Source organism: Pseudophryne corroboree, chromosome 8 (assembly GCF_028390025.1).
Source record: "Pseudophryne corroboree isolate aPseCor3 chromosome 8, aPseCor3.hap2, whole genome shotgun sequence".
NCBI classification, from domain to species: domain Eukaryota; kingdom Metazoa; phylum Chordata; class Amphibia; order Anura; family Myobatrachidae; genus Pseudophryne; species Pseudophryne corroboree.
This window is the reverse complement of record NC_086451.1, coordinates 27215100-27359278: the sequence shown is the minus strand read 5'-3', so window position 1 is coordinate 27359278 and position 144179 is coordinate 27215100. Positions and strand designations below refer to the sequence as shown.

General features: G+C 47.9%; 5 protein-coding genes and 1 non-coding gene across 8 annotated transcripts in view; 2 read left to right on the top strand and 4 right to left on the bottom strand.

The window, feature by feature from the left end:
• Positions 1-12115, top strand: part of LOC134948250 (leucine-rich repeat neuronal protein 1-like) — a 19740-nt gene extending 7625 nt beyond the window's left edge. For both annotated transcript variants that reach the window (XM_063936119.1, XM_063936118.1), the window contains exon 2: positions 9547-12115. In XM_063936119.1, the coding sequence (XP_063792189.1) occupies positions 9589-11799 (2211 nt within the window). In that variant the 5' untranslated portion in view covers positions 9547-9588 and the 3' untranslated portion in view covers positions 11800-12115. The remainder of the gene's footprint in view (positions 1-9546) is intronic.
• Positions 12116-23871: 11756 nt separating this feature from the next.
• On the bottom strand, positions 23872-35059 carry LOC134948249 (ETS domain-containing protein Elk-1-like). 2 transcript variants are annotated; one of them, XM_063936117.1, is made up of 7 exons: positions 34608-35059; positions 34313-34444; positions 33833-34041; positions 31747-32178; positions 30711-31112; positions 27662-27763; positions 23872-25838 (listed from the first exon to the last, which is right to left on the bottom strand). In XM_063936117.1, exons 3-7 carry the CDS (start codon positions 34037-34039, stop codon positions 25740-25742), a joined length of 1242 nt encoding a protein of 413 aa, XP_063792187.1. In that variant the 5' UTR covers positions 34040-34041; positions 34313-34444; positions 34608-35059; the 3' UTR covers positions 23872-25739. The 2 variants fall into 2 exon arrangements, with proteins under 2 accessions (XP_063792187.1, XP_063792186.1); XM_063936116.1 differs by lacking the exon at positions 34313-34444.
• Positions 35060-43791: 8732 nt separating this feature from the next.
• Positions 43792-61011, bottom strand: UXT (ubiquitously expressed prefoldin like chaperone). The gene is made up of 6 exons (XM_063936114.1): positions 60928-61011; positions 57690-57771; positions 50571-50638; positions 47899-48006; positions 46881-46944; positions 43792-44051 (listed from the first exon to the last, which is right to left on the bottom strand). Exons 1-6 carry the CDS (start codon positions 60984-60986, stop codon positions 44004-44006), a joined length of 429 nt encoding a protein of 142 aa, XP_063792184.1. The 5' UTR covers positions 60987-61011; the 3' UTR covers positions 43792-44003.
• A 122-nt stretch (positions 61012-61133) lies between these two features.
• LOC134948245 (ER membrane protein complex subunit 3-like) lies at positions 61134-68107 on the top strand. Its single transcript, XM_063936113.1, has 8 exons — positions 61134-61304; positions 64236-64293; positions 65067-65160; positions 66844-66948; positions 67029-67110; positions 67184-67263; positions 67741-67823; positions 67911-68107. Exons 1-8 carry the CDS (start codon positions 61150-61152, stop codon positions 68010-68012), a joined length of 759 nt encoding a protein of 252 aa, XP_063792183.1. The 5' UTR covers positions 61134-61149; the 3' UTR covers positions 68013-68107.
• Positions 68108-68407: 300 nt separating this feature from the next.
• CDK16 (cyclin dependent kinase 16) lies at positions 68408-120008 on the bottom strand. The gene is given in 19 exon segments (XM_063936115.1): positions 68408-69535; positions 69685-69759; positions 77324-77414; positions 77609-77651; positions 77746-77851; positions 77937-78034; positions 78626-78746; positions 90578-90701; positions 90813-90875; positions 91038-91132; positions 93404-93518; positions 94257-94313; positions 106808-106933; positions 107076-107206; positions 117857-117922; positions 117925-118014; positions 119882-119888; positions 119890-119963; positions 119966-120008. Coding segments are annotated over 19 exon segments (1566 nt in total). The 3' UTR covers positions 68408-69494.
• Positions 85525-85643, bottom strand: LOC134950219 (5S ribosomal RNA). The gene has a single exon (XR_010183207.1). It is a non-coding gene; the product is annotated as a 5S ribosomal RNA (ribosomal RNA).
• Positions 120009-144179: the final 24171 nt, after the last annotated feature.

Below are 144179 nucleotides of genomic sequence, written 5' to 3'. Positions count from 1 at the left end.
TGCCCCCCCCCCCCCCCCCCCCCCAATATGACCACAGTGAACCCCCCCTCCCCCCCATGCCAAAATGCGACCGCCCCTGTTGCCCCCCTTTAATCCGGCCCTGCGCAATTGCAACTGCACCAGTCTCGGAATCAGGCCCAAAATGTAAAATCATTTCTAATGCTTGTGTAAAACGACTTAAATGATTTCAGGACCTGAAATAGACCGGAATCAGAGGAAATTAAACATATATTATTCACAGCCAGGGTCTATAAATACTTTTTGCATGACCCAAAAATCTTTATATACTTGTGCAGGCAACTGTTCAGACAGGGGCGTTTTAAGAGAGGAGGGGAACCAAGGGCAGCCTTCGTTGTGGGCCCCCTCCTCTCTGACATAGAGATGGCCACCGACCATCGATTGATTCAAAATCATCGATGGTCTATGACTGATTTTACCATTGATGGGGGAGAACCAGATGGTTTCCCGCCATCGATGATAAAGAGCTACCAAATATTTATTGATTTTTTTCTCTCCAGGGTTTCGGGGACACAAAGCATAGCTCCGCCCCTGGCACCCATGAAGCCACACCCCTGATCCCTGATTGGCCCACACCTTCCTCAGTACTAAAGTAAAGGGGACCATTGATGGGCAAAACCATTGATGGTTCCCTTACAGATGGTTTAACACCATCGAAGTTATCCATAACTGATACCATTGATAGTAACCATCAATGGATAACCCACTGATGACCATCCCTACTCCAACAGCTAGTAGACTCTGGCATAGTGCGCATGTGCAGGTCTCCAGGAACATGGCGCCCGCGCCTTGTTCCCGGGGACCTCTCCAGTGTGCATGCGCAAATCACTCAGAAATGGCCACTGTGGAACTCCGGAGGGGTAAGTATACTATATGGGTGCAGTGTGTGACCTAGGGGCCTGTGTGCACTGCACACACTGCACCCATTATAGAAACACCTATGTGTTTAGGCCATGGTTAATTATTTTACTGCACTAACCATGATTTATTTAGATTGTCCAGCATTTCAGATAAGCAGGTGATTTGGAAAAGTGAGGGCTCTAATCTTGGTTAATTGCCACAAATGTTATACAGTTATTAAAAAACACATTTGCGGGCGAGCAGCAGATTTCATGGGCAGAAGGGAGCAATTGGATGGAGTGACGGCTTCCTGATGAAGCAGAGAAGATTTTGTTTTATGGAACGAGGGCTCTGAAATCTAAAGATGGCGTTAACTATCGAGGCCTAGCTCTGAAAAGTGTAGCTTCACATATTTCATAGTTTATGATCCACAGAAGAAACCTATGGGGGCGGCTTGTGCAGCTGAAAATAGGTTTACCAATTCACACATACTGGGGATATCTAATTCTAGCAGGATTCCTCCAAAAACTGCAATTTCACCCCAAAAATATTATTACTAAATAGGCCCCCAAATAAGCGGCCCATGTCCTTTGTAGCTCTTTACAACATGTCCCTGAACAAATGATTATTTTAGCACTTGGACGCAGGATTAAGAGCTCGATTCAGACCTGGTCGCTGTTGTGCGTTTTTGCAGCGGTCTGCGATCAGATAGCCGCCGCCCATAGAGAGTGAAAACCCGCCCTGTGCAAGTGTGCGATTGCATGAGTACGGTGTGCGAAAATTCCGCCAGACAGCGGACAGCTGCAAATCTGTTCGCACCACACTCCCCATCAAATTATTTTTCCAGTCTGTGCGCAGCCCAGGACTTACTCCTACAGTGCGATACAATCAGGCTGATCGGAGCCGGAGCTGACATCACACACCCGCCCTGAGAACGCTTGGGAACGCCTGCGTTTTCCCTGACACTCACAGAAAACGGGCAGTTACCACCCACAAACGTCCACTTCCTGTCAATCACCTTGTGGACACCTTGCGATCAAAATTTTTGCACTATCTTGTTGCTGTTTGGTGACGCGCCTGCGCATTGCGGTGCATACGCATGCGCAGTCATTCGATAATCGGCCGCTGTGCGATTTCGCACAACAGTGAACAGATCTGAATGGGGCCCAAGGTGCGTTGCTACGGCCAGTCTTAATTTAGCACAGGACCCTCCCATATCCAGACAGCACCTCTTACCAGAAGGAGCAAACTGTTGTAGAATTTGGTTGCCAGGTCATGAACTGGAAAATGAGGGTTCACGTTACTTATATCAGTAGTTATTCTACCATGCAATCCTTTACTGTTCTTCCATATGGCTGTGTGCAGGAGCTGTCCTTAGTGCTGAAACTCTATATACAGTACAGTAGGGCTCTGATCTGGTCTCCCTTCTGTATGTTGTATAACTCTTACTTGTACTGTATCTGCAGACTTTCAGAATGGACATTGGGGGTCATTCCGAGCTGATCGCTAGCTGCATTTGTTCGCAGCGCAGCGATCAGGCTTAAAAATGGCAGTTCTGCGCATGCGTATGCGGCGCAATGCGCACGCGCGACGTACGGGCACAACGTACTATGTAGTTTTGCACAGGGTCTAGCGATGAGTGATTGACATGAAGTGGGCATTTCTGGGTGGCAACTGACCGTTTTCAGGGAGTGTGCGGAAAAACGCAGGCGTGCCAGGAAAAACGCAGGCGTGGCTGGGCGAATGCTGGGCGGGTGTGTGACGTCAAATCCGGAACTGAATAGTCTGAAGTGATCGCAAGCGCTGAGTAGGTTTTGAGCTACTCTGAAACTGCACAAAAATTTTTTGCAAGCGCTCTGCGATACAACCGTTCGCACTTCTGCTAAGCTAAAATACACTCCCAGTGGGAGGCGGCATAACGTTTGCACGGCTGCTAAAAACTGCTAGCGAGCGAACAACTCAGAATGACCCCCCTTGCTCTATATGAATTTATATTGGTAACTGCCCCAATTCCAGAGCAAAATCACTGGTAAATTGGAGATATGAAACATCTGACCCTATAATCTACTTGGATTGGCTACTTGTTTCCCTAGCCCCTGTCTCTTCCGATTTACAAAGATAAGGACATGGAGGGGGTTGGCTGAACTGAAATATTCTGTGCTGCTGTGAACATTGTAATGATCTGATTGGACAAAAGTTCCAGCCACTCCCTTTGCGGCTGGTGCGTATAGCCCAGTAGAAAAATGGCCAGAATAGGTGCGAAGACCCAGGTGAGATGCACCTAAAATACTGTACGACAAGCTTGAAAGTTTTCTGTTCATAAATAAATAAAAAGTTTACTTTTATAACTGCACAACAATGTAAAAAGCATCTTTTGAAAATGATTTAATAATTGGCGGTGTCTGTCCCATCTCTGACATGCACGACGCAGGAGCCTGCCCCCCCCCCCCACCCCCCCCCCCCCATTGGCTCACAACACAATGGCAGGACAGACCACCTAAAGAGGAGGAGCACTGCACCGTATAATAGGGGTTTGCAGGAGTGGGCAGGGATTGGCAGTGTCGGACTGGGGCATGTAGGGCCCGCCGGGGAAATGCAGTGGTAGGGGCCCATGTTTAGGGGTGTGGCCAGTCCGCAGAGGGGGTTTGGTCTGCCACCTCATTGGTCTGACTAACCATTAGAGAGTGCAACGTCTGGGCCTCTTCATAAATATATACAGTATATTAAGCTGCTGCATGCATGATAATGTACCAGATTAATAACAGCAATGCACTGTAGAAAATACACCATAGTACAGTATAAGGTAACATATGTATAATGTATAATACAAGTGCACAGTCTGGACCCTGATCCTTAGAGCAGGAGGTGGGGCCCCCAGGCAGTGGGGCCCACCAGTGGTTTCCCCTGTACCCCTGTGGGCCAGTCCAAGCCTGGGGATCGGTGAAATTACCTGGTATATGCCGGGTCCTTTTACTGGTTATTATATAAGTATACACCTAGATTTTTACCAAAATGCATGTGTTACTGGGGTGAGAGGGTACATATTTAAGGGGCTTGATTCCTGCGCCAGTTATGAACTTATAGAGATTGGGTAATATCCTAAAATGTTTGATAAAATGCATTTTGTGCCTTCCAGTTGCACTTCTGCAGAGAAAAGCATTTCTAGACTTAAGGGTCTATTTACGAAGCCTTGGAGAGAGATAAAGTGGATGGAGATAAAGTACCAGCCAATCAGCTGCTAACTGTCTTTTTTCAAACACAAGGGGATATGTACTAAGCAGTGATAAAAGTGGAGAAGTGAGCCAGTGGAGAAGTTGCCCATGACAACCAATCAGCTGCTCTGTATACATTTATAGTATGCAAATTATAAATGTTACGTCAATGCTGATTGGTTGCCATGGGCAACTTCTCCACTGGCTCACTTCTCCACTTTTATCACTGCTTAGTACATCTCCCTCACAGACTCTTACATGACAGTTAGGAGCTGATTGACTAGTCCTTTGTCTCCGCCCACTTTATCTCCATCCAAGGCTTAGTAAATAGACCCCATATTTTGGCCGTTGTAAAACAAAGATTTAAATTTTTTAAGCCATTGGAATATTTTAACATTTAAGCCTTAATGATGCAAAATTAAGCAGCAATATCGGAGAAAACTGGGAACGCTTTGATCCATGAAAGTGACGGTTCTAACACGTTAGAGGTTTGGAACTGTTCATGCGACATTTACACTTTTTCACAGTGACCCTCTTGCCACTTCTCTACATCTCTGCATACCAGAGGATGGATGCGGCTGTGTCCCCCGAGCCCAGGGGTTGGCGTGACCATAGATGTGCCCAATGGCAGAGCAGCTGGTCGCGCTGGTGCAAGCCTGAGGCATTTTGTACTTTGCATCCAGTGCGGAGAATGTGTAACGTATGGTTATAGTGGGCGACGCAGAAAGAGCCTGCCTCTGTGCTAGGTCAAACGGAAAATTCCAATTCACGTGTCCTAAAGAGTAGGCATAGCTTTAAGCTTGCTCTGGCCTTAAAAGAAATTACATGTGTGACATTAATAATGTGCAAGTCAGTGAATATAGATTCTTGGCAGATCCTTATAGAATATATTTCGCAGTACAAAAAATAGGGATATTACAAGTCCCTAAATCTGTAACCGCATAAAGGGACGCAGCACAGATGCTTGGTAATATCTGCATAATCTAGAGAATATTGGCAGTCATTCTAACCCGTTCTCTCGCTGCTGTTTTTCGCAGCAGAGCGAACGTGTCTCTACTGCGCATACGCCGGTGCCGTAGTGCACCGGCCCATGCCAGACGGCCGAAGGCCGTTGCAGGGCTGCGATCGCCTCTGCCTGATTGACAGGCAGAGGCGATCGCTGGGCGGGAGGGGGCGGAACGGCGGCATTTGGCCGCCGTTTCGTAGGCGCGGTCAGGCCAATGCAGGCGTGGTTGGACCGAACGGGGGGCGGGCTGCAGCGGCTGCGTGACGTCACACGCAGCCGCTGCGGGCCGGGGAGCGAGGAGTAGCTCCCGGCCAGCACGCTAAAGCTGCGCTGGCCGGGAGCTACTCTTGAAGTGCAAAGGCTTGGCCGCTGTGCGATGCCTTTGCACTTCTGCGGGGGGTGGAGGCACTGACATTCAGGGCGGACTAGCCCTGTGCTGGGCGTCCCTCCGCATGTCAGGGAAGATGATCGTAGCTGTGCTACGATAAACTCGGAATGACCCCCCTTGTTCCTTAATATACTTTGGGATCTATTTACTAAGCTTTGGAGAGAGATAAAGTGGAGAGATATAAACTAGTACCCACCAACCAGCTCCTGTCATTTTTCAAACACAGTGGGGGATATGTATTAATCCTTGGAGAGAGAGAGAGATAAAGTACCGGCCAATCAGCTCCTAACTGCCATGTTACAGGCTGTGTTTGGAAAATGACAGGAGCTGATTGGTTGATACTTTCTCTCTCCACTTTATCACCCCCCAATGCTTAGTACATCTGCCCCACAGCTTGCAACATGACAGGAGCTGATTGGCTGGTACTTTATCTCTCTCCAATTTATCTCCATCGCTTAGTAAATATACCCCACAGACACGTTCACAAAAACAACAAAAAATATAATATGCTCTTTTTCTTTTAATAATCTCTATTTATTATCACCATCCTTTTTTATCTGTGATTTTATTTTTTATTTAATGGTTCCCCTGTCTTTGTTTGCGTACTCAGATGCCGAAAGCCCGCCCCCATCTAGGGGGTGTAGCAAACCTCACCAGCCCGTTCAGGGTTAATAATGTGCCTTGATTTTCATGTTGTTGGGAGAAGGCGCTCAGGGTGTTGCCATGGCAACGTCTTAGTGCCAGCTACCGAGAGCGTAGGAGACGAGGCTTAAGATGGGGAGACAAATGAGGGGAGCCGGCGAATACGGTTGGGAGACGAGGAGGGAATGGGCTGAGGGAAATGGTCACAAGGTGGAAGGGGGGGGGGGGGAGGTTCTGAAGGACGTTACAGGGAAAAGTGCAAACATTGGAGTGTGAGGAGAAACAATATGGCGGCGAGGAGGATGGAGGTGAAAAGCAGGGACTAGTGAGTAAATGGTTTAAGGAGAGTAAAGACATATAAAGGCTCGTTATGTATGAAATGACAGTATGCTCACATGATTACATCCATATGTATATACCTATGTTCATATAAAGATAATATAGATCAGTGATGGGCTCCGAGCAGAAGAGGCCCCCCTCTCCCTGTACCTGCTTCCCTCCGACAGCCATCTTGCCGGTGACATTTGCGACAGATGGTACATGTGCAAAAGACCATGAAGGCTCTGGCATTGTGCCATCTTACCAAATATATCACCCAAAAGATGGTCGACTGAAGCAGTTCTAGTCTGGGTGCAGGGTGTCTGGCCACAAGGGACCCGTTTGCACCACACACCCTGCACCAGGTATTCCAAACCTCGGTCCTCAAGGCACACGAACAGGGCAGGTTTTAGTGATATCCAGGTTTCAGGATGCCGAAATCCCGACAGCAGGGGAAATGTTGACGGTTAAAATCCTGACCGCTGCCCGGTATTCCCACTTGGGTGGTAGTCGACGACACCACCCGAGGGGGGATATAATAGTGTGGGGGGAAGGTGTGGCCACACCCCCTTCCTTAAAGAATATGAACAATTTTAGATAAAGTGCTGCTGCAAACCTGTTGGGCAGGCTCGGCGGGTCATGGCTGCCCTCCCCTGTTGCAAAGAGCCACACTTTGGGAAGGGAGAGAGAGGACTGACTGCTGCTGCAGCTGCCTCTCTCCTCAGCCCAGCACACAGCAGCTAGGGTAAAGAGTACCCGCTCCCTCCCCCACCCTATAAATACTTCAAAATAGCCAGGTAAGTGTCCATCAGCGTGGGTGATCTCTGACCGGTTTTGACCCTGTTATAGAGGGCTGAAGAGTTATTAATTGCAGAAGCTGAAGCATTACAGTTTATTTCCTTCAATAGAAAATAAAAACCAATCGTTCATTTAGGACCAAACCTTGACAGCATCCCAATAGCTGTTGTAACCGGCCAGACACTTGGCACCAGTAGGAGGATAGCTGGGCAAACAGGGCATCCCAGGCTTGGATGTGTGTGGGACACTAACTGCATGTAATGCCGATATGCACGCAGTTGGCCAATGTTTGAAGTACTGCACATGTGTCCTGGTGGATACCCGTGGAGACGCAGAGCGAATTTGGACACAGGGAGTGTGGACTTTAGTGGTCATTAATGGGACGTAACAGGGTGGGGAACAGTAGTGGCTCAGAGGTGGGGGCTGCAGCACAGTCCAAAATTCAAGTAGGAGAACCACACTAACTGCCACCCCAAACACTGCCAGCCTGGAATTACTGGGAGTTGCTGAGGTTCCCCTATTTGAATTTTGGACTGTGCTGCAGCTCCGCCTCTGGGGCCGCCACTGGTGGGGGCTAATCAGATGCGGCTGTGTCACTGACAGCGGCTGCGTCTAAAGACGCAGAACCGCTCACACAGGACGCCATGCTCAGACGGAGAAACTGCGCTTTCCAGGAGCCGGTGCATCTAATGGTCCACTAATGTTTGCACCCAATGAAACACTGAGTCGGATTTGCACCTGCTGCAAGCGGGTGTCTGACATAGAACAAAATCAGCTGTGTCCGAATCAGAACCTAGAGCTTCTAGCTGTGGTCGGAATTGCCTTAATGATCCCAATAAAGCAGAGTTTCCCAGACTCCACTATTACAGTTCGGGTTTTAGTTTTAACGATGTCAATGCTTAAGCGCTGGAGACTTAATTAGTATCTTAGTCAAACTGATTTAACCGTTTGGAATCAAGCATGGATATCCTTAAGACCTGGACTGCAGTGGTGGCATTTGGGAAACTCTGCTGTAAAGTGCACATGAATGTTCCAGCAAAATGTTGGCGGAGCACAATCTGATACACTAATTAGTAATTCATTAAAGACATCAGCTGGGCTCCTGGACTTGGGGTTGTTTGGCTATGTCAGGGGCCCCCTGCTGCGGCCTAGGTAATTTATACCTGTTCCTCCCCTCTTCTCGCTCCTGGGAATTAATAGTCTTTATGTCTTTCTCAATTAACATTCTGCTCATTATGTAGTGCCGGCATTCTCAACCTTTTCTTTTTTATTTTTTTATTTTTTTTATTTATTGTTTTAAGCTTTATTTCTGCTTATCTATGTTTTTTCTTCTTTTTTTTGCTGCACCTCACCACTATGCTCTCCTATGTAACCCCACCACATCTAGGTACCCGGTACTCTTTTACCCATGTAATGTTGGCAGCAGATGTCATGCTTCTTGTTTTTGCCACTGTTTCTGTTCTACCATCGCAAAATGTTTCTGGCACCCCAAAAATGTTAAATGGGAAATAAAAAAGACCTACCTTATTGTTAAGCGCAGAAGACAAAATCAATAGATGCTTCTATTCCACTTCAGATCATTTTATGTGAGAAACCTGATTCATTTTATGCCCATTGATACCTCCTTGAACAATGTTTTTTGTTTGTTTGTACATCTAGTCCAGGAAACTGTTAATGCTACAATAAATGTATGTATAGCTTGTTGGATGATGCATTTTATGGGGGTCATTCCGAGTTGTTCGCTCGTTTCCGATTTTCGCAACGGAGCGATTAAGGCGAAAATGCGCATGCGCATGGTACGCAGTGCGCATGCGCTAAGTATTTTACCACAAAACTTAGTAGATTTACTCACGTACGAGCGAAGAATTTTCATCGTTGAAGTGATCGGAGTGTGATTGACAGGAAGTGGGTGTTTCTGGGCGGAAACTGACCGTTTTCAGGGAGTGTGTGGAAAAACGCAGGCGTGCCAGGATAAAACGCGGGAGTGTCTGGAGAAATGGGGGAGTGGCTGTCCGAACGCAGGGCGCGTTTGTGATGTCAAACCAGGAACGAAATGGGCTGAGCTGATCGCAGTGTAGGAGTAAGTCTCCAGCTACTCAGAAACTGCTAAGAATTTTCTATTCGCAATTCTGCTAATCTTTCGTTCGCAATTCTGCTAAGCGAAGATACACTCCCAGAGGGCGGCGGCCTAGCGTGTGCAATGCTGCTAAAATCTGCTAGCGAGCGAACAACTCTGAATGACCCCCTGTGTTCCAGCATGCAATGTTTTACAATCTTTTATATCTAAATCTTGTCTAAATTCCAATCACTGTCTCTTGTTGCAGATCGATCCACAAGCTACTTTTATTTGCTGGAAGAAGTTCAGTATGCCTTGTTCCCGGAGCACGAGGATGAAGAGATCACTTTCTTGGACTCAACTGTGCGTTCTTGTGATGCTTTCACACTCATTGTCTATGCCTTGTCTGGCATTCTGTCCCCCTCAATGCGTATGTGAGACAAGACCTTGGTTTACGCCGCAGTCTGTCTATCATGAAGCCAAGACAGTAGACTGCAATGATCTCCTACTGACTCATATCCCAGAAAATATTTCCTTTGACACCCAAGTGTTGCTGCTGCAAAGTAATAAGATCTCACATATGGGATGGGAACTGCAAGATCTAGTCAACCTCACTGAGCTGGATTTGTCACAAAATCACTTTCAAAGTATTGAGGACTTGAGCGTATCTAACCTCTCACATCTCATAACCCTTTATCTAGAGGAGAATCAGCTCACTGAACTGCCAGATTATTGCTTGAAAGATCTAGAGAGTCTAGAAGAGCTGTATATTAACCATAATCAGATCAATTTTATTGGCCCCCGAGCCTTTTCTGGTCTAGGAAAGCTTCTGAGACTTCATCTCAATGCCAACCGATTACATGATATTGACTCAAGATGGTTTGAAGATCTCCCGAATTTAGAGATACTCATGATCGGAGAGAATCCCGTGAGCGCACTTCAAAACTTGAATTTTCAGCCCCTTGGAAGGTTACATAGTCTTGTATTGGCGGGGATGGAGCTCGATCATGTTCCAGAAAATGCCTTTTTTGGATTGGACTACCTTGAAAGTCTCTCATTCTTCGATAACCGATTAATTTCTGTTCCCAAGGAAGCTCTGAAGCACCTAAAACTGCTAAAGTTCTTGGACCTGAACAAAAACCCTATAAGTAGAATTAAATCGAGTGATTTCAAAGACATGCCTCACCTTGAGGAGCTAAGCTTAAATTCAATGGAAGAGCTAGAACGTGTGGAAGCTGAGGCCTTCCAAGATCTGCCAGAGCTAATTAAATTAGAAATCTGCAACAACCCTAGGTTAAACTACCTGGACCCTAGTGCATTTGCCTCTAATGTTGGTGCTTTGAAGACCCTACTTCTTAGTAACAACCAATTAGCCTTAATTCCCCTTAAAGTTTTTCAGACACTACCAGGATTAACTGAAATAAGTTTATACAGTAATCCTTTGCGCTGTGATTGCCAAAACAACTGGAAAGGTCTTTCATCACTACGACTGATAGAAGCCCAGGCCACGCTCTGTAGAAGCCCGCCTTTGGTCAGTGGACACCTTTTTCAGGAAATTCAAGGCCAAACATGGTTAAGTAGATGTCCGCCATTAATAGATGCACACTCTTTCCCATCTCAGCTTCATCTCTCCAAGCACCAGCTAGTAAATCTCAATTGCCAAGCCAGTGGTCATCCAAAACCAGAGATCTACTGGATAACACCACATGGAGAAAGAATATCAGGAGGAACAGGCAGAGTCCGCATTCAAGGTGAAGGCACTTTGGAAATTTTGGATGCTACAGAGGAAGACTCTGGGTCGTATATGTGTCAGATGTGGAACTCAGATGGGACGGACAGTAAAAGTGTAGTTATTAACATCAACGGAACTCAAGAGCAGGAGTTCACTTCTCTTTCTATCATTACCAAGAAAGTGCATTCCAGTTTTGTTGTGGTGGAGTGGAAAATGTTGGGCGGCCAAGCAAGTACTCCGAGCGTCCTTGTGCCAGTCCAGTGGACCTCTGCGACGATGAGGATACATAACCCACACATCAGTTATACAGCCAAAGTTCCGCTAGAGATACAAGAGTATAATCTGACCCACCTCCAGCCAGCCACAAAGTACGAGGTGTGCCTTACCGTCTCCTCTGTATCCCGTCCAAGTCAGCAGTCTTGCCTCAACGTGACCACTAAAGATGCTTCCTTTTCAGTGGCAGCGGTTGGCAGGCCAGTAAGCATTGCCCTCTCAGCAGCACTGGGGTCCCTCATTGCTGGGTTATGCATGGCTGCTGTCATTGTATATGCAGGACACCACCTCCGGTACAAAAGCTGTGGACACTCTTTAAAGAAATATATGCAACGGGCATCGTTCATCCCTCTCAATGACTTTTACCCACCACTCATCAGCCTTTGGGAAGGAGAAGGAGATAAAGAGAAAGAGAGCAGCTTGGAACAGCCAGTGTTGGTGCCACCCCAGGAGGACAAGACTTTTCCCGTCATGGTTCAAATTGACACCTCAAAGACTTACATGTGGAAGCCTTAAACACGCACAGAACTGAACATAACAATTACCATTAAACAAAGACTTTGCAGTGTTGCAATGAGATCCATGAGTAGAAGGTGTTCCTGTTGTAGAAATTTTTGTACAAGCAGCTATAAAAAAAAGAACAGTGGTGATGCCAGCACAACTTCACCCGAGCTGGTGTTAGAGACACTGAAAGGATAAACGTCTTTTGTTATTAGAGAATTCTCTGTTTAACTTCATTACCAGCCTCCAACAGTACAATGCTAACATTTATAAGTCAAGTGTCAATTGTAGACAATTTCTGTGAATAAGTAAGGAATTTTGGAATATCAAACTTGCCTGCAGCCTGTTGATTTCATATGGATGTCTGCATGTGTAACATTCTAGTAGTGGTAGTCACATGACTCCCATGGCCACACCCCACTAGAGCTGGAAGGTCCATCATTGGATAATTTGACCCTGACACGTTTTGTCCCTTTAAGGTCCCTAGTTTTTAAATAACTGGGGCAGTCTATAAGAACAATCTTTACAATTACCACATTTCCTCGGATTGCTTCTTCTGAGTGCTAATTATTTATATTTCTGCAGTCATCGACAGTCATGGCGACCACAGTTGCTTGGCACATGATGCAGTAAGCAGCGAGGCTGTGAAATGTCCCTCTGAGCTCTGTCTGCCCTGTGTTTTGTAGATTCCCCTCTCCCCCAGCTCCACTTGCCATCACATGACAGAGTGGCTAAGAGTCTGTATGTGTGTGTGCGTGTGTGTGTGTGTGTCAGCCATATTTTGTGCCCTCCAGAGATTTTGAAAAGGAGATAATGATATGCAGAAGGTCATGTAAGAAAAATTACTATTACATGCATGTTTAAAAGGTACCTAACTTGCTATATATATATATATATATATATATATATATATATAAACCTTCTGTGTGAAATTGTCACTCTAACACTGACCTGGTATTAATTTTTAGTTTCTAGGCTTTATAAATATTTTTTTTTTATCAACGATAAGTATTAAAAAAAGAAAAATGACATAATAATCCTATTTACTGAACATATGTGTGGGAATAATAATGCACCAAGAACAGCTTTGACCGCATCATATATAACATGTGCCACTAGTGCCCTTAGAATTTAAAGAAATCTGGTTGTCAGCGATGTGTCAGTAAGAGGCTCGTGTAATATCAGTCAGGAAGTAAGATTCAGCGCTGTGTGGAGGAAAGCGATGGTGAGGCGACAGGAAAAACACCCAGACTACAGATATTTTTAAAAAATATATTTACAGATATAACAATATATAATGATTTACAGTGTCCTCAAAGGCCTTCTTAAAACTGTAAAATGAACAAGACCAGAAGAGTGAGACAGAGTGAAAGCAGCACAGAGACACCTATTAGAGCGTCTCCTTATCAATAAGAACAGATGACATCACTGTCAGAGAGAAACGCCATCTAGAGGTGGACATCTGGCACCGGGGTACATGCCACTGCCTGGTTCACTTAAATTGTGCATAGTGACAGCTTCAGGGTCCCTAGAACCACGTATTTAGGAGGGAGTGACATATGAGAACAATACTTTTTTGTAAATTATGAAATTCAATGTAGGGGACAGACTGTGTGTGTGTAGTGACTGGAGGATACAGGTTGTGTGTATGTGGGGGGGGGGGGGGGTGTAGTGACTGGAGGGGACAGGCTTTGTGTGTGTAGTGACTGGAGGAGACAAGTTGTGTGTGTGTGTGTGGGGGGGGGGGTGTACTAACTGGAGGGGACAGGCTTTGTGCGTGTAGTGACTGGAGGAGACAAGTTGTGTGTGTGTGTGTGTGTGTGTGTGTGTGTGTGTGTGTGTGTGTGTGTGTGGGAGGGGGGGTGTACTAACTGGAGTTGACAGGCTGTGTGTGTAGTGACTGGAGGAGACAAGTTGTGTGTGTGTGTGTGTGTGTGTGTGTGTGTGGGAGGGGGGGTGTACTAACTGGAGTGGACAGGCTGTGTGTGTGTGGGGGGGGGTGTAGTAACTAGAGGGGACAAGTTGTGGGTGTGTATGGGGAGGGGAGTAGTGACTGGAGGGGACAAGCTGTGTGTGTGCGGGGGGGAAGGGGTGTAGTGACTGGAGTGGACAGGCTGTGTGTGTGTGTGGGAGGGGTTGTAGTGACTGGAGGGGACAAATTGTGTGGGGGGGGTGTAGTGACTGAAGGCTGTTGTTGTGCAGCCTGGTGCAGCTCTCAAGGTATTGGCGGTAAAAGACAGGGTCGCCCTCTCTGTAAGGGCCCAGGACTCCAGTCCCCGCAGTCCCCCCTGTTGGCAGCCCTGACCGGAGGGGGCAGGTTGTGTAAATGTGGGGGGGGGAGAGGGTGTAGTGACTGGAGGGGACAGGGTGTGTGTGTGTGTGTGTGTGTGTGTGTGTGTGTGTGTGTGTGTGTGTGTGTGTGTGTGTGTGTGTGTGTGTGTGTGTGTGTGTGTGTGTGTAGTGAGTGGAGAGACAAAATGTGTGTGGAGGGAGGGGGGAGTGGATGGAGCGGGGGGGGGGAAAGGGTGTGTGTGTAATGAGTGGAGGGAGCAGGCGGGGGGAACCAGGGAGGGGGCGGGTGTAATGAGTGGAGGGAACAGTGTTTTTTTGTCCATAAAATAAGCTTTTTTCATCTCTCTCCTGTTCAATAAATATAGTTGCCTCTGATTTCAGTCCAAGGAACTGATAATAAATAGATACAAATCTCTGTATGAGAATACATTATAAGCAAAAGCAAGGATTTTTTTTCTTTTTTTTTTATGACTAAAGCATTTCATAACAAACATGGTGTCCGAGGTCGGCAGGAGGAGCCGGCGACGTCGGTGTGTCGGCAATACATTCCCGTTAGAGAGACGCACTCCACCATAGAGCACATTCTTACACCACTTCACAAAAATATTGCATAAGACTTGAATCTGTCACCTGAACAAAAATCTGAATGACTAAAACCTCTCATGAAATCTCTACCTGACCTAGATCTACGTATAAACAAACCTAAATATTCTAATGACGTTTTGGCACACAAAGAGTACTGACGCAGCCACCTGACACCTGCCCTAAAGTAATCCGCCAGGTAACCCCCCCCCCCCCCTCTAATTTTTGTTTTTTTATAAATAAACCAGGCTGTAAAATTTCACAGCAGCGAAACATTTTGAGCGTCCATGAAAAATCTGTTGCGTTGCAGCTTGCAGGCCGTCCCAGAATTGCCGGGGTTAAATAAATTGACCCAAGAGCTCAACGTCTCGCTTATTATGTAACATTGCACGACAATGGGAGAAGCAGCTTTTCATTTAAATGACCATATTTCCTTTTTCATTGTGAACTTGCAAATAATTCTGCTCTCAGGATTCACCTGGCATGTATCTAAGAATAACAAAATAAATACAAAAGAAACACTCACCTCCGGTGATTATATCACCATCATTCATTAACGTTGTCGCACTCGGCGAGCATATAAAATCTCTTTTAAACAATAGATACAGCCATGTAATATCTAAAATACATACATAGAGAAAGAAAGGGTCAAGGGAGCATCTAAAGAGGCTCCCGGAAATGTTCAGACTCTAAATATATAACAGTAGAATTCTGCCTTGACCTCAGCATTAACGAAAATAAAACATTATACATATATATATATATATATATATATATAAAATTTTATATCTATATACACACACACACACACACACACACACACACACACACACACACACACATATATATACACACGCACATACACGCACAGATTTTTCCTTTTTTCACTGACTTCAATGCAACAGGGCTTCAATTGGTGAAATCATTGATTGGTTGCTTAAAATTACCATGCAATAGACTAACGGACCTGTGATTGGGAGAAGGAACTGTATATTATACATACACAAGGGTGGATATCAAAGAAAAACCTGCATCCTGCCGTAGCTGAATATTTGTCTACTATGGCAGGCTGCATAGCCTGAAAGAATAGCGCCAAGGCCTATGGAATATTTTGCTTGATAAAGTGGGCCTGTGGCCTACCCAGCTTACACAGCGGGCCTTATTCATTTTCGTATGGAATTGCACAGCTGCAAGTAAGCGCCTGTGCAATTACATCTAATTAAAATTAAAATGCAGCAGCAGGTGTCTGTAGGAGGTAGAGGCCTCCTGTTAGCATTGCAAGATCTGAGTACCTGGTCTGAGGACCACCATCGCGACCATCGATCACGATTTGTGGTGGTTTTAGGCACAGGTCAACCTGCATAATCTGGATGACCGAGTCCCGACACAGACTCTGGATCCGCCACGCCTTCAAAATGAAGGCAACACCCGCCCGTTTTAAAGGTATCACCCCAGCTCTGCCCCCCCAATCTGACAGGGGGCTATGAGAGATATCACAAGGCCTCACAAGATAGGTCCAGAGTGCAGGCAGCTGTTTTGTGCGCTGCACCAATAATAATGTGAATGTTGAATAATCCATTGGCCAGGAACCGGTCAGATGACTGACTGCAGCCTACCAGTGCACCGGGTATGTCATGATGTAACAGGACAAGCTCTAGCAAACTGCCAGCCTGCATCCTGCTAATACTGGAACCAGTGTACAGTACCTTCCACTGCACGTGGATAAACATATCAACATCTTGGAAGTGTTCTGTAATGTGGGCGATTCAAATGGTTTTTGGGCATCCAAAGTAATGGATGCCCATCAGAGCAATTCAGTTGTTGATCTGGTGGGGTGCTAAAATAAACACAGGTTTAGCCGCGAATAGCGGCTAATCCCATCTAAAGTCCTGGTTAGTGCTCCCAAACTCCCGTTTAGGAGCCTGAGACATGGACTTTTCGCACATTTCTTATCACCGCCTCAGGAGGATAAGAAATGTCTCTCCCGCGGCTAATGGGTGTCCGAACGGAGCAACAAATGAATTGCTCTATGCTGCGTCCCCTAGTGGTAGCCACAGGGCAAAACAATTCAGTCGCCTCCACTGAGTGCAGTAACTGACATCTTACTATATGATACAGCTGTGTTCAGGGACGCATGGAGGAGATGTATCAAGCCTCGGAGAGAGATAAAGTAGAAAATCTGCCCGAAGCAACCTCTGCATCTGTCATTTATCTAGCACAGTCTTTAAAGGACAGTTAGCAGCCGATTGCTTTGGGCAACGTCCCCACTTTATCTCTCTCCAAGGTTTGATACAGCCCACCCACAGGTAGATCATTTTTAAAGTTCACAAGCCCTTGACCCTTATTTGTTCAACATAGAACCTTTGTGAAGAATTTGGGCCATCAGCTATGGCGTCACAAGGGGACGTGGGTACTCCATATCTCTCCACGGCTCATAAACACGCATGCCTATCATCAACGAGGCACGCCACCGGCTAAATATTGGTTCAACTGAAAACACGGCTCACTCCACCATAAGTGACAGGGTGTTCTATAAACATATCAAAGACCATCATCGTTAAAGCTGCGCTGAGCCAGTTGACAGACAACAACATACACCATGACACTTAGCGCCTAGAAGCTGCAATTAATATGGCTTTAAACCAACTGGCCAGCACTGCAAGACAATTGGGACATGAAGTAAAACTATGAGGTAAGAGTTGAGGTCACGTAGGATGTTGTACACGTGAAGTTTCCCAGCATCCAGGGAATGGATACAGGAATGGTGCTACGCACTGGTATACAGTGCCACCACTAGGGGGGGAGTTCTGCTGCTGGCCCTATCACTACACAGCCCACCATCTGGAAGCAACAATATGCAGAAAGGGAAACGCAGAGAAATATATACATTGCTCTATTCTGGCATAAAACCTGCACGCCGGGACTGGCACGTGTAGACTGCGAGATATGCGTACTGCGGAGACACTGGCTAACCACAGAATATAGAGGGGCTATGTGTGTACTTTATGGGAACAGTTTAATGCTATCAAATAAGTATAAACCGGTGCAAAAGGCAGACTCCCAAAAGTAGCGGTGAAGGTATAATTACAGCCGCCGTGTTAAAGTTTGGCCATTTAGCATACCGAAAAAGGCTCTGCAGAAAATACTTTCTACCCCTTCACGCTCTGCGAAACTGATTTTTTTGTGTGTGCGCTGAATGGAACGAGTAACTGCAAGTAGCCCCCATTTTCTATGGCCTGGCGACTTTTCCTCCTCAAACATTCTCTCCTTACTATCAATGCCAGAATATTATCTTAGCCGTAACTAAGGGGTTGTGAGCGGTTTTCGCCACACAGGGTGCAAGGCACCTTGCTGGCTATAGAGGGGCCCAGCGGCACCAGAAAATCCCCTATTGCTGCAATCTACCCTTAAAATCTCGCAGAGGCAGCTGAGTGATATTTGGCGATACTGGGCAGTAAGAGTAAACCTATGAATTGCGCCGGACCGACCTGAGGAGATATGTGTAACCTGGATAGCCGAATCATAACATCATACTTGCCTACCTGACCCTCTCCATGAGGGAGAAAATGCTCTGTTCCTGGACTTTCCTGGTAATGTATGATTGCCATCACCTGTGGTGAAACACCTTTCTTATCCATTAACTAGCTCACCACAGGTGATGGCAATCATTCATTACCAGGAAAGTCCAGGAACAGAGCATTTTCTCCCTCATGGAGAGGGTCAGGTAGGCAACTAAGCTGTAATGTTATCTTAGGTTATATTGATTTTTTTTTAGACAATTCTATTCTATTCATCAGCGGACAGTATTGTGCAATCAGGTTAGTTTATTGTGAGTACAATATTATGCTGTTTTAGGAGCATTGTTGGTTTTAGGCCTAATAATGATATTTTCTTATTGCCAATATTTACGGCAATAAGAAATTATACTGTAGATAGTACTAAAAATCACATACAGGACCAGGGGTTCCGAAAGCCCTTGGGGGACCCTCTCCTGGTAATTTCTGTGAAATGTAACCCATAGGCTACAGACTAATGCCAAACACTGGCATAATATGGATTCCGAAGCTTGGTAAATGTGACAGCTTGGCATGTGGGCAGCTGCCACTTTTGGAAATGGAGTGACTGTGGCAGATAAGGAGGTATCTGCTGTGGCCCTTCCTTCATAGGTCCGGGGGTGGGATCCTTAATATTAGTGGGTACCACCCCGAAAGCTGGTGTTTGGGGGTATAAGCCACAAACACTGATGTCAATTTACTAAGGTGGAAGTTTTTTTTTAGAACTGATGATGTTGCTCGTGACATCCAATCAGATTCAACTTAACATTCATAAAGCTGTTTCCAGAAGATAATAGGACAGAATCTGATTGGTTGCTATGGAAAACATCACAAGTTCTAAAAAAAACACCTCCCACCTTAGACACTTTACCCCATTGTTTGATAAATAGGCCTGTTGGGGTTTGCTTATTTCTGCGAGTGATAAATATCACACACATGGAAACTCATAGGATATCTACAGGCATGCACAAATGACCAGTTCATCTCTTGTATGACCGTCCTGGCTAAAAACTAATTACAATAAAATATTCTCAACTTTTTGAAACATCAACTGTATCCCTTTTCTAAAACCCCACCGCCGCCTCTTCTGACCTCTGCATTGATCTGGCCCGACAATACATTTGGCAGCACAGAGAGGCCTTAGCCGGGTCTCTGGATGTGTAATGGAGGCTGAGATCCAGGAGAGCCTTGCCAGGGCAGAGTAATCACACGCTGAACTGCCAAAGTCCTTTCATCAAGCTACAAGTATGGAAATGTCAGAGGGAGAAGGACGAAGAGAGACAGCAATCTGGTGCCTTACACAACTAGAATGAAAATGATTTACTAGGGAAGTGTGGTTCGGTTCTCCAGAAACCCCAATTTGTCCAAAACCATGGTGGTCATTCCGAGTTGATCGCTCGCTAGCAGTTTTTAGCAGCCGTGCAAACGCTAGGCCGCCTCCCACTGGGAGTGTATTTTAGCTTAGCAGAAGTGCGAACGAAAGGATCGCAGAGCGGCTACAAAGTTTTTTTGTGCAGTTTCAGAGTAGCTTCAAACCTACTCAGCGCTTGCGATCACTTCAGACTGTTCAGTTCCTGTTTTGACGTCACATACCTGCCCAGCGCTCGCCCAGCCACGCCTGCGTTTTTTCTGGCACACCTGCGTTTTTCCGAACACTCCCTGAAAACGGTCAGTTGACACCCAGAAACGCCCACTTCCTGTCAATCACTCTGCGGCCAGCAGAGTGACTGAAAAGCTTCGCTAGACCTTGTGCAAAACTACATAGTTCGATGTGCTCGTACGACGCGCGTGCGCATTGCGCCGCATACGCATGCGCAGAACAGCCGTTTTATAGCCTGATCTCTGCGCTGCGAACAACTGCAGCTAGCGATCAACTCGGAATGACCACCCGTGTCCGTTATCTCCCGAGGGGATTCGATCCGAGCTGAGTCACGGTTCAAATCTTCCCGCGGTATGGAATTTGAATATTAAATCTCAATTTTGAATTTTGGATGGAAACATTTTTATCAATGATTACTGATTTTTCATCGATTTTAAACGGAACCGAAATCTGAATCCGAACCAAAACACGGTGATGAATTCTAAGAAGAAGAAAAAACTCGGGCGTCTGTGCTCATCTTTATGATTTACTATTATCCACAAGATAAAGTGCTGTCAGGGGATAAATATGACATCCTGGCAGACGTCGCTATGCCAACAGCGGCATCCGTCTGCCGGAATTCTGGCGGCTCAGGAGCGAGTACTCTCGCAGGCTTGCCACGTATCGCTCGCCACAGGTTATATGCCCACTTGGTTGGTGGCGTGGACCTACCATCCGCGTGGGATCACCTGGCAGTGGTCGGGATTCCGGCTGTCGGTATTTTCACCGGCTATTGAGATTCCGGCGTCGGTCTCCTGAATGCTGATATCCCGACAGCCGGTTTATTGACTGCATCCCGCTGTCAGTCTTCAGCTGACTTTTATTTATAAGCTAGAGCGTTCCCTTCCTGCAACTTTGACTTTATACTTTGCTGCAGTTCTATTAAGACAAAACACTATTCTTAGTAAAAATTGCAGGAGGGTATGTGCACACCATTATAGTAAAGTCACCTGATGCTGGAGGAAAAGGTATATTTTGTCGACATTCATCATAAGTGTCGACTACATTGTCATGTTTTCCTTTTTTTATTTAAAGATTGTTAAATGCAGTGTCCTATGCGTGAACTGACGGAACACGCTGGAGCTTGTCCGCACTAAACGCAACATAACCCTTTAGTAGCCTACAGCGCAGTAGCTCCAACGATCGCTGTGCTGACTGTTTCACATTAACCAACTAACAGGATCATCAGAATTAAGATCAGCAGAGATATCTATACCCCCGGGGGCTACACAACCTGGCTAACGTTCAGCATTTCATACTGAGAAATCTAACCACATTGTGAATGTAAAGACTATGGGGGACATTTACTAAGCAGTGATAAGAGCGGAGAAGTGAGCCAGTGGAGAAATTGCCCCATCAACCAATCAGCAGCTCTGTATCATTTTATAGTATGCAAATTATAGATGTTACTTCAGTGCTGATTGGTTGCCATGGGCAACTTCTCCACTGGCTCACTTCTCCGCTCTTATCACTGCTTAGTAAATGTCACCCTAAGGCCCAGATTTATCAAGCCTTGGAGAGTGGTCAATTGCACGGTGATAAAGTGCCAACCAATCAGCTCCTAACTGTCATGTTACAGGTTAATGGGCTAATTTATCAATGCGTGATAAATTTCACTGTGAGTGATAAATTGCACCAGCCAATCAGCTCCTAATGGTCATTTTTCAAACACAGTCTGTAACATGGCAGCTAGGAGCTGATTGGCTTGGGCAATTTATCACTCACAGTGAAATGTATCACTCATTGATAAATGAGCCCATATGTTTGAAAAATGACAGTTAGGAGCTGATTGGTTGGTACTTTATCACCGTGCAATCTATCACTCTCCAAGGCTTGATATATACCTTGCCTTCAGAGCTTACAGTCTGCACTTGTTACCAGTTTCTACAAGGAGCACAAAAAAGGCCCAAGTGGGAGCTCTTCAGTATCAAACCTTCGACTGATGACAGGTAAAGGTGTTGCCTACAGCAATCAATGGCAATGCAGCTACCATTTTATAGAACGTACTAGATAAATTAAAGCAGGAATCTGATTGGATGCTACAGGCAACATAATAAAACAAGACCCTGTCCTGTAAAAATAATATTTTCTGGAGAATAGCATGCCCCATTCCATATTTGTCAGAAATTCTGTTCCCCCCAACCATTCAAAAGTTATCCCTTTTCAAAAAGATAGTTCTATCTGGTGTCAAGGAAACAACGGTACACGGCACGGAGGGATCTGCAAAACGCATAGAGCCGGTACCACGTTGTGCTTGGCAATTTCAGCAGCAAAGATAAAGTTTTCTATCAAATACTCAGCGGGTGAAATGCTGGAGAAAGCAGCCTGTGACCTCACTAAGCACGCACCGTCACGCTGCGCAGGAAAATACTGTTTTCCCAGAAGCCCTTTCAAGGACAAGACGCCCCTGTGGTTAAAAGAGAAAGGCCTTAGGAAAGATGAGGGGGAGCCGCAGGCGTCCCACCCTCCTGAAAATAAAAATAAGTTACCCTGAAATGTCTGCGTTCAGGAGGTGTCCCCGGGCTCCCCCTCCGTCTGGCATATGTGGAACATTCCTGAGGAGTTCTTTGGAATAGGTGATCTCAGACCACCAGAAGGGAATGTGAGATAGAGACTGTTCCACCATTGGCTAATAAGAAAAGGGGGGGAAACACACAACAAACATCATATTATATACAGTGACCATACAGAAAGCAGCGTATAGGTGTTCACAATGCTGTGACAATAAGAGAGGCGGCTGACACATGAGAATATCCGAATAGGAGGGAAGCATGGTTGCCAACACTAGGGGGGAGATGTATCGATGCATGGAGAGAGATAAAGTACTAACCAATCATCTTCTAACTGCCTTGTTACAGGCTATTGAAAAATGAAGGCGAGGAGCTGATTGGTTGGTGCTTTACCTCTCACCATTTTCTCTCTAAGCTTTGATAAATCTCCCCCTAGGTTAACTGACAGGGCAATAATAATAATTATCATTATTAATCAGTTAGGAGAATGCTGGTTGTGAGGAACCGTTTACAAAAGTTTCATTATTTTCCATCCCAACGCGCTGGGTTTTGCCTTGAATAAAAGTGCCATTTTGAAAACCGCTGGCAACATTGCAAAAAACAACAACAAAAAACGCGAATAAATAAACTCTGGGGCCTGTTTCTGTTTTTTTTCTCCTCAGGTTCTATGCCACATTTTATGACCATTTTAGGATGTGAAAAGGAGGGAAATGTAGATTAGACATGATGCAAAAGAGGGAGGGGCTTAGACGGGAAAGGTCTGTGCATTTGCAAGATCCAAGTGTTGTGCCTGAGGATGCAGCCTTGGATCACCATTGGTCACAATTCGCAATGGGTTTCGGCACTGGTCAGCCTACGTAAGCGGAAGCTTACTCAGGCTGGCCGTCGGATCCGGACGTCCGGGTCCAGGAAGTCTGCGTAGTCGTCACGCCTACAAAACGGGGGCGTGTCATAGAATGGTACTGGGTGCAGCCCCCCAAATGGTTGACAGGGGGCTGCAAGTGATATGGCAAGAATGGATCCAGCCACACCATCGGATTTGTACATAAACCATCGGATGTATGTACAAATCTGGATTAGGCCCTCAGGGAACAAATGGGAGAGTTATGTTTAACTGATAAACACTAGGACTATAAATATATATTTATATATATATAGATGTCCAAGTGGTCGGCACTCCTGATTAAATGAATATAATGCCTGGTGCCTTCTCTTGCAGAGTTATCCACTGTATAAACAAATAAAATTGAGCGGCACTCTCAGGACTTTAACAAAGAACGGGTCCTCAGCCCATCATAAGTTTGCAACGTTTCGGTAATTTTATTTCAACCGTCGTCAGGCATAATAACCTATTATGCCTGACGACGGTTGAAATAAAATTACCGAAACGTTGCAAACTTATGATGGACTGAGGACCCGTTCTTTGTTAAAGTCCTGAGAGTGCCGCTCAATTTTATTTGTTTATATATATATATATATATATATATATATATTTATTTATAGTCCTAGTGTTTATCAGTTAAACAGTCTCCAAGATATATGTATATATATATATATATATATATATATATATCTTGGAGACTGGATAAGGATGGGGATGGTGGTGGGGGGGGGGGGCAAGTTTGGGAAATTGGCAATAGAACCTGTTTCCTACTGAGCAAGAAAAATTATAATGAAAAGATCTGCATTTATTTCAGGTTGTAATAAATATATAAAAGTCCCTTTCTAGACCAGGGGTCAATATGCTATTGTTGTGGGTTCCCAAAACATATGACAATCAGGCCCCCCACAAAAACAGACTGTAGAACCCCCTTTTGGTATCTTGCGCGCCTCTGTTCTACAATACTCTTGTTCATAACGCAGAGACCTTTTTCTTTACAAATCCATCTGCATGGACGCAGTGGTCACCCGCTTAATATACAAAGAGTGGGGAGGGACATTCTAGAAGCAGATTCAGAGGTAATTAAGCGTTATGGAAAGAAACACGACAGCCCTAAAAAAGGGCAGCAACGCAAAGCCTAAATTTAGCCTCTTTTCTTAGTTGCTGAATGTTATGCTGCTTAAAAGGAGGTGAGGTGACAGCTCCCTATATGTGTGAGAGACTCTGAGTTCCAAAATCTCTGTAACAATATAATCTAGGTTATCACACTCCATAGACGAGAGATCTGTGGCGTTTGAGCATTATGTACAAGTGAACACCAGCAGGTAATCTGTGCTATATAAATATTACACTTCCATGTATTCAGGGCGAAGCTGACATACCTTCCTTTAAATATGTCACAGCCTCTTTCATCTAAGTGGAAATAGCAATTTCTGATCTACCTGGAAACCATATTTCCTCATATAGGTAGACTATTCTGTTTGTTTGTTTGTTTGTTTGGTTCAGCCAAGTGGGAGCCATCTTTAATCCATCCTGTCAGCCATTTTGTACTTCACAACCATGCCAGTCCCTCATATGCAGGATAATCTTCTCAAATTCTTCAAACAGCTTTAAAATTGCCCACCCTATCTCTTATAGGAAGTCTTTCTATTTAGTTCCTAATGAAATTCATCACTGCTCTAAAAGTAATGACACGGACGGATTCCCCATATGCAAATGCCAACATAACCAAATCTAATATGTATCATTACCAGTTCTCTTTCTTGAGCTTCACATTGAACAAGAAATGAGCATCATTATCTCACGTTCATTGAAAGTAAGATATAAAGGTATTTAACAAAAAAAATTGAGGATCCGGGGAGGATGACAAATTAATTCCAATAAATTAATGATTCGATGGTCGCTCGCACGAATAAAAATATCCAGTGGTTAAGGTGTATTCAGGCCGCTGATATGACTTCCTGTGATAAAGTTGATTAAATTGTTGGCGGACATTTCCGTGAACACAAAACGTGATCCCATAAAAAAAATTCTCCTCAGAAAGCCAAGTGACCAATTGTCACAAAAAAAGCATTTTGTTTCATCTTCTCCATCTCTCCAAATAACTAATCCTCCACGTGACTGAGCTTAACAGTCTCAATAAAGCTCTCCATCATGTATAATGCACCTCGCCGGACTTTGGGCACCCTCATGTATGTGGGGGGTAGAATTAGCTTGATTCCATCAACAAGCTAAAGGATCGGAGGTTCAACTTCCACGCAGTGATCTGTGCACTGGACTAGGCCTCAAAGTGGATATCCAAGGTGGGTCTTCCTGCTTCCTGCCCGGAAGCCGCCCCGCATGACATGTAGGCTGCAACTACACAAAAACACGCATCTCTTTCAACAGATGATGCAGACGGAAAGCTATCTTAGATCCCAAGGAAATTCACATGGGCGTTAAAGAGATAAAATTACGTGTCCTGGCAGGATTTTAGAGGTAACAGCTCTATGGGTTCCTTATGGCTTTTGAGGTCCAGGCGACAGGACAACAGGGGTGGAAAGACCATCAACGCTGAGTGTTGGAACATGAATCTGGTTGCTTCCATTGGTTGGGAACTGGAATGAAAGAAAGTGATTGGGATGCCTGAAAGGCTCATAGATAATATATAAACAAAAAAACATATAAATGCAGATAAAAACAATCAAGAAAGACATATATGGTTATTAAAATAAAAAAAAATAAAAAAGAAGACACATTGGATGTTAATACTGTTTCTCTTCTAAAAAAAAATCTGCAACAGTGTCACTAGAACATCACATCAGTGGGGGGTGTACATGATCTTTTCACTATCCAACTCTCTAATCCCTCCTCACATCATGTCACTGCCCCGTCACACGCAGCCCTGTCCTCACTGACACATCACTCATCCCCTGATATACTCTGTGCTGCAGGGGACGCTAGTCCTTTCCCTATATAACTCTCAGTCTGTGGCTTCCTGCTGCCTCCATTCCCCTCCTCACATCATGTCACTGCCCCGTCACATGCAGCCCTGCCTCCCTAAGATAACACTCATCTCCTGATGTACCCTGTGCTGCTGGGGACCCTGCTCCTTTCACTACATAACTCTCAGTCTGTGGCATCCTGCTGACTCCATTCCCCTCCTCATATTGTGTCACTGCTCCTGTCACATGCAGACCTGTCCTCACTGACACATCACTCATCTCCTGATATACTCTAAGCTGCCGGGGACCCTGCTCCTCCCACTATATAACTCCTAGTCTGTGTCTTCCTGCTGCCTCCATTCCCCTCCTCACATCATGTCACTGCCCCTGTCACATGCAGCCCTGTCCTCACTAACACATCCCTCATCTCCTGATATACTCTGTGCTGCAGGGGACCCTGCTCCTCCCACTATATAACTCTCAGTCTGTGGTTTCCTGCTGCCTCCTCACATCATGTCACTGCCCCTGTCACATGCAGCCCTGTCCTCAATAACACATCACTCATCTCCTGATATACTCTGTGCTGCTGAGGACCCTGCTCCTCCCACTATATAACACTCAGTCTGTGGCTTCCTGCTGCCTCCATTCCCCTCCTCACATCATGTCACTGCCCCTGTCACATGCAACCCTGTCCTCACTGACACATCACTCATCTCCTGATATATTCTGTGCTGCTGGGTACCCTGCTCCTCCCACTACATAACTCTCAGTCTGTGGCTTCCTGCTGCCTCCATTCCCCTCCTCACATCATGTCATTGCCCCTGTCACATGCAGCCCTCTACTCAATGATACATCACCCATTTACTGATATACTCTGTGCTGCTGGAGACCCTGCTCCTCCCACTACATAACTCTCAGTCTGTGGCTTCCTGCTGCCTCCATTCCCCTCCTCACATCATGTCACTGCCCCTGTCACATGCAGCCCTGTCCTCACTGACACATCACTCATCTCCTGATATACTCTGTGCTGCTGGGGAACACTGCTCCTCCCACTATATAACGCTCAGTCTGTGGCTTCCTGCTGCCTCCATTCCCCTCCTCACATCATGTCACTGCCCCTGTCACATGTAGCTCTGTCCTCACTAAAACATCACTCATCTCCTGATGTACTCTGTGCTGCTGGGGATCCTGCTCCTCCTACTATATAACTCTCAGTCTGCTTCCTGCTGCCTTCATTCCCCTCCTCACATCATGTCACTGCCCCTGTCACATGCAGCCCTGTCCTCGCTGACACATCACTCATCTCCTGATGTACTCTGTGCTGCTGGGGACCCTGCTCCTCCCACTATATAACTCTCAGTCTGTGGTTTCCTGCTGCCTCCATTTCTCTGCTCACGTAATATCACTGCCCTTGTAACATATAGCTCTATCCTCACATACTATTACAGACGCTGAAATAAGATGTGCTGCTGTGAGAACTGGACGGCCAAACTTACCTGAAAGGACAACTTTGCAGGACTTCTGGGGGCGATCGGGCTGAGGGTGCTCCAAAAATGGATAGAGGGCGGCAGTGAACTTGGGGTGAGCAGGAGAGGAGTCTGAAACCACACACACAAAAACAACGTTAATTACAAGTTTTTGTTTTTCTACATTAATGGACAAGATCTTTGATGGAACGGATTCTCCTAAATGACACACAGCAGCCGCCGGGCAGGCAATCCTTACTGCTGTCATGCCTGGTGGCCACACCCATTACATAATGCAGCGTAGGCCAGGTTTATCCAGACACCCACCTCAGCACTTTCCAATTCCTAAATCACTTTTCTGGGACACCCTTTGCTTATGCTGCTAGGCACATTATATATATAGAAAACACATGATCCGGCTCATGCTATCACTAAATGTACTGAACAACAGAAAATACAAATAAAATGTGGAAAATATAGGCAGCAGCGGCGGCGGAACTATCGCAAATCTCTGAATCCCTGCGTTGAGCGCTCCCGGCTGGCAGTAGGTACATCACTACAGTAAATGCTGTATGAGATCAAGTCTGCCCATTGGATCTAATGCTTGTATCCTCTGTATGTCAGGGGGGGGGGAGTGATCACCTCGGCCCCTCCACCCAGTTCTGACCGAACGGGATCTCCTGCAGCACAACGTGGCCCTACCGAGGTCGCAAACCTGAACCTCTGTACTGTATGTACTAACAGTAAGTGGGTAACCTAATGAATGATAGACAGCGTCTAGGCCAACAGTCAATAGGACTACATCATACGGTTAACATTATTATTATTATTATCCTTTATTTATATGGCGTCACAAGGTGCCCGCAGCGCCCAGTTACAGAGTACATAAACTAGTAAGCAAAACAAGAAAACAGTGACTTACAGTTCAAGACAATATAGGACAAGCAGCAGACGACACTGACATATGTATTATAGGCCCTACATACTACGCGATAACACTGAAAGATATGAACGATCTCCTTCATTAATGAACGAGATATCGTTCATATCGCTCAGTGTGCGGCCCCACGCTCGTTCATCGTTGGTGCCGGGTCGCTTACACATGCAGGCCACTATGGACAATCTCGTCCATATTAGTATGCAGGGCTATGGGGCTGAGTGACGGGAGCAGTGAAGAAAGTTCACCCCCCACCGCCGGTTCAAAAGGTCAACATGACCTTGGTTGATACACAAATGGTCGACACATGCTTTTGGGTTTGTGTACATGTTTTTCCAACGTTTGCTTGATTTACTATCCAGACTATGATTGGGAATAGTAACCTGTGGCAAGTGGAGCGGAGCGAGCCACCTTGCCCGAAGCGTGGTGAGCAAAGCCAGCCCATAAGGGTATACGTTTTTAATGATGGTGGTCACGTATTACTACACATATTACCAAACATACATTTGACCCCCCAAAAACTGAAAAACTTATGTCAGCTGTGTTAGACCATTGTCGTGTTGACCTTTTTACTCTGACGACATTAACTAGTGTCAACCTTTTATCTATTGACCTTATGTACCTGTCGACCTAATTCACGTCGACCTTAATACTGTAGATCTATACCACACCCCAGTAGGTGAGGTCCTCAGCGAGCGGCCAGCCTTAAGGAGAAACTAAACCCAGCAAACACGCTATGACACTGACGCGGGGGATCCCAGACAGTGCCGCCTCATCTTCCCTGACATGCCAGACTCTGACTAACCAGAGAATGAATCAGACGTTTGTCACATGACGCTGTAAAGTCATAGACTAAACAGAGACAATCACAGGCGGACGTTCCCACCGGTGTCCAGAGATGGCTCATCCATCACTATGGGATCTGCTGAGTATAAATTGTGGTTAATTGTATGAAATGATCAGCGACTTTCACTTTCAATTTCTCTCTGTGCTCATAGGATAAGACCTGACTGAGCGAGAAGAACGTGTCCCTGAGGAAAATCTGGCCTCCGGTGGACTGACCGCAACATATATTTGAAGTCTTGTGTGTGTCTACCCGTGCTTACGCAGGACAGGTCTGAGGGATCTAAGAAATGATATACGGTTGTGTACAGTGGCACCGAGAGGTGGGGGGAAGGGTACTAATTGCCTGGGCCCAGGTCTGATGGAGTGGCCCAGGTTCCCAGCTGCAGAATTTCCCCTCAGCCCAGTGGCCAGGGAGGTGCTTAAGATACAATTTTTTTCTGTATGTTTTTCTAAGGGAGCATGACCACGCCTCCTGTGATTAGGGCACACCCCCTAAAAAATTCCTGGGCCCAACCAGGCTCTCTACTGCTCTGGTTGTGTATTAGGCACTCCTACAATTGGGGGGCATGATCACATGACCCAGAGGAGCGTGGTTACACCTCCCATTCACTCCCGGGCCCCTACAGAGGTCTGAGCCTGATAAATTTGTATCCACTCTTTCTTCTCTCAGGACCCCTGGTCCCAGGTGTCAGGGGCAGGGCTTTCGTTAGAAGCACTAGGCACGCTCCTTGGATGAGCAGCAAAGCCGTCGAGACTTCCAGCAGACCCGGCTGCTGGGGACACCCAGATATGCCCCTCTTTTTCATTAAATTTTTATAGAGGTCGTGGTCATGGAATCACGGGGGGTGGGGGGTGTGTCTATGCCTCTCCAGCTCTTCCAGGTCCCTATAGAGGTAATCTATGTCCTATCACCTCTGCATTATACTGAAGAGTGCAGCCACCATAATATTATAGAGCAGGCTCGCCTCAGAATGTCTCAGTCACACTGCGCATCTCACGCCATACAGCGTATAGGTGAATCAATACTACTGTAGGTGTATACAAACCTACTTGTGGCAACATTTCACACTACAAGGTCTCTACGTCAAATAGTGGCAACACATTGCGTTGTATCACAAAACAAGTCACCTGTCTAGGGGATGTCGCTAGATCTTAGTGTATTTGTACGGTGCTCTTCTTCTGAACATGGGTCCAGAAGAAGTAGAAGATGATGTCTTCCTCCACAGGAAATGAACACAATTTAATGCAGAACGCCAAATGCTACACTGAATACTTGCAACCTCGTGTCCCACTTACCAGCGAATGAGAGGTGATGACTGAAGACGCACTTGTAGGAGCCAGTAGGGAGTTAACCGTAACGTTCATCTTCTCATGTCCTATGACCGAGGAGAATGGAAGTTCTAAGTCTTTTGGCTTCTTCCCTTTCACAGGTTGTCCCTCAGGAGATGTAGTTGGACTAGGGATGTCCTCCTTCTTCTCCTCCTCATGGGGCTCCATCTTCATCTTTACATCCTCCTTCTCCGGAGAGTTAATTACGACCAAAATCTCCTGGGCAAGTGGCTGGTCGGCAGCCAGGGTCTTCAACTCAGGCAGAGAAGCAAGAAAGACCTGAGGCTCGGAGAGGTCGTCAACGTCGGTGGCTGTGTCTTCAAGAGAGTCCTCCACCTTTATGTCAGGAGTTGGCGGATCGACGGTCACCTAAGCAGGAAGGAGAGGTAAGATATTTGCATCGAAAAGTTTGGCTGCCTTTAAAATAATGCTTGCTGTCGCTTGGGAACACCTGCATTTTTCCTGACACTTCCAGAAAACGGCCAGTTACCACCCCCAAAGTCCGCTCCCTGTCAATCACCTTGCGAACGCTTTGCAATCAAAATTTTCGCACCATCCTGTCGCTGTTTGGCGTTGCGTCTGTGCATTGCGGTGCATACGCATGCGCAGTCAGTCGATAATCGTCCGCTGTGCGATTTCGCACAACAGTGACCAGGTCTGAATAGGCCCCTTAAGGCGGAATGGCAAAACATACCACCTGCTGTTGTCCAGGAACGTGTGGTCAGTTTGCCAGGAAGAGTGTCTGCAGTAATCACTACTCGCGGTGGCCCTACAAAGTACTGACGCCAATAAAATCTCGTTAATCTATTTGCTGTCAGTGGCCAATCACTTTTGTCTACATAGTGTATCATGATCACAGGTCCTCAATGTCGGCACTGTCAGCTGTCGAGATTCCGGCTTCGATAAACTGACCACCGGGATCCTGACAGCAGGAAAATTAACCGCATCTCCCACCACCACCACCACCATATTGGACTGGTATTGGAGTACAAATGGATATTACATGTAGCTGTAGTTCTTTGGAGCTTTGGATGTTGACTTCTACCGACAGATCTCCGTCGCTCTGCTCTGCGGCCTCGTATGATTGGATGTCAATGCTTTGACCTTTGTCCTCTTGCAGGGGCGGAGCTTCGGCTGGAATCAAGACTTCCAGTTTGCTAGACTTGGTCTGCGTGGCGGGTGGAGACTGCAGCGATTGGATGGTGAAAGTGGAGTAGAGACCGGAGCGCATGTATTCATTGCGGCTTGTCTTGGGGCTGCTCCTTGCCATCTTTGGGACATACGGGGAGCTGTCTCCGGTTCTGGGGGGCTGGGTCAGTTCAGGCACAGCCTCGCTACATTTGCCGTTCTCCTTTGCGGTCTCACAGCTGCCGGGATCCGGATAGCACACAAACTTGTACACAAACTTTTGGCCACTGACTTTCTTGATAATGTTCTGAAACATAATTAAAAACACACTCCTATTCTTTTAAATGCCATCATAACTCTGGGCCTAATTCAGACCTGATTGCAAAAGCAAAATCTTTCTCTAATGGGCAAAACCATGCTGTGCTGCAGGTGGGGCAGATATAACATGTGCAGACAGTTAGATTTGGGTGGGTTATATTGTTTCTGTGCAGGGTAAATACTGGCTGCTTTATTTTTACACTGTAATTTAGATTTCAGTTTGAACATACCCCACCCAAATCTAACTCTCTCTGCACATGTTACATCTGCCCCCCCCCCTTCAGTGCACATGGTTTTGTCCATTAGAGAAAAAGTTTGCTGTTGCGATCAGGTCTGAATTAGGCCCTATATACAAAGCAAAAGCATTACTTTACTTCTCAGCTTGGAAAAATAAGCAGTGGATGCAATATAATTCATATTTGAGAAGGATTTACAATTTATATTTAAAGAGTAATCATTGCCTCCAGGTGGAGAAGGCACGCCTATTGTGTGAGGAGCCAATATGAATTCTAGCAAATCAGTATTAGCTAGTGATGTCACTAAGGTATGATACACAAAGGGGCAGATCAATTAGCCTTCAGTGCACAGCTGTAGCTCCCGGGTTAAGCTTTAGGTCCAGAGGCTGCACGGAAAAATCTGCATTACGTGCACCCATATCTTAAGAGTTAGGCTCACCTGGTTATCTTCATATCTTACAGCTAAGCTCACCTGGTTATATTAATATCTCATAGCTAAGCTCACCTGGTTATACTAATATCTCACAGCTAAGCTCACCTGGTTATACTAATATCTCACAGCTAAGCTCACCTGGTTATACTAATATCTCACAGCTAAGCTCACCTGGTTATACTAATATCTCACAGCTAAGCTCACCTGGTTATACTAATATCTCATAGCTAAGCTCACCTGGTTATACTAATATCTCACAGCTAAGCTCGCCTGGTTATTCTAATATCTCACAGCTAAGCTCACCTGGTTATTCTAACATCTCACAGCTAAGCTCACCTGGTTATACTAATATCTCACAGCTAAGCACACCTGGTTATACTAATATCTCAGAGTTAAGTTCACCTGGTTATTATAATAATATCTTTAGAGCTAAGCTCACCTGGTTATACTAATATCTCATAGCTAAGCTCACCTGGTTATACTAATATCTCACAGCTAAACTCATCTGGTTGTACTAATATCTCAGAGTTAAGTTCACCTGGTTATACTAATATCTCACAACTGAGCTCACCTGGTTATACTAATATCTTTAGAGCTATGCTCACCTGGTTATACTAATATCTCACAGCTAAGCTCACCTGGTTATACTAATATGTCAGAGTTAATATCTCACAGCTAAGCCCACCTGGTTATAATATGTCAGAGCTAAACTCACTTGATTATAATTATCTCAGAGCTAAGCTCACCTGTGTATAGTAATATATCAGACCTCAGCTCACCCAGTTATACTAATATATCAAACCTACCTAACATACTAATATCTCAGCTCACCCAGTTAAACTAGCTCAGTTTGTTGTAGTAATATACCAGCGCTCTATTCACCTGTTCCTACTAACATCTCAGGTCCCAGATCACGTGACCATCTTAGCACCTAGTCTCGCCCGGCCAGCCTCCCATCTCATAACTCGGCTCACCTTATCGTAGTAATATCTCAGAGCTCGGCTCAGCTTGTCGTAGTTCATGTTGGTCTTGTTTTTACGTAGGCCCCACAGTCGGGCGACCTCCTCGGCATCCAGGAGTTTAAATTCCCCATCGTTGGACGTCCAGGAGATGAGATGCCGGTGGCTCTGCTCCTCCAGTAACTGCAAGAGAAACTGCCAGAGAGTCCCAGAAGGGTCCATCTCTGGGAGACCAAGCAAAAGCGTAAGACCGCGGCGTGAGACATGGGAAAAGGGTGACAGTCAGCGAGAGAGGAGAAGATGGCTTTCACACCGGAGATAACATGAAAGCGAGCACATGGACACAGACTTAGAGGTATTCGTGAAAGAAGGACACAGATGAGGAAGACGAGAGAATTGGCAAGAGGTGGAAGGACAGAGAAGAGACATAGAGCACTGGTTGGTGTCAATATTGACTGCACAGCGGCCAATCTCTGGATCACATCTGAATCTCACCTGACTCCTTTATTACGCTCCATGCTTCCCCTGTCACCGCTCAGTACTTTCCCCCACTGCTCTACTCTCCTGCTCGCTCTCCCCCGCTCTCATGGCGTTTTACAAGTAGATGGTGCTGAACAGAAGCGCACACTGCATGACAGAGCAGCCACAGAGTGGGAGGAACAGGGGACAGGATAAAGCAGCGAATGAATTGACAGCACAACATGCCTTTGCTCCCGCCCCACCAACCCTTGCTAGATCCCCCACATTATTTTTTTATTATTATTTTTTTCCCCTCCGTTTCCTCTCTTACCTGTCTGGAGTCTCTCAGGCGTCCCTCCTAGCATTGAGTGTCTGGCTCATTCTGCTCCTGGAGGGTCCCAGACTCCCAGCCAGTCCCTGCAACCCTAAGGCTGCAGAGAGAGGAGTCTGGAACATGTTCCTGGGCACGGGGAAGAGAAAGACAGAGAGAGAAAGAGAATGGCTGAATGTTTTCCCTGGGCCTTATATATACATATACACAGGTGTCGCTCTACAGTCCTTCTCCTGTGCCTCGTCCCTCCATCGCTCTCTGGTCTGCTGGCCCTCTGCTTCCTCCTGGTGTTATGTGGCCCTCTCTCGCCTTCTCCCAGCTGCAGACACAGGAGGAGAGAGAATCCTGGTTCACGTCAGAGAGAAGGGAAAGGAGTGTGGAAGGGAGGAGAGAGGAGGTGACATGGGAGGGGAGAGACGAGGCACGGGGCCCAGCTTTCTCATAAATAGGAAGCCAGCAGCACTCAGGGAGAGAATGGAAATACTCACAGCAAGCTGTACCGTCAGCATCTCACCCTCTGCCCACACTGCCGCTAGCCGGGCGAGCCTGAGGTGACCCTGCAAGGCTGTCTCACCGAGCCCAGCTTCCCTGATCACCGCTGGGAAAAGTCAATAGTATTTATGTGTATATCTGTAGCTAGAAAGAAGTAGCGTCCCCACTCTGGACCAAGTTCTCAGAAGTCCCTGATTTTTTCCTGTCGTCCAAACTAGTTGTAAAAATGATGAACTGTACAAGAAAATAAGAAGCAGAAACCGGTACACAGCGCCAAAACCATATATAGACGTAGAACCTTATTCAGTAAGGATTGCAAGTTCTGCTAAGTAGCAGTTGCTGCGATCAAATAGTTTCCTGCCCAGAAATTGAGAAAAAACGACCATCGCAGAAATAGCGAATGCATCGCAATATGCGGGCTGTTTGCAGAACCATACGCATTTACCGTAACATGGAAGACTTTTCCTGTCATCGCCAGGCAAGGTCGTCCATAATTCCTGCGACACAAGAGGCTGGAAGTGGTCATCGTCGACGTCAGAGGCCCTCCTTAAAAACGCCTGGGCACGCACCCAGAAAACGGCAGGTGTCCGTCCAGAGACGTCGTCTTCCTGTCAGTCAAACAGCGGCTGCATTGTGATCACGATGTGTACGCATTTTCTGTCGTTATTTTTACTCGCGCGTGCGTAATGCGAACAATGCGCAGTTGTTCGATAATCGGACGGCTATCGATTCGCAAAGTTTGTAATCCTCACTGAATGAGGTCCGTGTTCTCTTATTTAATAACAGTCATTTATATAATGCACGGATAGTTTCCTGCGATTTTACAAAGACTGTTTCAGTCACCCACATCCATCCCTGCCTCAGTGATGCATACACTCTATGGGGCCCATTTTCATTTCAGATGGCGGTAGCTGCGGGGGCCAACATCGAGAATGCTTCACATTCTGGATATTGATATACATGGCAGCATTGCATCCCCCATTGAAACGGATGCGGCTGCGGGAGGGAATGGAGGGATGGCAGCAGGTGGTGATATTAAGGGGTCTATTCAGGAAGCAGTGAAAAGTGTGGAGAAGTGAGCCAGTGGAGAAGTTGCCCATGGCAACCAATCAGCATTGAAGTAACATTTATAATTTGCATACTATACAATTGTACGGAGCAGCTGATTGGTTGCCATGGGCAACTTCTCCACAGGTTCACTTCTCCACACTTATCACTGCTTCATAAATAGACCCCCTACTGCGGCCCCTCCTACATATATTCCAGGGACGCTTAGGGGTATATCCTATTAGCAGTGGTACTTTGGACACACTAGGGTTAATTAATTTATTTTTGTCACGTAACTACCAGTATGTTTTTGGAGTGGGGAAGGGACGGGAGCAAACCCACGTTAATGCCGGGAGAACACACAAACTCCACACAGAGAGTGCCTTGGTCAGGAATTTAACGCATGACCTCCGCAGTAATGCTAACCACTACGCCAGCTACAGAGATAGAGATAGATGGTTTTATTCAGAGATGCGCACTAATAGCGCAGCTTCTGACACAAAACGTCTGCCCATGCGATAGGGCTTGCCGCTGCGCGGTATAGAGATCTACAGTAGTTAGATAGTCATTAGGTTGGCCCCACATTGGTTGACATGCATTAGGTCGACAGGGCCAAAAAAACTGACTTGGAAAAGGTAGACAGTAGAAAAAGTCGATAGGGACAAAAGAACGGCACGGAAATGGTCGACGCAAAAAAAGTTGACACAAGTTTTTTTCAGTTTTTTGGGTGTAATTGTGTATATATCATCTTTGTGACCACAATCAGCGTAACCGTGAACCCTGGCATCTAGCACTACTCATGCAACAATGTCCAAGGCTCGGACCAGGAATATGCAGGAATAATCAGTTTCATTATTAACAACAGCTAAATGCAACCTATAATATGTCATTAGATATGTTAATTTATATATTAGTTAAAAATCCAGGGGGACATTTCCCGCTGAATTACTGAACCTCAAAGCGCTCTGCCAGATGTAATATTCCCGTACTATAATGGTTCTAGTACTATGCACGCATTACAGAGAGCACTTACTGTCATTATAGTATGTGTGGGATTAGGAACCATTGTTAGTAGTCACACAATGAGTGACACTTAGGATTCTTGTCAGAGAACAGCTGCAAGTCTTGGTTTGTATATTCAATTATAATGTGAGATACTAGTCAGCTCCGGGCAGGTTATAACAAGGTAATGGGAGGATACACATGGGTGGGTGTTGCAGCGTCCGCAATAGCGGGCACCGTCTGTTCAGTGGGAGCGATAATATGCGAATGCTAGCATCAGCTTTCCCTTGTGCACAGGCCTGCGACGCAGAGCCCACCGTTAGTGTCCGTGGACCGTGCAACTACGTCAGTGGTTCTGAACACTCCACCACTGTGCACCACTGACACTTGTGACATCCTATGGGCTTCCAAATACAGGGCCATAGAGACACATGGTGCAGTCTCTACAGGGACTCGGGGGTGGGGGGGGTGGGAGAGGGGTTGGCATGCCCCCTTATGATACAGTGACGGGAGCACTCTATATTTAGAAAGAATTGTACAATAGGTGGAGATCTAGGCACAGATTTATCAAACCTTGGAGAGTGATAAATTGCACGGTGATAAAGTACCAACCAATCAGCTCCTAACTGTCATGTTCCAGGCTGTGTTTGAAAAATGACACTAGTCAGTGACTATTCAGCATTACAGTACAGTAGTGTCATTGCAGGACAGGGTGCTGATGTCATGGTAACAGAGGGTGATGTATTAAATGCACCATTACATGATAACAGAGGAGGATACTGTGCATGCACCCCATTACAGGCGGCGCAAAAGTGCGGTTGCCATGGTAACAGAGGGTGACACAGTGTATACACCTCATTACGGTCAACAGCAAGGCCCAGTTGCCATGGGAACAGAGAGTGATACAGTGCATGCACCCCATTACAGGCAGCAGCAAGGCGCAGTTGCCATGGTAACAGAAAGGCAGCAGCAAAAGTGCAGTTGCCATGGTAACAGAGGGTGACACCATGTATGCACCCCATTACAGGCAGCTGCAAGGTGCAGTTGCCATGGTAACAGAGGGTGACAAAGTTTATGCACCCCATTACAGGCACCAGCAAGGTGCAGTTGCCATGGTAACAGAAAGGCAGCAGCAAAAGTGCAGTTGCCATGGTAACAGAGGGTGACACCATGTATGCACCCCATTACAGGCAGCTGCAAGGTGCAGTTGCCATGGTAACAGAGGGTGACACAGTGCATGCATCACATTACATGCAACAGCAAGGCATTGTTACCATGGTAACAGAGGGTGACAGTGCATACACCCTCTGATAGGCAGCTGCAAGGTGCGATTGCCATGGTAACAGAGGATCACACAGCCTATGCACCCCATTACAGGCCGCAGCAAGGCGCGATTGCCATGGTAACAGAGGGTGACACAGCCTATGCAAACCATTACAGGCCGCAGCAAGGGGCGATTGCCATGGTAACAGAGGGTGACACAGTCTATGCACCCCATTACAGGCCGCAGGAAGGCGCGATTGCCATGGTAACAGAGGGTGACACAGTCTACGCACCCCATTACAGGCCGCAGCAAGGCGTGATTGCCATGGTAACAGAGGGTGACACAGTCTATGCACCTCATTACAGGCCGCAGCAAGGGGCGATTGCCATGGTAACAGAGGGTAACACAGTCTATGCACCCCATTACAGGCCACAGGAAGGCGCGATTGCCATGGTAACAGGGGGTGACACAGTCTACGCACCCCATTACAGGCTGCAGCAAGGCGTGATTGCCATGGTAAAAGAGGGTGACACAGTCTATGCACCCCATTACAGGCCGCAGCAAGGCGCGATTGCCATGATAACAGAGGGTGACACAGTCTATACACCTCATTACAGGCCGCAGGAATGCATGGTTGCTATGGTAACAGAGGAGGACGCTATTCATGCACTCTATTAAAGGCACAGCAAGGTCCCGTCACACGGTCACCATGGTAACAGAGAAAGCCTTTAACGCTTTACATGGCTCAACCCATCTTCTAGCAAATCATTAACCCCTGCACTGCCTGCTCCTCTGCCATGCCATGGAACTCCATGGCATGGTGAATTATTCCATTATGGCAGAAGCTCTTATTAACCCCTTCAGTCACTGCCCTACACAAAAACCGGCCTCTAACACAGTAATTCACTGTTCTCCTGCAGATGAATCCCTTATTGATGGATTATGGAACATCATCCCTACCCTGCCATAATCTGCTCACATACGGGGACAATGGGCCTAATTCTGAGTTGATCGTAGCAGCAAGTTTGTTAGCAGTTAGGCAAAACCATGTGCACTGCAGGAGGGGCAGATATAAAATGTGCAGAGAGAGTTAGATTTGGGTGGGGTGTATTCAAACTGAAATCTAAATTGCAGTGTAAAAATAAAGCAGCCAGTATTTACCCTGCACAGAAACAAAATAACCCACCCAAATCTAACTCTCTCTGCAAATGTTATATCTCCCCCCCTGCAGTGCACATGGTTTTGCCCAATTGCTAACAAACTTGCTGCTGCGATCAATTCAGAATTACCCCCAATGTGAGAGGGAGTGTGGGGGGTATTTGTTTATAAACAGTATTACTAGTAGTACTCCCATGGCTCTGAGAGGTACCGGTTAGGTACTGTAGGATAATAATGTGCAGCGGCGCTCTATGGCACTGTGGCCACTAGGTGGAGCTGTGCATTGATGTTTACGCACTCTTCCGTTTAACACCTTCACATCCAGGAATGGTTTACACTATAACACAGGTTCTCAAACTCGGTCCCCAGGACCCCACACAGTGCATGTTTTGCAGGTCCCCTCACAGAATCCCAAGTGAAATAATTAGCTCCACCTGTGGACCTTTTAAAATGTGTCAGTGAGTAATTAATACACCTGGGCCCCTGCTGGGTTACCTGCAAAACATGCACTGTGCGGGGTTCTGAGGACCGAGTTTGAGAACCTGTGCACTACAATTACCAGACCAATGTTGAAGTTTCAGCTGTGCCAGAGGTTCTCAAACATGGTCCCCAAGCACCCTAACGGTCCAGGTTTTAAGTATATCCATGCTTGGCCATAGGTGACTTAATTAGTACCTTAATCAATTTGATTAAACCATCTGTGCTTAAAACCTGGACCGTTGGGGTGCCTTGAGGAACGCGTTTGAGAACCTCTAGGCTAGTGCTTAGCTCCCCTTTCCCAGCTCTTACCCCGAGTACACATTAGACCAGGCTTAGTTTCACTCCAGCTGTTGTGAAACTATACATCCCAGCATGCCCTGCCACGTATTCAGCATTCCCTAACAGCAAAACTGTGGCACTGCATGCTGGGACTTGTAGTTTCACAACAGCTGGGGAGCCACAGGTTGGCAAGGCCTGCATTAGGCGATATATCATACCTTCCAACATGACCCTCTCCAGGAGGGACAAAATGCTGTTTCTGGACTTTTCAATTAATTTATGATTGCCAGCTCCTGTTTTGAACAAGTTCATGGATAAGAAAGGTGCTTCACCACAGGTGATGGCAATCATGAATTAGGAGAAAAGTCCAGAAGCAGAGCATTTTGTCCCTCCTGGAGAGGGTAATCTTGGGAGGTATGGTCTAGGGCAGAGGTTCTCAAACTCGGTCCTCATTACCCCCAAACAGTGCATGTTTTGCAGGTAACCCAGCAGGTGCACAGGTGTATTAATTACTCACTGACACATTGTAAAAGGTCCACAGGTGGAGCTAATTATTTCACTTGTGATTCTGTGAGGAGACCTGCAAAACATGCACTGTGTGTGCCCCCGAGGACCGAGTTTGAGAACCTGTGGTCTAGGGTGTACCCTCAATTGTGCGTGCATCAGCAGTGGGGTGGTCCCATCTGATGCATGGTCTACTGAATATATCTGAACGCAGAATGGAAGGATATATCGCACAGTGGTACACCGGATCGTGCAGTATGTACGGCCACTCGATATATCCTTCCATGCAGCGTCAGTTAGCTGGTATACACATTGGGGGTCATTCCAAGTTGATCGCTCGCTAGCAGTTTTTAGCAGCCGTGCAAACGCATAGTCGCCGCCCCTGGGGGAGTGTATTTTCGCTTTGCAGGAGTGCGAACGCCTGTGCAGCAGAGCACCTGCAAACACATTTTGTGCAAAACAAGACCAGCCCTGTAGTTACTTATCCTGTGCGATGATTGCTGCGACCAATGACACGGTAGTGACGTCAGATACCCGTCCAGCAAACGCTCGGCCACGCCTGCGTTTTTCCAAACACACCCAGAAAACGGTCAGCTGACACCCAGAAACGCCCTCTCCCTGTCAATCTCCTTGCGATCGGCTGTGCAATTGGAATCGTCACTAGAACCAGCGCAAAACCACAAAGGACTTCGTACCCGTATGACGCGCGTGCGCATTGCGGTACATCCGCAGATTAGCCGTTTTTTTCACTGAGCGCTACGCAGCGAACAACGGCAGCTAGCGATAAACTCGGAATGACCCCCATTGTTCTGATGTGTAACTTGGCCTTAGTCAATTGTGGACAAGACTATGGAGACGATTTATCAATACTCCCTATTTTTTATGGTAAAGTGACAGATGATACTGATGTTTTTCAGAGACGCGTTTCATCAATATTTATCAGTATTTCAGGTATCGGAGAGGTGTTGCATGATCTTGCCCCTCTGATGATGTGTATCTCTATATTTCGCGCTTTGCTTTTGCGATACCCCCTTGCTTGACTGCGTTTGCGTGAAGCGGCCAATGGGGAGAAGAGAGAGCTTTTTGGCGCTTGACATATTTAAGGCACCTAAGGAAGTCTGGCAGGAAAGCTTTGGGATGAGATAAGGATTATGGTACGGAGGCCACAAGCAATAAATCTATACTGAACGGTAAACTGCGTGAGTAGGGCTTCATAACACTAGAGGGTATGGGGGTCATTCCGAGTTGTTCGCTCTGTAAATTTTTTCGCATCGCATCGATTTTCCGCTTAGTGCGCATGCGCAATGTCCGCAGTGCGACTGCGCAAAGTAAATTTGCTATGCAGTTAGGTTTTTTACTCACGGTTTTTTCTTCGTTCTGGTGATCGTAATGTGATTGACAGGAAGTGGGTGTTTCTGGGCGGAAACTGGCCGTTTTATGGGTGTGTGCGAAAAAACGCTACCGTTTCTGGGAAAAACGCGGGAGTGGCTGGAGAAACGGAGGAGTGTCTGGGCGAACGCTGGGTGTGTTTATGACGTCAAACCAGGAACGACAAGCACTGAACTGATCGCAGATGCCGAGTAAGTCTCGAGCTACTCAGAAACTGCACAGAGATGTCTTTTCGCAACATTGCGAATCTTTCGTTCGCAATTTTGATAAGCTAAGATTCACTCCCAGTAGGCGGCGGCTTAGCGTGTGTAAAGCTGCTAAAAGCAGCTTGCGAGCGAACAACTCGGAATGAGGGCCTATATTTATTTAAAGCTTCTTAAATTGGAAAGTGATGATGTTGTCCATAGCGGTCTTGCCTGATCTAGGTTAACCCTTGAATGCCGACACTGAAAGATCAACAAGTGTGAAATGCTCCCTAAAACATTCTCACTTATTTATTCCTATATTTTGCTTTAGCAGAAAAGCACGTTCTATGTAGTGTATCTTTCCCGAATGCCATAAAACGTCAGCATGCAAAGTCGAGGTTCCTCCAGAAACGCGATTTCTAGGGGACTGTCCCAGTTGGCAGGTTCTCTCCAGTTTGTGGGTAGGTGGGGGGCACTACTTCTGCTATACACAGCGGTGACAGGTGGCTCCCGCGCATGCAGCAATTTAATGGTGTATTGGGGTGGGGGTGGGGTGTGCTTGGGAGCAGTGTAGGACCGCATAAGAGCTACGCACACCCACTGTGCCATAGCAACGCCCCACAATGCCGCAGTCTCATCCCCAGTGTGTTGCAGCCTTGCCACATGTCAAGATTCGGGGTTTAATGTTGGGAGGTACGCCTCTACTGCCTAATTAAATAAGGTTCACGTTATCCTGGAGACAGTAAAGCCAGCAGCAGCTCCAACAAAGAGACAGTAATCAGAGAAAGGTGTTTTTGCACGCAATACACTTATACATAAGCGATTTTAATGATAGCGTCCCTTTAATGACCCCCAAACAGCTGCTCCAGATTTTCCTCTCCGCACCAGTCTCACCAGGCACACTGTAGAGAGCAAGTGCGCAGTGTTTCCTCTGAAAGCCGCGCTTAATAACCGGATTTCCAGAAACTGAAAGACGCCCGGGCCCTTACCTCGCCTGGGGCAGTGACTGACGGCCATTGCTCAACAATGCAACATATGTCAATTATTTATGAACCTCAGTCTTTTAGGTGTTCCTGGCAGACATAAAGTCGGAAGGGATTAATAAACACTTATATGATTATATGTTCTCTGTGTGAAACAATGTATATTCATGTTTCACAGCACCTATCCCCCCCCCCCCCAACACCCCACCCCAGTAACATTACCTGACGCAGCATCTTTCCACTACAAAGCTTCCAGCGTAATATCACCTGGATTCCTGCACTTTAGTAACTCCTTCTTCTGCCAGATCTACACAATCTGTATTTAACCCCATCTGTAACAAACCTGTGCAATGATCCCCTTTCCGCTTGATCACTGTAATGGAAACTCAGCACCAGTAGGGTTAAGTTTTGCAATTAGTTTATTATCCCGTATTACGGGGCTCTAAAGGGAGTGCAATACGCAAGGCCTTGGCTTGTGCACGCACTGTAAACACACACCCACACGTACGCACACACATATGGAACAGGCTGCTTGTCTTCCAGAATTATGTCAGAGTTCCAGTTATCCTGCACTGGGAGCGTTGGTGGCGAGTCCTCTGACCTCCCCCCGTCATCATTGCAGTATTGGCTCATTTGGAAGGTCCTGTAATTCACGAAGACCCTGGAAAAATTCAAAGACCGCTCAGTCATTACAGCCTAAATAAGAGATCTGACTACTATATACTGCCAGCAGAACAAAATAACCACAGTACACCTCTGCCCTGTCCTGACCATGGTTAAACCCCCCCCCCCCCACAGTGCTGTCCGGATGCCGACGGTCACATGACCAACTGCGCAATCCCAACATTGAAGCGGGAAATTGTTTTTACCCCCCCCCTCACCCTCCGAGAATGGCGGAGTTACCATTAAACCTCCCTCCCTCTGCCCTAACCCCCTTCTACATGCATCCTGTTTTAATGTATGAACAGAGCAGTGAACTAAAGTTAATATGTATCGGCGTCCAGTAGGGGGCGCACTGCACTCTTTTGGTAGTCAGAACAGAACAATGTATCCGTCGGATGTCATTTTATTTCAGAAAAGGACTATTCCACATGGCAAGTCGCTGACTTGAATCAAGTAAACTCTATATCAGGTTAACAGTTGGGTACACAACGTGCTTTGTGGACTAATAAGAGTTTGCAGTATGTTTATCTTCATTTTGACCTAATGTAACGCAAATTACAATATGATAAATTACATTCATGAAGAGAGTCCAAACCAAAGGGAGCAATCTTAGAGCAAACCTAGAATCTCCCGTAATTCATCTGGGGGTGGAGCTTTTAGTCATGCGGCTCCGACTCTATGGAACAAACTCACTTCCCCGCACAGTGCGAGAGGCCCCAACTACAGAGTAGAATCAAGACTTTCCTGTTTACTCAGCATTTCCATAATGTCCCTTTAGTATCTTCATGCTTCTGTATTTTATGAAAATGTACTTCATTATTTTCTGTACTATATTATGCTATGTATCTGTTAAGCGCCTTGAGTCCTATTTGGAGAAAGAGCGCTATATAAATAAAATTATTATTATTATTATCTTGCAACGGGCCTATATTTAGGCAATTTGCATATTTGTAATAGTTGCGTTGGGGGAGATTTATCAAAGCTTGGAGAGAAATAATGGTGGTCATTCCGAGTTATTCGCTCGCTAGCTGTTTTTTAGCAGCCGTGCAAACGCTATGCCGCCTCCCACTGGGAGCGTATTTTAGCTTAGCAGAAGTGCGAACGAAAGGATCGCAGAGCGGCGGCAAAGTTTTTTTGTGCAGTTTTAGAGTAGCTCAATACCCACTCAGCGCTTGCGATGTCTTCAGACTGTTCAGTTCCTGTTTTGACGTCACAAACACGCCCTGCGTTCGCCCAGCCACGCCTGCGTTTTTTTCCTGCCACGCCTGCGTTTTTACGAACACTCCCTTAAAACGGTCAGTTGACACCCAGAAACGCCCACTTCATGTCAATCACTCTGCGGCCAGCAGTGCGACCAAAAAGCTTCGCTAGACCTTGTGTGAAACGACATCGTTCGTTGCAATAGTTCGACGCGCGTGCGATTTGCGCCGCATACGCAGAAGTGCCGTTTTTTTTTGCCTCTTCGCTGCACAGCGAACGAATGCAGCTAGCGATCAACTCGGAATGACTACCAATGTACCAGCCAATCAGCTCCTAACTGCCATGTTACAGGCTGTGTTTGAAAAACGAAAGTTAGGAGCTGATTGGTTGGTACTTTATCTCTCTCCAATCTTTGATAAATCTCCTCCAAGGCAACTATCACAAATGTGCTCTGGTCCATAGTAACCAATTACAGATAAGCTTTGATCAATATATTATAGGCAAATCTGATTGGCTGCAGTAGGTTAAATGCCAAAAGCTAGGTGCAGCTTGCCCTGGCCACTTGCAAAACGATCTCATATTGTTTATTGATTTCCTAAGGCCATCTGTGGGCTATTGAAGTTATTGCATATCACAGTGCTATGTTTTTATTTACAGTTATTTATATGGTGCACACATATTCCGCAGCGCTGTACAGAGAATATTTCTGTCTGTCACATCAGTCCCTGCCCCAATGGAGCTTATGATCTGTGGGGCAGATGTAAGAAAGTGCGCTACGTACATTTTGCACATAGCGCAAGTTACAGTAATTCCCGCTCTTACTGCTTCACCTGAATGTATGATTGGTGCTTTTGCGCCTGCTTATGGGGAGCAAATAGCGGCATTTTCATTAGCGAATATGCCGTATGCTTCTTTAGGGAGCCACTGCCGTCTATTGGGACCCGCTGCTGTACCTTATGTATCAACGGGGACACCGCGCTTATCGACTGGCTATCCCTCCATGCTCTCTTCGTCTCCTCCAGGCTGCCGTTGCTTGTTTTCTATTCTCTGCTCCAGCCAAACGGGTGCCCCCGCCACCTCGCCAGCGTCGGTATCCCTGAGGATCCAGCTCGCATGTGCGAGGAGACAGTCGCAGAGACTGCTGGGAAGGAGGCCTTCGGCGCATGCGCGGGAGGAGATCGAACGCCGGAAAGGAAAAGAACCATGAAGCGTGCATGCGCACGGGGGGCAGGCGCGGGGAACAGAATCATAAGCCAATTAACCTACCAGTATGTTTTAGGAGTGTGGGATGAAACCAGAGCAAACTCACAGACATGTGGAGTACATACAAACTCCACACAGATTGGTTCTTGGTGGGAATCATACCCAAGATCGCGGCGCTGTGAGGCAATAATGCTGACCAGTATACCAACTGTGCACAAATGTGGGTGTTACCCGAAAGAAACCAATTAGACGGCTGCTTTTATCTTCCAAGCTGGATCAACACATAGGGGGCCGAATCCGATTGGTTACTGTGTGTCACAGCACATTGTATATATAGCTCCATATTAAGACATTTAGCATTAGACCTCATACTTGTGTCATTACACTATGTTATAGAATACCCCCTCCTGGGTTCATCTCTCACCTCTAGTACCAGCCTGATATGAGCCTTAATATTTGCAGCGTCTTTGGTCAGATTGTCACTGATTCTGAAAGACAAGTAAGGGTAGCGGCACAAGATACAGACTCCATTATGGCACCAACGACTCTGTGATCAAACATTATGATGAGCGAATAGGGACAGGGTTGTAACATGCACACAAACACACAACAGGACTTATGTATTCATCTGGGGGTCGAGCTTTCAGCTCAGTAGTTCCGACTCTGTGGAACCCCGCACAGTGCGAGAGGCAACCACTCTAGAATTCTTAAAAAATGGACTCAAGACTTCCTGTTTACTCACGCGTTTCACTAATGTCCCATACTAAGCTTGTTTTGTATTTTGTGCTGTAACGGCAAATGTAAAACACTTTGGGTCCTATTAGGAGAAAAGTGCTATATAAATAACATTATTATTATTATTATCTGACTGGTTGCTATGAGCAAAAACCACCTTTTTGCCTTTGCCCCATTTCAGGGAACTGTGCGCTGTAAGTAGATGATCTGCACAGTCAGCCATGTTTATGTACTGCACTGTAGTCCATACACAGAGCCAAAAGCCCATCCTTTGCACTCGTGTCTTGACAGGATTATAGGTGTGTCTCGATAAACGGTTTGCCTGCTACTGATTATGTACTGCGTAAATGGCCATTTTGTCCTCAGCAAATTACCTGCAGTGAAGGCCGCCATTTTGTTGGCTGGACCAATATTCACAGGGTGCACCCTACACATTCACAGGAAGTACAGGTTCCTTAGCGATGCAACTAATTCCTAGTGAATTAATAGTCTATTGGCTCAGTTTACAAAATGGCTGCCTCACCTGCCACTAAATCCTCACTTTTCAAAATGGCTGCCTCCACTGTGGTTAGGTGATGAATGCAGCTCCTGACTGATTCATTTATAGTGAAAGACTGACAAAAAGAAAATGAGGATTACAGAAAATGTAGGGGAAAAGAAACATTAGGAGATAGAGGCCTTATCATAAAGAGTCAGAATTTTCTTACTGTGTCAGCATTTTGCTTTTCTTTTCGATAAACCTCAGAGCTTCACCCAGGGTCAGCTCAGCAAAGAAACCAAATCCCAAAGCCAGAAAGATCTTAGAGGAGTCAGGGCTGAAGAGAAGAACATAAACAACAAATATGAGAGAAATTATGTTTCTGTCCTAGATGTCTGACACATATAGTTATACAGTCGTTCTATGAGTCTAGTGAGGAGAGAAGGGATTACAAGATAGGGAGTAAGATGGAGAGACTGAGGTCAACATACAAGGGAGATAGAGATGGTGGGGTAAGATGGAGAGTCAATGGATAGCATACAAGGCAGAGAGAGGAGGTGGGGTAAGATGGAGAGACTGAGGTCCGCATACAAGGCAGAGAGAGGAGGTGGGGTAAGATGGAGAGACTGAGGTCCACATACAAGGCAGAGAGAGGAGGTGGGGTAAGATGGAGAGACTGAGGTCTGCATACAAGGCAGAGAGAGGAGGTGGGGTAAGATGGAGAGACTGAGGTTTGCATACAAAGCAGAGAGAGGAGGTGGGGTAAGCTGGAGAGACTGAGGTCCACATACAAGGCAGAGAGAGGAGGTGGGATAAGATGGAGAGACTGAGGTCAGCATACAAGGCAGAGAGAGGAGGTGGGATAAGATGGAGGGACTGAGGTCTGCATACAAGGCAGAGAGAGGAGGTGGGGTAAGATGGAGAGACTGAGGTCTGCATACAAGGCAGAGAGAGGATGTGGGGTAAGCTGGAGAGACTGAGGTCCACATACAAGGCAGAGAGAGGAGGTGGGATAAGATGGAGAGACTGAGGTCAGCATACAAGGCAGAGAGAGGAGGTGGGATAAGATGGAGGGACTGAGGTCTGCATACAAGGCAGAGAGAGGAGGTGGGGTAAGATGGAGAGACTGAGGTCTGCATACAAGGCAGAGAGAGGAGGTGGGGTAAGCTGGAGAGACTGAGGTCTGCATACAAGGCAGAGAGAGGAGGTGGGGTAAGATGGAGAGACTGGGGTCCACATACAAGGCAGAGAGAGGAGGTGGGGTAAGATGGAGAGACTGAGGTCTGCATACAAGGCAGAGAGAGGAGGTGGGGTATGATTGAGAGACTGAGGTCTGCATACAAGGCAGAGAGAGATGGTGGGGTAAGATGGAGAGACTAAGGTCCACATACAAGGCAGAGAGAGGAGGTGGGGTAAGATGGAGAGACTGAGGTCTGCATACAAGGCAGAGAGAGGAGGTGGGGTAAGATGGAGGGACTGAGGTCTGCATACAAGGAAGAGAGAGGAGGTGGGGTATGATTGAGAGACAGAGGTCTGCATACAAGGAAGAGAGAGGAGGTGGGGTAAGCTGGAGAGACTGAGTTCTGCATACAAGGCAGAGAGAGGAGGTGGGGTAAGATGGAGAGACTGAGGTCCACATACAAGGCAGAGAGAGGAGGTGGGGTAAGATGGAGAGACTGAGGTCTGCATACAAGGCAGAGAGAGGAGGTGGGGTAAGATGGAGGGACTGAGGTCTGCATACAAGGCAGAGAGAGGAGGTGGGGTATGATTGAGAGACAGAGGTCTGCATACAAGGCAAAGAGAAGAGGTGGGGTAAGCTGGAGAGACTGAGGTCTGCATACAAGGCAGAGAGAGAAGGTGGGGTAAGATGGAGAGACTGAGGTCCACATACAAGGCAGAGAGAGGAGGTGGGGTAAGATGGAGAGACTGAGGTCCACATACAAGGCAGAGAGAGGAGGTGGGGTAAGATGGAGAGACTGAGGTCTGCATACAAGGCAGAGAGAGGAGGTGGGGTATGATTGAGAGACAGAGGTCTGCATACAAGGCAGAGAGAGGAGGTGGGGTATGATTGAGAGACAGAGGTCTGCATACAAGGCAGAGAGAGGTGGTGGGGTAAGATAGAGAAACTGAGGTCTGCATACAAGGCAGAGAGAGGAGGTGGGGTAAGATGGAGAGACTGAGGTCCACATACAAGGCAGAGAGAGGAGGTGGGGTAAGATGGAGAGACTGAGGTCTGCATACAAGGCAGAGAGAGGAGGTGGGGTAAGATGGAGAGACTGAGGTCCACATACAAGGCAGAGAGAGGAGGTGGGGTAAGATGGAGAGACTGAGGTCTGCATACAAGGCAGAGAGAGGAGGTGGGGTAAGATGGAGAGACAGAGGTCTGCATACAAGGCAGAGAGAGGAGGTGGGGTATGATTGAGAGACAGAGGTCTGCATACAAGGCAGAGAGAGGAGGTGGGGTATGATTGAGAGACAGAGGTCTGCATACAAGGCAGAGAGAGGTGGTGGGGTAAGAAAGAGAAACTGAGGTCTGCATACAAGACAGAGAAAGGAGGTGGGGTATGATTGAGAGACAGAGGTCTGCATACAAGGCAGAGACAGGAGGTGGGGTATGATTGAGAGACAGAGGTCTGCATACAAGGCAGAGAGAGGTGGTGGGGTAAGATAGAGAAACTGAGGTCTGCATACAAGGTAGAGAGAGGAGGTGGGGTAAGATAGAGAAACTGAGGTCTGCATACAAGACAGAGAGAGGAGGTGGGGTATGATTGAGAGACAGAGGTCTGCATACAAGGCAGAGAGAGGTGGTGGGGTAAGAAAGAGAAACTGAGGTCCACATACAAGACAGAGAGAGGAGGTAACGGGGGGAAGAATGGCTTTGGAGCGGTACCGGTCACTCACACCTCAGCGTTTACGTAGAAATTGCAGCCTAGATCAACCTGCGTTTGGAGGGGCCCAGAATCCAGCTCCTGCAGAAAAATAAAAACAGGAACACCAAACTTGATATACTAATAGTCAATCTCATGTATATACCCAGGTAATCCTCTAAATGTGTTCAACTTCAAACGTATGACAACATTTTTTTTCATACTAATGAGGATATTCCTATTGTAGGGGATGCCCCCTACCTCAGTGGTGTCTGCTGATGCTGCACAGCTCAGAACTAGTTCCAATTATGGTTTAGTCACTAGTATCCTTAATGAGTCATGAGGTATGGGGTGCCTCCTACCTCAGTGGTGTCTGCTGATGCTGCACAGTTTAGAACTACAGTCCAAATTATGGTTTAGTCACTAGGAACTAGTATCATTAACGAGTCATGAAGTAGGGGGTGCCTCATACCTCAGTGATATCTGGTGATGCTGCACAGTTCAGAACTATAGTCCGAATTATGGTTTAGTCACTAGTATCATTAATGAGTTATGAGGTAGGGGGTGCCTCATACCTCAGTGGTGTCTGCTGATGCTGCAGTTTAGAACTACAGTCCGAATGATGATTTAGTCACTAGGAACTAGTATCATTAATGAGTCATGAGGTAGGGGGTACCTCATACCTCAGTGATATCTGATGATGCTGCACAGTTGAGAACTACAGTCAGAATTATGATTTGTTTTTAACTAAAGTCAATCAGCTGTGTTGTGAAATTACCAGAACGAGGAATTTACTGTATTTAGGTAAATGCTACAGTTAAAAGCAAAATTGAATGACAGAAATAAGAAAATATAACAAACATTTTAATTGTCTTCTATCGCGGCACCAGTGTTCACTGCTAACTTGCTATTCCAACGCAGCTCTTTTATCATGTGTGCTAAATACATTTTGCGAAATTAAAAAAAATCCGAGACTGCAGTCATTTAATCACCAATCACATAACTGGCCCCTCCCACTGTATCAACACCTGCACTTTTGAGAAAAATGTGCCTTTAGCTAGTATATATATTAATGTAAACTGGTGGCCATCAGCTATCAGTCATTCAGTATAGTGAAGTTTCGTTAACAGGGCATGAGTGCAGAAATTAGGCAGAGGTCCATCAGCTGGAAGGCAGGTAGGTGTACACACACACACACACACACACACACACACACACACACACACACACACACACACAGGCAAATGTAAAAATGATTGTTGGTGAGGAGGAGCTACAAACACGGTTGAGGCAGCCATTTTGTTAATGAAAAGAAGATACATAAGAATTTAAGCTAAGAATTTCTTTTGGGAACTAGTGACCTCACTGAGGCACGAGGCACTTCATGCCTCAGTAATGTCAATTAAGTTTCTCCTTCGTCCTAGAGGATGCTGGGGACTTCAAAATGACCATGGGGTATAGACGGGATCCGCAGGAGGCATGGGCACTTTAAGACTTTAATGGGCGTGAACTGGCTCCTCCCTCTATGCCCCTCCTCCAGACCTCAGTTAGATTCTGTGCCCAGAGGAGACTGGTTGCACACTAGGGGAGCTCTACTGAGTTTCTCTAAAAAAGACTTGTTAGGTTTATTATTTTCAGGGAGCACTGCTGGCAACAGGCTCCCTGCTTCGTGGGACTGAGGGGAGAGAAGCAGCCCTACTTCTGTGAGTTCAAAGGCTCTGCTTCTTAGGCTACTGGACACCATTAGCTCCAGAGGGTCTGATCACTTGGTGCGCCTAGCTGCTTGTTCCCGGAGCCGCGCCGCCGTCCCCCTCACAGAGCCTGAAGAGAGAAGCCGGTGAGTAGTAGAAGCAAGAAGACTTCAAAGGCGGCAGAAGACTTCAGATCTTCCTGAGGTACCGCGCAACGGTCGCGCTGCGCGCCATTGCTCCCTCACACAAGCGGCACTATATGGGTGCAGGGTGGGCGCCCTGGGCAGCAATAAAATCTTCACTTTGAGACTGGCATGACAGTATACATTGCATAGGCAATGTATACAGACCCCCGCCATGATAAATAAAAGCGGGAACGAAGCGCGCCGTGTAAGGGGCGGGGCTTCCTCCTTCAGCTCCAACCAGCTCCATTTTCTCCACAGCTTGCTGCAGAGACGCTGCTCCTGGCCCTTCACTGCTGTACACAAGTAACAGGGTGCACGAAACGAGGGAAGGGGGGGGGGGGAAACGAAATTTTGGTGTTGATTATTTGGTATAAAAGCGCTTATTTAATTCCTTCAGACCGGTGAGGCGCTGGGTGTGAGCTGGCAAACTCCCTTTCTGTCTCTCTGAAGGACCTTACTGTGGGTCTGTCCCCTATAGCCCAGTGTGTTTGGGGGTGTCGGTACGCGGTTGTCGGCATGTCTGAGGTTGAAGGCTCTTCCCAGGAGGAGGCTGGTGTGGAGGCTGAACAGAATGTGGGAGTGACTCCGTCGGCACCGCCGACTGCTGATTGGGTAGATATGTGGAGTGTTTTAAATGCAAGTGTGGCTTTATTGCATAAGAGGTTAGACAAATCTGAGTCTCAGAACCAAGCATGGAGACAATCCATGGGAGATGTTTTGTCACAATCTCAGGCCCCCTCAGGGTCGCAGAAACGTTCATTTACCCAGATAGCAGACACGGATACCGACACGGATTCCGACTCCAGTGTCGATTATGATGATGCCAAGTTACATCCTAAGGTGGCTAAGAGTATTCAGTACAGGATTGTGGCAATTAAAGATGTGTTACATATCACAGAAGACCCCACTGTCCCTGAAGCTTGGGAATCCCCTGACAAGAGACTGCAGATTCCCAGGAGAATTGCTATGGCGTATCCTTTTCCCTCGCAGGATAGGTTACGGTGGGAATCCTCACCCACGGTGGACAAAGCTCTGGCGCGTTTGTCCAAGAAGGTGGCGCTACCGTCCCCGGACACGGCGGCCCTAAAGGATCCTGCGAATCGTAAGCAGGAAACTACCTTAAAATCTATTTATGTTACTACGGGTACGCTGCTCAGGCCGGCCGTGGCATCGGCATGGGTGAGTAGCGCTGTTAAAGGTGGGCAGATATCTTGTCATCTGACATAGACACCCTGGATAGGGATAACGTGCTTCTAACGCTGGGTCATATCAGGGGGCGCAGCGATATATCTAAGGGAAGAAGCGAGAGATATTGGCATCTTGGGATCAAGGGCCAATGCCATGGCAGTCTCGGCTAGGAGGGCGTTGTGGACTCATCAATGGAATGGTGATGCTGACTCTAAAAAGGCTATGGAGGCTCTGCCCTTCAAAGGTGAAGTGTTGTTTGGTGAAGGCCTTGCGGACCTGGTTTCTACAGCTACTGCGGGTAAGTCTTCTTTTTTTGCCTTTTGTCCCTCCACAGCAAAAGAAAACGCCTCAATACCAGATGCAGTCCTTTCGGTCTCATAAATTCAGGAAAGGACGTGGATCTTCCTTCCTCGCGGCCAGAGGTAAGGGAAGAGGAAAAAGATCGCCGGCTGTGGCAAGCTCCCAGGAGCAGAGGTCCTCCCCGGCTTCTGCCAAAACCACCGCATGACGTTGGGGCTCCTCTGTGGGAGTCCGCACCGGTTGGGGCACGTCTTCAGCTCTTCGGTCAAGTCTGGGTTCGCTCGGGCCTGGATCCTTGGGTTCTGGAAATTGTGACCCAAGGGTACAAACTGGAGTTCCAAGACGTGCCTCCACACCGATTTTTCAAATCGGCCTTACCAGTTTCTCACCCAGAGAGAGAGGTAGTGTGTGCTGCAATACAAAAGCTGTGTCAACAGCAAGTCATTGTCACGGTTCCCCCGTTACAACAGGGGAAAGTGTTTTATTCAACTCTGTTCGTGGTCCCGAAGCCGGATGGCTCGGTCAGACCGATTCTGAAATTAAAATCCCTCAACCTGTATTTAAAAAGATTCAAATTCAAGATGGAATCTCTCCAAGCTGTGATCTCCAGTCTGGAGGGGGGGGGGGGGGGGATTTTATGGTGTCAGTCGACATAAAGGATGCATAACTACATGTCCCCATATATCCTCATCAGGCGTTCCTGAGGTTCGCTGTTCAGGATTGTCACTACCAATTTCAGACGTTGCCGTTTGGTCTGACCACGGCCCTGAGGATTTTCACCAAAGTAATGGCGAAAATTATTGTGCTCCTGCGCAAGCAAGGGGTCACAATGATCCCATACTTGGACGATCTCCTTATAAAGGCGAGATCAAGGGAGCAGATACTAAAAAGCGTTGCGCTCTCCCTGAAGGTGCTGCAACAACATGGCTGGCTCCTAAATTTACCAAAGTCGCAGTTGATTCCGACAACTCGGCTGTCGTTTTTGGGCATGATTCTGAACACGGAATGGCAGAGGATCTTTCTCCCGTTGGAAAAGGCTCAGGAACTCCAGAACACGGTCTGGAACTTCTGAAACCGCCAAGAGTGTCGATTCATCACTGCACTCGAGTGCTGGGGGAAATGGTGGCGGCCTACGAAGCCATTCCGTTCGGCAGATTCCATGCAAGAACTTTTCAGTGGGACCTGCTGGACAAGTGGTCCGGGTCCCATCTGCACATGCACCGGAAGATAAGCCTGTCCCCCAGGGCCAGGGTTTCTCTCCTGTGGTGGCTCCAGAGTTCTCACCTTCTAGAGGGTCGCAGGTTCGGGATCCAGGATTGGATTCTGGTGACCACGGACGCGAGTCTCCGAGGTTGGGGAGCAGTCACACAGGGACAAAATTTCCAGGGAAAATGGTCAAGCCAGGAAGCTTGTCTGCACACAAACGTGCTGGAGTTAAGGGCCATCTACAACGGCCTTCGGCAAGCGGTACATCTTCTTCGCGACCTGCCCGTCCTGATTCAGTCGGACAACATTACAGCCGTGGCGCACGTAAACCGCCAGGGCGGAACAAGGAGCTGGGCGGCGATGGCGGAGGCCGCCAAGATTCTTCGCTGGGCGGAAAAACATGCAAGCGCTCTGTCAGCGGTCTTCATTCCAGGAGTGGACAACTGGGAAGCAGACTTCCTCCATCCAGGAGAGTGGGGTCTTCATCAAGAGGTCTTTGCAGAAGTGACAAGTCGTTGGGGACTTCCTCAAACAGACATGATGACGTCTCGCCTCAACAAGAAGCTTCAGACATATTGTTCCAGGTCGAGGGACCCTCAAGCAATAGCAGTGGACGCACTGGTGACACCGTGGGTGTTTCAGGCGGTCTATGTGTTCCCTCCACTTCCACTTATCCCAAAGGTGATAAGGATAATAAGAAGAACAAGGGTTCAGGGGATACTCGTTGTTCCAGATTGGCCACGGAGGGCCTGGTATCCGGATCTTCAGGAATTGCTCACAGGAGATCCCTGGCCCCTTCCTCTAAGAGAGGAACTGTTACAGCAGGGGCCGTGTGGGTTCCAGGACTTAACGCGTTTGACGGCGTGGCGGTTGAACACCGAATCCTAGCCAGAAAGGGTATTCCCGGGGAAGTCATCCCCACTCTACTTAAAGCTAGAAAGGAGGTAACGGCGAAGCATTATCACCGTATTTGGAGGAAATATGTGTCTTGGTGTGAATCCAAGAAGGCTCCTACGGAAGAATTTCAGCTGGGTCGTTTTCTACAACTTTTTGCAAGCAGGTGTGGATGCGGGCCTGAAGTTAGGCTCCATTAAAGTGCAAATTTCGGCCTTATCAATTTTCTTTCAAAGGGAATTAGCCTTGCTTCAAGAAGTACAGACTTTCGTGAAAGGCGTGCTGCACATCCAACCTCCCTTTGTGCCCCCAGTGGCACCATGGGACCTTAATGTGGTGTTACAGTTCCTTACGTCACATTGGTTTGAACCTTTACAAAAGGTTGAGTTGAAATTTCTCACTTGGAAAGTAGTCATGCTATTGGCCTTGGCGTCCGCAAGGCGAGTGTCCGAATTGGCGACTTTGTCTCACAAAAGCCCCTATTTGATTTTCCACAAGGATAGAGCGGAGTTGAGAACTTGTCAACAATTTTTGCCAAAGGTGGTTTCTTCGTTTCACATGAACCAAGCTATTGTGGTACCTGTGGCTACTGAAGCCTTGGCTGATTCAAAGTCTCTCGATGTGGTCAGAGCTTTGAAAATGTATGTAGCTAGGACGGCTCCTGTTAGGAAAACAGAGGCGCTGTTTGTCCTGTATGCGGCCAACAAGGTTGGCGCTCCTGCTTCGAAGCAGACTACTGCACGCTGGATCTGTAATACGATTCAGCAGGCTCATTCTACGGCTGGATAGCCGGTACCGAAATCAGTGAAAGCCCATTCCACTAGGAAGGTGGGCTCATCTTGGGCGGCTGCCCGAGGCGTCTCGGCATTACCTCTTTGCCGAGCAGCTACTTGATCGGGTTCAAAACTTTTGCAAAATTCTACAAGTTTGATACCCTGGCTGATGAGGACCTCATGTTTGCTCAATCGGTGCTGCAGAGTCATCCGCACTCTCCCGCCCGGTCTGGAGCTTTGGTATAAACCCCATGGTCCTTTTGGAGTCCCCAGCATCTTCTAGGACGAAGGAGAAAATAGGATTTTAATACCTACCGGTAAATCCTTTTCTCTTAGTCCGTAGAGGATGCTGGGCGCCCGTCCCAGTGCGGACTCTATCTGCAGTAATTGTAAATAGTTATTGCTTATGTTACACAAAGGTTGTGTTTTGGTAAAGGTCAGCCTGTTGCTGATCTCTTTGGTTCACGCTATTAACTGGTTTTAGTTGTATACCATGTTGTACGGTGTGTTGTGGTGTGAGCTGGTATGTATCTCACCCTTAGTTTAACAAAATCCTTTTCCTCGAAATGTACGTCTCCTCTGGGCACAGTTCCTATAACTGAGGTCTGGAGGAGGGGCATAGAGGGAGGAGCCAGTTCACACCCATTAAAGTCTTAAAGTGCCCATGTCTCCTGCGGATCCCGTCTATACCCCATGGTCCTTTTGGAGTCCCCAGCATCCTCTATGGACTAAGAGAAAAGGATTTACCGGTAGGTATTAAAATCCTATTTTCTCATGAATTCATAGGTTCAACATTTTAAGTCAACACATAAGATATCTGCTTCTACGGTGTATAGGGGACAATTCAACCTTAATGATAGAGCAAGTCCCCAACAGGCTCGTAATTCGGCTTTTCACGGTGCCCTCCAGTAGGTACCTGTAGTCTCTCAATGACATTCTTCAGCTGCAGGTACTGGCTGATTTTCTCATACACACTATCGCGGTTCTCCAATACTCTCCTGTGACGAGAATAATTTGTTCATTTTAGCTGGATCCAGAAATATGCACATAGGAATCGTTAACGTTGACCTATCATCTACACACCATCAAGGCAGCCATTTTGGGAGCCGGGCCAATATTAAGCCTATGAAGTTATTAGGAACTTTTGGCATTGATGTGTCATGAGGTAGGTGGTGCCTCCTACCTCAGCGATGTCACTACCTTCTAGTAAACAGAAAAGGGTGCATGGTATTAACATATATAATACTGATTCGACAAATCTAGGCGACCAGTACACTTTAAAACAGAGACATAGTACACTGATTGGCTGTCATTGTCATGGTTCAGTGTTCAAAATGGCTGCCTCCAATGTGTACAAGCATTAGGGGGTATATTTACTAAGGTGTGAGAAGTGGAGATGTTGCCCGTAGCAACCAATCAGAGCCCACTTAACATTTATCTAGCTGCTTCTAGAAGATGATAGAATCTGATTGGTTTCTATGGGCAACATCTCCACTTCTTAAAAACTTGCACGTTAGTAAATATACCCCTAGGTGCGCTTGGTATCTGGTCTCTAGGTCGACAAGACTTAGGACGACAGTGTCTAGGTCGACAGTAAGTAAGTCGACATGATTTCTAGGTCAACAGGAACTCTAGGTCGACATGAGTTTTTCAAAAAATTTTTCTTAATTTTTTGAACTTTTCATACTTTACGATCCACGTGGACTACAATTGGGAACGGTAACCTGTGCCAAGCATAACGGTCGCGGAGCGAGGCACCTTGCCCGAAGCATGGCGAGCGAAGCGAGCCATGTGAGGGGACACTGTGCACTAATTGGGGTTCCCGGTCACTGTACGGAGAAGACGACACCAAAAAAAGTAAAAACTCATGTCAACCTTATGTCATGTCGACCTACTTACTGTCGACCAATAGTGGTCGACCTAGACACTGTCGACCCTCCATACCACACCCGGTGTGCTTATATATGTGTCAGAGACCAGTAGTTATCAGGTGAACTGACTTATATGGGGAAGAGAGACATAAGTCCTGCACGTGTAGGGGAAGGATAATGAGCTTTGTGGTGCTATAGGTGGGCGGAGGGATGAGGTGTAAGGTACTATAGGGTGGTCAGCAGAGATGAGGTGTGAGGTGCTATAGGTGGGAGGGAAGGATGAGGTGTGAGATGCTATAGGCGGGATGGAGGGGTGAGGTGTTATCAGTGCCGTTTCTAGCGGCGGCGAGCCGTGCAACCGCACGGGGCGCCCGCCGCGGCACTTTGTGTGTCCTTATCTCCTCTCCTCCCTCTTCCCGAGCGCTCCTGCTCGGGGGGGCGGAGTTTCGCGAAATGACGCGTTTGCGTCGTGACGTCACAACGCAAACACGGCATTCCGCGAAACCCCGCCCCCCGAGCTGGAGTGCTCTGGAAGAGGGAGGAGATAAGCCTGGAAGGAGGAGGCGGCCGGCGCGAGGGACATGAGCCGGCCGCACCCGAAGAGCGGGAAGATGTAAGTATTATCTCTATCTCTCTCCCCCCTCCCTCCCTCCCCCCCACTTGACACCTGCCTGCTGCACTGTGTAAAATAGGGACACCTGCCTGCCGCACTGTGTAAAATGGAGGGTGTAGTATGGTATGCCGGGCTCCCGGCGACCAGCATACCGGCGCCGGGAGCCCGACCGCCGGCATACCGACAGCGTGGCGAGCGCAAAGGAGCCCCTTGCGGGCTCGCTGCGCTCTCCACGCTACGGGCACGGTGGCTCGCTACGCGCGCCACACTATTTTATTCTCCCTCCAGGGGGGTCGTGGACCCCCACGAGGGAGAATAGTTGTCGGTATGCCGTGTGTGGGATTCCGGCGCCGGTATACTGTGCGCAGGGATCCCGACATTCGGCATACAGAAGACCACCCTAAAATGGGGACACCTGCCTGCCGCGCTGTGTAAAATGAGGACACCTGCCTGCCGCGCTGTGTAAAATGGGGACACCTGCCTGCCGCACTGTGTAAAATGGGGACACCTGCCTGCCGCGCTGTGTAAAATGGGGACACCTGCCTGCCGCGCTGTGTAAAATGGGGACACCTGCCTGCCGCGCTGTGTAAAATGGGGACGCCTGCCGTGCTGTGTAAAATGGGGACTCTTGCCTGCCGCACTGTGTAAAATGGGGACACCTGCCTGCCGCGCTGTGTAAAATGGGGACACCTGCCGCCGCGCTGTGTAAAATGTGGACACCTGCCTGCCGCGCTGTGTAAAATGGGGACACCTGCCTGCCGCGCTGTGTAAAATGGGGACACCTGCCTGCCGTGCTGTGTAAAATGGGGACTCTTGCCTGCCGCGCTGTGTAAAATGGGGACACCTGCCTGCCGCGCTGTGTAAAATGGGGACTTTTTTTATTTTTATTCCCCTGTGGTGGGTGTGATGATATCAGATGAGACCACGCCCACTTTAATGAGACCACACCCATTTTATTCAGGCCACACACCCATGCCGGGAGCGCGCGCGCATGCTGTTTCTTTTTATAGCTATGTGGGGGGGGGACGCAATTTTTTTTATAGCAATGGGGGGGGGGGGGGGGGGGGGCGCATTTTGAAATCTCGCACTAGGAGCCAAATTGGCTAGAAACGGCCCTGGGTGTTATAAGCGGGAGGGAGGGAGGGATGAGGTGTGAGATGCTATAGGCGGGAGAGAGGGATGAGGTGTGATGTGCTACAGATGGGAGGGAGGATTAAGGTGTGTGGTACTATAAGTGGGACGGATGAGGCGTGAGGTGCTATAGATGGGAGGGAGGATTGAGGTTTGAAGTGCTACAGGAGGGATGAAGGAATGAGGTGCTATAGGGGAGTGGGAGGATTGAGGTGTGAAGAGCTATAGGAGGGAGGGAGGAATGAGGTGCTATAGGTGAGAGGGAGGAATGAGGTGTGTGGTGCTATAGGTGGGAGGGAGGAATGAGGTGAGTGGTGCTATAGCTGGGAGTTAGAGATGGGGTGTGTGGTGTTATAGGTTGGATGAGGTGTGAGGTGCTATATCTGTAAGGAAGGTGTGCGGAGTTATAGATGGGATGAGGTGTGAGGTGCTATATATGGTAGGCAGGTATAAGCTATAAGGTGCTATAGGCGGAAGAGATCACATGACAAGCACCGTATGGGGATCACGTGGTCGGTAGCCGGTCACGTGGTGCGCACCTCAGGTCTCGCTGCAGGGTGTCTGTCACGAACGCTTCGTATCTCTGCACCTTCTCCATGTCAGGGGCAGCCTGCGCCGCTTCCGGGCGAATCTTCTGATGTCATGCGGCTATGCTAGGGTCACGTGTCGAACGATGACGTAGGCACACCCGGCCGCCATGATTGTTATTGGCAGCAGTCTTCCTGGTCATGTTTCAGCTTCCGGTCTGACGCCGCGACAAGATGGCGAGCCCCGAGTTACTGCTGGACTCCAGCATCCGGCTCTGGGTAGTGCTGCCCATCGTGTTCATCACCTTCCTGAGCGGCCTCCTCCGGCACCATGTCACCCGCCTGCTCCAGGGAGACAAGAAGACCGAGCTGGAGCCCCTCAGTGACAGGTGCGGCCCCCCTCTCCCAGCAACATGTGCCCCATATCTGCCCCCTCCCCCAGCTACATGTGCCCCATATCTGCCCCCTCCCCCAGCTACATGTGCCCCCTGACCCATATCTGCCCCCCTCCCCCAGCTACATGTGCCCCCTGACCCATATCTGCCCCCCTCCCCCAGCAACATGTGCCCCATATCTGCCCTCCTCCCCCAGCTACATGTGCCCCCTGACCCATATCTGCCCAAGCAACATGTGCCCCTGACCCATATCTGCCCCAGCTACATGTGCCCGACCCATATCTGCCCTCCTCCCCCAGCTACATGAGCCCCATATCTGCCCTCCTCCCCCAGCTACATGAGCCCCATATCTGCCCTCCTCCCCCAGCTACATGTGCCCCCTGACCCATATCTGCCCAAGCAACATGTGCCCCCTGACCCATATCTGCCCAAGCAACATGTGCCCCCTGACCCATATCTGCCCAAGCAACATGTGCCCCTGACCCATATCTGCCCCAGCTACATGTGCCCGACCCATATCTGCCCCCCTCCCCCAGCTACATGTGCCTCTGACCTATATCTGCCCCCCCCAGCTACATGTGCCCCCCCTCCCCCAGCTACATGTGCCCCTTATCTGCCCCCCCCTCCCCCAGCTACATGTGCCTCTGACCCATATCTGCCCCCCCCCTCCCCAGCTACATGTGCCCCCTGACCCATATCTGCCCCCCCCCTCCCCCAGCTACATGTGCCCCTTATCTGCCCCCCTCCCCCAGCAACATGTGCCCCTGACCCATACCTCCCCCAGCTACATGTGCCCCGACTTATATCTGCCCCCCCTCCCCCAGCTACATGTGCCCCCTGACCCATATCTGCCCCTCTCCCAGCTACGTGTCCCCTGACCCATATCTGCCTCCCACCTCCACGTGCCGCCGACCCATATCTGCCCCCCTCCCCCAGCTACGTGCCCCCTGACCAATATCTGCCCCCCCTCCCCCAGCTACATGTGCCCCCTGACCCATATCTGACCCCCCTCCCCCAGCTACATGTGCCCCCTGACCCATATCTGCCCCCCCCTCCCCCAGCTACATGTGCCCCTGACCCATATCTGCCTCCCACCTTCACGTGCCGCCGACCCATATCTGCCCCCCTCCCCCAGCTACATGTGCCCCCTGACCAATATCTGCCCCCTCTCCCCCAGCTACATGTGCCCCATATCTGCCCCCTCCCCCAGCTACATGTGCCCCCTGACCCATATCTGACCCCCCTCCCCCAGCTACATGTGCCCCCTGACCCATATCTGCCCCCCTCCCTCAGCTACATGTGCCCCCTGATCCATATCTGCCTCCCACCTCCACGTGCCCCCTGACCCATATTTGCCCCCCTCCCCCAGCTACATGTGCCCCCTGACCCATATCTGCCCCCTCTCCCCCAGCTACATGTGCCCCCTGACCCATATCTGCCCCCTCTCCCCCAGCTACATGTGCCCCCTGACCCATATCTGCCCCCTCTCCCCCAGCTACATGTGCCCCCCTGATCCATATCTGCCCCCCTCCCTCAGCTATCTGGCCCCACCGGGCTACATGTGCCACCCAAGTTATACTCGACCACCTCTCCCAGCTCCATGTGCCCACAGAGTTATATCTGACCCCCTGACAGCCATATGTACCCCTTGCCCCCGAGTTATATCTTCCACCTCCCCCCAGCTATATGGGGTGTGGCATAATAGATATACACAAATTAGATAAATGTTCAGAGGTCAGTAGTAAAAAGCTTTTCAGGTATAAAAGGCTGACAGGGAAATTGTTGACACAAAAAAGTCTGCTCAGTTGTTTTTTTTTTTTTGCCCAAAATTTGTCCATTTCACAGTCTTTGACCACAATTAGTGTAAATGTAGACCCTTGGTGGCTTGCCATGGGTCGGGCAATGTAACTATTACCAATAGGGGTACACAGTTATGGTTAATGAAACAAGTTATAAAAAAAAATTACCCAAAAACTTGTATCAGCCATTTGAACCTGTCGACCTTTTGACCATGTCGACCGTTTGGGCTCAACCTACTGTTTAACTAAACACGGTCTGTATATACATGGGAATCTTCTATATGTGCCCCTGAATGTTCTCTGGCCCCTCTCCCAGCTATGTCACCCCTGAGCAAAGTCTCTCCCCCACCCCATTATATGTACCCCCTGTGGTTTATGTCGTCCCTTTCCAGCTATATGTCACCCCTGAGCAAAGTCTCTCCCCCACCCCATTATATGTACCCCCTGTGGTTTATATGTGGTCCCTTTCTAGCTATGTCACCCCTGAGCAAAGTCTCTCCCCCACCCCATAACATGTACCCCCTGTGGTTTATATGTGGTCCCTTTCCAGCTATATGTCACCCCTGAGCAAAGTCTCTCCCCCACCCCATTATATGTACCCCCTGTGGTTTATATGTGGTCCCTTTCCAGCTATGTCACCCCTGAGCAAAGTCTCTCCCCCACCCCATAATATGTACCCCCTGTGGTTTATATGTGGTCCCTTTCCAGCTATATGTCACCCCTGAGCAAAGTCTCTCCCCCACCCCATTATATGTACCCCCTGTGGTTTATATGTGGTCCCTTTCCAGCTATGTCACCCCTGAGCAGTCTCTCCCCCACCTCATTATATGTACCCCCTGTCATTTATGTGATCCCTTTTCAGCTATATTTGATCTGAGATCACTAAGCAACCCCAACAAATAACAGCCTCCCCGCTGTGTGCTGCCTCTGCCCATTTCATGCCATGTGTGACCCTTATCACTTTTTACATTAATGGCGTGTGGGTTCTCCCAGCTGTATGGTCCCCTCCCATCTACCCCTGCTGCCCTCACAGCAGACGAGCAAGTATAACTCCCCTGTCTACCTAATGTCTGCTGTTCGGTGAGATCCTCTCCTCACCCTAATGTGACTCTGCTTCATCTCTCAGTCAGGTGCTCATCCGCAGCCGGATTCTCAGGGAAAATGGAAAATACATTCCGCGGCAGGTCCGTATGCTCTTATGTGTTGTGAATGGGACAATGCTGTGTGAATAAGTCTGGGCAAGATGTGGTACAACAGATGCAATGAAAAGACTGCTCATTCTTTGATAAAACAGAATGACCTATTGCAGTGGCGGGGAACCGGACGGGCGAGAAATCCAGTTACCCGCTGGAGTTGTGTTGGTAACAAGGGGAGTGAAAACGCACGTCAAATGCAAACAAGATTTATTTAAGGTGGGTACACACTGATAGATATATCTGCCGATCAATTTATCGGCAGATATATCTATGGATGGATCGGGCAGTGTGTTGAGCATATACACTGCCTGATCCGTCGGGGACTGATGTCATGAACTGGGCGGGTGTGTACACACGCCCACCCACTTCAGCTGTCAATCACCGCCAGTATATTGGTAGATATATTGGCCGTCTGCTGTGCTGCGGAGCCGACGTGATATGTTTGTGAATGACGGAGTTCAGACATATTGGCCGTACACACTAGCCGACGGACGCGCGATATATCGGCTGTTCCAGAGAACGACCGATATATCGGCCAGTGTGTACCCACCTTAAGTTATTACTAGATCCAGCGATTGATTTAGTGATTACTGTAAAATAAATATTTGTTCCCAACTTTATAACCAGAGATTTATGTCTGATATTTAGTTTTATAGGAAACAATGTTTGTTTGATGCAGATGGCATGGTTTATTAACTCTTTACACACCATTGGCTGTGTGTGACCCATCTCTGTATGACCGCTTTCTCCGTTCCACCCAGTCGTTCCTCATGCGGAAGTTCTATTTCAATGATGCAGAGACGGGGTTCTTTAAGAAAACCAAAAGGAAAGTGGTACAACGTAATCCAATGACGGGTAATTATCCATCCTCTGTTCTCAATGTAACTATGGGGAAGAACATTGTTCACACAATTTCACAATGCTTATTGACGTAGGAGCCTAAACTTCAGAGTTATGGGGTACTGAGGCTGATTGTGCAGTATGCATATTCCTATGGGGGGTAAATTGGCTATAGGCTAGTTCCTAAATGCTGGGCTGATCTCGGGGCTTCCTCAGGGTGATCTTAGAATTATGAAGGTTATTTAGAGAAAGTTAAAGCAACAAGAGTTCCTATCATTTTAAAATGGCAAAAGAGATTGCTGAAAATATAAAGTATATGAGATGTATTCAGATTATTATTAATGCAATATCCCCCCCCCCCCCCCCCCCTTTTTGATCACACATATACAGCTCAAGTATAGTTGTAATAAAGCTGCGATAATAGCACCATAACCTCACAGCCATCATTTGAATTGGCCGTGTGTCTTGAGCAGGGTACACACTACAAAGATGTCGGCACAATATGCCGTTTCAAAACGACATATTGCCTACATCGCTCAATGTGTACAGGGGATTGCACGCTCACGCGGACGCTAGCGACGGATGTTTGGTTGTATGTTCTGCACATAAAACCCAAGCTTTGCAGCTAGCGTCCTGTAGTATACTAATGAAGGACAGAACAAGATGTGGTACATCAGATGCAATGAAAAGACTGCTTATTCTTTGATAAAACAGAATGACCTATTGCAGTGGCGGGGAACCGGAAGGGCGAGAAATCCAGTTACCCGCTGGAGTTGTGTTGGTAACAAGGGGAGTGAAAACGCACGTCAGATGCAAACAAGATTGATTTAAGGTGGGTACACACTGACAGATATATCTGCCGATCAATTGATCAGCAGATATATCTATGGACGGATCCGTCGGGGACGGATGTCATGAACTGGGCGGGTGTGTACACAGGCCCTCCCAGTTCGGCTGTCAATCACCGCCGGCTGCCGCATTGTGTACGGGCGGTTGGCCCAACCGCCTGTGTACACACACACCAGTATATTGGTAGATATATTGGCCGTCGGCTGTGCTGCGGGGCTGACGCGATATGTCTGTGAACGATGGAGTTCACAGAAATATCACCCGTACACACTGGCCGACGGACCCGCGATATATCGGCCGTTCAAGAGAACGGCTGATATATCGGCCAGTGTGTACCCACCTTAAGTTATTACTAGATTTGTCGATTTCGTTATTACTGTAAAATAAATATTTGTTCCCAACTTTCTAACCAGAGATTTGTCTGATATTTTTAGTTTTATAGGAAACAGTATTTATTTGATGCAGATGGCGTGGTCTATTAACTCTTTACACACCATTGACACATTGCCTACATCGCTCAATGTGTACAGGGGATTGCGCGCTAGCGACGGACGTTTGGTTGTATGTTCTGCACATAAAACCCAAGCTTTGCAGCTAGCGTCCTGTAGTATGCTAATGAAGGACAGAACATGTTTGTTCCGACCTTCACCAGCATGGCCCCAGTGTGTACACCCGATCTAGGGCTGACAGGGATTCGTTCAGATGTCTGATTGAATCCCTGCCTCTCTAGTGTGTACCCAGCTTTAGGGAATGAATTAGCCAAACTGCCAACACAATAAGACTGCCTGCTGCATTTGTGGTTATCTCCTTTTCTAAGCAGTTTATCACTCTTCATTCCTCAATCCACAGACCCAACCATGGTGACAGAAATGATGAAGGGTAACCTCACCAATGTCCTACCTATGATCGTCATCGGCGGGTGGATCAACTGGGCCTTTTCTGGTTTTCTTACAAGTAAGTGTTACACGTGGAGACCTCCTGAATGATCTCTGTGTGAAGCTGGGTGTCTGTAACATGTCGCACTGTCTTTCTAGCCAAGGTTCCGTTCCCCCTGACTCTGCGATTCAAGCCCATGTTACAGCGTGGTATCGAGCTGGTCTCTCTGGATGCATCCTGGTGAGAACACTTTCTGCCTTCTATCCATCCAGCATGGTTCAGCAATGGCTCTGACCTGTGGTTTTGCTTGTAGGGTCAGCTCTGCATCCTGGTATTTTCTCAATGTGTTTGGACTACGCAGTATGTATACCCTCATTTTGGGACAGGACAATGGTGAGTAGGTGTAAAGGGGTATGAAGTTAATGCCTTCATAACTTCAGTCCATTTTGGTTGGAGTGTTACAAGTTAAACCTTATCCTAGATGGAGTCTGGTGGGACTGTGAGGTGTGGCAGATGCCTACGTCCCACCTCCATCTTGTTGGTGATTAACCATAGAAAACATGTTTAAAACCAACGTCCATCTTGTTGGTGGTTAACTATACAGAACATGGTGAAGACCAACGTCTATCTTGTTGGTGGTTAACTATAGAGAACATGTTAAAGACCAACATCCATTTTGTTGATGGTTAACTATGGAGATCGCGTTGAAGACCAACGTCCATCTTGTTAGTGGTTAACTATAGAGAACGTGTTGAAGACCAAGTAACTGGTCTGCTGGGATGTGCTTTAACCTATGAGAGCTAATCCAAAATTGAGGTTTAGAGCTATAAGGAATGTTGAGCTGATTTCATGGTTATGTCTGTCTTACAGCTGCTGATCAGAGCCGTATAATGCAGGATCAAATGACCGGAGCCGCAATGGCTGTACCGCCCGACACTAATAAAGCTTTTAAAGTGAGTATATAACAAAATGTCATGGGATTGGGGTGTATTGCGGGCCCGTCCCATCATTCAGCTTTATTCAACCTTTATCCTCTCCAGGCGGAATGGGAAGCCATGGAGATTACAGAACACCAATGGGCCCTGGAGAACGTAGAAGAAGATTTGATCTCTAAGGACTTGAGTCTGGACTTTAGTCAGTGATCACAGTGTGGTTGAAAGAGACGCCACCACCGTCTACCTTGTATTTTTCTTAGAGACTGGTTCATTAAAACAAGTCTTGTCAGCTATTGACCCAATGGGATTTCATATTAATTACATCTAAGATCAATGTCATATATATATATATATATATATATATATATATATATAATAAACTATTGTGTCGGTGCCAAGTATAAATAATTTACAAACCAAACACTGGAGATTTTGTAGAACAAACCAGAAGGCCCTGTAATCACCATGTTGGTCACTGGAGAAGGCTGGTGCAGCGAGTTACAGTTACATAGCTTGCCCTAATTTCTAAGCTGTGGATTAAACAACTTTCACTCTTACCGATTTACAGAAACAAGGCGATGGCATTAAAGAACAAATCAACGTGGAGAGCAAAGTTTGGTTTTAATAGTTGTTCATACATCTGATATGTAGCAGGAAGAGGGGTGTGGAGCCCCTGCCTTGCTCCTCCCCTGGGTGACAAACTAAAAAAAAAAAAAGGTACCCAACTAGGGAAGGGAGTGCAACCGCTTAGGGTTGTCAACGGTGGCCCTGTGCACGGTGGAAAGCCACAATCTTTCCCTGTTCCTACATATCCTTTCTGTTCTGTTTGCTGTTTCTAAAGACTTGTGAACAAGCCCCGTCTGTAATACTGACTGCCTCAGGCACAGCCCTGCATCTTTATTCCTGAGAAAAGTAAAGTGACTTTACCTTGGAGACAGATTTGTCCCCATTGCCCATGATATACAAACCTTCGCCACACAAAGAGGAGGTTAGGAGTGGTTTACACACACGGCATAACCTAACTGAAGAGTAAGTAGGGGAAGTGGTAAATATCAGCCCTTCTAACACTCAGTTGGAGCAAGATCTAGACCACCTGTCATAGCCAGGATGGTAGCAAGACCTCTCTTTCCACCAACGTTCCTTGTTCATTTCTACCGGCCTATGGCAGAGTCGTGTTTTTGCTAAGCAGCTTTAAAGTCTTTACCCTGCTTGCAGTGGTCCATGCAGCTCTCACCAGCCCCCGTTACTGGAACCCCCTCATGTAGAGTTGGAGGTCAGCAGCGTGATATATATATATACAGATGCTCTTACCCAGATCACAACTGAGTCTTGGCCAAATCTTCATGAAGAGTAATGAAGCAGATAGTAAGACCCCCTAGATGAGTTGGAAGGACCAGCGCACATGGGAGAACAAGGAGAGGATGCGGGGGAGTTATACGTTATGACACACGGCAAGGAGTGTGGCATGAGTCCCCGAAGGAACAGCAGCATATCAGCACATAGTGTCCAAATGGGAAAGATAATATGGGTATTATAGATGCCACATGCTGGCACTGCCTAATGTCCACGTTCACTTGTCCACCAACTGCAGGCACCAAGAGCAATCTCAGGCAAGGCTCTGTCTGGCCTTGTTCTGTTTCCAGCTGCAGGACCACACTCTTGTTTCGAAGACAAAGCTCCAGGCGGTGTTCACCCAAGAACGAGGCTAAGCCTCCGGGACTGTGTGTGAACTGGGAAAGAAACAAAGCACTATTTTAGTGATCATCCATCGTACACTCATTCTGCACTTCTCCCTTCTATACTTTTAGGGTCATGCTCAAATTTGCCCATAATAGAAGTGGCCGCTATACCAAAATGTATGGAGAAATCGGCATCTCACCTGGTTCTGGCACCACCGGCCTGTGCTTATTCTCCTCGTCCAGATGTATCTCTTTCAGTGCAAAGATGGAAGTAGCTGGCAAAAGTGAAAATTAAAATCTTGGTTAAAGGTTTATTTTTGAAATCGGACATTTGACACAGGAGCTTTTCATAATGGCATCTCGCCGCATACTCAGATTGTATGATTGTGCAATGGGATCCGGTCTGAAGATCGACAATGTTTAGGTAGACCACACTAGGTCGACATGGATGGAAGGTCGACAGGTCTAAAGGTCAACATGAGTTTTTCACGTTTTTTTTCTCTAACGTCCTAGTGGATGCTGGGGACTCCGTCAGGACCATGGGGATTAGCGGCTCCGCAGGAGACGGGGCACAAAAATAAAGCTTTAGGATCAGGTGGTGTGCACTGGCTCCTCCCCCTATGACCCTCCTCCAAGCCTCAGTTAGGTTTTTGTGCCCGTCCGAGCAGGGTGCAATCTAGGTGGCTCTCCTAAAGAGCTGCTTAGAAAAAGTTTTTAGGTTTTTTATTTTCAGTGAGTCCTGCTGGCAACAGGCTCACTGCAACGAGGGACTTAGGGGAGAGAAGTGAACTCACCTGCGTGCAGGATGAATTGGCTTCTTAGGCTACTGGACACCATTAGCTCCAGAGGGATCGAACACAGGCCCAGCCATGAAGTCCGGTCCCGGAGCCGCGCCGCCGACCCCCCTTGCAGATCCGAAGATTGAAGATCCAGAAACAGGCAGCAGAAAACTTTTCAGTCTTCATGAGGTAGCGCACAGCACTGCAGCTGTGCGCCATTGTTGTCAGCACACTTCACACAGCGGTCACTGAGGGTGCAGGGCGCTGGGGGGGGGGGGTGCCCTGGGCAGCAATGTATAATACCTTTTTTTATGGCTAAAAATACATCACATATAGCCCTTGAGGCTATATGGATGTATTTAACCCCTGCCAGATCTCACAAACTCCGGGAGAAGAGCCCGCTGAAATAGGGGACGGGGCTTATTCTCCTCAGCACACAGCGCCATTTTCCTGCTCAGCTCCGCTGTGAGGAAGGCTCCCAGGACTCTCCCCTGCACTGCACTACAGAAACAGGGTAAAACAGAGAGGGGGGGCACTTTTTTGGCGATATTACTATATTTAAGCTGCTATAAGGATACAACACTTATATAAGGTTGTTCCCATATATATTATAGCGCTTGGGTGTGTGCTGGCAAACTCTCCCTCTGTCTCCCCAAAGGGCTAGTGGGGTCCTGTCTTCAATAGAGCATTCCCTGTGTGTCTGCTGTGTGTCGGTACGTGTGTGTCGACATGTATGAGGACGATGTTGGTGTGGAGGCAGAGCAATTGCCGGTAATGGTGATGTCACCCCCCAGGGAGTCGACACCGGAATGGATGGCTTTGTTTATGGAATTACGTGATAATGTCAGCACATTACAAAAATCAGTTGACGACATGAGACGGCCGGAAAACCAGTTAGTACCTGCCCAGGCGTCTCAGACACCGTCAGGGGCTGTAAAACGCCCTTTACCTCAGTCGGTCGACACAGACCCAGACACTGAATCTAGTGTCGACGGTGAAGAAACAAACGTATTTTCCACACGTTATATGATCACGGCAATGAAGGAGACTTTACATATCTCTGATACTGCAAGTACCACAAAAAGGGGTATTATGTGGGGGGTGAAAAAACTACCTGTAGTTTTTCCTGAATCAGAGGAATTGAATGATGTATGTGATGAAGCGTGGGTTAACCCAGATAGAAAAGTGCTAATTTCAAAAAAGTTATTGGCATTATACCCTTTCCCGCCAGAGGTTAGGGCGCGCTGGGAAACACCCCCTAGGGTGGATAAGGCGCTCACACGCTTATCAAAACAAGTGGCGTTACCGTCTCCTGATATGGCCGCCCTCAAGGATCCAGCTGATAGGAGGCTGGAAACTACCTTAAAAAGTATATACACACATACTGGTGTTATACTGCGACCAGCCATCGCCTCAGCCTGGATGTGCAGTGCTGGGGTGGTCTGGTCGGATTCCCTGACTGAAAATATTGATACCCTGGATAGGGACAGTATTTTATTGACTTTAGAGCAATTAAAGGATGCTTTTCTTTATATGCGAGATGCTCAGAGGGATATTTGCACTCTGGCATCGAGAGTAAGTGCGATGTCCATATCTGCCAGAAGAAGTTTATGGACGCGACAGTGGTCAGGTGATGCGGATTCCAAACGGCATATGGAAGTATTGCCGTATAAAGGGGAGGAATTATTTGGCGTCGGTCTATCGGATCTGATGGCCACGGCAACTGCCGGAAAATCCACCTTTTTACCTCAGACCCCCTCCCAACAGAAAAAGACACCGTCTTTTCAGCCGCAGTCCTTTCGGTCCTATAAGAACAAGCGGGCAAAAGGACAGTCATATCTGCCCCGAGGCAGAGGAAAGGGTAAGAGAGGGCAGCAAGCAGCTCCTTCCCAGGAACAGAAGCCCGCCCCGGGTTCTGCAAAGCCCTCAGCATGACGCTGGGGCTTTACAAGCGGACTCAGGAGCGGTGGGGGGTCGACTCAAGAATTTCAGCGCGCAGTGGGCTTGCTCACAGGTGGACCCCTGGATCCTGCAGGTAGTATCTCAGGGTTACAGGTTGGAATTCGAGAAGTCTCCCCCTCGCCGGTTCCTAAAGTCTGCTTTGCCAACGTCTCCCTCAGACAGGGCGACGGTATTGGAAGCCATTCACAAGCTGTTTTCTCAGCAGGTGATAGTCAAGGTACCCCTCCTACAACAGGAAAAGGGGTATTACTCCACACTATTTGTGGTACCGAAGCCGGACGGCTCGGTAAGACCTATTCTAAATCTGAAATCTTTGAACCTGTACATACAAAAATTCAAGTTCAAGATGGAGTCACTCAGAGCAGTGATAGCGAATCTGGAAGAAGGGGACTTTATGGTGTCCCTGGACATAAGCATCTTTTATCTGCATGTCCCAATTTGCCCTTCACATCAAGGGTACCTCAGGTTCGTGGTGCAAAACTGTCATTATCAGTTTCAGACGCTGCCGTTTGGATTGTCCACGGCACCTCGGGTCTTTACCAAGGTAATGGCCGAAATGATGATTCTTCTGCGAAGAAGAGGCGTATTAATTATCCCTTACTTGGACGATCTCCTGATAAGGGCAAGGTCCAGAGAACAGCTGGAGGACGGAGTAGCACTAACCCAAGTAGTGCTGCAACAACACGGGTGGATGCTGAATTTTCCAAAATCTCAGTTGACCCCGACAACACGTCTGCTGTTCCTGGGAATGATTCTGGACACGGTTCAGAAAAAGGTGTTTCTTCCGGAGGAGAAAGCCAAGGAGTTATCCGAACTTGTCAGGAACCTCCTAAAACCAGGAAAAGTGTCTGTGCATCAATGCACAAGAGTCCTGGGAAAGATGGTGGCTTCTTACGAAGCGATTCCATTCGGCAGATTCCACGCACAAACTTTTCAGTGGGATCTGCTGGACAAATGGTCCGGATCGCATCTGCAGATGCATCAGCGGATAACCTTATCGCCACGGACAAGGGTGTCTCTTCTGTGGTGGTTGCAGAGTGCTCATCTGTTAGAAGGCCGCAGATTCGGCATACAGGACTGGGTCCTGGTGACCACGGATGCCAGTCTGAGAGGCTGGGGAGCGGTCACACAGGGAAGAAACTTCCAGGGAGTATGGTCAAACCTGGAGATCTCTTCACATAAATATACTGGAGCTAAGAGCGATTTACAATGCTCTAAGCCTGGCAAAACCCCTGCTTCAGGGTCAGCCGGTGTTGATCCAGTCGGACAACATCACGGCAGTCGCCCACGTAAACAGACAGGGCGGCACAAGAAGCAGGAGAGCAATGGCAGAAGCTGCAAGGATTCTTCGCTGGGCGGAAGATCATGTGATAGCACTGTCAGCAGTGTTCATTCCGGGAGTGGACAACTGGGAAGCAGACTTCCTCAGCAGACACGATCTACACCCGGGAGAGTGGGGACTTCATCCAGAAGTCTTCCACATGATTGTGAACCGTTGGGAAAAACCAAAGGTGGACATGATGGCGTCTCGCCTCAACAAAAAACTGGACAGGTATTGCGCCAGGTCAAGAGACCCTCAGGCAATAGCTGTGGACGCTCTGGTAACGCCGTGGGTGTTCCAGTCAGTGTATGTGTTTCCTCCTCTGCCTCTCATACCAAAAGTACTGAGAATCATACGGCAAAGGGGAGTAAGAACGATACTCGTGGCTCCGGATTGGCCAAGAAGAACTTGGTACCCGGAACTTCAGGAGATGCTCACGGAAGATCCGTGGCCTCTACCTCTAAGACGGGACCTGCTTCAGCAGGGACCGTGTCTATTCCAAGACTTACCGCGGCTGCGTTTGACGGCATGGCGGTTGAACGCCAAATTCTAAGGGAAAAAGGCATTCCGGAAGAGGTCATTCCTACACTGGTAAAAGCCAGGAAGGAGGTGACTGCACAACATTATCACCGCATTTGGAGAAAATATGTTGCGTGGTGTGAGGCCAGGAAGGCCCCCACGGAGGAATTTCAATTGGGTCGATTCCTACATTTCCTGCAAACAGGATTGTCTATGGGCCTCAAGTTGGGGTCCATTAAGGTTCAAATTTCGGCCCTGTCGATTTTCTTCCAAAAAGAATTGGCTTCAGTTCCTGAAGTCCAGACTTTTGTAAAAGGAGTACTACATATACAGCCCCCGGTTGTGCCCCCAGTGGCTCCGTGGGACCTTAATGTAGTTTTGGATTTTCTCAAATCCCATTGGTTTGAGCCACTCAAATCGGCGGATTTGAAATATCTTACATGGAAGGTAACCATGCTACTGGCCCTGGCTTCAGCCAGGAGAGTGTCAGAATTGGCGGCTTTATCGTATAAAAGCCCATATCTGATTTTCCATTCGGACAGGGCAGAACTGCGGACGCGTCCTCATTTTCTGCCTAAGGTGGTGTCAGCGTTTCACCTGAACCAGCCTATTGTAGTGCCTGCGGCTACTAGCGATTTGGAGGATTCCAAGTTGCTGGACGTTGTCAGGGCATTGAAAATATATATTTCAAGGACGGCTGGAGTCAGAAAATCTGACTCGCTGTTTATACTGTATGCACCCAACAAGCTGGGTGCTCCTGCTTCTAAGCAGACGATTGCTCGTTGGATTTGTAGCACAATTCAACTTGCACATTCTGTGGCAGGCCTGCCACAGCCTAAATCTGTCAAGGCCCATTCCACAAGGAAGGTGGGCTCATCCTGGGCGGCTGCCCGAGGGGTCTCGGCATTACAACTCTGCCGAGCAGCTACGTGGTCGGGGGAGAACACGTTTGTAAAATTCTACAAATTTGATACCCTGGCTAAAGAGGACCTGGAGTTCTCTCATTCGGTGCTGCAGAGTCATCCGCACTCTCCCGCCCGTTTGGGAGCTTTGGTATAATCCCCATGGTCCTGACGGAGTCCCCAGCATCCACTAGGACGTTAGAGAAAATAAGATTTTACTTACCGATAAATCTATTTCTCGTAGTCCGTAGTGGATGCTGGGCGCCCATCCCAAGTGCGGATTGTCTGCAATACTTGTACATAGTTATTGTTACAAAAAAATCGGGTTGTTCTTGTTGTGAGCCGTCTGTTCAGAGGCTCCTACGTTGTCATACTGTTAACTGGGTTCTGATCACAAGTTGTACGGTGTGATTGGTGTGGCTGGTATGAGTCTTACCCGGGATTCAATATCCTTCCTTATTGTGTACGCTCGTCCGGGCACAGTATCCTAACTGAGGCTTGGAGGAGGGTCATAGGGGGAGGAGCCAGTGCACACCACCTGATCCTAAAGCTTTATTTTTGTGCCCTGTCTCCTGCGGAGCCGCTAATCCCCATGGTCCTGACGGAGTCCCCAGCATCCACTACGGACTACGAGAAATAGATTTATCGGTAAGTAAAATCTTTTTTCTTTTTTTGAATTTTTTCATACTTAACGATCCACGTGGACTACGATTGGAACGGTAAAGTGTGCCAAGCGGTAGCGGAGCGAAGGCACCATGCCCGAAGCATGGCGAGCGGACGCGGTGCACTAATTTGGGATCCCGGTCACTCTACGAAGAAAACGACACAAAATAAATAAATAAAAAACCGCATGTCGACCTTTAGACCAGTCGACCTAGAAACCCTGTCAACCTTCCATCCATGTCGGCCTATAGTGGTCGACCTAAACATTGTTGACCTAGACACTGTCGATTTGATGAACCACACCCTTCTGGAATACCCTAGCAAGTGACGGAGTCCCAAATTTTGGCACGTATACAACCATGTTGCAGACTCATTTAACATTTGAGGACGTAGCCAATCAAATCCCTAATGACTATTGATCTCCCCATTTCCTACAAAACAGAAACGGTTAATTGTACCCAGGATAAGGATGCCCCAACAGATTACAGAAGCAATTTAAAGAGGGCGATTCAATTGTTTCTGGGTGTCTGAACATGTCTCAACTGATGGTGCAATACTGAATCGTTTCTCTTGTCATGCCCAAAAGCACCAGGTTAGCCACATAAAGCCTCAGGAGGGCGCAAGTAAAAATATTGGGTGCTGCTCCACTTGCACCCCATCGAAGCCGCTAAATTTAAATTCCCCCTTGGTCGCTATGCACCTAGAGAGGCCATGCTCTCTGTCCACTCATGACAGCCTGCATTCATTTAATCCAATGCTTGGGAAAGGGCTAGAAGATCTGTCTAGAGAGAGGGTTAAGCAACATTGAGCAAGAACATGCGACTAGGTCTGGGAAAAAGTGACCTGGATACATTCCCATTAACATGTCTCAATATATTCACTAGGATGTGTAGAACCTATGAGGAACATGCGGAATGAAAAATTTAGCTCACAAATACACTAAATTATAGTCCAGGTTTTAAGGCTAGTCATGTTTGACTCAAACTGACAGGTACTAATTAAGTCACCTGTGTACAAGCATCGATTTAGCCTTAAAACCTGGATTGTAATGGTGGAGTTTGGGAAACTTGGCAGTAAACGATTGCCACTTTTGAATGGTCCATCCTCAATAGAACATGCATTTGGCATATACCAAATAAGGGATCCTTTCTTTTCACTAAGCTAGTGCTCAAGTACCGGCAAGTAGACCACACCACTGAACTCCATGTCCACCATTCTTCAGTACATCATGAAGCTCTACTGCAGGCCAGTACAACATCATAAAGCTGTACGGAAGGGTGCAGCGTAAGAGCTTTATGCAAGGAATGTGAGCAGAGTATGGTGCATACCGGGCCCCAATGTCATGTAATGTGGGGGAGTCACAATGCGTGCGGTCCCCTTCCACTTTGCTTAAAAGCTTGGAGGACATTTTCCGCTGAGTAGATTTTTAAGGCAAGGGTGTTCTACTCCCTCAAGTGCCGCTAACCGGTCACATTTTGTGGATGTTTTTCATCATGCACAGGTGCTATAATCTATGCTGCTGGGTCAGTAAACATACCACTGCTTACACAGACAGAAATCTGGAAAACATGACCTGCTGGGAAAACTTGTGTTGAGGTTATGAACCGTTTTAAAGGAGTCGGACTGGCGGGAAATTGGTAATTTGTTAGAAGCAGCTTTGTAACCATGTATAGAACAGACATATATCGCTTACTGTCTGGTAGCTTGTGAATCCTTTCCCCCAGTTCATGGAAGTATACGTGTTTCATGGCTTCCTCGGCTGAGATCCTACTCCTTCCTTCCAACTGCGAGAGAGAGAGCCAGAGTTGAGCTACTTGTTACTTTACTGTCCATAACCAAACGATGACCACTGTGTAAACTCTAATGACAAGATAATGAGGTATATAAGACTTACCTTTTTAAAACCCCCCCCCCCCCCCCCAACCCAGGGGGGGGGAAACATCTGTTTACCCCTTATGTCATCTCATGGAGATCTTACCTGTAGGAGCTTAGAGAGAAGGTTGGCTCCGTCTGAATCCAGCCTGTTGAGGGCAAGAATCAAATTTAGATGGTCAGTAAGTAACAAATGGATGGACAAACATCTGGAAGGAAGGGGGGGTTCTTTTTGGCTTATACCTTGCTGCGTGTTTCTGGATAGGATCTGGATGATATTTTGGGTAACTGTAGGATTTAAATTCTTCATTAGAGAGGATCCCGGGCCACGTCTCCTCCGTGGGAGTGCCTACAAAGAATAAACCATGGGTCTGGTTACAATGCTCTCATTCCTCCTTCCCCGTACGTTGTGCTCCAACAAGCGCATCACTTACCGAGTATTCGGAAAATAAAGTGCAGCTGTTCCTCCACAGTGGATCCTGGGAAAAGAGGTCGCCCTGTAACCATCTCATAAAAGATGCAGCCAACGCCCCTACATTAAGGGAAACATACATAGAAGTCCGGTGTTCATACGTAGTCCACACAACAACATACAATGGATAAACACACACACACATCGTGAATAATCTTTCAGTCAGATAACAAGTGACTTCTTCGCATGTTACACAATTCTGGATCTTTTAGGTTCTTCAGACTTTACACGTAAGGCCTAGAAGATCCCTATAGGATAGGAGTTCCTTAGAAGCAGCCAACTGTGTTGGAAGTTCCTGAACAAACAAGTTTAAATGAAATTCTGTCAGCCTGTGACACTATTAAAAGATCAGCAAAGTCGTGCACCATCACTCAGAATGATCATGGATAAGGTGGATCATTTATCCTGCCGGTACGGAGACACTAATCAATGCTTTTTAATACTAACTTTTTGGTACTTTTTAGGTCATGTGGGGCTGGCACTTTCTCCTTTCCTCAAAGCAGGTGTAATATTTAGTCCGACGTTTTAAGGCCAACTCTATTTTTAGGAGCTTGGTTTGTTTTATTAGACTTCGCTTAACGTTACATCATAAAAACGCCCCACTGCCGGACTTCTCTTATTATCCTACTATCCAGTCCCCATTCTACTCACCACATGTCAATCTGGGTGGAGTATTCTGTGGACCCCAGAAGTATATCCGGGGGCCGGTACCACAGCGTCACCACTTCATTGGAGTACGTCTTGGTGGGGATAGATTTAGCTCTGGCCAAACCTAGAAGAAGAAGAGAAAAAAAAAAAAAGGTACATAAATTTCAGAAAGTATCCAATATTTTACAAGGAAAACCACAAAGTTGTAGACAAAATGTACAGATAAATTTCGATCCGACCGGATTATGCCGGGCCGATAATCCAGGAACACACGGAGATGTGTTTATTCCCCCACCCACTGTTGTAGACATATACAAAAATGGCACAAGGCAGTAATTTGACTTCAGCAGTAAAAACAAGTGGCTCAAAGCACATTATTAAAAAACATTTTTAATAAATGATAAGTCAAATATAGAAATAAAGTCTCCATTTTGTAATGTTTTAATTTAAATATTTTTTACAAATATTTTCTACCAGTAATTCCTTTTCTCGTAGTCCATAGTGGATACTGGGGTTCTGTACTTTAGTACCACGGGGGTATAGATAGAGTCCACTGGAGCATGGCACTTTAAAACCTTTCTGTGTGTGTGTGTGCTAGCTCCTCTCCTCTATGTCCCTCCTACCAGACTCGGTGTAGGAAAACTGTGCCCGAGGAGACAGACATACCATGAGAGAAGGAATAAAGACAACAGCGGTGAGGCAACAAGCCAACACAGAACCATAACCAAAAGGAGGGCGCTAACCAGAACAGAGGATAGCACAGCTATCCCAACATCATAACGGGACCGCAACCGCGGCCAACCAAATACTTACACAGGTAAGCAGGAAACGAAGAACTGAGGCGTGCACCCAATATCAAGTACGGACTTCGAGAAAAGGAATTACCAGTAGGTATTAAATTCCTATTTTCTCCAACGTCCTAGTGGATACTGGGGATCTGTACTTTAGTACCATGGGGAAGTCCCAAAGATCCCAAAAGGGTGAGAGATTGCTGAGACCCCTGTAACACCACCTGACCAAACTGAAGGTTTCGAACCAATAAAATTTCACAAAAAAGTGTTTGAACCAGACCAAGTAGCAGCTCGGCACAACTGTAAGGCAGAGACACCCCGGTCAGCTGCCCAGGAAGAGCCCACAGACCTCGTCGAGTGTGCCTGAACAGACGTTGGAAAAGGCAGAGCCAACCGAATGTTGAATGGTCAATCTGAGCCAACGAGCAATGGACTGCTTGGAAGCCGGACGACTAATCTTGGTGGCATCATAAAGGACAAACAGTGAATCAGATTTCCGATGACGAGCCATCCTCTTTACATAAATCTTCAGAGCCCTCACCACATCTAAAGGACTCTGGCCCAATGGAATCGTCTGACAACACCGAAACCACAATGAAATGATTGACATGAAAAGCTGAAACCACCTTTGGTAAAAACGGAGGACGGGTCCTGAGTTCCGCCCTGTCTTCATGAAAAATCAAATAAAGGCTCTTACATGATAAGGCCCCCAATTCAGAGACATCACAGTTTTCCAGGTGAGACATTTTAACTCCACCCTATGCAAGGGTTCAAACCAGTCCAATTGAATAAAGGACAAAACCACATTGAGATCCCACGGAACCGTGGGAGGTACAAAGGGCGGTTGCATTTGAAGAACTCCTTTTAGAAAAGTTTGTACTTCCGGCAACATGGCAAGTTGTTTCTGGAAGAAAATAGATCGCACCGAAATCTGGACTTTGATGGAGCCTAAACATAGGCTTATATCCACTCCCGCTTGGAGGAAAAGTAGAAAACTACCAATTCTAAATTCCACGGGAGACACCTTTCTACTTTCACACTAGGAAACATACTTTTTCCAGATACGATGATAATGTTTTGACGTCACCATCTTCCTGGCTTGGACCATGGTGGAAATAACCTGGGAGGGAAGACCTTTTCTTGCTAGAATCTCCCTCTCAACCTCCAAGGCGTCAAACGTAGCCGCTGTAAGTCTGGATAGACGAACGGACCTTGTTGAAGAAGATCCTTTTGCAGCAGAGAGGCTAGGGATCCTCCAGAGCCATATTTAGGTCAGAGTACCAAGCCCGTCGAGGCCAATCCGGGGCAAGTAGAATTGCCTGAACGTTTTCCCTTCTTAGTCTTTTTAGAAACCTTGGGATTAGCAGTACAGGAGGGAACAGGTACACAAACTGGTACATCCATGGTGTGTCATCAGCGCATCCACTGCTACAGCCTGCGGATCCCTTGTTCTGGAACAGTAACGGCATAGCTTCTTGTTGAGATAAGAAGCCATCAGGTCTATCTAAACAACTGGGTATGTAGTCCCCATTCCTGCGGATGGAGGTCGTGTCTGCTGAGGAAGTCCGCTTACCACTTGTCCACTACTGGAATGAATATGGCTGAGATGGCCCTTGCATTGGCCTCCGCCCAAAGGAGGATTTTTGACACTTCTTGCATCACTGCTCTGCTTCTTGTTCCCCCTTGTCTGTTTATGTATGCCACCACCGTGGCATTGTCCGTTTGAACCTGGTTCAGCCAATCCCTCAGGAGATGGGAAGCTTGCAGAAGAGCATTGTAAATTGCCCAAAGTTCCAGGATGTTTATCGGCAGAGCAGATTCCTGAACTGACCATATCCCCTGGAACTGGGCCACTTGAGTCACAGACCCCCAACCCCGGAGGCTGGCATTTGTTGTAAGTAGAACCCACAAGTGGATATTAAAAATCCTGCCTTCGCTCAGGTGAGGAACTTACAGTCAGCATAACAGAAAAATCCGGGCTTTCGGAGAAAAGGTCACTTCCTGATGCATGTGAAGGCGAGACCCCAACCATTTGTCCAGCAGATCCAGCTGAAATGGCCGGGCATGAAATCAGGATTTTGGTACTTACCGATAAATCCCTTTCTCCGATTCCACAGGGGCCACTGGAGTGTAGTTACAATGGGGAGATAGTAGGTGGTATTGGTAGCTGGCACTTTAAAAATTCTCACACTGTGGCTAGCTCCTCCCCTACTATCTCCCCTCCAAGCCAGTCTACGTTAAACTGTGCCCGAGGAGAGCTGTAATAAACAAACCGTAAGGTAGAGGAGGTTAACGACGCCCTGTAAACCAGGCGAACACAAACTAAACCTGGAACAGAACCTGACAAAAAACCAGGCTAGCCTGAACCCAACAAGCAGTCATATGGTGATCTGCAATCGTTAATCAAACAAAAATCAGGAGAAACAGCGCTGGGCGGGCGTCCAGTGGCCCCTGTGGAATCGGAGAAAGGGATTTATCGGTAAGTACCAAAATCCTGATTTCTCCTTCATCCACTAGGGGCCACTGGAGTGTAGTTACAATGGGGACGTCCCAGAGCTCCCAAAAAACGGGTGGGAAAGCGCTGAGAGTCCTGTAAAAACTGCTCGGCCAAACAGTGATGCAGAGGCCGTAAAAGTGTCAAACTTGTAGAATTTGACAAAACGAATGTCGGTTTGACCAAGTAGCCGCCCGACAAAATATTCATGGAGACCCCGCGGGCGGCTGCCCACGAAGGTCTTACAATGCGCGTAAAGCGCGCTGAATTGGAAAACGGAGGTTCCCTAGTAACCGCCAAGAAGACTGTCTGATGATCAGATGTATCCAACTGTCCAGCATATGCTGGGGCCCCGGCTATTTAGTACGGGAGCATCGTCCAGAGCAAAGAAGAAAAAACACTTCATCGAATAGCCTGAGACCTCTGTAGAGAGAGTTGACGAGCCCTGACAACATTCAGAGAGGATTGAAAACCACTAGTGTCAGATTTATATGAAAAATGGACCTCCCCTCTGGAAGAAACGACCGCTGAGGCCGAAGCCGAGCCCGGGGAGTTGCCAATAGAGTACTCCCTGAACAAGAGGCCGAACTTACGGCCGCTAGGCTAATCTCATTTGGAAGAAAAGCGAAAAAGGCAGAGACCTAAAATTCCGGTCAGTGTGGTTTGAAGCGCAGCGGAGCAAAAAACCTCCCAGAGAAACCAAAGATGAATGGTAACTGGAAGAAGGGGGAAAAACCCCCTTTTATCTTCATTATGTTCCATAAAGTTTTCCCAAAGTGGCAAAAGCGAGAAGAGGTAATAGACTTCTGAAATCGGAGCCCAGTAGGCCTAACCGAACTAGGGAACTCCTCCCTTCTGAGGTCTCGTGAACAGTCACACGGGTAACCGAAACCAGTGTAAAATTGAACAAGGAGAAAAAAAAAAAGGAGCCTGTTGAAGTAGACAGTCCCGTCGAGGTAGGAGCCAAGGCTCCTCTACTGACAACAGGCGTATCTGTATCTTCAAGTCATGCGTGGCCCAACCAGCGCCACCGAGAGGACTAGCACGCATAATCCCCTCCTGTGTTACTGAACATGAAGTAGAAATAGAAAAGGAGGCAGGATAGAATAACCAGAAAACTCCCCGGAGCCCTGAGGGCCTCCACGGCTACTGCCGTCCGAGAGTAATAAAGGGTTAAAGAGTCAGTCAGAACGCCCTGAGGTCGATCCGAAATCTCCGCCCACAGCGGACCAGCTGACAAAACTCCGGGGCATGTTCCCTCACCCAGGAGTCTGACCTGGTGGCTTGATCTGGAAACAAGATTGTTGTCCCCCGTTCCGAGAGGAATGGAGGCGACCACTCATTACGTCGCAACTTGACTGAAGAAATAGAGTCTCTGGTGCCGAGGAATGAAAAAACCTCTGACGGACCGTGTTGAGAAACGTCTATGCGGAGCATAAATTGGATCTGTGTCGAATCAGAAGCTCGTGGATCCTCCGGATATTCAGAAGCCACCTAATGTACAGAGTGGGATAGTAGCAGTAAATTGTCCCATTAGGGAACCAACGTCACCCACTGCCCTTGAAAAAGAGTTATTCTGTTATCTTCCTAAACTCTGTGGGAGCGGAAGAGAGAAGAGTAAAGGACTTACAGTGAAAATGAGAATCCTGTTAAGGGGGAATCTGAGAAAAGCCTGTCCAACGGAAATCAGTAAACAGGCATCTCTGAAGACAAGGGACACGTAAAACTCCCTTTCTTGTTTAAACTAGCAATCACAGACTAAAAGGATTGTAAGGCCAGAATAGGCCTGTCCGAGCCACTTGGCTTCGGAACGTGAAAAGAAAACAAAGGCCTGAGAACTGTCCTAATTCAAATGATATGTGTAAAACAGGGATCAACACCCTTTGCGGTTAGAAACCTATGGAGCGCAGCCTGCAGTATGACTCTCTTGTCATCGTAAATCAGCCGACCCATGCCGAGGGACTCCTGAGACGGTTGTAACCGCCCAAGCCTTCTCCCATCGACCTGCGCCTACCCTGGGACCCTGCAGGTGTAATGGGTGTATAGGATGACATAAAATCAGACTGGACTGAGGATGTTGAACCTCTGCTTCAGCCTTTTTACCCTGAGAACCCCTGGCGACGAAGATATCACCCGTGTGGAGTCAAAAACCTGAAAGGGCACGAAACAATCTAAAGGGAAGACCAGTAAAGGTCTGTCTTGGAGCTGGGGCAGTAGTAGGAGAAATCAAAGTGGACCTACCTCCATTGGTTCAAGAAATCCTGCAGAAAGTTCCTTCCCCAGAACCATCTGCCCCGTAGGATTTCATGTTTACTTGTCACTGTCGCAGCCCCAGAGGTCGTCGGGTTAAGACAGCCCAAGCGAAGATGCAGGGTCCGAGTCTGTAGACATGGAGACCTCCAAGGAACATAAAGCAGAATCGTGATTCTGACCTGTATCAAAGTATCAATTGATCCTGATGCGAAGCATCCTGTAACCTAGAGGACAATTGTTCCCCAACCTACCTGCTCCGGATACGGTAGAACCATGCTGCCGCATATGTCGATGGATCCCTGAGCAAGGTTGCCTCAGGAAAACGGCGGCTTGATGGACCGGCGATACACCGAGGTGTATACCCTAGAGAGGTTCTGATACCATCTCCTGCCATCTGCGGGGAAAAGATAGGAAAACAAACCCTGTTTGATACCTGATATTGTGTATTCGGGTGTCTGTCGGCCGCCTACCGGAGCCTGCCCAGCTCATCCGAAACTGAACCAGTCGCTGTCATTTTCGTCAATGGCGTGGAACCCTGATGGACTTGACGTGTCCTCCTCCTTTACCTGCAGTATCAGATGAACTGCTGTATTATGTACCTGTATATTCTGAGACACTGGTTCAGATCCACAGAAAACAGACATCAGTAATGCATGGAATGTTAGCAAAGTTTCTTTTTGGAAAGGTGTGTTTGGTCCCGCTGTGATTTGATCCTGTGACCTTGGAAACCAAAGTCCAAGGGCTTACCTGATGAGCTATTGTCTGGTTAATAGTGACATTACCTGCATCATTGATCAAACAGGGGTGTGCAGGTGCGTGGAGGGCGAAGCAGATGGCTCCGCCGCATACTTCACACCTAAGAGGGAATTCTTCGACTATCCCAGGAGAGACAAACGAAAGGAGAAAAGGTGGGTTAAATAAACAGAGCCCTACGTAAGGTCTGCACTATAATGTGTAGTGACCGATACGATTAAAATAAACTTTCTGGAGCAGCGGAGACCTGAACCAGCAACGCTGCGCTGTGGGACAGGAGTCTTAGCCCTAGGCTATAGGAGTTCTCCTTAAAGTTTTGTTTGGATTCAAACCCCTGTTCAGATACCCGCTACTAGCGTACTGAGCCGCAGCGCTATTTGTCTGATGCCTTACACGCATTCCACAATTACAAATAGCATTAGTAACTAGTGACAACAAGGAATAATAAAGGGAAGGCAACACCCCGCCCTGTATTTAGTGTACCGCTAATTAAGGTGCACCAGATGTTTCTCTGAGGTTCCGCTGGCTTTTCAAAATGGTGACCAGCCTGTGAGAAAGATGGGGGAAAATGTTATGTGCAAGATGTTGTTATTAGAAAACATTGCGGAAGTAGCCTACAGCACCTGGTATTCCCAGGCGGTCTCCCCTCCAAGTACTAACCGGGCCTGACCCTGCTTAGTTTCCGAGATCAGACGAGATCGGGCGTGTTCAGGGTGGTGTGGCCGTAGGCTTTTATCCCCTATATCTGGTATTTTATGGATTTATCTATATACATACCTACACGCACTTAAATATATATATATCTATATATATACATGCACAAACATAACTATATATGTATATATACACACACACCGTAGGTAAATAAATACTGCACAGTAGATCCTTTTAATTATTATTGAGCTGAGTCCCAGCTACTGTAATAGAGCAGGTTCCCTGATTTGCAAGTAGGAAAATGCTGGGTAGAGGACTCTACTGCAGGAGGAATGTATCTATATTTCAGCAGCCTGAAGTATCGAAAAGTTACAAATCCCAGAGCTGTTGCCTAGCGACGGGGAGACCTGGGAGCCCGCTGAGTAAAGCGGGTTAACTGTTAATATACCTGGGACTTTATTTGTATTTGTCTCTGAGTATGCAAGATTAGCCCACTGGGCTATAGGAGACACTGCAAATATGAAGCCAGGTCTGTGCAGGGAGGAAATGGCCGCCAGAGTGAAACTCCTCTGGGCTATGCGATAAAATCTATATAGTGGATAACTGGATTAGTGCTGAACCACTCTGACTATATCACATTCTCCTCAGCACCATGTGCATTAAACTCACATAAATGCCTATTACACTATAACAGTGGCCGGGGAGCGGAGAATGCTGAGCCCGCTGTACAGAGCAGGAGTTAGCTCCGCCCCCCGGCTATGGCGCCTTATTGCAAAACTAAGCGGGAAGCGAGCTGTACCCTCCGCTGGGCCTGCGAGTCACCGCCGGGGAGCGCTGAGCGCTGAGCCCGCTATACAGCGCTAGTAGAGCCCTGTATCTGCTAGCCGCCGCCGGGGAGTGTTGCGCTGAACAGAGCGCGAGTCGCCGCCTGGGAGCAGGGAGCGCTGAGCTCGCTCTACAGAGCGGGACTTAGCTCCGCCCCCTCCGTACAAGGCGCCAAATTTAAACATTGCTTTGCGCTCGAGCGGGATCCCTGTGCCGGCTCTGTGAGTCGCGCTGAGTGGGTGCGGGGGGTGCGGGGAGCTGGGGGAGCAGAGGGTTATCAGAATGACACACACCCGTTTTTCAGTCAGGGTTGTATAAACACATACTCAGCCTCCCCCAATCATCCTGTCTGTTTCTCCATGAGGAGGACAGGTAAGGATACAATAAAGTACATTACAGCCCCAGAGAGCCCTTCTGGAGTGGGTTGTACAACAATAAACAGATTGCTCTAAAAACATACATAGCCACCACAAATAAAGTATACTTCACTCACCACTGTGTTCTTGGTGGATCGGCCCCGACACACGCCGCACGCAGCGGCGTCCAGCCGGAATCTTCTGTGGTGGGGTGGTCCCGACACAAGCCGCACGCAGCGGTGTCCGACCATTTTTGATACTCACCGCTGCCATGCTGCCGGAATCTTCTGCTGGATGGAGTGGCCGCGACACGCGCCGCACGCAGCGGTGTCCGCCAACTCAGGAGAGCTCAGTGTCTCCCTCAGCCGGGGCCCATCCCTAGCCGCACGCAGCTGCGATGGGACCCCGCCGGCAGCTCCCACGGTGCAGACTGGCAGTGGCAGAGCTGCCAGTCTGTTGTGTAAGAAAAATAAAATAATAAAGAAAAAAGAAGAAAATTCTTCAGCTAAACCCAAGTGAACCAGCTACCTCGGGCACTTAACTAAGACTGGCTTGGAGGGGAGATAGTAGGGGAGGAGCTAGCCACAGTGTGAGAATTTTTAAAGTGCCAGCTACCAATACCACCTACTATCTCCCCATTGTAACTACACTCCAGTGGCCCCTAGTGGATGAAGGAGAAATATGCCACATTGGATTGCCTCGTAAGCAGCAACGATCCTGCCCAGCAAGCATATGCAAAGATGAATGGACACCTTGCGGGGACGGAGCACTGAGCGGACCATAGCCTGGCTAGCCAAGGCCTTGTCCATCGGTAGAAACACCTTTTGAGACACTGTATCCAGTATCATTCCCAGGAACTGAAGATGTTGGGTCGGTTCCAGGTGAGATTGCTGGAAGTTTAGGATCCACCGATGATCCGTAAGCAGGCGAGTCGTCAGATCGATGCTGTGCAATAGACGCTCACTGGACATAACCTTTATCAGGAGATCGTTCAAGTAGGGGACTATGGGGGTCAATTTAGCACAGCTACGATCAGAAACAGGCATGCGGGGGGACGCCTAGCACAAGGCTAGCCCGCCCCACATGTCAGTCCCTGCCCCGTCGCTGAAGTACAAAAGCATCGCACAGTGGCAATACATTTGTACTTCAGGAGTAGCTTGCGGGCAGTGCAGCTTTTGCGTGCTGACTGGCTCGCAGCGGCTGCATGCAACGTTACAAAGCCGCTGCGGCCCTCCGCCCCCCCTTCCCCCCCACACGGTACGCCCCCTCCCGCCCAGCGACTACCTTTGCCTGTCAATCAGGCAGAGGCGATCGCTAGGCAACAACAGCCGTCGGCTGTCAGCCATGCGTCGGCGCACTGCGGCACTGGCGCAGTTCTGACCTGAACGCTGCGAAGAACTGCAGCGAGCGTTCAGGTCACAATGACCTCCTATGTTGAGTCCCATCATGCGCAGTTGCAACATCATCTCCGCCATGACTTTGGTGAACACCCTCAGAGCTGTGGACAAGCCAAAGGGCAAGGCCTAAAACTAGTCGTCCAAGATGGCGAACCTGAGGTAAGCCTGATGAGGGGGCCACATGGGAATGTGTAGGCAAGCATCCTTGACATCTAGGGATACCAGGAATTCCCCGTCCTCCAGACCGGACACCACTGCCGGCAGGGATTCCATCTTGAATTTGAACAACCGCAGATACGGGTTTAGAGACTTCAGGTTTAAGATGGGTCGCACCGAACCGTCTGGTGCTGGAACGGAGTAGGTACAGGAACTACCACCTCTGTCCGCAAAAGTTTTTGAATGGCCTCTTGCAAGGTAACTTTTGCTGCGGGCAAAACTGGTAAGCCTGATTTGAAAAATCTGTGAGGAGGAATTACTTGAAATTCCAGCCGGTATCCTTGGGAAATGAGGTCCCTCACCCAAGGATCCCGGCAGGACTTCGCCAACACGTGGGCAAAGTGGCGAAGGCGAGCACCTACTGGAAAATCGCCTTGCTGCTGGGACCAACCGTCACGCGGAAGGCTTAGCGGCAGGGGATCCGGTGGTCTGGTCCAGGGAGGCAGCAGCTGCAGGTTTACAGGACTGACCACAAGATCCTCTCGGAGTGGTGGAGACGCTCCGGCCTCTGTACCTCGCCACACGAAAGGACTGCAAGAACATCTAGCAGGTGGCGCAGCCGATGGCAGATAGGTAGACTTACCCGCCGTTGCCTGGGAGATCCATTTATTTAATTAGTCCCCAAACAAGGCATCACCTGTAAAGGGAGGATTTTCTACACCCTTTTTGGAATCCGCGTCCGCTGACCATTGACTTAACCATAAAGCTCTGCGTGCCGAAACACCCATAGTGCGGCCATTTGTCTTACACAATTCCCTTATAGCCAGATCCAGCAGCAGAAGGAGTGGACGCATTAACACTTCCTTGGTGTTAAAGGAGGATTTACATTTTTCCACCTTTCCCACTCATACCCAGGGCTCTGAAAAGGGTGAAACGAGAACGAGTGTGGGCAATTCTAGTCGCACCAGATTGGCCCCGCAGGAGTTGGTACTCCGACCTGCGGGGGTTACTAGTGGAAGATCCTTGGCGGTTACCTCAGAGAGAGGACCTGCTGTCTCAGGGACCGTTCCTACACCCAGACCTGAACAGGCTGCGTTTAACGGCGTGGCTATTGAAACCCGGATCTTAAAAAACAGAGGGATACCAAGAACGGCCATTCCTATGATGTTTGCCACTAGAAAGCCGGTCACAGCCACGCACTACTACAGGATTTGGAAGAAGTACATGGACTGGTGTTAGGAACGTGGGTGGAATTCAACGAACTTCCACTTATCCAGACTTTTTTTTTTCCTTCAGGCCGGTCTAGATGTAGGACTAGGCTGGGCTCTCTGAAGGTTCAAATTTCGGTTCTTTCCATCCTATTTCAACAGCGGTTAGCATCCTTGCAAGAGGTTCAAACCTTTTTACAGGGGGTTCTGAGGATACAACCCCCTTTTCGTCCTCCCACTGCGCCGTGGGACTTAAATTTGGTGTTGGAATTTTTGAGATCACCAACTTTTGAACCGTTGGCAAGAACAGACCTGAAATATCTATCTTGGAAGGTCACGTTATTGCTTGCCTTGGCTTCGGCCAGGAGGGTTTCTGAGTTGGGAGCCTTATCGTGTAAGAGTCCCTTTTTAGTTTTTTAGGATGCTAGGGCAGAACTCTGTACAAGAGTGGATTTCCTTCCTAAGGTTGTTTCGGGGTTTCACGTAAACCAGCCAATTGTGGTCCCATGTTTTCATGGATTCGCAGATGGGGACGTGTCCTTGGATGTTGTCCGAGCTTTACCAGTATACGTACAAGTTACGTCGTCCTTCAGAAAGTCGGTCCCTTTGTTTGTTCTTTATGATGGGCCAAAGAAGGGTTGGCCGGCATCTAAGCAGTCTTTGTCTAGATGGATTAGACTTGCCATTCGGCAAGCTTATATTTCCTGTGGTAAACAGGTTCTGGTTCAGACGGGTGCTCATACCACCAGATCAGTGGGTGCCTCATGGGCGGCTGCCAGAGGTGCTTCCACTACTCCACTTTGCAGAGCGGCAACGTGGTCCTCAGCCCACACGGGACAGAACTACCCAGAGAGGAGACCAGGACGGCAACGGGGTAACTATGGGGGTAAGACAGATCAATGTGGGGATGGGGACAAATCAGCAGGGAGGGGGAGCAGGACAGGTCAGCAGATGGAGTTGGGGGCGAGATAGGCAGAGCGGGGGACTTTACTAGTGTATATATTATGGAAACTGCAATATTACCAAATAACTATTCATTTTACAAAACAAGATTTCTCCCTCACTAACCAAAGTCGGCGAGCTTGAGCTCCCCTTTCTCGTTTATTAGCAGGTTCTGCGGTTTGAGATCACGGTGCAGAACTTTGCGTCGATGGCAGTACGACAGTCCCCGAAGAAGCTGGAAAAGAAAAAGCTGAAAAAAAAAAGAAAAAAAAGAAAAGAAAAAAAGTATTACTTTGTATTAAAAGGCCAAACAAAGCTCCACCCGCAGCGACCTCCCTCCCACATCCCACCATCGCCTCACCTTGACGTTGTGAAGGTTTATTAAGTTCCCACAATCATCCAGATACTGCTTTAAATCTTTGTCCTGGGGAATAAAATACAGTTTTCAGTGTATGGAAAGGTTGAACTGGGTCAAGTCGGCGCAATAAAGGCCGACACCCAACTCATGTTGCGACATCCTTCTAGGATTCACAGCGACATTGGAACATCCCCATTACACACCGCATCCCCGGCCCTCTACACTTACCAGGTACTCGAAGACCAGAGTCAGGGTCCTCTCGGTGTGAATAATGTCATGAAGAGTAACAATATTTGCATGTTTTAAGTCCTTCAGAAGAGAAACTGAAAAAAATTAAAATAAAATAGACATTTAGAGAGCAGGCGTAACTCCTTTTTATCGCTCCCTCAGTTACGGAGCAGCTTCATCTGCAAACGCTTTCTGAATAAACACTCGCTAGACTGCAACCTGGTTTTGCATTTTAAACAATTGCTTTTAATCTAGCGGCTGCAGTGGCAAAATCCGTCAGGTTGCTACATTAGAGCCCTAGCCTGAAATCCCACCCCTCTGCTAGACTGCTACTTACTTCTAATACACCCTCGCTACCGTCATGTTCACTCTCGCTCCTCTAATCTCACATCTGTCTTTTCCCTTACTAGACTATAAACTCTTGTGAGCAGGGCCCTCCCCTTTTTCTTTCATGTCTGTACTTATTGGTGGTCATTCCGAGTTGTTCGCTCGCTAGCAGTTTTTAGCAGCCGTGCAAACGCTATGCCGCCGCCCACTGGGAGTGTATTTTAACTTAGCAGAAGTGCGAACGAAAGGATCGCAGAGCGACGACAACGTTTTTTTGTGCAGTTTTAGAGTAGCTCAAAACCTACTCAGCGCTTGCGATCACTTCAGACTGTTCAGTTCCTGTTTTGACGTCACAAACACGCCCTGCGTTCACCCAGCCACGCCTGCGTTTTTCCTGTCACGCCTGCGTTTTTTCGAACACTCCCTGAAAACGGTCAGTTGACACCCAGAAACGCCCTCTTCATATCAATCACTCTGCGGCCAGCAGTGCGACTGAAAAGCTTCGCTAGACCTTGTGTGAAACTACATCGTTCGTTGTAATAGTACGTCGCGCGTGCGCATTGCGCCGCATACACATGCGCAGAAGTGCCGTTTTTTGGCCTCATCGCTGCACAGCGAACTAATGCAGCTAGCGATCAACTCGGAATGACCACCCTTGTGTCTACCTTGTATATCCCTACTTTCTTCTTCAGGTTTCACAGGGGTCCACCGGGATTACATTGGGGGTTTACAGGTGGTAGGGAATGCGGTCAATTTACAGACAATCAAAATACTGATGGTCAAGATACCGACAACCATTGACCGACGGTCAAAATACAGACAAGGTCAAAAAACTGACATTTAAAACGTCGACAGGTCAAAAAGTCGACATGACTTTTTCATTATTTTTTTCATTGAAACCGACTTGTTCATACTTTAGTGTGCATCGAGGCACCGTGGCCGAAGCATGACGAGCACATCGGTACACTTATGTGGTGTCCATGTCGACATACACACATACAAACTATGAAAAGCGTGTTGACTTTTCGACCCGTTGACATTTTAAATGTTGGTATTTTGACGTTGTCGATATTTTAAATGTCGGTATTTTGACCTTGTCGGGATTTTGACCGTCTGTCAATTGTTGTCGGTATTTTGATTGTAGGTATTTCATACTAAACCCGGTGGTAGGATCAGCTTTTGGGCACCACTATCTTATGTCCTGTTTTCCCCTTTGTCCCGTGTTGTGGACCCGATTCGGATTTGTAAGTAAAGCAAAAATGGCAAGAAACTATGTCTGGAACAAACCATGTGGCAATGCAAGGGGAGCAAATACATTTAGATTGTTTCTGTGCAGGGTAAATACTGGCTTCTTTTGCATGTAGCCAGCTTTATTTTTAGACTGTAATTTAGATTTTCATTTGAACACACCCCACCCAAATCTAAAATCGCTCTGCACATGTTACACCTGCCCCAACAGTAGTGCGGCATGGTTTCGCTCCGTTGCTTGCATATCAGAATCAGAGCCTGTGCGCGGAACACTGCGGTGTCTTACAGATCAGCAATGCTAATATTAAAAATTGTGGACAAAAAGGGCATAGGACCGTATTGCCGCGTTGGAGGAAACAGGTTACTTCATCATAAATGTCCTACACAAAAGTTCACAAGAGAGCCATTGGGGTAGAGGTCAGATTTTTCAAAGCCGACGAGGATCAGCGACTTTGACCAATGGACTTCAAAGAACAACAGTAATTAATGCAGTTGTTCCATTAATGACTACTGCCCTTTAAAAACCCAACGGTCACAGCCACCGATCATGGCAGGTTTGAATATCCCACGTTTAGTGAACCCATCCCATAGAGCTGTATCATAGATTTCCACAACCATATCCTAGACCGCCACAGTCCTTTAAAGTAACCATGTACTAGAGGCAGACACTTCAAAGTTCTTTGTTATAGGTCTACTTCCTTCCCAGAAAGCCTTGTACTAGTGGTGGGCCCACCTAAGAGAGCCATCTTCAGGCAACACCCATCCTACTATGCAAATTTCTGGGTACTCACCTTCTCGGATAGCGGTACAAGGAGCCCCCTCCTCGTGTTCCAGGCGAATCTCTTTAAGAGCTACCAGGTTCTCCGTTAGCTTACTGCGGCCCTTGTAAACAGTAGCATAGGTGCCCTGTGATAAAGAGACAAACAGTATTTAGTGCTCCACTCAGATGCATTCGTAACTACAAAGGTCTCCGCAGCGGCTGTGCAATAATATGCAAAAGTCGCTGATGCCTGGATTTGTGTCGAGACGCTCACCGGCAGGTTTGCGAGTCCCAGCGGCTGCGTGCAAAGACGCAGCTCCGCCGCAGACCAGTCGATTAATAAAGTTGTTAGTAGCACTATGGTCGCGCAGCATGGACGCAAGACGCCGGAGACATTGCAGCTGTATACGGGATCGTAGTCACAGCACACCCCCAGGATGGTCACATCAGGCCTGCAAGCCACCACTCCCAGTAACCTTTCCTCAAGCGGCCCCTGGCCGTCAATCACTTTGTAAATAAAATCTCTCCGTGACAACAGACGCGGGATCATCGACTCTGATGCATGCACAGACTGGCAATAATCGCTCTACTGCGAAAATAATTGGGTTGCGCACATCCCTGTATCATGCTCTTAGTCAGCTCGGGAGGCTGTCATCCAATGTATCCATCCCACCTCCTAATACCCTTCTAGGACAGTTCTTTCCATTCAGTTTCCTGCTCCTACTCCCAGCCCTATCTTATGCCATTGAATAAACACCCCCCACCCCCACCCACCAAAATCTATCTCACTCTAACCACCTTTACCATAACAACCCCTCCTGAATGACTGCCACCCCTCTTGCATCTATCCTCATACTCTGTCTTTGTCATATGTCTGTACGCACCTCTCCCAGCTTGTCTAACTTGACGTAGGTCTCCAGCTTTCCAAAACCAATCTCCGACTGTAAGAGAAGAGGAAAAGGGATGACTAGCAGCAGGCAGAACAGAAAAAAATAAGATGTGGGGATTCCCACCAGAGAATATTATATTCAGCTAATGTCTCTCTTCCAGTTCACCCTCCCACTGTTTACCCCGCCTTGTAGAATGTAAGCTCTTGGGCAGGGCTCTTCTCTTATTTCCTTGCACTAGCCATACCACCAGACCTCTTCGTCTTCACTCTCCTTCAGTGACTGTCTCCTTGTCTGTACGCTGGGCACAGGATCACAGAGATCTGTTGTCTTCTTGTGGCTCATCGCTGCCTGCTGACTCTGGCTACAGCGAGTTGCCCTACCCTCCCCCCTGTACTTGTCACTCCGTCTCTGGTTTGCATTTATGCTTTGAACTCATGCGATACTTCAATGTTGACGCACTACGTCCACCTCCCCTCTCCTACAAGCCCTTCACTGGCTCCCCTTCCCTTTCAGAATCCAATTCAAACTTCTCACTCTCACTTACAAAGCCCTCACCCACTCCTCTCCCATCTACATCTCTGACCTTATCTCCCTTTACTCTCCCACCTGTCCTCTTCGCTCTGCTAATGCACGCCGGCTCTCCTGTCTTCTGATTACTTCCTCCCACTCCCATCTCCAAGATTTTTCACGTGCTGCTCCCTTTCTCTGGAATTCTTTACCTCTCCCCCTCAGACTCTCCACCTCTCTACAAAACTTCAAACGGGCTCTTAAGACCCATTTCTTTACCAAACCCAGCCAAATCTCATCCTAACCCTCTGTTCTACGCTCTCTATGTACCCCATCTGTGTCACCCCTGTCTGTCTACCCCTCCCCTTAGATTGTAAGCTCTCACGAGTAGGGCCCTCTTCCCTCATGTACTTATCCTTTTCTTACTTTAATAATCCTCAACTGCCCAAATCAAGCAGTTTTTTGGCCACCTTGGAACTTATCTCTGTCATTTACTGGTGTAGTTATGCTTAGTTACCCTGTACTTGTCCTAAATTGTCATCAACTGTAAGTCACTGTTTTCCTGTTTTGATTATGTGCATATGTACTCTGTAATTGGGCGCTGCGGAACCCTTGTGGCGCCATATAAAATAAGAATTTACTTACCGATAATTCTATTTCTCGTAGTCCGTAGTGGATGCTGGGAACTCCGTAAGGACCATGGGGAATAGCGGCTCCGCAGGAGACAGGGCACATCTAAAGAAAGCTTTAGGATCACCTGGTGTGCACTGGCTCCTCCCCCTATGACCCTCCTCCAAGCCTCAGTTAGGATACTGTGCCCGGACGAGCGTACACAATAAGGAAGGATTTTGAATCCCGGGTAAGACTCATACCAGCCACACCAATCACACTGTACAACTTGTGATCTGAACCCAGTTAACAGCATGATAATAGAGAAGCCTCTCGAAAAGATGGCTCACTACAACAATAACCCGAATTTTTTGGTAACAATAATTATGTACCAGTATTGCAGACAATCCGCACTTGGGATGGGCGCCCAGCATCCACTACGGACTACGAGAAATAGAATTATCGGTAAGTAAATTCTTATTTTCTCTGACGTCCTAGTGGATGCTGGGAACTCCGTAAGGACCATGGGGATTATACCAAAGCTCCCAAACGGGCGGGAGAGTGCGGATGACTCTGCAGCCCCCAATGAGAGAACTCCCGGTCCTCCTCAGCCAGGGTATCAAATTTGTAGAATTTTACAAACGTATTTGCTCCTGACCAAGTAACTGCTCGGCAAAGTTGTAAAGCCGAGACCCCTCGGGCAGCTGCCCAAGATGAGCCCACCTTCCTTGTGGAGTGGGCATTTACAGATTTTTGGCTGTGGCAGGCCTGCCACAGAATGTGCAAGCTGAATTGTACTACAAATCCAACGAGCAATAGTCTGCTTAGAAGCAGGAGCACCCAGCTAGTTGGGTGCATAGAGGATAAACAGCGAGTCAGATTTCCTGACTCCAGCCGTCCTGGAAACATATATTTTCCGGGTCCTGACAACGTCTAGCAACTTGGAGTCCTCCAAGTCCCTAGTAGCCGCAGGCACCACAATAGGTTTGGTTCAGGTGAGACGCTGAAACCACCTTAGGGAGAAACTGAGGACGAGTCCTCAATTCCGCCCTGTCCGAATGGAAAATCAGATAAGGGCTTTTACAGGATAAAGCCACCAATTCTGACACGCGCCTGGCCCAGGCCAGAGCCAACAGCAAGACCACTTTTTCTGTGAGATATTTTAACTCCACAGATTTAAGTGTGTCAAACCAATGTGACTTTTGGAACCCAAAAACCACCTGGAGATCCCAAAAGTGCCACTAAAGGCACAAAAGGAGGCTGTATATGCAGTACCCCTTTAACAAATGTCTGAACTTCAGGGACTGAAGCTAGTTCTTTTTTGGAAGAAAATTGACAGAGCCGAAATTTGAACCTTAATGGACCCCAATTTCAGGCCCATAGATACTCCTGTTTGCAGGAAATGTAGGAATCGACCCAGTTGAATTTCCTCCGTCGAGCCTTACTGGCCTCGCACCACGCAACATATTTTCGCCAAATGCGGTGATAATGTTTTGCGGTCACATCCTTCCTGGCTTTGATCAGGATAGGGATGACTTCATCCGGAATGCCTTTTTCCTTCAGGATCCGGCGTTCAACCGCCATGCCGTCAACGCAGCCGCGGTAAGTCTTGGAACAGACAAGGTCCTTGCTGGAGCAGGTCCCTTCTTAGAGGTAGAGGCTACGGATCCTCCGTGAGCATCTCTTGAAGTTCCGGTTACCAATTCCTTCTAGGCCAATCCGGAGCCACTAATATAGTGCTTACTCCTCTCCATCTTATCAATCTCAGTACCTTGGGTATGAGAGGCAGAGGAGGGAACCCATACACTGATTGGTACACCCACGGTGTTACCAGAGCATCTACAGCTATTGCCTGAGGGTCCCTTGACGTGGCGCAATACCTGTCGAGTTTTTCCCAACGGTTTATAATCATGTGGAAGACTTCTGGGTGAAGTCCTTACTCTCCCGGGTGGAGGTCGTGCTGAGGAAAACTGCTTCCCAGTTGTCCACTCCCGGAATGAAAACTGCTGACAGTGCTATCACATGGTTTTTCGCCCCGCGAAGAATCCTTGCAGCTTCTGCCATTGCCCTCCTGCTTCTTGTGGCACCCTGTCTGTTTACGTGGGTGACTGCCGTAATGTTGTCCGACTGGATCAACACCGGCTGACCTTGAAGCAGAGGTCTTGCTAAGCTTAGAGCATTGTAAATGGCCCTTAGCTTCAGGACATTTATGTGAAGTGATGTCTCCAGGCTTGACCATAAGCCCTGGATATTCCTTCCCTGTGTGGCTGCTCCCCAGCCTCGCAGGCTGGAATCCGTGGCCACCAGGACCCAGTCCCGCATGCCGACTCTGCGGCCCTCTAGAAGATGAGCACTCTGCAACCACCACAGGAGGGATACCCTTGTCCCTGGTGACAGGGTTATCCGCTGAAGCATCTGAAGATGCGACCCGGACCATTTGTCCAGTAGGTTCCACTGGAAAGTCTTGCGTGGAATCTGCCGAATGGGATTGCTTCGTAGGAAGCCACCATTTTTACCCAGAACCCTTGTGCATTGATGCACTGAGACTTGGTTCGGTTTTAGGAGGTTCCTGACTAGCTCGGATAACTCCCTGGCTTTCTCCTCCGGGAGAAACACCTTCTTTCTGGACTGTGTCCAGGATCATCCCTAGGAACAGAAGACAAGTCGTCGGAACCAGCTGCGATTTTGGAATATTGAGAATCCAATCGTGCTGCCGCAACACTACCTGAGGTAGTGCTACACCGATCTCCAACTGTTCCCTGGATCTCACCCTTATCAGGGAATCGTCCAAGTAAAGGATAACTAAAATTCCCTTCCTTCGAAGGAATATCATCATTACGGTCATTACTTCAGTAAAGACCCGGGGTGCCGTGGACCATCCCTACGGCAGCGTCTGAACTGATAGTGACAGTTCTGTACCATAACCTGAGATACCCTTGGTGAGAAGGGTAAATTTTGACATGAAGGTAAGCATCCTTGATGTCCCGAGACATCATGTAGTCCCCTTCTTCCAGGTTAGCAATCACTGCTCTGAGTGACTCAATTTTGAATTTGAACCTCTGTATGTAAGTGTTCAAAGATTTTAGATTTTAAAATCGGTCTCACCGAGCCGTCTGGCTTCGGTACCACAATAGTGTGGAATAATACCCCGTTCCCTGTTGCAGGAGGGGTACCTTAATTATCACCTGCTGGGAATACAGCTTGTGAATGGCTTCCAAAACTGCCTCCCTGTCAGCGGGAGACGTCGGTAAAACAGAGTTTTGGAAACGGCGAGGGGAATACGTCTCGAATTCTAATTTGTACCACTGAAATATTACCTGAAGGATCCAGGGGTCTACTTGCGAGTGAGCCCACTGCGCACTGAAATTCATTGAGAACGGGCCCCCACCGTGCCTGAACTTGTAAAGCCCTAGCGTCATACTGAGAGCTTGGCAGAGGCGGAAAAGGGTTTCTGTTCCTGGGAACTGGCTGATCTCTGCAGCCATTTTCCTCTCCCTCTGTCACGAGCAGAAAAGAGGAACCCTTTTGTCCGCTTGCCAACCAGGACTGCGCCTGATAATACGGCGTCTTATTTTGAGAGGCGACCTGGGGTACATCCCCTTTTTTTTTTAAGGCAATACTTCCAAATGCCGTTTGGAATCCGCATCACCTGACCACTTTACTGGTATAATTGGACAACGCACTTATACTTGATGCCAGTCGGCAAATATTCCGCTGTGCATCATGCATATATAGAAATGCATCTTTTAATTGCTCTATAGGCAATAATATACTGTCCTTATCTAGGATATCAAATTTCCAGTCAGGGAATCCGACCACGCCAACCCAGCACTGCACATCCAGGTTGAGGCGATTGCTGGTCGCAGTATAACACCAGTATGTGTGTAAATACATTTTAGGATACCCTCCTGCTTTCTATCAGCAGGATCCCTAAGGGCGGCCATCTCCAGAGAGGGTAGAGCCCTTGTTCTTACAAGCGTGTGAGCGCCTTATCCCCCCTAGGGGGTGTTTCCCAACGCACCCTAACCTCTGGCGGGAAAAGGTATACTGCCAATAACTTTTTAGAAATTATCAATTGTTATCGGGGGGAAAACCACGCATCATCACACACCTCATTTTATTTCTCAGATTCAGGAAAACTACAGGAAGTTTTTCCTCACCAAACATAATACCCCTTTTTTTGGTGGTATTTATATTATCAGAAGAGTGTAAACTTTTTCCATTGCCTCAATCATGCAATGTGTGGCCCTATTGGAAATCACGGTTGTCTCTTCACCGTCGACACAGGAGTCAGTATCCGTGTCGGCGTCTGTATCTGAGGTAACGGGCGCTTTAGAGCCCCTGTATGAGACGTCTGGACATGCACAAGCTGAGTAGCCGGCTGTCTCATGTCAACCACTGTCTTTTATACAAAGCTGACACTGTCACGCAATTTCAACAGTACATCCACTCAGGTGTCGACCCCCCAGGGGGTGACAACACTATTACAGACACTCTACTCCGTCTCCTCATCATTTTTCTCCTCATACATGTCGACACAAACGTACCGACACACAGCACACACACAGGGAATGCTCTGATAGAGGACAGGACCCCACTAGCCCTTTGGGGAGACAGAGGGAGAGTTTGCCAGCACACACCAGAGCGCTATATATATACAGGGATAACCTTATATAAGTGTTTTTCCCTTTATAGCTGCTGTATTGTTTATACTGCGCCTAATTTGTGCCCCCCTCTCTTTTTCAACCCCTTTCTGTAGTGTAGTGACTGCAGGGGAGAGCCAGGGAGCTTCCCTCCAACTGAGCTGTGAGGGAAAATGGCGCCAGTGTGCTGAGGAGATAGGCTCCGCCCCTTTCTCGGCGTCCTTATCATCCGTTTTCTTGTATGTTTTGGCAGGGGTTAAATGCATCCATATAGCCCAGGAGTTATATGTGATGCATTTATTTTAGCCATAAAAGGTTTTCTATCGATTTATTGCGTCTCAGGGCGCTGCCCCCCCAGCGCCCTGCACCCTCAGTGACCGGAGTGTGAAGTGTGCTGAGAGCAATGGCGCACAGCTGCGGTGCTGTGCGCCTACCTTTATCTGAAGACAGGAAAGTCTTCTGCCGCCGATTTTTCCGGACCTCTTCGCTCTTCTGGCTCTGTAAGGGGGGCGGCGGCGCGGCTCCGGTGACCCATCCAGGCTGAACCTGTGATCGTCCCTCTGGAGCTAATGTCCAGTAGCCTAAGAAGCCCAATCCACTCTGCACGCAGGTGAGTTCGCTTCTTCTCCCCTTAGTCCCTCGATGCAGTGAGCCTGTTGCCAGCAGGTCTCACTGAAAATAATAAACCTAAACTAAAACTTTCACAAAGAGCTCAGGAGAGCCCCTAGTGTGCACCCTTCTCGTCGGGCACAGAAAATCTAACTGAGGCTTGGAGGAGGGTCATAGGGGGAGGAGCCAGTGCACACCAGGTGATCCTAAAGCTTTCTTTAGATGTGCCCTGTCTCCTGCGGAGCCGCTATTCCCCATGGTCCTTACGGAGTTCCCAGCATCCACTAGGACGTCAGAGAAATAAAGGATAATAATAATAATAATAATAATAATAATAATAATAAATAAGATTTTACTCACCGGTAAATCTATTTCTCGTAGTCCGTAGTGGATGCTGGGGACTCCGTAAGGACCATGGTGAATAGACGGGCTCCGCAGGAGACTGGGCACTCTATAAGAAAGATTTGGTACTATCTGGTGTGCACTGGCTCCTCCCTCTATGCCCCTCCTCCAGACCTCAGTTAGGATACTGTGCCCGGAAGAGCTGACACAATAAGGAAGGATTTTGAATCCCGGGTAAGACTCATACCAGCCACACCAATCACACCGTATAACTCGTGATACTATACCCAGTTAACAGTATGAAATATAACAGAGCCTCTCAACAGATGGCTCAACAATAACCCTTTAGTTAGGCAATAACTATATACAAGTATTGCAGACAATCCGCACTTGGGATGGGCGCCCAGCATCCACTACGGACTACGAGAAATAGATTTACCGGTGAGTAAAATCTTATTTTCTCTGACGTCCTAGTGGATGCTGGGGACTCCGTAAGGACCATGGGGATTATACCAAAGCTCCCAAACGGGCGGGAGAGTGCGGATGACTCTGCAGCACCGAATGAGAGAACTCAAGGTCCTCCTCAGCCAGGGTATCAAATTTGTAGAATTTAGCAAACGTGTTTGCCCCTGACCAAGTTGCAGCTCGGCAAAGTTGTAAAGCCGAGACCCCTCGGGCAGCCGCCCAAGATGAGCCCACCTTCCTTGTGGAATGGGCTTTCACTGATTTAGGATGCGGCAATCCAGCCGCAGAATGCGCCAGCTGAATTGTGCTACAAATCCAGCGAGCAATAGTCTGCTTAGAAGCAGGAGCACCTATCTTGTTGGGTGCATACAGGACAAAAAGCGAGTCAGTCTTCCTGACTCCAGCCGTCCTGGAAACATAAAGTTTCAAGGCCCTGACTACATCCAGTAACTTGGAATCCTCCAAGTCCCTAGTAGCCGCAGGCACCACAATAGGTTGGTTCAAGTGAAAAGCAGATACCACCTTAGGGAGAAACTGGGGACGAGTCCTCAATTCTGCCCTATCCATATGGAAAATCAGATAAGGGCTTTTACAAGACAAAGCCGCCAATTCTGACACACGCCTGGCCGAAGCCAAGGCCAATAACAACATGACCACTTTCCACGTGAGATATTTCAGATCCACAGTTTTAAGTGGTTCAAACCAATGTGATTTTAGGAAACTCAACACCACATTGAGATCCCAAGGTGCCACGGGAGGCACAAAAGGGGGCTGAATATGAAGCACTCCCTTTACAAAAGTCTGAACTTCAGGCAGTGAAGCCAGTTCTTTCTGGAAGAAAATCGACAGGGCCGAAATCTGGACCTTAATGGAACCCAATTTTAGGCCCATCGTCACTCCCGACTGTAGGAAGTGCAGAAACCGACCCAGCTGAAATTCCTCTGTTGGGGCCTTCCTGGCCTCACACCACGCAACATATTTTCGCCAAATACGGTGATAATGGTTCGCGGTTACTTCTTTCCTGGCTTTTATCAGCGTAGGAATGACTTCCTCCGGAATGCCCTTTTCCTTTAGGATCCGGAATTCAACCGCCATGCCGTCAAACGCAGCCGCGGTAAGTCTTGGAACAGACAGGGCCCCTGTTGTAGCAGATCCTGTCTGAGCGGTAGAGGCCATGGGTCCTCTGATATCATTTCTTGAAGTTCTGGGTACCAAGCCCTTCTTGGCCAATCCGGAACCACGAGTATCGTTCTTACTCCTCGCCTTCTTATTATTCTCAGTACCTTTGGTATGAGAGGCAGAGGAGGGAACACATAAACCGACTGGTACACCCACGGTGTCACTAGAGCGTCCACAGCTATCGCCTGAGGGTCCCTTGACCTGGCGCAATATCTCTTTAGCTTTTTGTTGAAGCGGGACGCCATCATGTCCACCTGTGGCCTTTCCCAATGGTTTACCAACAGTAGGAAGACTTCTGGATGAAGTCCCCACTCTCACGGGTGTAGGTCGTGTCTGCTGAGGAAGTCTGCTTCCCAGTTGTCCACTCCCGGAATGAACACTGCTGACAGTGCTAAGACGTGATTTTCCGCCCATCGGAGAATCCTTGTGGCTTCTGCCATCGCCATCCTGCTTCTTGTGCCACCCTGTCGGTTCACATGGGCGACTGCCGTGATGTTGTCTGACTGGATCAGTACCGGCTGGTTTTGAAGCAGGGGTTTTGCCTGACTTAGGGCATTGTAAATGGCCCTCAGTTCCAAAATATTTATGTGTAGGGAAGTCTCCTGACTTGACCATAGTCCTTGGAAGTTTCTTCCCTGTGTGACTGCTCCCCAGCCTCGAAGGCTGGCATCCGTGGTCACCAGGACCCAGTCCTGTATGCCGAAACTGCGGCCCTCTAGAAGATGAGCACTCTGCAGCCACCACAGTAGAGACACCCTGGACCTTGGAGACAGGGTTATCAGTTGATGCATCTGAAGATGCGATCCCGACCACTTGTCCAAGAGGTCCCACTGGAAGGTCCTCGCATGGAACCTGCCGAATGGAATTGCTTCGTATGAAGCCACCATTTTTCCCAGGACTCGTGTGCAGTGATGCACCGATACCCGTTTCGGTTTTAGGAGGTCTCTGACTAGAGATGACAGCTCCTTGGCTTTCTCCTGCGGGAGAAACACTTTTTTCAGTTCTGTGTCCAAAATCATCCCAAGGAACAGTAAGCGAGTGGAAGGAACCAGTTGTGACTTTGGAATGTTTAGAATCCAGCCATGCTGTTGTAGCACTTCCCGAGATAGTGCTACTCCGACCAGTAACTGCTCCCTGGACCTCGCCTTTATAAGGAGATCGTCCAAGTACGGGATAATTAAAACTCCCTTTTTTCGAAGGAGTATCCTCATTTCTGCCATTACTTTGGTAAACACCCTCGGTGCCGTGGACAGTCCAAACGGTAGTGTCTGGAATTGGTAATGGCAATCCTGTACCACAAATCTGAGGTACTCCTGGTGAGGAAGGTAAATGGGGACATGCAGGTAAGCATCCTTGATGTCCAGGGATACCATGTAATCCCCCTCGTCCAGGCTTGCAATAACCGCCCTGAGCGATTCCATCTTGAACTTGAATTTTGTTATGTAAGTGTTCAAGGATTTCAAATTTAAAATGGGTCTCACCGAACCGTCTGGTTTCGGTACCACAAACAGTGTGGAATAGTAGCCCCGGCCTTGTTGAAGTAGGGGTACCTTGACTATCACCTGCTGGGAATACAGCTTGTGAATGGCCTCTAGCACAGCCTCCCTGCCCGAGGGAGTCGTCGGTAAGGCCGATTTGAGGAAACGGCGGGGGGGAGGCGCCTCGAATTCCAGCTTGTACCCCTGAGATACTACTTGAAGGATCCAGGGATCCACCCGTGAGCGAGCCCACTGATCGCTGAAATTCTTGAGGCGGCCCCCCACCGTACCTGGCTCCGCCTGTGGAGCCCCAACGTCATGCGGCGGATTTGGAAGAAGCGGGGGAGGACTTTTGGTCCTGGGAACCTGCTGTGTGTTGCAGCTTTTTCCCCCTTCCTCTGCCTCTAGACAGAAAGGACCCGCCTTTTCCCCGCCTGTTTTTCTGGGGTCGAAAGGACTGTACTTGGTAATACGGTGCTTTCTTAGGCTGTGAGGGGACATGGGGCAAAAATGCAGACTTCCCAGCTGTTGCTGTGGAAACAAGGTCTGAGAGACCGTCCCCGAATAACTCCTCACCCTTATAAGGCAAAACTTCCATGTGCCTTTTAGAATCTGCATCTCCTGTCCACTGCCGAGTCCATAAGCCTCTCCTAGCAGAAATGGACAATGCACTTATTCTAGATGCCAGCCGGCAGATCTCCCTCTGTGCATCTCTCATGTATAAGACTGAGTCTTTTATATGCTCTATGGTTAGCAATATAGTGTCTCTGTCTAGGGTGTCAATATTTTCCGACAGGGAATCTGACCAAGCAGCAGCAGCACTGTACATCCAGGCTGAAGCAATAGCTGGTGTCAGTATAACACCAGTGTGTGTGTATATAGATTTTAGGATAGCCTCCTGCTTTCTATCAGCAGGTTCCTTTAGGGCGGCCGTATCCGGAGACGGTAGTGCCACCTTTTTAGACAAACGTGTGAGCGCTTTATCCACCCTAGGGGGAGTTTCCCAACGTGACCTATCCTCTGGCGAGAAAGGGAACGCCATTAGTAATTTTTTTGAAATCACCAATTTTTTATCGGGGAAAGCCCAAGCTTCTTCACACACATCATTCAATTCCTCAGATGGGGGAAAAACTATTGGTAGTTTTTTCTCCCCAAACATAATACCCTTTTTAGAGGTACCTGGGTTTATATCAGAAAGGTGTAATACCTCTTTCATTGCCTCAATCATGCCACAAATGGCCCTAGTGGACATTAAATTTGACTCATCGTCGTCGACACTTGCATCAGTATCCGTGTCGACATCTGTGTCTGCCATCTGAGGTAGTGGTCGTTTCAGGGCCCCTGACGGCCTTTGAATCGTCTGGGCAGGCACGAGCTGAGAAGCCGGCTGTCCCGCATTTGGCATGTCGTCAAATTTTTTATGTAAGGAGTCGACACTTGCACGTAATTCCTTCCATAAGTCCATCCACTCAGGTGTCTGCCCCGCAGGGGGTGACAACACATTTATAGGCATCTGCTCCGCCTCCACATAAGTCTCCTCATCAAACATGTCGACACAGCCGTACCGACACACCGCACACACACAGGGAATGCTCTTAAAGGAGACAGGACCCCACAAAAGCCCTTTGGGGAGACAGAGAGAGAGTATGCCAGCACACACCAGAGCGCTATAATAATACAGGGACTAACTGAATTATGACCCTTTATAGCTGCTTATTGTATTAAACTGCGCCCAAATTTAGTGCCCCCCTCTCTTTTTTACCCTTTCTGTAGCGTAGACTGCAGGGGAGAGTCAGGGAGCTTCCTTCCAGCGGAACTGTGAGGGAATAATGGCGCCAGTGTGCTGAGGGAGATGGCTCCGCCCCTTTTTCGGCTGACTTTTCTCCCGCTTTTTTCTGTATTCTGGCAGGGGTAATTACCACATATATAGCCTCTGGGGCTATATATTGTGGTTATTTTGCCAGCCAACGTGATATTATTGCTGCTCAGGGCGCCCTCCCCCAGCGCCCTGCACCCTCAGTGACCGGAGTGTGAAGTGTGTATGAGGAGCAATGGCGCACAGCTGCAGTGCTGTGCGCTACCTTGGTGAAGACTGAAGTCTTCTGCCGCCGATTTTCCGGACCATCTTCATGCTTCTGGCTCTGTAAGGGGGACGGCGGCGCGGCTCCGGGAACGAACACCAAGGACGGGTCCTGCGGTCGATCCCTCTGGAGCTAATGGTGTCCAGTAGCCTAAGAAGCCCAAGCTAGCTGCAAGCAGGTAGGTTCGCTTCTTCTCCCCTTAGTCCCTCGATGCAGTGAGCCTGTTGCCAGCAGGTCTCACTGTAAAATAAAAAACCTAATTTAAACTTTCTTTCTAGAAGCTCAGGAGAGCTCCTAGTGTGCAACCAGCTCGGGCCGGGCACAGAAATCTAACTGAGGTCTGGAGGAGGGGCATAGATGGAGGAGCCAGTGCACACCAGATAGTACCAAATCTTTCTTATAGAGTGCCCAGTCTCCTGCGGAGCCCGTCTATTCCCCATGGTCCTTACGGAGTCCCCAGCATCCACTAGGACGTCAGAGAAATTGTATTTATGCCGTTTACTGTATTTGGTTTTATGTCTACCTCTTGCATGGCGCCGTGTACGCCTTGGGGCGCCTAATAAAACTTAACAGTGATCATAGTGAATGTGGATCATCCCCTTTTTAGACGGCGTGTCCCGGAGTCCACTCACCAGAGAGACTCGTCTCAGTCGCCTACTCAGAGGTTTATCAAACTGGGGGCTACTCATGGCCAGTTTCTCCAGGTAGCCCTCGGGAAGACGGATATCGGCTGGGAGGGACAGACGCTTATTAACATCCTGATTAAGAAGGAAGAGACACAAATTAGCCGCCTCGCAAGGATGAAGAAGAAGAAGAAGAAGAATCGTGTGCATTGAGGGGCGGGGGTTCCTTGGGGTGTGTCAATAGGCGATAGTGAAGAGCACAGATCTCCATTCTTACCTCTGTGGATATTTTGCGCGCTGCATTGTTCCTCATTCTCAATCGGACAGGTGACTGTACTTCATCCGACGAGCCGGAAGCCTGGTCACTCTCGCCATCCGAGCCCATCTTCAGGTCTTCGTGTACAATCTCTAGATATGGGAAACAGATCTGTCACCAGAAGGTGGGGCTGGAAATTTGAGGTCATGTAGGTTAAAGGAGTACTCCGCTTTAAGGCTGTTCTTCTGTCCAGGCAGATTTGTCTATAGTCAGCGCCCCCCGATACGGACAACACAACGGCACAGCGCAGCGGATCAAAGGGCAAGAGAAATAAACAAGTCTGACCGTATACTTTCCTGAAGGCAGAGTTCCCCTTTAGCTACTAGGCAGATAGGTCAGAAGTCCCTGCAGACTGATCTCTGTGGAGAAGTCCCTCCATATCTGGTTTGCGATGGAGAGTTGTACAATTAAGAGAGTGTGTGAGACATACCATGAGAGACAGAATGAGTGCACAATGGTTCCGGGAGAATGAAGCATGTATGTGGTTTAGGAAGTGCCATGAAAAGTACGAGGGGGAGTGCAGAGCAAGCGCGTGTTAAAGTGTTAGAGAGCGCGTAATGTCAGCATAGTGAAAATGCCAGAGGGTGCACTGCCAGCTCCGTGGAGATTCTACAGGGGGAGCCTAGCGCCAGCGCTATAGACAAGATTTGGTGGAGGGAAAACGCTCGTGTTGAGAAGGCAATGACGGCGGACGGGTGGGGGTAGTGAACTGGAGTTATAGTCATTGCACGGAAATCAACAGGAGGCCGGTACCAAAGTTTACCAGAGGAGGAAGATGGGGGATGAATGTCCATACACTTAAAACACAGGAACTTTGTTGACCACCGAGGGAACACGCTGCGGCACAGACCCGCCATGCACACCCACATACTGGAGAACGGACAGGACACACAGCTCTTACTGTTTGTGAATACTAAACGCCACTTCAGCCTTTCAGTGTGTTACTACAGTCATTACACAACAGGTTTGTTAGTAGCAAGCGGTAAACCAAGATGGCTCCAGGCAGGTTCATTTCAGGTAAATGCGACTCTTCAGGAATATTATAATAATTAGCAAGTCCATAGTTTCACCCATGAGGCAAAAATCCAATTTAAAGGCAGCTGGTTGCCTGCTCGGTGGGGTGGGGGACAGTCAGTCATTTTGAGGACGGAACCACTAGTCATGTGACCACAGCTTGCCGGATCACTTGGAATAAGGTAGGTCTCTGAGGCACATAGAGGAACGAGACATTTTTTGGACTGAAGCGGTATCATAAATGATAATTAACCAAGACTGATGAAAACAGGGACAGTGGGTCCTAATAGGGGTCTATGGAGCAGATGTATTAACATGGAGAAGGCATAAGGAAGTGATAAATGCAAGGTGATAAATGCACCAGCAAATCAGCTCCAAAATGTAAATTAACAGGAGCTGATTGGCTGGTGCGTTTATCACCTTGCACTTATCACCGGTTTATCAATTCCTTATGCCGTCCCCAGGTTAATACATTTGCCCCTATGTACTAAGCCTTGGAAAGTGCCAGCCAATCAGCTTCTGACATTTTTCAGACAGCCTGTGACATGGCAGTTAGGAGCTGATTGGCTGATACTTTATCACTCTCCAGGACTTAGTACATCTCCCCCTTTATGTGCCAGAGTTCTGGGAGGGGTGGGGGGGAACAATGATAGAAAATAAGAATTTACTTACCGATAATTCTATTTCTCGGAGTCCGTAGTGGATGCTGGGGTTCCTGAAAGGACCATGGGGAATAGCGGCTCCGCAGGAGACAGGGCACAAAAAAGTAAAGCTTTTACCAGATCAGGTGGTGTGCACTGGCTCCTCCCCCTATGACCCTCCTCCAGACTCCAGTTAGGTACTGTGCCCGGACGAGCGTACACAATAAGGGAGGCAATTTGAATCCCGGGTAAGACTCATACCAGCCACACCAATCACACCGTACAACTTGTGATCTAAACCCAGTTAACAGTATGATAACAGAAAGAGCCTCTTAAAGATGGCTCCTTAACAATATAACCCGAATTTGTTAACAATAACTATGTACAGTATTGCAGATAATCCGCACTTGGGATGGGCGCCCAGCATCCACTACGGACTCCGAGAAATAGAATTATCGGTAAGTAAATTCTTATTTTCTCTATCGTCCTAAGTGGATGCTGGGGTTCCTGAAAGGACCATGGGGATTATACCAAAGCTCCCAAACGGGCGGGAGAGTGCGGATGACTCTGCAGCACCGAATGAGAGAATTCCAAGACCTCTTTTGCCAGGGTATCAAATTTGTAGAATTTTACAAACGTGTTTTCCCCCGACCACGTAGCTGCTCGGCAGAATTGTAATGCCGAGACCCCTCGGGCAGCCGCCCAAGATGAGCCCACCTTCCTTGTGGAATGGGCCTTAACAGATTTAGGCTGTGGCAGGCCTGCCACAGAATGAGCAAGTTGAATTGTGTTACAAATCCAACGAGCAATCGTCTGCTTAGAAGCAGGGGCACCCAACTTGTTGGGTGCATATAGTATCAACAGCGAGTCAGATTTTCTGACTTCAGCCGTCCTTGAAATGTATATTTTTAAGGCTCTGACAACGTCCAACAACTTGGAGTCCTCCAAGTCGCCAGAGGCCGCAGGCACCACAATAGGTTGGTTCAGGTGAAACGCTGATACCACCTTAGGGAGAAAATGCGGACGAGTCCTCAGTTCTGCCCTATCCGAATGGAAGATTAGATAAGGGCTTTTATAAGATAAAGCCGCCAATTCAGATACTCTCCTGGCGGAAGCCAGGGCCAGTAACATAGTCACTTTCCATGTGAGATATTTAAAATCCACCTTTTTCAATGGTTCAAACCAATGGGATTTGAGGAAATCTAAAACTACATTTAGATCCCACGGTGCCACCGGAGGCACCACAGGAGGCTGTATATGCAGTACTCCTTTAACAAAAGTCTGTACCTCAGGAACTGAGGCCAATTCTTTTTGGAAGAATATTGACAGGGCCGAAATTTGAACCTTAATAGATCTCAATTTGAGACCCCTAGACAATCCTGATTGTAGGAAATGTAGGAAACGACCCAGTTGAAATTCCTCCGTCGGAACACTCCGATCCTCGCACCACGCGACATATTTTCGCCAAATGCGGTGATAATGTTTCGCGGTGACTTCCTTCCTTGCCTTAATCAAGGTAGGAATGACTTCTTCTGGAATGCCTTTCCCTTTTAGGATCTGGCGTTCAACCGCCATGCCGTCAAACGCAGCCGCGGTAAGTCTTGAAAGAGACAGGGACCCTGTTGTAGCAGGTCCCTTCTCAGAAGTAGAGGGCACGGGTCGTCCGTGACCAACTCTTGAAGTTCCGGGTACCAAGTCCTTCTTGGCCAATCCGGAGCCACTAGTATTTCTTACTCCTCCTCACCGTATAATCTTCAATACCTTTGGTATGAGAGGCAGAGGAGGAAACACATATACTGATTTGTACACCCAAGGTGTTACCAGTGCGTCCACAGCTATTGCCTGTGGATCTCTTGACCTGGCGCAATACTTGTCCAGTTTCTTGTTGAGGCGAGACGCCATCATGTCTACCATTGGTCTTTCCCAACAGTTTATTAGCATGTGGAAGACTTCTGGATGAAGACCCCCCTCTCCCGGGTGTATATCGTGTCTGCTGAGGAAGTCTGCTTCCCAGTTGTCCACGCCCGGGAAGAACACTGCTGACAGTGCTATTACGTGATTCTCCGCCCAGCGAAGAATCTTGGCAGCTTCTGCCATTGCACTCCTGCTTCTTGTGCCGCCCTGTCTGTTTACATGGGCGACCGCCGTGATGTTGTCCGACTGAATCAACACCGGTTTTCCTTGCAGGAGTGGTTCCGCCTGGCTTAGAGCATTTTAGATTGCTCTTAGTACCAGAATGTTTATGTGAATAGACTTTTCCAGGTTCGTCCATACCCCCTGGAAGTTTCTTCCTTGTGTGACTGCTCCCCAACCTCTCAGGCTGGCGTCCGTGGTCACCAGGATCAAATCCTGTATGCCGAATCTGCGGCCCTCCAATAGATGAGCCTTTTGCAACCACCACAGAAGATATACCCTTGTCCTTGGCGACAGGGTTATTCGCAGGTGCATCTGAGGATGCGACCCTGACCATTTGTCCAACAGATCCCTTTGGAAAATTCTTGCATGGAATCTGCCGAATGGAATTGCTTCGTAAAAAGCCACCATTTTTCCCAGGACTCTTGTGCATTGATGTACAGACACCTTTCCTGGTTTTAGGAGGTTCCTGACAGGTCGGATAACTCCTTGGCTTTTTCCTCGGGAAGAAAAACCTTTTTCTGAACCGTGTCCAGAATCATCCCTAGGAACAGCAGACGTATCGTCGGAAAACAGCTGCGATTCTTGGAATATTTAGAATCCAGTCGTGCCGTCGAAGAACTACTTTAGATAGTGCTCTTCCGACCTCCAACTGTTCTCTGGAACTTGCCCTTTTTAGGTCGTGCAAGTAAGGGATAATTTAGATGCCTTTTTTCTTTGAAGAAACATCTTTTCGGCCATTACCTTGGTAAAAAGGCCCGGGGTGCCGTGGATAATTCAAACGGCATCGTCTGAAACTGATATTGACAGTTCTGTACCACGAACCAGAGGTACCCTTGATGAGAAGGACAAATTTTGGACATGGAGGTAATCCTTGATGTCCAGGGACACCATATAGTCCCCTTTTTTCCGGTTCGCTATCACTGCTCTGAGTGACTTTATCTCGATTTGAACCTTTTATGTAAGTGTTCAAAACATTTTAGATTTAGACTATGTGTCACCAAGCCGTCTGGCTTCAGTACCACAATATAGTGTGGAAAAATAATACCCTTTTCCTTGTCGTAGGAGGGGTACTTTGATTATCACCTGCTGGATATACAGCTTGTGAATTGTTTCCAATGCTGCCTCCCTGTCGGAGGGAGCCGTTGGTAAAGCAGACTTCAGGAAGCTGCGAGGAGAAGATGTCTCGACTCTCCAATCTTTACCCCTGGGATAATACTCGTACGATCTAGGGGTCAACTTGCGAGTGATCCCACTGCGCCCTGAGACTCTTGAGACTACCCCCCCACCTTGAGTCCGCTTGCACGGCCCCAGCGTCATGCTGAGGACTTGGCAGACGCGGTGGAGGGCTTCTTTTCCTGGGAAAGGGCTGCCTGCTGCAGTCTACTTCCCTTACCTCTATGTCTGGGCAGATATGACTGGCCTTTTGCCTGCATGCCCTCATGGGAAAGGAAAGATTGAGGCTGAAAAGACGGTGTCTTTTTTAGCTGAGATGCAACTTGGGGTAAAAAAGGTTGGATTTCCCAGCTGTTGCTGTGGTCCCCAGGTCCGATGGACCGACCCCCAAATAACTCCTTCCCTTTATACAGCAATACTTCCATCTGCCGTATGGGATCTGTATCACCTGACCACTGTCGTGTCCCTGACATCTTCTGGGAGATATGGACAACGCACTTATCTTGATGCCAGAGAGCAAATATCCCTCTGTGCATCTCACATACATATATATAGAATGCATCCTATTAAATGCTCTACATGAATAAAATATTTTCAGTCAGGGAATCCGACCAAGCCAACCCAGCACTGCATCTCCAGGCTGATGGCGATCGCTGGTCGCAGTATAACCACCGTATGTGTGTATATACTTTTTAGGATATTTTTCCAGCTTCCTATCAGCTGGCTCCTTGAGGGCGGCCGTATCTGGAGACGGTAACGCCACTTGATAAGCGTGTGAGCGCCTTATCACCCTAAGGGGTGTTTCCCAACGTACCCTAATTTCTGGCGGGAAAGGGTATAACGCCAATATTTGCTATCGGGGTAACCCTACGCATCATCACACACTTCATTTTATTTTATCTGATTCAGGAAAAACTACAGGTAGTTTTTTCACTCCCACATAATACCCTTTCTTGTGGTACTTGTAGTATCAGAAACACGTAACACCTCCTTCATTGCCCTTAACGTGTGGCCCTAATGAGAAATACGTTTGTTTATTCACCGTCGACACTGTATTCAGTGTCCGTGTCTGTGTCTGTGTCGACCGACTGAGGTAAATGGGCGTTTTTAAAACCCCTGACGGTGTTTCTGAGACGCCTGGACCGGTCCTAATAGATTGTCGGCCGTCTCATGTCGTCAACCGACCTTGCAGCGTGTTGACATTCTCACGTAATTCTCTAAATAAGCCATCCATTCCGGTGTCGACTCCCTAGAGAGTGACATCACCATTACAGGCAATTTCTCCGCCTCCTCACCAACATCGTCCTCATACATGTCGACACACACGTACCGACACACAGCACACACACCGGGAATGCTCTGACAGAGGACAGGACCCACTAGCCCTTTGGGGAGACAGAGGGAGAGTCTGCCAGCACACACCAAAAACGCTATAATTATATAGGGACAACCTTATATAAGTGTTTCTCCCTTATAGCATCTTTTATATATATACAATATCGCCAAAATCAGTGCCCCCCCTCTCTGTTTTAACCCTGTTTCTGTAGTGCAGTGCAGGGGAGAGCCTGGGAGCCTTCTCTCCAGCTTTTCTGTGAGAGAAAATGGCGCTGTGTGCTGAGGAGATAGGCCCCGCCCCTTTTTCGGCGGCCTCGTCTCCCGCTATTTTTGAAGTTAGGCAGGGGTTAAATATCTCCATATAGCCTCTGTGGGCTATATGTGAGGTATTTTTTGCCTCTAATAAGGTTTTTATTTGCCTCTCAGAGCGCCCCCCCCAGCGCTCTGCACCCTCAGTGACTGTTGTGTGAAGTGTGCTGAGAGGAAAATGGCGCACAGCTGCAGTGCTGTGCGCTACCTTTATGAAGACTCAGGAGTCTTCAGCCGCCGATTTTGGACCTCTTCTCTCTTCAGCGTCTGCAAGGGGGCCGGCGGCGCGGCTCCGGTGACCATCCAGGCTGTACCTGTGATCGTCCCTCTGGAGCTAGTGTCCAGTAGCCAAGCAGCAAATCCACTCTGCACGCAGGTGAGTTCACTACTTCTCCCCTAAGTCCCTCGTTGCAGTGATCCTGTTGCCAGCAGGACTCACTGTAAAGTAAAAAACCTAAGCTAAACTTTCTCTAAGCAGCTCTTTAGGAGAGCCACCTAGATTGCACCCTTCTCGTTCGGGCACAAAATCTAACTGGAGTCTGGAGGAGGGTCATAGGGGGAGGAGCCAGTGCACACCACCTGATCTGGTAAAAGCTTTACTTTTTTGTGCCCTGTCTCCTGCGGAGCCGCTATTCCCCATGGTCCTTTCAGGAACCCCAGCATCCACTTAGGACGATAGAGAAATGTATAATTATTAGTCATAACTGATCTGCAGGTAAAGGAGTATGTGTATGCTTTGTAAATAGAACATGGCATCACCCACAAGAGCAAATCAGATGTTTGCTTTCATTTTCTGAACTCTACTAGAGAAATAGCAGCCAGATTCTGATGGGTTACTATGGGAAACACCATCTTTTCTACACCGTTACTTATAGAGCACTTTCCATTAATGTCTCCCAAGTGGATCTGAACTTGAAGTTCGGTCTATAGCAGTTACCAACCTGATATTTCTATCACTGTTGAGAACTCTGCAATCACCTCTACCCCACAAGCTCGCTGCCTAGGTGTCATTCCTGACTCTGATCTGCCCTTTATTCCCCACATTCAATCTGTCTCAAGATCATGTTACATGCATCTTAGAAACATATCCAAAATACGACCATACCTTACACAAGACACTGCTAAAACTCTAATCCACGCTCTCATTATCTCCCGCATTGATTATTGTAATAGTCTCCTAACCGGTCTTCCCAAACATAGGCTCTCACCACTACAATCCATTCTGAATGCAGCGGCGAGGCTCATCTTCCTCGCTAGACGTTCTTCATCTGCAGATCCACTCTGTCAGTCCCTCCATTGGTTACCTGTACTCTACCGTATTCAATATAAAATACTTTTACTCACACACAAGGCTATTAACCAAACTACACCAACGTACATCACTTTACTTATCTGAAAATATCTCCCAACCCGACCTCATCGCTCTTCACAAGATCTGCGTCTCTCATCCACACTCATTACTTGCTCCCACTCACGGTTGCAGGACTTTCATCGGGCTGCACCCACTCTGTGGAATGCCCTACCACGTACAATAAGACTTTCCTCTAGTCTCCAAACCTTCAAGCATTCCCTGAAAACTCACCTCTTCAAGCAAGCCTATCAAATTCCAGAACAGCCCACATAACTTTCCTAAACCTTCCTATCAAACTGCATCCACTCTGCACAGTCCACACATATCCTCACATGTCTTCTCATTCTTCACTTTCCCTTCCTCTTGACCCCGGTTCATCATTGCTGTGTGACCATATCATGCAGCCCACCAAGAACCTTTGCAATCTGGTGGACAATTATTCAATAGGTAGCACCTATCCTTGTGTATCCATGCCTATTTCCCTATAGATTGTAAGCTTGCGAGCAGGGCCTTCCTACCTCTATGACTGTTTGTTATTACCCAGTTTTGTTATAGCATTGTTATTTCCAATTGTAAAGCGCAACGGAATATGCTGCACTATATAAGAAACTGTTAATACATAAAAATAAATAAAATTCTGACAGTTGTCCAAGCATTGCAAACACCTAGTCACAACCTTTTACAAAAAGTGACGAAACGCGTCAGGTCCATACAACCACTGTTGCAGAACGTTTATTCTTTATCCTACAGGGACGACTGTTCTTTACACTACCTCTGTGGCTGCAGACTAGAAACGGCTCAGTTTATTGGTATAAATATATTGGCATTTGTGTAGCTTTCATTATTTAAATAGGGGATGGCGGACAAGCGCTAAAGGTTAAGGTTGCCTCTGTGTTTTGGAAGCTGCTAGGTTTGGAGGTAACCAACTTCCTAAAACAGTGGATAAATGGAAAATATGGGGGGGGGGGGCTGACTAAGCGCTAAACGGGCCTTTGGCAAGGCGTACTGGCGCATAAATGGTGGATCCAATCATGGTGTTCCAATCATACACCGTTTATGTGCCGCTACACCGTGCAAAATCCCAGGTTTGCGCAATTTTTTTCCAAATCTTCATTATTTAAACACTCAAGTGAAAAGAAGCCTCATGAATTCCAGCCCTTATGTCAATTCTGACTGGTGTGGGTCATTGGGTCGACAGTCGTTAGGTCGACACCTGAAATAGGTCAACACGTCATTGGCTCGACATGGAAAAAGGTTGACACAAGTTTTTACTTTTTTTGGGGGGTGTCGTTTTCTTCGTAAAGTGACCGGGAACCCCAATTAGTGCACCGTTTCACTCGCCATGCTTCGGTTACTATTCCCAATCGTAGTCCACGTGGTTCGTAAAGTATGAAAAAGTTAATAAAAAAAAAAAAGAAAAAGTGAAAAACTCATGTCGACCTTTTTGTGTGTCGACCTAGTGACCATGTCGATCTAATGCATGTCGACCAATAGTGATCGACCTAATGAGTGTCAACCTAAGTGTTGTCGACTTAAAGACCGGACACCAATTCTGACACAGGGAAAAGTTGACAAAGTTTTCTGTGCCGTAATAAAGGTACAAGAGATGATGTGAAAGAACAGACCGTATACTGAGAATTTACCCCAGAACCCTCCTATACTGAGAATTTACCCCAGAACCCTCCTATGCTGAGAATTTACCCCAGAACCCTCCTATACTGAGAATTTACCACAGAACCCTCCTATACTGAGAATTTACCCCAGAACCCTCCTATACTGAGAATTTACCCCCAGAACCCTCCTATACTGAGAGAACCCTCCTATACTGAGAATTTACCCCAGAACTTTCCTATACTGAGAATCTACCCCAGAACCCTCCTATACTGAGAATTTACCCCAGAACCCTCCTATACTGAGAATTTACCCCAGAACCCTCCTATACTGAGAATTTACCCCAGAACCCTCCTATACTGAGAATTTACCTCAAAACCCTCCTATACTGAGAATTTACAGCAGAACACTCCTATACTGAGAATTTATCCCAGAACCCTCCTATACTGAGAATTTACCCCAGAACCCTCCTATACTGAGAATTTACCCCAGAACCCTCCTATACTGAGAATTTACCCCAGAACTTTCCTATACTGAGAATCCACCCCAGAACCCTCCTATACTGAGAATTTACCCAGAACCCTCTTATACTGAGAATTTACCCCAGAACCCTCCTATACTGAGAAATTTACCCCAGAACCCTGCTATACTGAGAATTTACCTCAGAACCCTCCTATACTGAGAATTTACCTCAGAACCCTCCTATACTGAGAATTTACCTCAGAACCCTCCTATACTGAGAATTTACCCCAGAACCCTCCTATACTGAGAATTTACCCCTGAACCCTCCTATACTGAGAATTTACCCCAGAACCCTCCTATACTGAGAATTTACCCCAGAACCCTCCCATACTGAGAATTTACCCCAGAACCCTCCTCCTCGTCCCAACTGGCAGGACCCAGGAGTCAACAGCACCAACTTCTAGGATGTTCTCCTCACCCGTCGCTCCTCGGCTTGCTGCATCCCCCATCAGAGGAGTATAGATATAACCAATACTTAATGCAGGGTGATGACCGTCTCTCTCTCTCACACAATACCATACACGCAGAAGTGTGTACACGGAAACAACACACATGACTTGACGGGCATGTTGCGGCAGTCCTGCACACACACAGAGAAAGATTTGGATGTGCATACACGGTTCGTCAGTTGCGCACACACACACACGTACCTAATCGGCTGCTCCGGTTCAGATAAGAGCTGAGGCTCCGGCAGACGACACTGTGGGGTCGGGGATGGGCGGCTTTTGGAAGGAGCTGGTGGTGTAGTGGTGCAGGAAGGATTGCATGCTGTGGGACGAAAGGCTTCTCCCATTTCGGACGATGGGCTCTGAGGGGCAGGACAAGAGCAGGGGAGGGAAGGGTAGAGGCGGGACAAGAATGGGACGGAATGGGCATAGATCCAAAGCAAGACAACAAGGGGGGGAAGGCGGGGATGGGTATACAAACGATGCAAGGATGGGGAGGGGGGTACAGGACGCCATGGCACAATCACAGAGAGAAGGTAGGCGGATGAGGAGTTATTAAGGTGGTGGAAAAAGTTGAAATGACAAATCCAGGGGAGGTGGGGGGGGGGGGGGGGGGGCGGGGGGAGGGAGGGAAGAGGTTCCAGAGAAGGGAAAAACAGTAAGGGAAGAATAAATTAACTTAAAATAAAATAATACAGATTAAAAATATAAAAAAAAATAATAATAAAACAAAAAGAGGTAGAGAAAACCCTTAGATTTTAACCCAAAACCAGCAGCATGCAAAGCGGGCACTCACCAGTGCGATCTCCAGTAAGAAATGTTCAGTGACCACGTGCAGATACCTCCAAGGTGCCACAGAAACTGGCACCACCTGATGCCAGTCTCCATAACACGATACACGTGCCCTTGCCAACCTACTGGCTCTTACATTACATCGACAAGCCAACTCTACATTCATCTTCTTAAACCACTACTCACCCTCAACAGTCATCAATCCAAAATACTAACCCCGTCTCCTTATCAGACGCCAACCTTCTAAGTCCTACCCTCAAATCACATGCCTTCCTCACAATGTGACCCCCCCACTTCTTTTCCATCTTACCACCCCATGCCAACTTATATGGGCATATGTAATTGGGTCATGGTTTTGCCTTATAAACGGATTGCCGCTTTAAAAAATAAAAGTCTGAAATCGTTCGGGATCCCGCACACCTGGCAGACTGAGACCCAATTTTCCTATGCCCCATAGAATCAGTATTTACTGACAATTCTATATTTTCTGTTATTGAGAATTTATGTAGTTGTAAGAAAAGGAAAAAAAAATAGCATCTAAAAGAAAAATGGGTCCAAGAGCTGAAATTAGGGGGTTTATAACCCTAGACAGGGCCAAAACTTTTGTGGCAGTAGCAGTTATGGGCTTTATAGGTTATTGTTGGACATTTGCTTGCCTAATGTATTCATTACCTTCACTGCCATACAAAGATTTACTTTCCCTAACCCTTCTACATACAAAGCTTCAATCTCCTCTTACAACTTGCTCATCACCACAAAGTTCACTATTAACATTCCCTAGTCCCCAGCAGACGTGTGCACTAGTGAGCAGTGTTTCACACAGGTCTGAAGTTATGTTCTCCACCACGCATTTCACCATTAACATTTCCTAGTCCCCATCAGATGTGTGCACTAGTGAGCAGTGTTTTCACACAGGTCTGAAGTTATGTTCTCCACCACGCATTTCACCATTAACATTTCCTAGTCCCCATCAGATGTGTGCACTAGTGAGCAGTGTTTTCACACAGGTCTGAAATTATGTTCCCTACCACGCATTTCACTATTAACATGCCTTAATCCCCAGACACGTGCACTAGTGAGCAGTGTTTTCACACTCCATCATGGTGAGCACCCTATTCATATTGAACTGTGATGGATTCTCAGACATTCACTGAGGATGCACCCCGAAAGTTGGATTGATTACGTGAGGGCAAGCAGTAGTTAAATAATACATAGTCATAAAGCTTACACTCTTTTCTGCAGCTGTCTGCCTTTCTCCTTTCGACACCCCAGTCACTTTTTTCTTCTATGACCCAGCCATAATTACTGATAGTTTAGTTTGACATTTCACAGCCAATCTCATAATCCAAGACCCTCACTCAATCAGCAAGAGCACTGGTCACTGCTATACACTCACCTGTGCCCTCCATCCAGCCTGCCTTTCTCAGGGTCACTTACCGTTATCCACTGCCACCGTTATCTTCCACAGTGATCTGTTCCGAGTGATCTCCGGGGCTTTTTTCCGCTGTGCGCCCACCCGTAGGGTCATAGAAAGCTGCCTCTTGATCTTCTTCATCCGGTCCATGGCTGCCAGCTGCCAGAAAGCAGGAAAGCGTGATTACAGGGTAGGGGCGAGGAGGAGGTACAAATGGAATGAAGACTGTCGGCGAGAAGAAGATCAGAAGAGGGAGATAACAGCTGACCCATACACCGAACGATAACCGCTCAGATCAGCCCATGGAAGGATGGTCCTGAACGATTCTCGTCCAGCCTACCGATAAGAAGTCTAGTCGCTCACAGGCTGAACAAGGACTGCCGATAATCGTGCCAGTGCTCCGCCCACTATGCGTTCGAGCGGATGGATGACGACAGTCAGAATACCGACACTGGCATCCGATGCTCAGGATCCGACACCTACTAGGTAAGTATGCTACCCCTATTCCCTCACACACTACACACACACACACACACACACACATCCCTTCCCTGCAACCTAACCTCCTCTCCTCCGCAGCCTAACCCTCTTCGCAGCCTAACCCTATGTCTAACCACCCCTCCCCCCCCCAAGATGGTGGCCTTTATTCAGGATACACATTTGTGGTAGATTTCTGAAAGCGAGTTTCATCACTTGTGAGCGGAGCAGGGTCTGCCGGAACATTTTGAAGGATTATCTCACAACATGCTATTCGTTTCCATCCGTACAGACGGTGGGCAGGAACTTAATGAACGCAACTGGGAGAACTGAATGGCATGTTGTGAGGATATACTTCAAAGCCGGCTGAAAATAAATGGTATTCCTTAACTTTTAGATTATGAACTAACATTCTGAACAGCATTTACCAGTTTGGCGGCCACGCGGATGCCACCTTAACTCGGACAATTTTTTTAAAAGGGCAATCACTTACCAGGCAAAACCATGCCTTGTAAGCGATTGCTCCTTTAAAAAAAAAAAAGTCACAGTTCGGCCAGCATCCAGCATGGCCGCCGGACCTGGAACGTCATTACATGCGGCCCATTGTCTGATCATGTATACTGTTTGGAAGAATCAACTTTTCCTCACCATAAGTTTTGGCTCAAGTATAAACTTTAATATGTGAATGAATTCTCAATATAATACTATGCAAAATCAAAAGCATCACTGGAGATACGCAGAGCAATACAGTCATACAGAGGAACATTACACATTACAGGCGGACATGGGCAGAGGAGGAATGTCACCGGATATGAGCGAAACTCGGTGCAGAGAGAGAGAAACAACCCAGTATGGGGAGAAGAAGGTAGACTGAAGGCAACTGGGCACAGGAAGGCTATGGGGAGTAGACAGGAGGTAACTGGGTACAGGAAGAGTATGGGGAGTAGACAGGAGGTAACTGGTACAGGAAGGCTATGGGGCGTAGACGGGAGGTAACTGGTCCAGGAAGGCTAAGGTGAGTAGACGGAGGTAACTGGGTACAGGAAGGGCATGGGGCATAGACGGGAGGTAACTGGGTACAGGAAGGGCATGGGGCGTAGACAGGAGGGAACTGGGTACAGAAGCGTATGGGGAGTAGATGGGTGGTAACTGGGTACAGGAAGCGTATGGGGAGTAGATGGGGGGGTAACTGGGCACAGGAAGCGTATGGGGAGCAGACGGGGGGTAACTGGGCACAGGAAGCATATGGGGAGCAGACGGGAGGTAACTGGGTACAGGAAGAGTATGGGGAGTAGACGGGAGGTAACTGGGTACAGGAAGAGTATGGGGAGTAGACGGGAGGTAACTGGGTACAGGAAGAGTATGGGGAGTAGACGGGAGGTAACTGGGTACAGGAAGGGTATGGGGAGTAGATGGGAGGTAACTGGGTACAGGAAGCGTATGGGGAGTAGACGGGAGGTAACTGGGTACAGGAAGGGTATGGGGAGTAGACGGGAGGTAACTGGGCACAGGAAGGCTATGGGGAGTAGACGGGAGGTAACTGGGCACAGGAAGGCTATGGGGAGTAGACGGGAGGTAACTGGGCACAGGAAGGCTATGGGGAGTAGACGGGAGGTAACTGGGCACAGGAAGGCTATGGGGAGTAGACGGGAGGTAACTGGGCACAGGAAGGCTATGGGGAGTAGACGGGAGGTAACTGGGCACAGGAAGCGTATGGGGAGTAGACGGGAGGTAACTGGGTACAGGAAGGGCATGGGGCGTAGACGGGAGGGAACTGGGTACAGGAAGGCTATGGGGCATAGACGGGAGGTAACTGGGTACAGGAAGGGTATGGGGAGTAGAAGGTAGAATGAAGGCAACTGGGTACAGGAAGGGTATGGGGAGTAGACGGGAGGTAACTGGGTACAGGAAGGGTATGGGGAGTAGACGGGAGGTAACTGGGTACAGGAAGGGTATGGGGAGTAGACGGGAGGTAACTGGGTACAGGAAGGGTATGGGGCGTAGACAGGAGGTAACTGGGTGCAGGAAGGGTATGGGGAGTAGACGGGAGGTAACTGGGTACAGGAAGGGTATGGGAGTAGACCGGAGGTAACTGGGTACAGGAAGGGTATGGGGAGTAGACAGGAGGTAACTGGGTACAGGAAGGGTATGGGGAGTAGACGGGAGGTAACTGGGTACAGGAAGGGTATGGGGAGTAGATGGGAGGTAATGGTACAGGAAGGGTATGGGGAGTAGACGGGAGGTAACTGGGTACAGGAAGGGTATGGGGCGTAGACGGGAGGTAACTGGGTACAGGAAGGCTATGGGGAGTAGACGGGAGGTGACTGGGTACAGGAAGGCTATGGGGAGTAGACGGGAGGTAACTGGGTACAGGAAGGGTATGGGGAGTAGACGGGAGGTAACTGGGTACAGGAAGGGTATGGGGCGTAGACGGGAGGTAACTGGGTACAGGAAGGGTATGGGGAGTAGATGGGAGGTAACTGGGTACAGGAAGGGTATGGGGAGTAGATGGGAGGTAACTGGGTACAGGAAGGGTATGGGAGTAGACGGGAGGTAACTGGGTACAGGAAGGGTATGGGAGTAGACGGGAGGTAACTGGGTACAGGAAGGGTATGGGGAGTAGACGGGAGGTAACTGGGTACAGGAAGGGTATGTGGAGTAGACGAATGTAACTGGGTACAGGAAGCGTATGGGGAGTAGAGTGCATGTGTGGTAGCTCAAACAATATTTACTTCGGTGTACACTGTAAATCATTCTCCACTACAGTACTTCACATTCCATACTCTGTAATCCTATTCATGCGTGCAAAGGGCAGTCACTGCAGCCTAATCTTGTTCTCTCTGCTATTCCTGTAAACCCACTACATCCTACTCCTTTCCCTGTAGTACAGTATTCCCAAACAGCCAGTACAGTCACGGCATCTTAACCGTGCTATATACAACCCAATCTTATATTCCTATACTCCAATTATTATACTACATGCTAATCCTGACCTGTATATTATTATGTACCGGGATACAGTCGTTAGGTCGACACAAATTAGGTCGACCGACATGGGCAATAGGTCAACAGGTCAAAAGGTCGACATGAGTTTTAAAAAAAATAAAAAAAATTGTTGGACTTTTTCATACTTTACAATGTACGTGGACTACAATTGGGAACGGTAACCTGTGCAGAGTGCAGAGGTAGCGGAGCGAGGCGCCTTGCCCGAAGCATGGCGAGCGAAGTGAGGGGACACGGTGCACTAATTGGGGTTCCCGGTAACTCTACGAAGAAAACGACACCAAAAAAAAGTCCAAAAACCCATGTTGACCTATTGCCCCAGTTGACCTAAATTGAGTCGACCCAACGACCCATACCCTATGTACCCGTGACATCACTACAACCTAAACATATACTCACTTCTACTCCTACTGTATACCCCATTATATCTGACCCATTACACGGTCCTCATTCATATTCCTAAACATTCAATAGTGCAAATAACTAGATGTGCCGTAACCCACAGCAACCAGTCATAACACTAGAGCAATCCATGCTAGTTATTTATTGGCTGTTGTCTGCCTTTAATGTGTTAGTAAATAAGTAATCACTGTGTTTTATCAACATCCTAAATATAAGTATCCACGGAAGGTACCACGGAGGGTCCTTCCACTTCCGCCAGCAGCGGTAGCCCCCATATAGCCGGCACAGCTGTCAGAGTTACCCTCGCGTTCTTTACACGCGCTTAGCTGGTTGTAGCTTATGGACTACACTCCGCCGACCTTTGGGGAGAAGGAACCCGGCGTCCCAGTAATACATTCAGGTGAATAAGAATTCCTTATTATTGGGTGTCTGCCACATCTTTTAATAATAAGAATTTACTTACCGATAATTCTATTTCTCGGAGTCCGTAGTGGATGCTGGGGTTCCTGAAAAGACCATGGGGAATAGCGGCTCCGCAGGAGACAGGGCACAAAAAGTAAAGCTTTAGGATCAGGTGGTGTGCACTGGCTCCTCCCCCTATGACCCTCCTCCAAGCCTCAGTTAGGATACTGTGCCCGGACGAGCGTACACAATAAGGAAGGATTTATGAATCCCGGGTAAGACTCATACCAGCCACACCAATCACACTGTACAACTTGTGATCTGAACCCAGTTAACAGCATGATAACAGAGGAGCCTCTGAAAAGATGGCTCACTACAGCAATAACCCGATTTTTGTAACTATGTACAAGTATTGCAGATAATCCGCACTTGGGATGGGCGCCCAGCATCCACTACGGACTCCGAGAAATAGAATTATCGGTAGAATTATCGGTAAGTAAATTCTTATTTTCTCTATCGTCCTAGTGGATGCTGGGGTTCCTGAAAAGACCATGGGGATTATACCAAAGCTCCCAAACGGGCGGGAGAGTGCGGATGACTCTGCAGCACCGAATGAGAGAACTCCAGGTCCTCCTTAGCCAGGTTATCAAATTTGTAGGATTTTACAAACGTGTTTGCCCCTGACTAAATAGCCGCTCAGCAAAGTTGTAAAGCCGAGACCCCTCGGGCAGCCGCCCAAGATGAGCCCACCTTCCTTGTGGAATGGGCATTTACATATTTTGGCTGTGGCAGGCCTGCCACAGAATGTGCAAGCTGAATTGTATTACACATCCAACTAGCAAAAGTCTGCTTAGAAGCAAGAGCACCCAGTTTGTTGGGTGCATACAGGATAACAGCAAGTCAGTTTTCCTGACTCCAGCCGTCCTGGAACCTATATTTTCAGGGCCCTGACCACATCTAGCAACTTGGAGTCCTCCAAGTCCCTAGTAGGCGCAAGACACCACAATAAGCTGGTTCAGGTGAAACACTGACACCACCTTAGGGAGAGAACTGGGGACGAGTCCGCAGCTCTGCCCTGTCCGAATGGACAAACAGATATGGGCTTTTTTTGAGAAAAAAAACACCAATTTGACACTCGCCTGGTCCAGGTCAGGTCCAAGAGCATGTTCACTTTTCATGTGAGATGCTTCAAATCCACAGATTTGACTGGTTTTAAACCAATGTGTTTTGAGGAATCCCAGAACTACGTTGAGATCCCACAGTGCCACTGGAGGCACAAAAGGGGGTTGTATATGCAATACTCCCTTGACAAACTTCTGAACTTCAGGAACTGAAGCCAATTCTTTCTGGAAGAAAAATCGACAGGGCCGAAATTTGAACCTTAATGGACCCCAATTTGAGGCCCATAGACACTCCTGTTTGCAGGAAATGCAGGAATCGACCGAGTTGAAATTTCTTCGTGGGGCCTTCCTGGCCTCACACCACGCAACATATTTTCGCCACATGTGGTGATAATGTTGTGCGGTCACCTCCTTTCTGGCTTTGACCAGGGTAGGAATGACCTCTTCCTGAATGCCTTTTCCCTTAGGATCCGGCGTTCCACCGCCATGCCGTCAAACGCAGCTGCGGTAAGTCTTGGAACAGACATGGTACTTGCTGAAACAAGTCCCTTCTTAGCGGCAGAGGCCATAAGTCCTCTGTGAGCATCTCTTGAAGTTCCGGGTACCAAGTCCTTCTTGGCCAATCCGGAGCCATGAGTATAGTTCTTACTCCTCTACGTCTTATGATTCTCAGTACCTTAGGTATGAAAAGCAGAGGATGGAACACATACACCGACTGGTACACCCACGGTGTTACCAGAACGTCCACAGCTATTGCCTGAGGGTCTCTTAACCTGGCGCAATACCTGTCCCGTTTTTTGTTCAGACGGGACGCCATCATGTCCACCTTTGGTAATTCCCAACGGTTTACAATCATGTGGAAAACTTCCCCATGAAGTTCCCACTCTGCCGGGTGGAGGTCGTGCCTACTGAGGAAGTCTGCTTCCCAGTTTCCATTCCCGGAATGAAACACTGCTGACAGTGCTATCACATGATTTTCCGCCCAGCGAAAAGTCCTTGCAGTTTTTGCCACTGCCCTCCTGCTTCTTGTGCCGCCCTGTCTATTTACGTGGGCGACTGCCGTGATGTTTTATCCCACTGGATCAATACCGGCTGACCTTGAAGCAGAGGTCTTGCTAAGCTTAGAGCATTATAAATTTACCCTTAGCTATATTTATGTGGAGAAAAGTCTCCAGACTTGATCACACTCCCTGGAAATTTTTTCCTTGTGTGACTGCTCCCCAGCCTCTCGGGCTGGCCTCCGTGGTCACCAACATCCAAAACTGAATGCCGAATCTGCGGCCCTCTAGAAGATGAGCACTCTGTAACCACCACAGGAGAGACACCCTTGTCCTTGGATATAGGGTTATCCGCTGATGCATCTGAAGATGCGATCCGGACCATTTGTCCAGCAGATCCCACTGAAAAGTTCTTGCATGAAATCTGCCGACTGGAATTGCTTCGAAGGAAGTCACCATTTTTTTACCATGGCCCTTGTGCAATGATGCACTGATTTTTAGGAGGTTCCTGACTAGCTCGGATAACTCCCTGGCTTTCTCTTCCGGGGAGAAACACCTTTTTCTGGACTGTGTCCAGAATCATCCCTAAGCACAGGAGACTTGTTGTCGGGATCAGCTGCGATTTTGGAATATTTAGAATCCACCCCTGCTGTTGTAACAGTATCCGAGATAGTGCTACTCCGACCTCCAACTGTTCCCTGGACTTTGCCCTTATCAGGAGATCGTCCAAGTAAAGGATAATTAAGACGCCTTTTCTTCGAAGAAGAACCATCATTTCGGCCATTACCTTGGTAAAGACCCGGGGTGCCGTGGACAATCCAAACGGCAGCGTCTGAAACTGATAGTGACAGTTCTGTACCACGAACCTGAGGTACCCTTAGTGATAAGGGCAAATTTGGGACATGGAGGTAAGCATCCCTGATGTCTCGGGACACCATATAGTCCCCTTCTTCCCGGTTCGTTATCACTGCTCTGAGTGACTCCATCTTGATTTGAACCTTTGTAAGTGTTCAAATTTTTTTAGATTTAGAATAGGTCTCACCTAGCCTTCTGGCTTCAGTACCACAATATAGTGTGGAATAATACCCCTTTTCTTGTTGTAGGAGGGGTAATTTAATTATCACCTGCTGGGAATGCAGCTCGTGAATTGTTTCCCATACTGCCTCCTTGTCGGAGGGAGACCTTGGTAAAGCAGACTTCAGGAGCCTGCGCAGGGGAAACGTCTCGACATTCCAATCTGTACCCCTGGGATACTACTTGTAGGATCCAGGGGTCCTGTACGGTCTCAGCGTCATGCTGAGAGCTTGTCAGAAGCGGTGGAACGCTTCTGTTCCTGGGAATGGGCTGCCTGCTGCAGTCTTCTTCCCTTTCCTCTATCCCTGGGCAGATATGACTCTTATAGGGACGAAAGGACTGAAGCTGAAAAGACGGTGTCTTTTTCTGCAGAGATGTGACTTAGGGTAAAAAACGGTGGATTTTCCAGCAGTTGCCGTGGCCACCAGGTCCGATGGACTGACCCCAAATAACTCCTCTTCCTTTATACGGCAATACACCTTTGTGCCGTTTGGAATCTGCATCACCTGACCACTGTCGTGTCCATAAACATCTTCTGGCAGATATGGACATCGCACTTACTCTTGATGCCAGAGTGCAAATATCCCTCTGTGCATCTCGCATATATAGAAATGCATCCTTTAAATGCTCTATAGTCAATAAAATACTGTCCCTGTCAAGGGTATCAATATTTTTAGTCAGGGAATCCGACCAAGCCACCCCAGCTCTGCACATCCAGGCTGAGGCGATCGCTGGTCGCAGTATAACACCAGTATGTGTGTATATACTTTTTATGATATTTTCCAGCCTCCTGTCAGCTGGCTCCTTGAGGACGGCCCTATCTATAGACGGTACCGCCACTTGTTCTGATAAGCGTGTGAGCGCCTTATCCACCCTAAGGGGTGTTTCCCAACGCGCCCTAACTTCTGGCGGGAAAGGGTATACCGCCCATATTTTCTATCGGGGGGAACCCACGCATCATCACACACTTCATTTAATTTATCTGATTCAGGAAAAACTACGGTAGTTTTTTCACATCCCACATAATACCCTCTTTTGTGGTACTTGTAGTATCAGAATTATGTAACACCTCCTTCATTGCCCTTAACGTGTGGCCCTAATAAGGAATACGTTTGTTTATTCACCGTCGACACTGGATTCAGTGTCCCTGTCTGTGTCTGTGTCGACCGACTAAAGTAAACGGGCGTTTTAAAACCCCTGACGGTGTTTTTGAGACGTCTGGACCGGTACTAATTGTTTGTCGGCCGTCTCATGTCGTCAACCGACCTTGCCGCGTGTTGACATTATCACGTAATTCCCTAAATAAGCCATCCATTCCGGTGTCGACTCCCTAGAGAGTGACATCACCATTACAGGCAATTGCTCCGCCTCCTCACCAACATCGTCCTCATACATGTCGACACACACGTACCGACACACAGCACACACACAGGGAATGCTCTGATAGAGGACAGGACCTACTAGCCCTTTGGAGAGACAGAGGGAGAGTTTGCCAGCACACACCAAAAACGCTATAATTATATAGGGACAACCTTATATAAGTGTTTTCCCTTATAGCATCTTTTTTATATATTTCTAACGCCAAATTAGTGCCCCCCCTCTCTGTTTTAACCCTGTTTCTGTAGTGCAGTGCAGGGGAGAGCCTGGGAGCCTTCCCTCCAGCCTTTCTGTGAGGGAAAATGGCGCTGTGTGCTGAGGAGATAGGCCCCGCCCCTTTTTCGGCGGCCTCGTCTCCCGCTCTTAACGGATTCTGGCAGGGGTTAAATATCTCCATATAGCCCCCGGAGGCTATATGTGAGGTATTTTTTTTTAGCCAAAATATAAAAAAGATGCTATAAGGGAAAACACTTATATAAGGTTGTCCCTATATAATTATAGCGTTTTTTGAAACAGGGTTAAAACAGAGAGGGGGGGCACTAATTTGGCGTTAGAAATAATAGGTTTTCATTGCCTCCCAGGGCGCCCCCCTCCCAGCGCCCTGCACCCTCAGTGACTGCCGTGTGAAGTGTGCTGAGAGGAAATGGCGCACAGCTGCAGTGCTGTGCGCTACCTTAAGAAGACTGAGGAGTCTTCATGCCGCCGATTCTGGACCTTCTTCTTGTTTCAGCATCTGCAAGGGGGCCGGCGGCGAGGCTCCGGTGACCATCCAGGCTGTACCTGTGATCGTCCCTCTGGAGCTAATGTCCAGTAGCCAAAGAAGCCAATCCATCCTGCACGCAGGTGAGTTCACTTCTTCTCCCCTAAGTCCCTCGTTGCAGTGATCCTGTTGCCAGCAGGACTCACTGTAAAATAAAAAACCTAAGCTAAACTTTTCTAAGCAGCTCTTTAGGAGAGCCACCTAGATTGCACCCTTCTCGGCCGGGCACAAAAATCTAACTGAGGCTTGGAGGAGGGTCATAGGGGGAGGAGCCAGTGCACACCACCTGATCCTAAAGCTTTACTTTTTGTGCCCTGTCTCCTGCGGAGCCGCTATTCCCCATGGTCTTTTCAGGAACCCCAGCATCCACTAGGACGATAGAGAAAACTATGATAATCCTACACGATGGTGGTCCGATACGTCCTATCCGATACATCCTAATCAGATCTCTGCTATCCTTCTAATCATCTCTCTCTATTACCATTTACCAGTATAGTCTAAGTATATTTACTATCATGTACCAGTAATATCACTGTATCACAATCCTAACCTGAAATTCTAATATAGCAATAGTCATCCTCTCTGCTATTCCAACATCTAAATCCTGTTCCTGCCTCTCTGCTATTCCCATCCAACAGCTACATCCTAACGCTGCCTCCCTGCTATTCCTATCCTATATCTACATCCTGATCCTGTCTCTCTGCTATTCTAGTCCAACATCTACATCCTAATCCTGCCTCACTACTATTCCTATCCAACATCTACATCCTAATGCTGCCACTCTGTTATTTCTATCCTATATCTACATCCTAACGCTGCCTATCTGCTATTCCTATCCTATATCTACATCCTAATCCTGCCTCACTACTATTCCCATCCAACATCTACATCCTGATCCTACCTCTCTGCTATTCCTATATCTACATCCTAATCCTGCCTCACTGCTATTGCCAACCTACATCTAAATCCTGATCCTATCTCTCTGCTATTCTAGTCCAACATCTGCATCCTAATCCTGCCTCCCTACTATTCCTATCCAACATCTACATCCTAATGCTGCCTCTCTGCTATTCCTATTCAACGTCTACATCCTAACCCTGCCTCTCTGCTATTCCTATTCAACGTCTACATCCTGATCCTGCCTCTCTGCTATTCCTATCCAAAATCTACATCCTAACCCTGCTATACCTATCCAACATCTACATCCTAACGCTGCCTCTCTGCTATTCCGATCCTATATCTACATCCTAATCCTGCCTGCTATTCCCATCCAACATCTACATCCTAACGCTGCCCATCTGCTCTTCCCATCGAACGTCTACATCCTGACACTGCATCTCTGCTATTCCCACCCAACAACTACATCCTAAAGCTGCCTCTCTGCTATTCCGATCCTATATCTACATCCTAATCCTAACTCACTACTATTCCCATCCAACATCTACATCATAACGCTGCCTCTCTGCTATTCCGATCCTATATCTACATTATAATCCTGCCTGCTATTCCCATCCAACATCTACATCCTAACGCTGCCTATCTGCTCTTCCCATCGAACGTCTACATCCTAACACTGCCTCCCTGCTATTCCCACCCAACTACATCCTAACGCTGACTCTCTGCTATTCCCTCCCAACATCTACATCCTAATCCTACCTCACTGCTATTCCTATCCAACTTCTACAGCCTAATCCTGCCGCACTACTATTCCCATCCAACATCTAAATCCTAACGCTGCCTCACTGCTATTCCGATCCTATATCTACATCCTAATCCTGCCTCACTGCTATTCCCATCCAACATCTACATCCTAACGCTGCCTCTCTGCTCTTCCCATCGAACGTCTACATCCTAACACTGCCTCTCTGCTATTCCCACCCAACAATTACATACTAACGCTGCCTCTCTGCTATTCCTATCCTATAGCTACATCCTAATCCTGCCTCATTGCTATTCCCATCCAGCATCTACATCGTAACACTGCCTCTCTACTATTCCTATACTATATCTACATCCCAATCCTGCCTCTCTTATTCCTATCCTACACCTACATCCTAATCCTGCCTCTCTGCTATTCCTATCCAACATCTACAGCGTAATCCTGCCTTTCTGCTATTCCTATCCTATACCTACATCCTAATCACGCCTCTCTACTATTCCTATCCAACATCTACATCCTAACACTGCCTCTCTGCTGTTCTCATCCAACATCTACATCCTAACGCTGCCTCTCTGCTATTCCCATCCTATATCTACATCCTAATACTGCCTCACTGCAATTCCTATCCAACGTCTACATCCTGATCCTGCTTCACTGTTATTCCCATCCAACATCTACATCCTAACGCTGCCTCTCTGCTCTTCCCATTGAACGTCTACATCCCAACACTACCTCTCTGCTATTCCCACCCAACTATATCCTAACGCTGCCTCTCTGCTATTCCTATCCTATAGCTACATCCTAATCCTGCCTCACTGCTATTCCCATCCAACATCTACATCGTAACACTGCCTCTCTGCTATTCCTAAACTATATCTACATCCTAATCCTGCCTCTCTTATTTCTATCCTACACCTACATCTCTGCTATTCCTATTCAACGTCTACATCCTGATCCTACCTCTGCTATACCTATCCAACATCTACATCCTAACACTGCCTCTCTGCTATTCTGATCCTATATCTACATCCTAATCCTACCTCTCTGCTATTCCCATCCAATATTTACATCCTAATCCCACCTTTCTGATATTCCTATCCAACAACAACATCCTAATACTGCTTCTCTGCTATTCATATCCAACATCTACATCCTAATCCTGCCTCTCTGCTATTCCCATCCAACATCGTAACACTGCCTCTCTCCTGTTCCCATCCAACGTCTACATCCTGATCCTGCCTCACTGCTCTTCCCATCCAACATCTACATCCTAACGCTGCCTCTCTGCTATTCCTATACTATATCTACATCCTTATCCTGCCTCTGTTATTCCTATCCTACTCCTACATCCTAATCCTGCCACTCTACTATTCCTATATCTACATCCTAATCCTGCCTCTCTGCTATTCCTATCCAACATCTACATCCTAATCCTACCTCTCTGCTATTCCCATCCAACGTCTACATCCTAATCCTGCCTCACTACTATTCCTATCCTATATCTACATTCTACTCCTGCCTCTCTGCTATTCCCATCCAATATCTACATCCTGACCCTACCTCTCTGCTATTCCTATATCTACATCCTAATCCTGCCTCTCTGCTATTCCCATCCAACGTCTACATCCTAATCATGCCTCACTGCTATTCCCATCCAACGTCTACATCCTAATCCTACCTCTTCGATATTCCCATCCAACATCTAAATCCTAATCCTGGTTAACTACTATTCCCATCCAAAATCTACATCCTAATCCTGCCTCTCTGCTATTCCCATCCAACATCTACATCCTAATCCTACCTCTCTGTATTCCCATCCAATATCTACATCCTAATCCAACCTTTCTGCTATTCCCATCCAACAACAACATCCTAATCCTGCCTCTCTGCTTTTCCCATCCAATATCTACATCCTAATCCTGCCTCTGCTATTCCCATCCAACATCTACATCCTAGTACTGCCTCACTGCTATTCCCATCCAACATCTACATCCTAATCCCATCTGTCTGCTATTTCCATCCAACATCTACATCCTAATCCCATCTGTCTATTTCCATCTAACATCTACATCCTAACACTGCCTCTCTGCTATACCTATCCAACATCTACATCTTAATCCTACCTCTGATATTCCCATCCAACGTCTACATCCTAATCCTACCTCTCTGCTATTCCCATCCAACGTCTACATCCTAATCCTGCCTCACTACTATTCCTATATCTACATTCTACTCCTGCCTCTCTGCTATTCCCATCCAATATCTACATCCTGACCGTACCTCACTGCTATTCCTATATCTACATCCTAATCCTGCCTCTCTGCTATTCCCATCCAACGTCTACATCCTAATCATGCCTCACTGCTATTCCCATCCAACGTCTACATCCTAATAACTACCTCTCTGATATTCCCATCCAACGTCTACATCCTAATCCTACCTCTCTGCTATTCCCATCCAACGTCTACATCCTAATCCTGCCTCACTACTATTCCTATCCTATATCTACATTCTAATCCTGCCTCTCTGCTATTCCCATCCAACATCTACATCCTGACCCTACCTCTCTGCTATTCCTATATCTACATCCTAATCCTGCTTCTCTGCTATTCCCATCCAACGTCTACATCCTAATCCTGCCTCACTGCTATTCCCATCCAACGTCTACATCCTAATCCTACCTCTCTACTATTCCCATCCAACATCTACATCCTAATCTTGCCTCTCTGCTATTCCCATCCAACATCTACATCCTAATCTTGCCTCTCTGCTATTCCCATCCAACATCTACATCCTAATCTTGCTTCACTACTATTCCTATCCTATATCTACATCCTAATCCAGCCTCACTGCTATTCCTATCCTATGTACATACACTGATTCTGCCTCTCTGCTATTCCTATCCTATGTATACACACTGATCCTGCCTCTCTGCTGTTCCTATCCTATGTATACACACTGAGCCTGCCTCTCTGCTGTTCCTATCCTATATCTACATCCTAATCCAGCCTCACTGCTATTCCTATCCTATGTACATACACTGATCCTGCCTCTCTACTGTTCCTATCCTATGTATACACACTGATTCTGCCTCACTGCTGTTCCTATCCTATGTATACACACTGATCCTGCCTCTCTGCTGTTCCTATCCTATGTATACACACTGATCCTGCCTCTCTGCTGTTCCTATCCTATGTATACACACACTGATCTTGGCTCTCTGCTATTCCTATCCAATATATGCACACTGATCCTCTCTCTGCTACTCCTATCCCCCCATAAAACACTACAACATGATCCCCCCTACTCTGCTGCTCCAAATCCCCCGGCCCAAGCACCACATCCTGCTGTCCCCATTCCCCGGTAAACCACTGCATTCTGCTGTGCCCCCACCCGCTCCCCTGTAACGGCACTACACCCTCTGCTATTCCTGCTGCCACAATGCTGCGCCCGGGTGGCGGCTGCGGCGGGGTGTGCGGGGTCCTCACTTCTCACCCTGGCTGTGTAGGACAGGGGGTCAGTGACATGGAGCAGGCCCGGCCAGTTCCCTGTAATCCTCTGCCATTGTTCCTGTGCAATCCTCCCCCTCCTGTGCGTCCATCTTCTTCTCCTCCTCCTCCTCAGAGTCCTCCTCTTCCTGCCCTCCCCTCCCGGCTCCAGCGCTGTACTGTACATAATACTCCTCACTGTCACCCGCCCCACCCACACACAGGCACACCCCCTCAGCCCGGCCTATATATATGTCACTGACCCTCACTGTATATACATCACCTATACATACAGTGACACATCATCTATACATACACCTGCTCTTCTATATACACATTATATATCACCCACACACAGGCACACCCCCTCAGCCCGGCCTATATATATGTCACTGACCCTCACTGTATATACATCAGCTATACATACAGTGACACATCATCTATACATACACCTGCTCTTCTATATACACATTATGGCCCTCATTCCGAGTTGTTCGCTCGGTATTTTTCATCGCATCGCAGTGAAAATCCGCTTAGTACGCATGCGCAATGTTCGCACTGCGACTGCGCCAAGTAACTTTACTATGAAGAAAGTAATTTTACTCACGGCTTTTTCTTCGCTCCGGCGATCGTAATGTGATTGACAGGAAATGGGTGTTACTGGGCGGATACACGGCGTTTCAGGGGCGTGTGGCTGAAAACGCTACCGTTTCCGGAAAAAACGCAGGAGTGGCCGGGGAAACGGTGGGAGTGCCTGGGCGAACGCTGGGTGTGTTTGTGACGTCAACCAGGAACGACAAGCACTGAAATGATCGCACAGGCAGAGTAAGTCTGGAGCTACTCTGAAACTGCTAACTCGTTTGTAATCGCAATATTGCGCGTACGTCGGTCGCAATTTTAAGAAGCTAAGATTCACTCCCAGTAGGCGGCGGCTTAGCGTGTGTAACTCTGCTACATTCGCCTTGCGAGCGAACAACTCGGAATGAGGGCCTATATATCACCCACACACAGGCACACACCTTCAGCCCGGCCTATATATATGTCACTGACCCTCACTGTATATACATCAGCTATACATACAGTGACACATCATCTATACATACACCTGCTCTTCTATATACACATTATATATCACCCACACACAGGCACACCCCCTCAGCCCGGCCTATATATATGTCACTGACCCTCACTGTATATACATCAGCTATACATACAGTGACACATCATCTATACATACACCTGCTCTTCTATATACACATTATATATCACCCACACACAGGCACACACCCTCAGCCCGGCCTATATATATGTCACTGACCCTCACTGTATATACATCAGCTATACATACAGTGACACATCATCTATACATACACCTGCTCTTCTATATACACATTATATATCACCCACACACAGGCACACACCCTCAGCCCGGCCTATATATATGTCACTGACCCTCACTGTATATACATCATCTATACATACAGTGACACATCATCTATACATACAGTGACACATCAGCTATACATACAGTGACACATCTTCTATACACATTATATTTCTCTAACGTCCTAAGTGGATGCTGGGGACTCCGTCAGGACCATGGGGAATAGCGGCTCCGCAGGAGACAGGGCACAAAAATAAAGCTTTAGGATTAGGTGGTGTGTACTGGCTCCTCCCCCTATGACCCTCCTCCAAGCCTCAGTTAGGTTTCTCTATCGTCCTAAGTGGATGCTGGGGTTCCTGAAAGGACCATGGGGAATAGCGGCTCCGCAGGAGACAGGGCACAAAAAGTAAAGCTTTTACAGGTCAGGTGGTGTGCACTGGCTCCTCCCCCTATGACCCTCCTCCAGACTCCAGTTAGATTTTTGTGCCCGGCCGAGAAGGGTGCAATTCTAGGTGGCTCTCATAAAGAGCTGCTTAGAGAAGTTTAGCTTAGGTTTTTTATTTTACAGTGATTCCTGCTGGCAACAGGATCACTGCAACGAGGGACAGAGGGGAGAAGAAGTGAACTCACCTGCGTGCAGGATGGATTGGCTTCTTGGCTACTGGACATGAAGCTCCAGAGGGACGATCACAGGTACAGCCTGGATGGTCACCGGAGCCTCGCCGCCGGCCCCCTCGCAGATGCTGAAGCAAGAAGAGGTCCAGAATCGGCGGCTGAAGACTCCTGCAGTCTTCTAAAGGTAGCGCACAGCACTGCAGCTGTGCGCCATTTTCCTCTCAGCACACTTCACACGGCAGTCACTGAGGGTGCAGGGCGCTGGGGGGGGGCGCCCTGGGAGGCAAATGTAAACCTATATAAGGCTAAAAATACCTCACATATAGCCCCCAGAGGCTATATGGAGATATTTAACCCCTGCCTAAATACAATAAATAGCGGGAGACGAGCCCGCCGAAAAAGGGGCGGGGCCTATCTCCTCAGCACACAGCGCCATTTTCTCTCACAGAAAGGCTGGAGAGAAGGCTCCCAGGCTCTCCCCTGCACTGCACTACAGAAACAGGGTTTAAACAGAGAGGGGGGGCACTAAATTGGCGATATAAATATATTAAAGATGCTATAAGGGAGAAACACTTATATAAGGTTGTCCCTATGTAATTATAGCGTTTTTTTGGTGTGTGCTGGCAAACTCTCCCTCTGTCTCTCCAAAGGGCTAGTGGGGTCCTGTCCTCTGTCAGAGCATTCCCGGTGTGTGTGCTGTGTGTCGGTACGTGTGTGTCGACATGTATGAGGACGATGTTGGAGGAGGCGGAGCAATTGCCTATGATGGTGATGTCACTCTCTAGGGAGTCGACACCGGTATGGATGGCTTATTTAGGGAATTACGTGAGAATGTCAACACGCTGCAAGGTCGGTTGACGACATGAGACGGCCGACAAACAATTAGTACCGGTCCAGGCGTCTCAGAAACACCGTCAGGGGTTTTTTAATAACGCCCATTTACCTCAGTCGGTCGACACAGACACAGACACCGACACTGAATCCAGTGTCGACGGTGAATAAACAAACGTATTCCTTATTAGGGCCACACGTTAAGGGCAATGAAGGAGGTGTTACATATTTCTGATACTACAAGTACCACAAAAAAGGGTATTATGTGGGAGTGAAAAAACTACCTGTAGTTTTTCCTGAATCAGATAAAATAAAATAAAGTGTGTGATGATGCGTGGGTTTACCCCGATAGCAAATATTGGCGTTATACCCTTTCCCGCCAGAAGTTAGGGCGCGTTGGGAATGAATAAGGCGCTCACACGCTTATCAAGTGGCGTTACCGTCTCCAGATACGGCCGCCCTCAAGGAGCCAGCTGATAGGCAGCTGGAAAAATATCCTAAAAAGTATATACACACATAAGGTGGTTATACTGCGACCAGCGATCGCCATCAGCCTGGAGATGCAGTGCTGGGTTGGCTTGGTCGGTTTCCCTGACTGAAAATATTTGATTGATATAGAGCATTTAATAGGATGCATTATATATTTATGTATGCGAGATGCACAGAGGGATATGTGCACTCTGGCATCAAAATAAGTGCGTGATCCATATCTCCCAGAAGATGTCATGGACACGACAGTGGTCAGGTGATACATATCCCATACGACACATGGAAGTATGGCCGTATAAAGGGAAAGAGTTATTTGGGGTCGGTCCAACGGACCTGGGGGTCTCGGCAACAGCTGGAAATCCAACCTTTTTACCCCAAGTTACATCTCAGCAGAAACAGACACCGTCTTTTCAGCCTCAATCCTTCCGTTCCCATGAGGGCAAGCGGGCAAAAGGCCAGTCATATCTGCCCAGACATAGAGGAAAGGGAAGTAGACTGCAGCAGACAGCCCCTTCCCAGGAAAGGAAGCCCTCCACCGCGTCTGCCAAGTCCCCAGCATGACGCTGGGGCCGTGTAAGCGGACTCAGGTTAGGTGGGGGTGTAGTCTCAAGAGTCTCGACGCGCAGTGGGATCACTCGCAAGTTGACCCCTGGATCGTAATAGTATTATCCCAGGGGTACAGATTGGAGAGTCGAGACATCTTTTCCTCGCAGGTTCCTGAAGTCTGCGTTACCAACGGCTCCCTCCAACAGGGAGGCAGTATTGGGAAAAATTCACAAGCTGTATTTCCAGCAGGTGATAATCAAAGTACCCCTCCTACAACAAGGAAAAGGGTATTAGTCTTCCACACTATATGGTGGTACTGAAGCCAGACGGCTTGGTGAGACATAGTCTAAATCTGAAATCTTTGAACACTTACATAAAGGTTCAAATCAAGATGGAGTCACTCAGAGCAGTGATAGCGAACCGGAAAGAAGGGGACTATATGGTGTCCCTGGACATCAAGGATTACCTCCATGTCCAAATTTGCCCTTCTCAACAAGGGTACATCGGGTTCGTGATACAGAACTGTCAATATCAGTTTCAAAAGTTGCCGTTGAATTATCCACGGCACCCCGGGCCTTTACCAAGGTAATGGCCGAAAAGATGACTCTCTTCAAAGAAAAGGGCATCTTAATTATCCCTTACTTGGACGATATCCTGAAAGGGGCAAGTTCCAGAGAACAGTTGGAGGTCGGAAAAGAACTATCTAAAGTAGTTCTACGATAGCACGAGTGGATTCTAAATATTCCAAAAATCGCAGCTGTTTTTTCCGATGATACGTCTGCTGTTCCCAGGAATGATTCTGGGCATAGTCCAGAAAAAGGTATTTCTCCTGGAGGGGAAAGCCAGGGAGTTATCCGACCTAGTCAGAAACCTCCTAAAACCAGGCCAAGTATCAGTGCATTAATGCACAGGAGGCCTGGGAAAAATGGTGGCTTCTTACGAAGCGATTCCATTCGGCAGATCTCACGCAAAACATTTTCAGGGAGATTTGCTGGACGAATGGTCCGGATCGCATCTTCAGATGCATCAGCGGATAACCCTGTCTCCAAGGACAAGGGTATCTCTTCTGTGGTGGTTGCAGGAGGCTCATCTACTGGAGGGCCGCAGATTCGGCATACAGGATTGGATCCTGGTGACCACGGACGCCAGCCTGAGAGGCTGGGGAGCAGTCACACAGGGAAGAAACTTCCAGGGAGTGTGGACGAGCCTGGAAAAGTCTCTTCACATAAACATTCTGGAACTAAGAGCAATCTACAATGCTCTAAACCAGGCGGAACCTCTGCTTCAAGGAAGACCGGTGTTGATCCAGTCGGACAACATCACGGCAGTCGCCCATGTAAACAGACAGGGCGGCACAAGAAGCAGGAGTGCAATGGCAGAAGCTGCCAGGATCCTTCGCTGGGCGGAGAATCACGTGATAGCAGTATTCATCCCGGGCGTGGACAACTGGGAAGCAGACTTCCTCAGCAGACACGATCTTCACCCGGGAGAGTGGGGACTTCATTCAGAAGTTTTCCTCATGATAATAAACCGTTGGGAAAAACCAATGGTGGACATGATGGCGTCTCGCCTCAACAAAAAACTGGACAGGTATTGCGCCAGGTCAAGAGATCCGCAGGCAATAGCTGTGGATGCGCTGGTAACACCTTGGGTGTACCAGTCGGTATATGTGTTTCCTCCTCTGCCTCTCATACCAAAGGTATTGAGGATTATACGGCAAAGAGGAGTAAGAACGATACTAGTGGCTCCGGATTGGCCAAGAAGGACTTGGTACCCGGAACTTCAAGAGATGGTCACGGACGATCCGTGGCCTCTACCTCTGAGAAGGGACCTGCCTCAGCAGGGTCCTTGTCTTTTTCAAGACTTACCGCGGCTGCGTTGACGGCATGGCGGTTGAACGCCAGATTCTAAAAGAAAAAGGCATTCCTGAAGAAGTCATTCCTACCTTGATTAAGGCAAGGAAAGAAGTCACCGCAAAGCATTATCACCGCATTTGGCGGAAATATGTGGCATGGTGCGAGGGTCGGAATGCTCCGACGGAGGAATTTTCAACTGGGTCGTTTCCTACATTTCCTGCAATCAGGATTGTCTATGGGTCTCAAATTGGGATCTATTAAGGTTCAAATTTCGGCCCTGTCTATATTCTTCCAAAAAGAATTGGCCTCAGTTCCTGAGGTCCAGACTTTTGTCAAAGGAGTACTGCATATACAGCCTCCTGTGGTGCCTCCGGTGGCACCGTGGGATCTAAATGTAGTTTTAGATTTCCTCAAATCCCATTGGTTTGAACCACTTAAGAAGGTGGATTTGAAATATCTCACATGGAAAGTGACTATGTTACTGGCCCTGGCTTCGGCCAGGAGCGTATCAGAACTGGCGGCTTTATCTTATAAAAGTCCTTATTTAATTTTCCATTCAGATAGGGCAGAGCTGCGGACGCGTCCGCATTTTCTCCCGAAGGTGGTGTCAGCGTTTCACCTGAACCAGCCTATTGTAGTGCCTGCGGCTACAAACGACTTGGAAGACTCCAAGTTGTTGGACGTTGTCAGAGCTTTAAAGATATACATTTCAAGGACGGCTGGAGTCAGAAAATCTGACTCGCTGTTTATACTGTATGCACCCAACAAGTTGGGTGCACCTGCTTCTAAGCAGTCGATTGCTCGTTGGATTTGTAACACGATTCAACTTGCACATTCTGTGGCAGGCCTACCACAGCCTAATTCTGTTAAGGCCCATTCCACAAGGAAGGTGGGCTCATCCTGGGCGGCTGCCCGAGGGGTCTCGGCATTACAACTCTGCCGAGCAGCTACGTGGTCAGGGGAGAACACGTTTGTAAAATTTTACAAATTTGATACCCTGGCAAAAGAGGACCTGGAGTTCTCTCATTCGGTGCTGCAGAGTCATCCGCACTCTCCCGCCCGTTTGGGAGCTTTGGTATAATCCCCATGGTCCTTTCAGGAACCCCAGCATCCACTTAGGACGATAGAGAAAATAAGAATTTACTTACCGATAATTCTATTTCTCGGAGTCCGTAGTGGATGCTGGGCGCCCATCCCAAGTGCGGATTATCTGCAAGACTTGTACATAGTTATTGTTAACTATTTCGGGTTATTTTGTTTAGGGAGCCATCTTTCAGAGGCTCCTCTGTTATCATACTGTTAACTGGGTTTAGATCACAAGTTGTACGGTGTGATTGGTGTGGCTGGTATGAGTCTTACCCGGGATTCAAAATCCTCCCTTATTGTGTACGCTCGTCCGGGCACAGTACCTAACTGGAGTCTGGAGGAGGGTCATAGGGGGAGGAGCCAGTGCACACCACCTGACCTGTAAAAGCTTTACTTTTTGTGCCCTGTCTCCTGCGGAGCCGCTATTCCCCATGGTCCTTTCAGGAACCCCAGCATCCACTACGGACTCCGAGAAATAGAATTATCGGTAAGTAAATTCTTATTTTTTGTGCCCGTCCGAGCAGGGTGCAATCTAGGTGGCTCTCCTAAAGAGCTGCTTAGAAAAAGTTTTTAGGTTTTTTATTTTCAGTGAGTCCTGCTGGCAACAGGCTCACTGCATCGAGGGACTTAGGGGAGAGAATTTCAACTCACTTGCGTGCAGGATGGATTGGATTCTTAGGCTACTGGACACCATTAGCTCCAGAGAGAGTCGGAACACAGGTCTCACCCTGGGGTTCGTCCCGGAGCCGCGCCGCCGACCCCCCTTACAGATGCTGAAGATTGAAGGTCCGGAAACAGGCGGCAGAAGGCTCTTCAGTCTTCATGAAGGTAGCGCACAGCACTGCAGCTGTGCGCCATTGTTGTCACACACTTCACACCAAGCGGTCACGGAGGGTGCAGGGCGCTGCTGGGGGCGCCCTGGGCAGCAATATTTAATACCTTTATGGCAAAATAATACATCACATATAGCCATTGAGGCTATATGTATGTATTTAACCCATGCCAGATATCTAAAACTCCGGGAGAAAAGCCCGCCGAAATAGGGGGCGGGGCTTATTCTCCTCAGCACACAGCGCCATTTTCCTGCTCAGCTCCGCTGTGAGGAAGGCTCCCAGGACTCTCCCCTGCACTGCACTACAGAAACAGGGTAAAACAGAGAGGGGGGGCATTTTTTGGCGATATTTTGATATATTTAAGCTGCTATAAGGAACAACACTTATATAAGGTTGTTCCCATATATATTATAGCGCTTGGGTGTGTGCTGGCAAACTCTCCCTCTGTCTCCCCAAAGGGCTAGTGGGGTCCTGTCTTCGATAAGAGCATTCCCTGTGTGTCTGCTGTGTGTCGGTACGTGTGTGTCGACATGTATGAGGACGATGTTGGTGTGGAGGCAGAGCAATTGCCGATAATGGTGATGTCACCCCCCAGGGAGTCGACACTGGAATGGATGGCTTTGTTTATGGAATTACGTGATAATGTCAGCACATTACAAAAATCAGTTGACGACATGAGACGGCCGGCAAACCAGTTAGTACCTGCCCAGGCGTCTCAGACACCGTCAGGGGCTGTAAAGCGCCCTTTACCTCAGTCGGTCGACACAGACCCAGACACAGACACTGAATCTAGTGTCGACGGTGATGAAACAAACGTATTTTCAAGTAGGGCCACACGTTATATGATCACGGCAATGAAGGAGGCTTTGCATATCTCTGATACTGCAAGTACCACAAAAAGGGGTATTATGTGGGGGGTGAAAAAACTACCTGTAGTTTTTCCTGAATCAGAGGAATTAAATGATGTATGTGATGAAGCGTGGGTTAACCCAGATAGAAAAGTGCTAATTTCAAAAAAGTTATTAGCATTATACCCTTTCCCGCCAGAGGTTAGGGCGCGCTGGGAAACACCCCCTAGGGTGGATAAGGCGCTCACACGCTTATCAAAACAAGTGGCGTTACCGTCTCCTGATACGGCCGCCCTCAGGGATCCAGCTGATAGGAGACTGGAAACTACCCTAAAAAGTATATACACACATACTGGTGTTATACTGCGACCAGCCATCGCCTCAGCCTGGATGTGCAGTGCTGGGGTCGTCTGGTTGGATTCCCTGACTGAAAATATTGATACCCTGGATAGGGACAGTATTTTATTGACTATAGAGCAATTAAAGGATGCTTTCCTTTATATGCGAGATGCTCAGAGAGATATTTGCACTCTGGCATCGAGAGTAAATGCGATGTCCATATCTGCCAGAAGGAGTTTATGGACGCGACAGTGGTCAGGTGATGCGGATTCCAAACGACATATGGAAGTATTGCCGTATAAAGGGGAGGAATTATTTGGCGTCGGTCTATCGGATCTGGTGGCCACGGCAACTGCCGGAAAATCCACCTTTTTACCTCAGACCCCCTCCCAACAGAAAAAGACACCGTCTTTTCAGCCGCAGTCCTTTCGGTCCTATAAGAACAAGCGGACAAAAGGACAGTCATATCTGCCTCGGGGCAGAGGAAGGGGTAAGAGAGGGCAGCAAGCAGCCCCTGCCCAGGAACAGAAGCCCTCTCAGGGTTCTGCAAAGCCCTCAGCATGACGCTGGGGCCTTACAAGCGGACTCAGGAGCGGTGGGGGGTCGACTCAAGAATTTCAGCGCACAGTGGGCTTGCTCACAGGTGGACCCCTGGATCCTGCAGGTAGTATCTCAGGGTTACAGGTTGGAATTCGAGAAGTCTCCCCCTCGCAGGTTCCTAAAGTCTGCTTT

Bases quoted from the DNA above. Each gene is read 5' to 3' on its own strand.
- LOC134948249 (XM_063936116.1), bottom strand. From the start codon at position 34,641: ATGCTAGGAGGGACGCCTGAGAGACTCCAGACAG. The intron at 32,179-33,832 runs GTGAGCCGAGTT...ATTATGTTTCAG, and splicing joins TGAGATATTACTACGATAAG to AACATTATCAAGAAAGTCAG. The intron at 27,764-30,710 runs GTAAGTGGGACA...GTGTGGTTTCAG, and splicing joins TCATCACCTCTCATTCGCTG to ACTCCTCTCCTGCTCACCCC.
- UXT (XM_063936114.1), bottom strand. From the start codon at position 60,986: ATGGAGAAGGTGCAGAGATACGAAGCGTTCGTGACAGACACCCTGCAG. The intron at 46,945-47,898 runs GTAAGAAAATTC...CTTGTCTTTCAG, and splicing joins AAAAGCAAAATGCTGACACA to AATCAGTGACAATCTGACCA. The intron at 44,052-46,880 runs GTGAGAGATGAA...GAATTTTTCCAG, and splicing joins ATATCAGGCTGGTACTAGAG to GGTCTTCGTGAATTACAGGA.
- LOC134948245 (XM_063936113.1), top strand. From the start codon at position 61,150: ATGGCGAGCCCCGAGTTACTGCTGGACTCCAGCATCCGGCTCTGGGTA. The intron at 65,161-66,843 runs GTAATTATCCAT...CTCAATCCACAG, and splicing joins ACAACGTAATCCAATGACGG to ACCCAACCATGGTGACAGAA. The intron at 67,111-67,183 runs GTGAGAACACTT...TTTTGCTTGTAG, and splicing joins GTCTCTCTGGATGCATCCTG to GGTCAGCTCTGCATCCTGGT.